At 40.3% G+C, this 144,179-nt stretch overlaps 1 protein-coding gene and 1 pseudogene across 5 annotated transcripts; one reads left to right on the forward strand and one right to left on the reverse strand.

The window, feature by feature from the left end:
• The first annotated feature begins 14,681 nt into the window (after positions 1 to 14,681).
• Positions 14,682 to 93,319, forward strand: KIT (KIT proto-oncogene, receptor tyrosine kinase). 5 transcript variants are annotated; one of them, XM_019740179.3, is made up of 21 exons: positions 14,682 to 14,841; positions 48,840 to 49,109; positions 52,057 to 52,338; positions 53,585 to 53,721; positions 57,777 to 57,948; positions 61,792 to 61,981; positions 64,064 to 64,179; positions 77,629 to 77,743; positions 79,402 to 79,595; positions 80,967 to 81,073; positions 81,172 to 81,298; positions 81,575 to 81,679; positions 81,771 to 81,881; positions 83,101 to 83,251; positions 85,104 to 85,192; positions 85,720 to 85,847; positions 86,920 to 87,042; positions 89,211 to 89,322; positions 89,438 to 89,537; positions 89,877 to 89,982; positions 91,118 to 93,319. In XM_019740179.3, the coding sequence occupies exons 1-21, from the start codon at positions 14,775 to 14,777 to the stop codon at positions 91,244 to 91,246; spliced, it is 2,931 nt and encodes a 976-aa protein (XP_019595738.2). In that variant the 5' UTR covers positions 14,682 to 14,774; the 3' UTR covers positions 91,247 to 93,319. The 5 variants fall into 5 exon arrangements, with proteins under 5 accessions (XP_019595738.2, XP_019595740.2, XP_019595739.2 ...); XM_019740181.3 differs by having other exon boundaries at positions 14,684 to 14,841; positions 79,402 to 79,583; XM_019740180.3 differs by having other exon boundaries at positions 14,684 to 14,841; positions 57,780 to 57,948.
• Positions 67,464 to 67,985, reverse strand: LOC109451670 (cytochrome c oxidase subunit 6B1 pseudogene; annotated as a pseudogene).
• Positions 93,320 to 144,179: the final 50,860 nt, after the last annotated feature.

The raw sequence follows: 144,179 nt of genomic DNA on the forward strand, positions 1-144,179 counted from the left end.
TGCCCAAGGTCACTTTCAATCCTATCATCCCTTGATTTTCTAGATTGCGTCCTAAGGGTTGGTCCTTTAACCAGGCCTGTGACTGGCACCTCAGCAGCTGCTCATTCCGTCTTAATTTTTGAGTCAAGAAAGCAATTTCTGCTGTCCCTTTTTCAGGGCCTAGGGAGTCTTTAAGGAAGAAGCAAGAGAGTAGGAGCCTGAAGGAATATGGTGGCTGCTTCCTCAGCAAAGATAATACAAAGAAATTTCTATGTTTACGAATCCCTAAGTACAATATACCCAAGTGGGCCTTATTTGGGCTGAATGTTTGTAACACTGATTGTGTGCAGTTCCAACAAGAGTAAAGACATTGCTAAATTGCTAGGTTTTAGAAAATTATAATGAAAATTGCATGCCACCAAGTCCAAAATCCTTGTCCCAATATAATAATTACTGTATGACTGGAATTACTGAAAGGAAGTGGGAAAACAAACGTGGGAAAAATTCTTTTAGCTTTTTCAGAAGCATCTTCAGCCTAAGGTGGGATGGTTGGGGTTGAGGGGTTTGGGAAATGCTATTGAGCTGATATAAACCTGATTGTGAATCAATCAGATCTCACAGTTATTGGAGGGACTGACCTATTCAGGATATGTTTTTCATACCAGTTCCACCTAAATTCCTTCAAAATACACCAAATGTAAAGAGTGGCCAGTGTAGATATTAATCTCAACTTTCCAAGGCAAACTAGTGTCAAAAGCATACTCCCTGTGATCGCTTCATTCAAATCCAACATTTCTTAGTCTCCAATTATGGGCATGATTATCAAAGATGGATAAAATTTGAGCCTAGAAGCTAGCGTATGTTAAATGTATGCAAGTGACAAAAATACCTGTTGGATATTTTAAAGGATTCTATTGGTGATAAATGAACAATGTGCTATGAGAAAGGGAAGAGGGTGTCATTTAGGTTGAGCCTAGAAGTCTGGTTTGAGTTGGGTGGTGAGATGAGAAGGAGCATCTGTTAGGCAAAGGGCCTGACAATAGCAGCACGTGTTTGGGGAACCCGGAGTGGTCTGCTCTGACTGGAGTTGAAGCTTCTTGAGTGATGAGAGAAATAAAAAGCCATGAGAATTGGCAAGAAATGAAGCTAGAAATCTAAATTACAGCTAAATCGAGAAGGCCACGCTAAGGCATTGGAACTTTATTTTTAGGTAATGGTGAAAGCCACTGAAGCTTTTGGATATAGGAGTGAGATTTTCATATTTTTATTTTAGAAAAATAACTCTCCCTGTGGTGTGCAGCATGGATTGGAGAGGTGGGTGTGGGGAAGAGTCAAAGTTATTTTGAGGTTTCTAGCTTGGGTTTGTGATTACCTCCTGCCTTAAATCTAAAAGATAAAGTATCTATTAATTTATTCTTTGTTCAATTGGTAGTCTAATGTTAATATAGTGTTAGATCTGAGCAACAGCCTTTCTTATAAATTGAATTATTTTGTTAAAGTATATATATATATATATATATATATATATATATATATATATATATAATTTTATTGTAATAAAATTTTTCATTAAAAAGTAGTATAAATAAAAAAATAACCACAGTTCAATTATTTGAGGATTTCCCCCTCCTCTTTGTGGTTTTCCCTTCCTTCTCTTTTCTTTTTTCACTGTATGTACTCTAAGCAGTTTTGTAGTAGCCTTGGGGTGCTACAAAGTCTGGGCATTGAAATTGGGATGCCAATGTTTCAGATACAGTTTGGGGGTCTAATGACTATCAATAACCCTGTTCTCTTTTGCTAGATAGCTGGGAGTGTCTTAAGATGTATGGGATGGAAAGTATCAAATCAAATGTAGTAATAAGCCAATAAACAAGGAATCTGATTATAACAAGAAGTAGGAATGAAACAGAAGCATAACCACTGAGATGGGAAAAAAATGTAACACTAATATTTCTAGTGTGTTTTCCATTGGCCCATTATATATGGAACCTGTTTCAGCCTCATGAAAAATAGATGCTTTTCAGTAGAGTCTACCAATGACAGGCCTTTGAGGATTTTGAAAGGAAAAGGGAGACTTGAAGTATAAAATACAATTACAACCATGTGAAATACTTTATTGCTGGGTCTGGTATTATTGCACTGCATTGACAGACACATACTTAAATGTTCAATTCTTGTAAAATATGGAAAATGACAGCTGATAAGGAATATAAGGCTGTTTCATGAATTTCCCTTAACTCAGGACATATTCTGCCCCCTGATATACATGGCTGAAGAAAAAGTCCATGGACTGAGGAAAGGCTGAATTTAATGTTTTATTATTTTGCTAATACTTCTATTATTTTGGAGAACTATTCACAAACTGCTGTATTAATATTGTTAATAAATATTGTTTTTACTAATTATAACTCAATATTATCTTACTAAAAATAATGCAATCTCAGACTGTTTTAGTTAAGATGACAAAGGGCAGTAAGTCCACTCATAGAGTTCGCATTTTGAGCAAAGAGAAGAGGTGGAGCTGAGGTTACCAGCCTCCAAGTTCCTACAGAGTGCCAGTGATGGACAGTAGGGTCTGATGGCAGCAATTCTGTGATGTAATCATAAAATCCACAGCTAGTCCAAGGTTATCTGTTTCTTTCCCACCAACACCATAGTCAAGACTTAGACTTCCAGAGTAAGACAGGCTGGGGCTGGACCGCTCCTCTGCTGCTTACTAGCCGTGTGGCTGGAGCAAGCTACCTAACCGTTCCTTGCCTCAGTTTCCTCATCTGTAAAATGGAGACAGTCTCCTAGGGTTGTGTTCGGTGTTAAATGAAATAATTCACCTAAACCAGCGCTTATCAACCTTGGCACTGCTGACATTTTCGCTGCATAATTCTTTATTATGGGAGGGTTGTCCTGTGCACTGTAGATTGTTTAGCAGCGTCCCTGGCCTCCATCCACCTGATGCCAGTGTCACTTCTTCGTGCTCACCTCGCTGCAAGTGGTGACAATTAAAAATATTTCCAGGAATTGTCAAATGTTCCCTGGTGGTCAGAACTGCTCCCCTAGCCTCAACCAATGACCTTAGTAAGATATTTTGCAAATAGTAAGTGCCCAAAATACATTAGCTATTATTTTTATTTTGAATTGCCATTAACGAGCCAAAACATTGCCCTTAAACAAACCTCTTTGTTTCTTTCCTTGATAAGAACTCTTTATGAGAATGTGCAGACAAATGGTCAAATACAAGGAGCAGGAATGGGTGAGCCACAAATTATATAATCAGCTCCTGACACTTTTGTTAAATGTAGTGATTTTCTTTCTTTTTTTTTTTTTTTTCTGTCTCTAAGGAGAAGGTGACCCAACCCTTGGATCCTTCCTGATATTTTCCAGGTTTTTCCAGGCTCTGTAGATGCCTGAGTAAAGAGAATGTCGTCACTTCACTAAGCCTGCTGTATGAGAAAAGGGGGACAGATAACATGACTAAATCACTTGCATGCTATTACACAAGTTGCGCTCTGGTGAGCCAAACCATCTCCGAAAGTAATTTCCATGTATTTCCTCACCTCTCACCTTCCACCATCGCTATTACTTAACCCACTGACCCAGATAGCTGCTTATTAACATTTAATACATGTTGAAGTGTTATTGGGCTTTGCACAAAACATGAAGAAGTTTCTGACTTGCTTTTAGCTCTATGCCCTTGAACCATTACATGAGTAATTCTTGAAATTAGCTCTTTGCCCTTGAACGATTGCATGAGTAATTCTTTAAATCTCTTCTCTGCCATTGCTATAACTGTGGCATGTCTTTTCTTTAAGATAAAAATGGACAATTTATGAAAAGAGTTTGCCCCCCTGATGCACGCAAGCTTTCATTTATTTAGCAGATGTTGATGAGTTCCTAGTATGCTGAACATGCTATGCTAGGGATGCTTCAGAGAGCAGACCTGGTGGTTGGTTTTTAGTTGCTTGTGGTGGGGGAAGGTATGGGGGGGGGGTGCTCTGGGAAACACAGACAGGTAAATGGGTGACTACAATACAGCCATGTGCGGCTTAATGACAGGCATGCATTCTGAGAAATACGTCATTAGGTGACTTTGTCATTGTGGGAACATTAAAGAGTATCCTTATACAAACCTAGATGACATAGCCCACTACACACCTAGGCTGGACAGTGTAGCATAGTGCTCCTAGGCTACAAGCCTGTACAGCATGTTACTGTACAAAACACAAGATTAAATCAAGCACAGTAGAAAACAATGCACGTAAGAGACGAGGTAGACACGAGATGTATGAGGCTGCTCCTGGCGTATATACACTACACACAGTTTTACAGAAACTTTTTTTTATAAATAGAGTACACGCTAAACAATGATAAAAAGTATAATACAGTAAATACATAACCAGTAACATAGTCGTTTATTATTATTATTATCAAGTCTCATGTACTGTACATAATTGTACGTGCTATGCTTTTACACAAGTGGCAGCGCAGTAGGTTTCTTTGCACCAGCATCACCACAAACACGTGGATATTGTGTTGCAGTATGATGTCACTAGGTGGGAGGAATTTTTCAGCTCTATTATAATCTTATAGGACCACTGCCATATCTGCAGTCTGTCGTTGACTGAAATGTTGTTTTGGAGGCATGAGTGTACAGAGTGAGAAGTGCTAAGACACAGAAGGTGTGTCAGCAGTCACACCAATTAAAATACACAATACGGTCCCTACCACATTCTTCAGGGGTTAGCAATGTTGCCTCCACTTAAAAACAAATAAAAAGAAAATTATCGCCACTATTCTCCCTCCCTTCCTAAAATAAATAATGTCACATTGACGAGAAATATACAAAATTCAGTCAAGGGGGGACCTGGAAGTCTGTGACATCGGAAGTGTGTAGCCCTGGCATATACCAAAGGCAAAAGTACTTGAGGACAGGAATGTTTAATTGGACATAAATATTTATTAATTTCTAAGTGCATTCCAGAAAATATTTGACGAAGCTAAACTTGGCAAATAGCCACTTATTTTTTAAAGTATAAAAGTAATATACGAATATGCTTGAGTAAAAGTTCAAATAGTACAGAAAGAAAAAGAGGAAGACCCCTACCTACCCTTCCCTTTCCCAAGCCCACCCTCCTTGCCTAAGATGAGCAGTTGGGCGTGTATCCTTTCAGAGATTATATATTAGGTGGAACCATGTAAAACTGCTGTTTTTGGTGGTCAAAAATAGTCAAATTCTCAGCACCTCCGTATAATTCTACCTACTATTTATTTAACATGGTTTGAGTTATCTTACATATGTTATTCTGTGACTTCCTCTTTTTCATTAAGAACTTATCTTTAAAGTCTGTGAACACATCCATTTTATGTCTTTGGCACATAACATCTCTAAACGGATTATTTAAAGAATAATCTCGAGACAATAGATTAATGCTACAGAGAAGAGGAGAGGCTGATGATGGTAGAACTGCTGGAAAAATTATTCACGTTACCATTTGAAAAATAAACAGTTTGTCCTGAGTTCAGCCTGCCAGAAGGCCCAGGGTGCATGGTTAAGAAGCTTTTCAGTTTGCAAACAAAAGGACACCCCCATCCTTTTCACTGTGCGGGGCTGGTTCTTGCTGCCTCCTGTAATTTACCTTTCAGCCACCCAGCGATCTCAGACTCCACTGTGCTGGGCTCCAGGCTGTCTGGGAGAGACGCTGGCTGGCTCCAAGGCCCAGAGGCCATAGTCTGCAACTCAGACTAAGTTTTTGTGTTAACAACAAATGTTAACTTAGTTTCTGCTGACTGCCAGAGTCTTAGGATAGTACCTAATCCTTCTAGATTGTTGTCTAGTATAATTTTTCATAATTGCTATTTTTCATAATAATGCCCTTAGAGGGCAATTTGAGTGGAAGTGGCACTGGATTTATGGTCAGAAAACTTGCCTTTAAATGTCTGCCACATTGTTTATTAAAACTGATAGACTGGCTAAATCACTTCTCCTCACTGAACCACAATTAGTTGTAACAGCTATGAAAGTAAGATAGTAAAAAATATCCATCATTGATTGGGTGCTTACTATACACCAGGCACTGCTTTTAGCACTTTACATATATTAATTCATGTAATTGTCATCACAGTCCCATGAGGTGGTTGTGATCCTATTCTCACCCCATTTTACAGATGGGGAAACTGAGGTGCAGAAGTTAAATAACTTGCCTAAGGTCACATCGTTAGGGAATGAGAGGAATGAAAACAAGAGGTGTAGTGCTTGGAGAAGTTTAAAGAAGTATGAATGGTTTTAGCATCTCTTCTTGGCCACCAGGGCAAAGAGTTGGTGATTTTTGTTATTTTTAACTTCGACTATTGTCCCCAAATCAGAAAATCATAAACTTTTAGAACTGGATGGAACCTCAGAGATTGTCAAGGGCAAACCTCTTCTTTCAAGATAGGAAGACAATGGGCTGAGAGCATTTAAGGGACTTGGGCAAGGTTCAAGTTTGCCGATGAGATGAGCGTGTAGGGGCATAGATTTTGCTACCCACTGCCCTTAGGCATTCCCATGTTTTTTCCCATTTGGTTAAATATCATAAACAATTTGTATAAACTATTTATGGTGGACAAAGTTAAACTTCTACAGTAGTATAATGGAATGCCATGTCCCCCTACCTAGTTTCAACAATCAGCAACCACTTGGCCACTCTGGCTGGCATCATTTGTATTCCTACCCACTCCCTGCCTCCCAATCCCCACTGGATAATTTTAAAGGGAATCTCAGGCATCATACATGTCATCATAAACAATGCGTATATTCCCAAATTACAAGGATTCTATTTTTAAATATTAGCATAATACTATTACCATACCTTAAAAATAACAATATTGCTTAATATCATCAAATAGCCTGTCAGGATTCAAATTGCCCCATTTACCATATACTTTTCTTTTTTTTTTCAGTTGGTCTGGGGCATGCAAGTTTTAAACTTTTAACAAGTGCAAGACATTGTGGACAACCCAGGGATGGTTAAAAAACAACCCCTACCTTTTGGTTCTGAACAGTAAGATCTGAAGTTGAAATGCTACTAGTAAAGTGGAACAAACATGCACTGATGGTGAAGAGGGAAGCCGTCCAGTGGAGAGGTTTGCTGCCTGGGTTCTAAGCCCACGTCCAGCACTAACTACCCAGGTGACCTTAAGTAAGTCATTTGACCTTTCAGTGTCTGCCTCTCCTTATCTGAAAGATGGGGCTAATAATAGACTGACCTCAAATGGTTGCTTGGACAAGAAATGTGATAATACAGGCAAACACTTAGATCAGCACATGAAACATCACACTTACTCAATAAACATTGGCTATTATGATACTTTGACATGGTTATGACCCATTAATAAGACTTAAAGGCACTTAATAGTAGAAAGGTGGGTAGTTCTGGTTATTACACCAATAATAATAATAATAATAATAATAATAATAATAATAATAGATGATGATGATGATGATGATGATGATGATTTGGCCAGGATTTATTTTTTAATGTGAAAGTCAATTAAAATTAATCGACTTTGTCAATTACAGTTAATGTACAAGTGTTGTTGCAGACATACTCTGTCCCTCTCCCTCTGTCTCTCTGTCTCTGTCTCTCTCTCTGTGTTCACACTGTCTTCTAAACTGAGCTCAGAAGGGCTCAATCCCAGCAGCCACATTTCCAAGGCATTTCTTTCCTAAAGGGCCTAAGGTATAAAAGAGATCTGATTCATAATTGAAATGGGGTAGCGGCAGAGAGGTTGCTATAATCTCCATGCTCAGGATAACCATTCATCCTGGATTGCTTGGTTTATGTCTGCTGTCCCCTTTACTCCCCAAAGTGTCCCAGTTTGGATGATAAATTATATAATCACCCTACCTATACCCACCTCAAAACACGTTTTAAAAAACATGTTTTGGAGTCAACCTTCCTCCATTTATCTCCTGCCTCCCCCACTCGCCCAACTCCACCTCCTACCCCAGCCCTGCCCTGTATATACCCTCATCTCCAGTCACGGTAACTGTTGGAGGCCTGTGGACAAGCTATGAGCAGAGCTACTTCTGTTGCTGGGAAGGCTATGTCTCTGGTGTAACAAGGGCCTTGCTCATATTGTCATCCTTTCCATTGTGGATATAGTTTCTGTCAATCAAGCATGAGGGGCAGGTCTCCAATCTGAGATCATTTAGTTGCAAATTTTAAGAAAAGCGCATAGATTAAACAATTCCACTCCTTCCCTCCTCCACCAATCAGGAGACATGATTTATTTGTTCTCTTTTTTTGTATGTTAAATACATTTTTACTCCTTGTATTTACTCAGCATTTAATACTCTTAAAGCAAGTTTTTCTTACTCCTACATTGTGACTTCTTTATCAGATCTAAGGAAAATGTAAAAAGATGAAAAGGTCATGGCATTCAGTATGAGATTAAGGCAGATTTGGATTATACAAATTTATGACAACAATAATAATTTGTAAGAAAAGATGTTGGATTTCTTGGAGCCAAAACAAATCCTGATAAAATAAAAATAATAGGAAAAAGCACTCAGATGCACAATCGGTCAGTAATTCCATTCTGCAAACATGCAGTGCCTACTGTGTGTATGGCTCTGTTTGAGGCAAGCCCTTCAGTGAGATTCACAGTTGAATTACAGCAGTTTCTTCAAAGAATGAATTATTTAGTGGAGAGGCTATGACAAGGTTACAAATAATTTTAATATAAAGCAATGAAAGATATATGACTTAAGAGATGTCTAAACCCTGTACTGTGGAGATTTATGGAACACGAATGTGACACTGAAGTTTAGAAATTCTAATTCTGGGAAGTAGCATGGATTTAGATAAGAGGCTCTACCAAGATGTTATTTACTTATTTTTGTACAGTGTCCAGGCCTGGGATGTTCTCAGCAATGGTTGTTCATTATGACAAAGTAATCTTTTAGTGTTATATTAATATGTATATATTACTCTAGGTTTTATAATTCACCCCATTCCTTGACACCATTCCATTTAATTGACACCCTTCCCCCATTTCTCACTGGACTTGTCCCTTCTGTTTTCTAATCTTCATTCCTCCATCTTGGCTTTTGATTCTGTCTCCATCTGCCCTTTTCAATCATCCTCCCCCACCAACTGGATCTTCCAGATCTCCCTATTTTGGCTCTGACCTCAGCCAAAAACTGCTCAAGGCTCCCCAATCTCCCCTCGATCTCTTGCCCCATCCCCTCCTTTCGTATACCATTAGATTTCTTGAAAACTTATCAAGCAAGAAATTCTTGGATACACTTCTTCACTTTAAATGTATTGCTCAACCCACTGCAGCATGAATTCTGGCCCTACAAACTCTGTGGTGTGTGTGTGTGTGTGTGTGTGTGTGTGTGTGTGTGTGTGTGTCTGGGTGTGAAAGTATGTATTTAGGCACCAAAGACCTCTAGGTTAATTAGGGCAGTGAGTTATTACAGTAATTAAGCCCGGGGACTATACACCGGACTGCCAAGTGTTTGCATCCTGATGCAAATTTTGTACAAGTTACCTAACTACCTTGTGCCTCTGTTTCCTCAACTGTAAAATTGGGAGTCTAAGAGTACCTACTAGGTAGAGTTATAGTGAGGATTAAATGAGTTAGTGTATATAAAGAATTTAGAATTTGCTAGGTGTTGTCAGGTCTTATTATGATTACAAACTCCAATCAGTGCCTTTCTGTCCTTATCTTGTTTGACCCCCCCCCAAGAGATAGGACACAAGGGAACACTCGTACTTTCCTGAAAAATCTCCTTTTGCCACAGACGTCTTGGGTTTTACCTTTCTGACCTTGTTTTATCAGGATCCTTTGTGGGATCTTTTTTTTTCATACTTGTCGCTTAAGTAGTTTTCCTAGGTGTTATCAGCCCTCTGCTTTCCTCGTGGTGTTTACAATCTCGCTGGGGTGACCTCATCCAAATCCTTGAACACAGCCCCCTCCCTAGCACCTGGCCCTCTGCTGAGCTCCAGGCCTGCGTCTCGCTTTGGAGAAGTTCATGAGCACCTCAGACCCAACAGGCTCAACTCCAACTCCGTCACCTTCCACTACAAACCTGCTTCCATGTCTTGCTGAAGACACGCACATTGTAGCTTATACCAGAAATCGGGGCACCATCCTTGAGTCCCTCTTCCCACTCATCTTCCCCAATACTGTTAGTGATCAAGGCCTCGTTCTCTCTTATTCATCCCCTCTCACCAATCTCACCTCCACGGGCTTCATCCAGTTCACATTCTCCGTTGGTTCACCTCATTAGGCTCCTCACTAGTTTCTTTTTGCCTCAAGGTTTGGCCCCTTTCACCTCATCCTTCACTGTGGAGCTTCTCCACTATCTTTCCAAAATGTAAATCTTATCATATCTGGCCTCAGTGTAAAGAACTCTAGTGACTCTCCATAGCTCAGAGGGTGAAGTTCATGATTCTCGGCATGAATGGCCCTTGTTTATCCGGGTCTCCACTCTCCTCCTCCCCGACAGGCCCCGCTTCCCTAACTGTGCCGTACTCCTCGTATTTGTCAGTGCTGCTGCATGCCTCTCGCCCTTTGCGTGTGTGCTTCCTACCCTTGCATTCTCCTCCCTGCTTTGCCTTCCTCTCCTCCTGATCCCTCCAATCTAGTTGTCACGTCTTTGAGCGGGCCTCATGAGATCACTGCACAGTATGATTTAGGTGCTCCTCTGTCGTTAAACATCACTGTGTGCGTAGAGCTCTCTTAAGTACATACAATAATGTAATCTTTGACCCCCTTATGCGTCTCTCTTCTTTCTCTGCAAATCTCATGAGTGCAGCATCTGTATTTGGTAGAACTTTGCATTGCCAGCAATTATTGTAACACCTCTGGCACATAGGTAATGCTCAATAAATACTGAATGAAAGCTTGAACTAAGAGCATACTTCATCTTCTTTCAGCCTCACAAACTGTGAGGTGGTTATTGTTAGTATTGAGTCTAGCAATAAGGATCATATACTCATTTATCCCACTTTATGGACAAGTGACAACACCTAGCTAGTTCTAATGGTTATTGGAAAAACAGAAACTAAGTAGTAAACTTGAAAAGGATTATACCCTTGGTGTAGTAATTTTACCTCTAGGAATCTATCCTAAGTAAATAATCAGAGGCAAGAGATTTTTATTCTCCAAGATATTCATCACCAAGTAATGTGTGTAGGGAAAAAAATAGAGAAATGATTAAACAGCCAGAATTATGGTACATATATACAACGGAACATTATACTGCCATTATATGTTATTTTTCCAGAAAATTTTTAATGACTGCTTACTCATATGTTATGATTAATGAAAAAGCTGGATAGAAAACTAGCAAATATTATAAAATCTGAAATTATATAAAGGAAAAAAAACACACCTTAGAATACGTAGGAAAAAAATGGAAAGAAACACACCAAAATGAACTTTTCAGTTAATTATATATCTTGGGTGATTTTGTTTTGGTTCATTCTTTATCATTTTGTGTATTTTCTAAAGTTTTTACCATAAGCATCTTTACTTTTATAATCAGAAATACAAAAAATTTTCAAGTTAGAGGTTTGGGCTGTGTGAGACTAGAGTGAATATCTTTTGTTCTATTTGTTCAGCATCATTCCTCCTTCTTACAGTGAGAATACCTCAATTTTTGGTGAGGACACACCCCTCCTCATTAAGAATGGCCTCATGATGTGGGTGAAGTGGACCCCAACCCTGGCTCCAGGGGTGGGCATGTGACCCAGAAGAGGCCAATCCTCATATGCCATCTGGCTTCAGTAAATCGTTCCGGATGGTCATGTGACTTAAATAAGTGAGTACTTCTATAGATGTTCACGAGGGCAGAACAGCTCAGTGAGCTGTAAGCCTAGAGCTGCCTGAGTGTACACAAACACAGGCAAGTACTGCTGACGGATGGAGATAGAGAAAAATGCACGTACACACACACACACACACACACACACCACCACCACCACCACCACCACCACCACCACCACCACCACCACCACTTTTGAGTCCTTATGACTTTCAGTTCTTGGATCTGGGAAAGTCTGGAACATTATCCTCCCTGGACTTTTCAGTTATAAGAGCCAATAAATTATAGGTTTCTTTGTTTGCTTAAGTCAATTTAACCTGGGTTTCTACAACTTGCAGTCAAAAATACAATTATAAAAACAATAAAAAATATAAAGTATAATTCATGAAAGGGTCCAGGGCTATCACAAAATAGAGTACAGAACTGGTCCCATACATCCTATCTGAGATACAAAACATTTCCATCATTGTAAGTGTTTCTGTTGGACATGATCTAAGATATTTCATTCTGAAAGCAGTTCACTCCTTGTCTCTTCTAGATGCCTCCTTATAGTACATTAGCTGGCAGGAGGTATAAACCCTAAAGGCACAGAGACTGGAGATCTCTGCTCTGCCCAGTATTAAACCTTTAATTGCTGGATCTGATGAGATTTGGGGTATCTTAAGAAAGAGGTTGGATTGACACAGCATTTAGATGTTTAGGGGAGTGGCTTTTTTCCCCAATGAGTGCAGAAGGATTTCAACATTCTACCAATCAATATGGCCAACTTGGTGTGTACTGGCTGCACATGAGCCCTGGTAGCAGATATTATAGTTTCTTATCTGGGTATGTTTTTTTTTCCCCCCAGGACTATGAATCCCTCTAGGCAGGGACTTTGTCTTAATTGATTTTTTGTAGGTCTTGTGCCTACCTAGGTGCTCAATAGATGTTTGTTGAATGGTGAATATGAATGACGGTCCAGCATTGTAAAAATTCCCTATTCTGGTATTTTTCCTAATAGAATTTTCCTGCTTAGAATTAAATTGCAATATGGTCTCTTTTCACCCACTCTTCTGAAGACTCGTTATCCTTTCCAATCTCAGTTGATTGAAGGAGAAAATTGTAAATTTTCTCTAAGGCATATTGTTGGTATTTTAACCCATACGATTTTTTTCTCACTACAAAATGGATTTTAGAAATAAATCAAGATCCCAGAAACTCATGATTGCTTTGAGTGGTAGCTTTTACCCCTGTCATCATAAGAAAAAGATACGGTCCAACGGCCCAAAACACAAACAGAGAACTTTGAATTTCAGTTCTCCCACAGCTGTACAACTTGAACCATTTGCTAGGACACTGGGGTGTGGTTCTCCCACTTGACTAAAGATTGCGGTATGGCCCACATCTGTCTATTACAATAGTGCCTCTTTGGTCACAGTAGACACCTAAATGCTTGTTGAATGAATAAACAAATTTAAAGACAAGCAATCATATATATTGATCGAGTAGTCATAATTTTTAAGTTGTTCGTTTAGCTTTGAAAATCATTTTTCTTAAACCAGCTTAGGTCCTACATAACATCAAACAGGAGAGATTTCAATATTAAAGTGTGTGTGCGTGTGGGGGTAGTTACAAATTTTGGATGCTACTGTAGAGAAGAGTCTAGGTATATCTAAATTATTCCATCACTTTCTGATGGGCAACCCCCTCTTCCCATTTAGTTTCCATCCTTAAGCTCTCTGGAGGGGTGTTTTACTGTGTTATTAGAATGCATAGGGAAAGCTCATCATACCTCGAATTATTCTTAAAATGACTGGGTCTCCCCTGTTAGCTGTGTGATCGAACCACTTTTAGAACTAAAATAATCAACGTATCTGCTCTATCTACCTCACAAAACTGTTATTGTGAGCATGAAATAATATTCAGTGTAAGAAGGAACTATAAAACTCTATACAGATAGTACTGTTACCTTGGGTAAAGCACCTGGCTTAAGAGACTCATTTTACTATTATTTTGCTCCCGGTACAGCCTAAGGCAGCTAAGAGGAACTCTCGGATCCCCACCCCTGTAACTGTCGTCTGATAGAGAGGCAGAGAAACCATACAGGGAAAGGAAAAGAAAAAAAAAAAAAAAAAAAAAAAAAAAAAGGCGCCCAAAGGGTTTAACACCACTGGATCCCGGAGCAAACTTCGCAAGGCGCCCTTCCCCACTCCAAAGCCCCAGTCTTTAGAAGTCTCAGCAGGAGCTTGTTGGGCTGAGGCCACTCCGACGAATAGAAACCAACTGTGCTGTTACAGGTTAGGGAGCAGGTGGAGAAATCCAGCATAAAGAATTACCTACGCCCTGGCTCAGCCTTTTACCGCTGTGCCAGGCGCCGCGATTGGTCTCCCTCGACTAACAGGAATGGAAAAGAATGTCGGGGTCTAATTCCTAACCCCTTTTCCACTGCGTCCCAATTCCTGTCCCCGTACCACGTCCACCACCTGCGGCGTCCAGCCTCTTCCCTCGCGGGCGTGCTCGAGGAGAGAGCGGCGGACCTTTATTATCTGGGGAGCACCTGCCAGGTGGCGGGCCCGTGTCCTAATGTGCGCGTGGTGCCCAGCTTCACAAAGCGCGCGGGCAGCACCACCCTCGTCCGGGAACAGCTTCTGGTAGCCCGATCGCATCACAGGGGACGAGAGGTGGAGAGGGGCTCCAGTTTTGAAAGCGGGCAGCAAAGGCTGGCACGCCCTCCTTCTCCCGGTGGGCTTAACCCCCACGGGATTACCAGGTTGAAAGAGCAAGGGCCAAACGCCGCAGGGAGGGAGCGAGACCTAGGCGGGAGGGAAGGAAGGCGAGGAGGGGCGCCGAGAAGGGGCGTGGCCGGCGCTCAGAGGGAGGGCGCTGGGAGGAGGGGCTGCTGCTCTGCGCTCGCGGCTCTGGGGGCTCGGCTTTGCGGCGCTCGGTGCACTTGGGCGAGAGCTGGAACCTGGAACGGAGCTCCGATCCCAGAGCAGCCACCGCGATGAGAGGCGCTCGCGGCGCCTGGGATTTTCTCTGCGTCCTGCTGCTTCTGCTCGGCCTCCAGACAGGTGGGAGAGAGCGGCGGGCACCGGGTTCGCGCTCCCTGCCGCTGCCTGTGCCCCTGAGGGCTCCAGCTCTCTGGGGTGTGTCCGGAGAGGTGGCCGCCGGCTCACAGTGCCCCTGCGTTTCAGCCTTCTGGCAGATTCGAGGCGTCCCGGGGACTCTCCTGCGCCCAGCCTCGCTCACCTGAGGGAGGAGCCCCCAGCCGCTGGTGCTAGGGGCTCTGAGCTGGGGTCTCCCAGGCAAGAGGGCAGCGAGTGGGGTTAGGCTTGAGCTAGGTGCAGGCTGAGGGCGCGGGCTGCTTGCAAGTTTGGGGTTGCTTTTGTGCGAAGGGTGCGCAGGGGCAGAGGCGGGCGAGTCCTGGGTTTGCACCCCGAGCGTTATCTCCGCCGTGCGTGGAGCAGCCGCTTCTTCCTTTTGTTAAAAGTTGCGCTTGTGTGACCGGCGCATGGGAGGACTGGCCCGCAGGTTCTCAGTCACGCCGAGGGCAAAGTTGGAGAGCCTTTTCTTTGCTCTGCGGCTGCTGCTTTCCAACCTCTGGGGCGCTCTTTGTGCCCCAGAGCTGGGGACCGACCCACGGCCGCCTCTGCTCATGGCGCCACCCGTGGACACAAGTCGAAGGCTGCGGCGTCCCCTAGCCCACGGGTTATGCTTTTGCACCGGGAGTCCGCGAAGTGCGATTCTGGTGTGGCGGCTGCAGAGGTAACTTGGGCGCCAGGGCGTGTGGAAAGCAGCCGCTAGGTTGCAGACTTTTTGCTTTTGTAAATCTCGTGCTGGACGCTTATCCTTTTCTGCCGCGGTGCCGTTTCTTTCTTGCCACGCGCCTCGGTTCCTCCGGAGGCTGCGTTTGCAGCCTGTTCTTGGGAGAGACAGGGACGGTGCGTTGGGACACTGAGGTCCCTGACCCCGGTCCTCTGCCGCGCTCAGCCGGAGAGCCCGGCCAGGCTGGCGGGGTTCTGCAAGCCCCTCGAATCGGGGTCTGCGACCTGTAATCGCAGGTCCCTGTTTTCTTTGGGAATTTTGAGATTCACAACAGCCCCTTCCACGTGATAGCTATAGTTAAGGGCCGCCTGAGATGGAGGTGGGGATGGGGTAGGTGGGAGATGGAGTGGAACTTTCTGCAAATCTTACTTGGATCTTCAAGCTGTTGTTAAAATCCGGTTATATCTGCGCGGGAACTTAGGTGTTAAGGTTGAGGAGGAGGATTTCTGGACGCCCACAGTCAGATTCCTGCCCCTTCCCTTTTTTTCTGGGTGTTGCTGGTGCGTGAGCCATTGCAGGTGGCCCAGCCAACCCCTATACTACTCTCTCCCAGGTCACTAAAAAAAAAAAAAAAAAAAGAAAGAAAGAAAAAAGAAAACAAAACAAAAAAAACCTTTCAGGCTACCCTGATGATGGCTAGAAAGTGAGTTTGAACTGGAATTCAAGGGCTCCAAAGGCAGCATCGCAGTGAACATTAGTGGGACTCTGGACTACCGTTCAGTTTTTCCATGAAGTCTCAAGATGCAGCCTCCAGATGCAGCCTCCGTCTTCCAGGTCTTGTAAGGCATTGTGAGGGCTTTCCTGTGGGGGAAGAGAGGCCTTGCATCTGGACCCCTGTGTGGTAGAAAGGATCACCAGTGAGTGGATTCCGTGATGGATTTGATCGCCTAAGCTTCAAATGATAGGTTTGGTCCTTATGTCTTTGTGCTTTGGCATTTTTAATTTCAGTTGAGGTATGTGAACCGGACGCAGTAGGGCACTAGAAAGACAAGCCACACAGAATGGTTCTCTTTGTAAAAATTAAATGAATCAGTTGCTTCCTTCTTCCTCATAATTAGCCTGCTCCATCCAATAGATTTTTTGGCAAAGGGAATTTTACCGTCTGGCTTCTGGGGGAGGGAGGCACAGTATGGTGTAGTGAGAAAGCCTCTGTGCTGCCCTCTGGTTTTTCTTTTCTCAACGATTTATTGGCTGTGTGCCCTTGGGCAGGTCGCTTAAATTGGGGGGGGGGGGCGCGTATCCTCAAGAGGACAGTGAGGCATCTTCATTGTGAATGATCCTTTGGGTCCAAAATTCTCCTCTTCCAGTGTTCTGAGTGTAGGCTCTACACTTCTTTTGAACTCTTTACCTGAGTCCTTTCTACCTCCTTGAAATTCCTCTGCCTCTCCTAGTCACAGGGTCCAGCCACTTGGTCATATCCTACTGATCTACCCCTGGCTAAAGCAGGGATGTGTGGCTTGTGCTTCCCTGTCCTCAGTCCACGTGTGCTCACCTACAGTTACACTTTGAGGGTTAGGAGTACCATCTCTGCAGCAACTCCCCCTCCAGTATTTACAATGCCTGTGCTCAGCTGGATGAGCCTGCAGGGAGCAGTGAATCATAACCTTCCCCTTGTTCCTGCAGGTGTGAGGCTAGAGTCATTCCCAGCAGCTGGACACATTCTGCATTATTATCCTGCTGGAAATAATATGATGGTCTAATAAAGGGATCCCAGATAAGTCATTTATCCCCATTCTGGCCTTTCCCATTCATCCACACGTTTGTTCTTACGACTTTATAAATCATGTATGCTGTGCCCTTGCAATATGTTTTTCTACGGTGCCTGAAATTTCACATTATGTGTGTGTTGTACATAGTTGTTGCTCTTTCATTGGAAACTGTGTGCATGGCCCTGTGCTGGGACCATTACCTGACATTTCCAGTTCTCTCAACAAGCATCGGAGGCAGTACTGTCACCATCCCTATCGTTTTTATAGCTGGAAGAACTGGCTGAGAACAAGTCAGTTCCCAGAATAATCAGCGGTGAAACCTGAGGTTGGTCCCATGTGCCCAACTGTATGTCTATTGACACGACTTACCAGAATCAGTTGTAAAGTGAGATTCATTTGAACCTGTTTAATGAATACCTATTATATGCCAGGCGTTGTTGGAGGTTCTGGGAAAACAGGATGGCCGAGGTCATTATCTTTCCAATTTTCATGAAAAAGGTCTAGAATTGCCTGTCTTATGATGTCTGAGTTAGTGTGTTCTCAATTTGTGGGGAACTGTTAACTGAGGGGGGTAGTCATTAAGTTATAGCTTCTCTCACAGGAATGTAGGCATTTGACCCTGGGTATGAGGGCTTTTTAAGTGTTGGCTGTGCCATTCCAGTTAGTCCCTCAGAAATGAGGATAAGCTGTCTCTAAAATGATGGTGTAAGTTAGTTGAAAAAATTTTCCACCCCCACTCCAAAAAATAAAAATGGTCTTAGCATTATATACTTCTGGCATACTTATGAAAGAGAAAACCCCCAGGAATGGGTAATACCATGGGCCACTTACCGTGGGAGAGCACGATGAGATAGATGTAAGGGCAGGTTGCCACTCATGTAACCTTTCTTCTCCCAAAACAAATTCTCTGTCAGAAACATGCCAAGTTTTTTGTGGGCTTCCTTTGGAGTGCATTTACGTACAGATGTTGTTGTGGTGATGGATTTTGCTGCTGTTGTTGACAGCTGCTAAAAGTTGCCCATAGGATTTTGACTCATTTCCTCAAGTCTCCCCCAGCTGATTAAAGAAGGACACCAGGAAATGAGCTGTGGTGTCCTGAGCGGAATTCTTAAAGCTGGATTGCAGTGTGGGGACCCCTCAGAGGCAGTGGCTGCAGCAGCATTTTGTCTAGAATGAATTTAGTTTTAACAGTCGACAGGCTAGGGCGTGGGAAGCGCTTTATTTTGTGGCATTCCTGTGTGGTAACTTACAAAAAGGGGTTGAAAGACATTCGAAAGAAAGTTAAATATGCAAAATTTCATAACTTGAATACATATTTTCATGTCTGCAAATCCAGAGTGAGGAAAGGCCTACAAGAGGTAAAAGTTTGAATCTACACCAAATCCAGGGTAAATCTTTGTTGAAAGTACAGGGGACTTGTGAGTAAGCCTTGTCTAACAGCTCTGATTTCTAACAGGAGACAGGCAGTCTTTTGACTTTAGACTCTTAATAAATAAAGAGAAGTTGCAAGCTGATAGCGCAGGGACATGTTTTGTTTGGCCCACGTGATGCTTTTTTAGAAAACATTGAAGGAATATTTAAAAATAGGGAGCATTTATATCAAGAGATCTCTTGAATTGAAAACTACCCCTTTAGATAGGACCTATGCTCTTCCGGTTGCTTTGGGCAATACCTCTTTCTACTGCCAGCCCTTAGGCATTAAGTCGTTTAGCCTTGGGCCCTGGTAGGCACAGGTGGCACCACACAGGTACCTAGAGGCAGGAGCACAGGCCTAAGGAGTGAAGACAGTCTCTCATTAGTCTGCTGACAGCCTTGTGGCCTTGGAACGAGTTGCTTAACCTTGCTGAGCTTCACTTTTTCATCCTAGTGTTTAGCTGTGTGAGTTTGGGAAAATTACTTAACCTTTCTGTGCCAGAAATGTGTTGCTACATATAAAGTTTTTAGAATGGTGCTGCCTGGCAAGCTCATAGTTACAAGCTCCATACATATTAACCATAATTATTATCTGTGAAATAGGAATTATTATTATCCCTAAAAATGGGAATGATGCCTATTCTAATATGATTGCCCTAAAGGTTAGAAAGAGTCTTATAAAGATGCTTGGCACAGGGTCTGGGTTAAGAATAGGCACTTAAGTATATAGAATTTGACTATTCACTTATAACCCTTGCATGCAGGTACCAATAAGTACTAAGTTCACAGGTTTTAAAATGAAATAAACTTAAATTTTTGTCTTGAGTTTTGTATAACTTTTGACATAACAGTTGGGGACCACTAGTCTTAGAGATTGAATAGATCCTGAGGGGTGTGTGTGTGTGTGTGTGTGTGTGTGTAAACCCAGGAGACTTCAGTGAAAACATTCATACCTGCTAACTTTTCCACTCATCGTATGCTTTAGCCTTCATGCTTATATTTTGGTTATGACACATTTTTGTTAGATTTCTTCCAATCCATACCTTTCTGGCAGCTAGGTTTTCAACACTTTTGCAAACTTTAGTTTAAGCTAAATTGTTATTCAGGACCGGTGGCATCAGAGTTAAGAGCTTGGGCTATGAAATTGACAACTGGGTTTTTATCCACTTCGGGCACTCGCCAGCTATTTGATGTGGGTAAGACCTTTTATGCTTTATTTCCTCATCAGTAAAATGGTCGGATGGCACAGGGCTACTGAAAGGAATAAATTAGATTATGCATATCACATGCCTAGCACAGTGTGTCCCTCACAGGGAAAGCACTCACTCTGCTATCAGGTGGATTTTTTGTTTTTTATTTCCCCCCCCTTTTTCGGCTTTGTTGCTTAGGGGGAAAAAATTGGAAATGGTTTAAAACCAGATTATATACACGTATTTTTTGGTGTTGAGATGAAGTGTATACATTTAATGTCTAGTTTTTTTTCTTTTCTTTTTTAAGCCCACAGTTAGTGGTAATGTATACTTTCTTCCCTGGCTCTTTATTTAACCTTATTCTTAGCCTGCTTTCCACCAAAGAGGATACAGATTTCTGGATAAGAGTTTAGGAGGCCAAGGGTCTGTAAATGGCCATTTTCTCAAGGTGAATAAGGAAGTGTAGCTTACATGGGGTCTCCGAACCCTACTGTGTTTCCTTGAAAATAAGACCTAACCGGACAATCAGCTCTAATGAATCTTTTAGAGCAAAAATTAATATAAGACCAGGTCTTAATATTATAGTAAAATAAGACCCGGTATTATATGATATGATATGATAGGATATTAATTTTTGCTCCAAAAGACGCATTAGAGCTGATTGTCTGGCTAGGTCTTATTTTCAGGGAAACACAATATTACCTTATAAAGTGGCATTGAAAGCTCCTTGAGAGTCAGGAGCTTCTCCGTGACTGCCTTGACAAGGAGTGAGGGACCAAGCTGAACTTGTCCTATTGCCCCTGGCTGGACATTCAATGGTGCTCAGTAAATATTGGTTTACCATCTCTCCTCTTCTCCAGCACTTGCACAGCACTTTGAACGCAATAAATGCTCAGTAAACATTTCGGATTTAGTTTAACAAAGGTTAATCTATCAGTCTCTATGCCTTCATCCTTGCCAGGGACTCCAGGTACTGGCTAGGGGTGGGGCGGGGCGGAGTAAGAATATTGCCACTGATTCAAAGTAGAATTGGTGCGTTAAGAAGAGCAAAGTGCTTGGGCAGAATTTCAGAGGAGAGGTGTTTGTCTGTCTTGATGGGCAGGTGATAGAGATTAGGAATCAGGAAAAGTATCCATGTGGGAGATAATATTTGAGATTAATTTGTAGACCTTAAAAGAAGGTAGAGCATCTGTCATTGAGGCTCCACTTGGAAAAAGTTACAGAAACGGAGCAAAACATTAAGATCTTATTTGAGGCTTGTCCAGTTTTTCAGCTGGGATGATGGCTGTGGTAGGGGAAGAGGCTGGAAAGGTGGACTCTGTGACCAGCCTCAAGAAGCGTTGGAGAAAGGGTATATTGACTGTTGAGTTTGGTCCAGATTCCGAAAACAGCTTTGAAGTCAAGGCTAAGCTGGAGGCGACCCAGCAGTGGCCCTCTGGGTGTTGCTTAGTGGTCCAGGGCTGCTCGCCCCACCATTCCTCAATGTTAAGCCCACTTGCCAGCCCTGTCAGAAAACTTGGACACTCCCTTTATGTTGGCAGCAGAGACTAAGGGAGGGGTGGGTGTGTGTTTAAAGTTTAGTAAAATACATATAACATAAAGTTTACTATCTTAACCATTTTGAGGTATATAGTTCAGTAGTGTTAAATGCATTCACATTGTTGTGCGGCCCATCTCCAGAACACTTCACCTTGCAAAACTGAAACTTTGTACTCATTAAACACTAAGCGCTCCATTCCGCCCCCCCCCCCCCACAGCCCATGGTAGCCATCTTCTACTTTCTATCTCTATGAATTTGACTACTCTAAGCACCTCATATAAGTAGAATCATTCAGCATTTGTCTTTGTGACTGGCTTATTTCAATTAGCATCATGTCCTCAGGGTTCATCCATGTAGTAACAAGTCAGAATTTCCTTCCTAAGGAAATACACACACGTAGAAATCACATATTATCCATTTATCCATCAGTGAATACTTGGGTTGCTTCCCCCTTTTGGTTATTATGAATAATGCTGCTATGAATATGGGTGTACCAATATCTAAGGGAGATTTCGGAGGGGCCTCTTTTCGGGTGGTTAATCGCATGGCTAAGAGCTGTGTGTTGATGGGGAGCTAGGCAGAGGGACGATCAGACTCTTTAGATGGCCTCTGGATGAAGGGCTGAGGGCCTAGGTGTTAGGGTTCATGCTCTGGAAAGAAGAGAGACAGGAGGAAGATAAAGGTGGCAGACTTAATTCACTTGGAGATTTACTTTGGATGCGTAAGGCACCGATAAGATCTAGGGGAAGGGGAACAGGAGTTAATTGCGGGTGTGGGTAACTGGGAGAACTGGTGGGTATGATGGAATTAACAGAAGTAAAGCCAAAAGGAGCAGCAGCCTGTCTGGGGGCGGAGGGGTATGATGTTGGACTCTGCTGTGCTTGTTCATTGATTATTGACAAGCTACATTTACTTGAAATTCAATTTCACAGACATGATGGTAGACATAAAAGAAATTCTTCTTAGGGTCAGGTCCAGGGAAGAAACAAAAGTAAACCCCAAAAGTCAAGGAACATGGCTCTATAATATTGGTAGAATTTGGAGATTATACAGACTTGTGTGTTGTGTACCAGTCATGTAATGAAAAGTAAATTTTTATGAAAAGAAATACATAGTAGGAAGATAATCCTGCATTTATTCTCTGCAGTAGGCTGTCTTAAAGGTGTGTTTATTGGTTTTCTCAGGGAACAAAAATGGACATTTTAGATCTAGAAGAGGACATAGAGTTGATTAAAGCTTTGGGAAGTAGGCCCTTTGAAGGCAACTAAAAGAAATTGGGTTTATTAAGCCTGGAGAAGATACCGTGAAGGAAGTTTTAGTGAACGCCAGTCTTCAAATATTTGTAGTATGTGAGTGGAGAATGGGACAAAATGAGAGTAGTTGAAATTGCCCAAGTAGGAAATAGAGGTTTTGTATTTTTTAAAAAAAATTCGATTTGAAGGGTTGGAAAAGACTTTATTGCATTACCAGAGCGAGTTATAGGGTCTTTACTACAGGTATGAGGAAAGCCAAATAATTGTCATTTTGAAATGGTTAGGTCCTGCCCACCCCTATTGGTTCGATGACCCCTTAAGGGCCTGTCTGAAATCTTTTCTAAATAAAATAACCAGCTCTTTTTCTTCACTTCCTTTTTTAGGCTGTGGGTTAGTGTGTTTCTCATAAATTCTGGGAGGACGCTAACATGATTCACTACTCTTTTCATAATTTTTGGTTATATTGAAAATAGCCAATAAAGAACCCACGGCCTAAAAATGGGTTATTGATCTATTGGGGTGTGTGTGTGTGTAGAATGAATTGTGCAGTGTGATCACTTAAGCTGAGTGCCAAAATGAGAAAAACAAAGGGAAGTTTGAGGTCTGGAGACCTATTATAATGAGCCCTAACCTAAAAATGATTGTGCTCTGTGATCACCCAGCTGTCTGATCACTGAGTTAGAGCCAGCCGTGCTGCGTGGAGGCCGAACGACCTGTGGGCACGGAGGAAGTCCTTTTTCCTTGATTACTCAGGGATGGATTGTTCACTCTGTGGCTTACCCACCATCCTGACTTCCCTTCCCTTCTGTTCTTTCCCTTTGGTCATGTCATGGTCGTGGCTTATTGGCACATATTAGATGAGTTAGCCGTCTAGTAGGGGAACGTGGTAGAAATGAAATGGCAATTCAACAGCTTCTAGTTGTTTACACTTCACCTGTCGTGTCAAAATGTATGATGATGTCTGAGATGTGATCCCTGCCTTTAAGGAGCCTAGGAACTGTGGGAAGAAACGTGCTGGGCAGATGCTAACATAGTGAGATTTGTAATAAGATTTAAGTAACATCCTGGTCCAGGAGCTTGGATACATACGAGCTTGGATCATTACCATTGGGTTGGAGGAATGGGCATCACTTCTGTAGTATAATCACTGATTCAAAGGAAGATCTGGGACCTGAGTTAAGTCTTGAAGAGTCGGACAGGAATTTGCCCAGGCGTCAACAGCAAAAGCAAAGGGTTACAATTAGCCAAAAGACTCCTGTAGAAGGAATCTCCATGGAGACAAGTGGAAGATGAGATAGGATAGTTTTAGGGTACTTGCATTTATATTCTTTAGTAATTGCAGTATTTCCTACAATGTCATGCGTGATGAGATTTGTGAAAGTGTAATCTGGTCAATTAGTTGCTTACTCAGAAATAACTTTCGAAAACGGAAAAGTACAGATCTCACTTTTTCATGTGTTACAAATGTTATACGTACAATGTAAATCTAGAGTAGGTTTCAGAATTTGTACTTGTGTTGCTTTTAAGTCTAGGGCTAATTACAGTCCCACTTCCTTCCCTCTAGTCAAGATCACAGGTTTTGTAGACTGAACATCAGATAGTGACAATAAATGATCTTTGATTCTTTGCTTATTAACAGATTTTAAATATTTAGTAAAGTGATAAGCGATAAGCCGGGTATTTAGCAGACTGCATAAATTAACTCATTAAAACAAACAGAAAAACAAACAACCGAACCCAACCCAACCAGCAACAAGCAAAACCCCCAAGCCTTGATAAGGGTCCCATGTGGCTTAGGACATCTGGAGATTGTGCCCTGGGTTCCCCAGGCTTGCATTAAAAGGTAATTAAGGGCACTGGTGACTGCTCATTGCTTTGGGGAGAAGATGGCTGTTTGTGGGAGGCATAAGTCTATCATTTGAGGAAAAGGTGTGAGTGATGGCACTTGCCAAGGAATGCCTTGTTCTTGACTGAGTTGGGGGTGATAAATAATAAGGAAAGTGAGAAGAGGAAAAACCGTTACTTGTTTTCTTGTATCTTTTTTTTTATTTTAAAGATTTTATTGGGGAAGGGGAACAGGACTTTATTGGGGAAATGTACTTCCAGGCCTTTTTTCCAAGTCAAGTTGTTGTCCTTTCAATCTTAGTTGTGGAAGGTGCCATTCAGCTTCAAGTTGTTGTCCTTTCAGTCTTAGGTGTGGAGGGCGCAGCTCAGCTCCAGTTGCCATTTTCTAGTTGCAGGTGGCGGAGCCCACCATCTCTTGCGGGAGTCGAGAGATTGAACCGGCAACCTTGTGGTTGAGAGCCCACTGCCCCATGTAGGAATCGAACCGGCAGCCTTCAGAGTTAGGAGCATGGAGCTCCAACCGCCAAAGCCACCTGGCTGGCCCCTCTTGTATCTTTTAATATTTTTTAGTGAGGCAAACCACCCAGTGGTATTTGGTTTTACCCCAGGTGATTCAGGTTATTTTAGAGGGTGTTACAACAACCCTGGGCTGCCAGTAATTTACATATAATGGCTTAAGTAGCCTCTTAAGCCAAGGATGCTTAGCAGGTTAGAACAATGGAGTTATCACAAAGAAGTTTGGAAATTATTTGGTGTCTCTTTTTTATTGGAAAGAAGTATTTATAGATAGGGATCTAATGTAGATTTGGCTTCTGAGGAAAACACATTTACTGGAGATTTTAAAAGTGATAGGTGGTTGGTGGCGTTTGATTATCTGTTATTTGGCTAGTGCACATTTATAAGACAACAAGACTTAAAGTTTTTAAAAAATTGATAATTCTACTAGGAAAGACTGTGGGTACTTTTAAAGTGATAATGATTCTTTTTAGTTTGTAAAGTGCTTTAAATGCATTTCCATTCTAATTTTCCCAATGTAGGTGCGTTTTTTAATGACTGACATTGAATGAAGGTGCTTTGGGAAGATTTTTCATTTTCATGTGGCCTGATAAAACCACATGGACTGCTCTTCAGGCTTTTTGTCATGAAATTAAAATAGGATTCTTAACCCAAAACATGTCTTTAGAATACCGCTTGAAAATGGTTAATTGGGATGTTTAAATGTTCTTGTACTTACTTTAGTATAGTCCGTATATTTACTGCAGGAAATAGTAGCCAAGTTTTTAGGTCAACTAAAATGCATGAGTTTTATAAAAACAACCCCCCCTCCTGCTTTTTAAAATAAACTAGCATATATAGAAGGGTTTATGCATTTTTTTAGACACGACTGTGTAGCCTAATTTACATTCCAGCCTTTTCAAGGGATGTTATTTAAACCCATCACCTTAGTTTCAGAATGACTGCTTTCTAAGGAGAGGCTGGCCAAGGGAGTGGATGCCAGGAAAGCTGACCTGTGGCCTGTCATCAGGTGAGGCAAGTCTAAGGCAGGTACCCCCCGCTTCTTTCTCTGTATGGGGGAGCTGAAGCAGCAGCTCTGGCTGTACAACTGTAGTGCTGAAGATTTATAGCCTCATTCTGCTGGTACCTTCTAGTATCTTTTAAGCTGACCCTATAACAGGAATTCATAGGTTCCCAAATAATTATTGAAGTGTGTGGGGTATAGCCGTGAGTCCACCAGGCAAAAATCCTTGCCCTCTTGGGACTTATGTTCTAGTGAATTCTTTTTATCTCATGAGCCCAGGCCCACAAAGAGCCCAGAAAGAAAGAAACAAAATAGTCTAGGATCTCATAGAAAGCAGCTTAATTTAGATTTATTTCAGTTCTGTATTATGGCCAATTAAGGAAGGACGCAGAGAAGGGCAGGGTTTCTCAGAGGGTCAGGAGGGCCTGGGTTCAAGACGGAGAAGGAGGGGCCTGAGAAGGCAAACCAGGAGAACAGGAAGTGAGCGAGATGGGCAGGGACGCAGTAGGAGCTTTTTGATGTTTGTCACTTCATTGTGAGCCTCTTGAGCATGTGTTCCAATGCCGGACTTACTGAAGGGCATGGAATAAGTGTGTACAGTACCAGGGGACACAGACAGGTGTCTTCACGGTCAGGCCTTTGTGGAGCCTTTAACGTGGCAAAGTGCTCTGTCCGCGCAAAGTGCTCTGTCTGCCCGTAGGTTTGGAACCATTTTTCTCAGAACGTACCAGAATGCTTTTTCACAGCTGAGAGAGACACATCAGGGGTCCAGGCTGAATGCTCTTCAGCGTGTCTCCAAGGACTGAAGTTTCTGTACCTCCTTTTTAAATTCTTTCTTCTTTTTTCTGGTTAAATGCTTGACTATCTTTGGGTTTAATAATTACTGTGTTCCATTGGTAGCACTTGGTGTCTGACAAAGCGCCATTTAGCCACCATCAGTCATCCTGCGTTGGGACGCGCATTTCAAGTCTCCTGTCACTGTAGCTAGCCTGGAGGAGGTGACATCAGGTTGGCTTCCTGCATTTTAGCTTCGGGTGGCTTTTCAGAGGCTCATGAAGTGATAAGCTCTTCAGTTTCAAACCAAAGACTGACTCCCCCAAGAGAGAATTGACACTGTTGAATTACTCAGGACTGGAAAGTTCCTTCTCTGTCAAATCTTGGGCATGGAACAGGACTCTTGCCACCTTTGGGACAGTTAGTGTTGATCCTTGGAAAGGAATCCAAAATAAAGACCTTCTAGGGACAGAAAGTGGTGTCCTCTGGAGTTGTGGGCAAGGGTGTCTCCATCGACCACAGCTTTGGTTGAAGGCATTAAGGAGGATTCATCAGCTGCCTGGTAGGATGTCAGTTAATAATTTTGATGTAACTGTCAGTTTTAGGTATACAAGTAGGGTACTTAACTAATTATGACATCAGTCTCTTTAAAGTACTTGCTCTAGGTTTGAGGAAAAACTAGTATTTCTAAGCCAGGGATTTCTTTTTATCTAGTGTAATCATTATTAGTGAGCACCTACTGATTTGAGTGAGAATTTCAGGGCTTAAATTTAAATAGGCCCTGTTTAAGTTTGCTATCCTGAGACTAGGGAAGGGTAAAAAAAAGTATGGAGCTTATGACTTCTAGGCTATTCCCTGGGTTGTATGAAAACCTTTTCACAGCCATTTTATTTCAAGATGGAGGAATTGAACCTCACGTTAACTCAAAAAAATTATATACTGGGGGTGCCAAAAAAATGTATACAAGTAGAGACGTTGGTCAGCATTGCTCAAACAGTAGTTCGCCGTAATCAGAAGTGTCTGGACGCTGATGGTAACCACTTTAAGCACCTCTTGTAATTGCAGAAATCAAACGTGACTTGTATTCATCTTTTGTTATCAGTATATATTATTACAATTTTAATAGTTTTTTTCCTTTCTTAAAATGTGTATACATTTTTTTTGGTACCCTCTGTATATATATTTATTATGGGAACATTTTACATAGAAAGAATAGTATAATGAACCATTATACATATATACCCATTATCCATCTTTACCAGTTGGATCACCAACCAGTCTTTCTGCTTTACCTCTGTCCACTTCATCCTCCCATTATTTTGAAGCGTATCCCAAGCATCATAAAATTTTGCCTGTAAATATTTTCAGTATGTAGCTGTAAAATACAAAGACTCCCATCCCTAAAATAAGTATAATGCCAGTGCTACACCCTTCCAAATCAATATAACTCCACCATGTCTTTGGCGATTCAGTATTCACATTTCCTGTATTAAAAATAAATATACAAATATATAAATATTTGGTCAAATCCAAACAAGATGCACATATTGCGATTAGTTGTATGGCCTTTAAGTCATTTATTATTTATAGGTCCTAGTCCCCTATTTTTGTTGCAGAAACTGAATATTTGTTCTATGCAATTTTTCGCACTCTGAATTCTGCTGATTATATTCCTCTGTTCTCTGTCTTTCCTATAAATTGGTGATTTAGAGGTTTAATCATATTTAGGTTTGGTTTTTAATTAAAAAATATTTTTTGTTCATATAACATACAATTAAACATTTAAAAAAAATTTACCCATCTCTCAGCCCCCTCCACTTTGGCAACCATCAGCTTGTTCTCTATATCTATGGGTCTTTTTCTGTTTATTCAATTGTTTTTGTTTTTAGATTCCCCAGACATGATTTTTTTTTTTTTTAAACAAGACTGCTTAATAGATAGTGTGTTATTCTGTTCCATTTTCTTTCCCCTTTTTTGATATACCTTTGTGTACTTACAAAGATTTGCAGTTTTTGTTTTAGTGGTTGCTTTATAACAGCACCTTTAAATAACACCCTTGGTTTGCTCTTTCTGGGGGGACTGTTTTCTGTTGGTTTCCTACTATGCGTAACATTGAAATTAGCTAGTAGCCTGTTCTTTCCTCTCCCTAGCTTTGGATTTGGAGTAATATCCTTGTTCTCCTAATTACTATCTATAAGGCAATCAGAGAGCATATTTTACTTTCCAGATACATACTCCACGCTCCCCTAATTTTTTCTGAATATGTAGCAATCACATGCTCTACTATCTCCTTTGTTGCCACCATTTAGTCTTACCGTGTTTCCCTGAAAATAAGACCTAGCCAGACAATCAGCTCTAATGCGCCTTTTGGAGCAAAAATTAATATAAGACCCAGTATTATATTTATATTATATCATATCATATCATCTCATCTCATATCATATCATATTATATTAAAGACCGTGTTTATATAAGACCCAAGTCTTATAGTAAAATAAGACCAGGTCTTATATTAATTTTTGCTCCAAAAGATGCATTAGAGCTGATTGTCCAGCTAAGTCTTGTTTTGGGGGAAACACTGTAGTTCTAACAAGTACATGTATATTTAATGCTTGCCACTAATCCTTATGTCCTGTCTTTCCTAACATTTTGGTTTTCTGAAACTCATCCTCTACTAGATGCACAGAAAGCACTCATGGGAAGCATTTCCTGAATTGTATGTTCACAGCAGCTTGTCTGTAGCCTCTATAGTTGGAACTCACGTTGGCTGATATGTGAATCATTGGCCCGTCTTTTCTTTGCTCTAGTATCTGTAATATTTAACTGTATTGTCTTTGCCATAAAGTGTGGTCAAAATCTGCTGGCAGTTTATTTTCCCTCACGTTTAAGTTGGTATGTTTGCCCAGATACCCAAAGGAATGTGGTGTGTTTTTTTTTCACCTTTATTTTTTAAAGTCCAGTAGTTTTATAGTGTTGGCTGCTCTGGGTTGAATTTTCTAGAGACACGATCTGCCTTTAATATGTAGTTTTCAATTGTTCTTTTTTTTTTTTTTCCTAGTAAAGTTTTCTTGTAGTATAGCTTTTGCTGTTCTATTCTTCTTTGTTGACTTTAGGAACTCCCATTACGTGTGTATTAGATCTTCTTTGCCATCTTTTATAGTGATCACTTTCTCTCAAATCCTTCTAATGCCTTCATATTTTGTTTGAATTTAAAAATTTTTCATCTGTGTGTTCTTTTAAGACACTATTCGTTTTAGGTGCTCTTGTTTTCTTTTTATTTACCCTTCATTTATAAAATGATTTTTTTCTAATTCTTCATTCTTTACCTCCATTTTCAAATCTTCATTTTCTCCAGTCAACTCACTTCTGAGTTTTTAAAATTCTGATTTATGCTGTTCTTACATAGCTTCTTTTATTTATTGTCTTTTAGCTCATTTAAAAATAATTAGGTTATAATTTTCATTTGTTTTGTGTCTTTCTGGAATGACAGGGATGTCATTCTGTTCCTTTTTTTTTTTCTTTAAATAACTATTTGGAATTTAACTGTGACTCTTTTCTGTTGCTTACTGTGAGTTTTCCTATATTTTCAGTAGGGCCAGTATAGCGTTTCTAGCTTCACAGTCCTAGAGTACCCACTCATTATTTTCATGAAGTGGTAAAAAATATGGACTCTACTTTTCTATATCCTAAGATCTTACTTTTTTTGGTCTCCATTCCCACCCTTCACCCATCCGAGCCTTCCCTTTCCTTTTCCCCCTATTTTGCTCATCTTGGATTCATGCCCAGCAGTTTCTCCACAGTATGGGGTTTTGTCCTAGTTTGTTAGTTTATAGGGACCAGACCTCCCAAACCCCAGAACATTCCAACATATTATACGTACATGGGTCACAATCCCCTCTGCGCTCACTAGTGAAACTGGAGTCCTCTGCCAGTTTCTGTGGGGTCCTCTGAATGCTCTCTGAGTGCTCCAGGGAGTCCCGAGTGGCAGTTCTTGAAGCTGGTGGTAGGTTGTCCCCATCTCCTCACATATAGGGTTAATGGGGGTACCTTATCACTTGGTTTTGGTGTAGACGTTCTCCTTTTTGGTTCTGCTTCTATTTGTCTAGGGGCAGGCTGGGCAGACACAATAATTATTCTGTCACCATCGCAGCTACCACTATCTTGCCAGCATCTATATGGACTTTTTAACGTAAAATTTGGTAACCTTTGAGTTTCTTGGGACCAATGTAGCAATCTTGAAATGTTAAATCATTGGTTAAACCTTTAAAAATATTTTTGTGCCAAAATAAGTTACTGAAAATGTGTGTAGAGAGAAAAGTTAGTGGTTGCAGACTATCTGAAAACTGGAATTGAACACCTGATGGCCTACCTAGTATTAGCTTTTTTAAACTGATTATTTGTGACAAAATTTAATGGTTAAAATCATCTGAATACCAGGAAGTTCATATCTGAACTATTGTTTCTGAGGAAAATGTATAAAAAGTGACATGGCAGACGTTTGCTATTGTTTGGTGTGATATTCTTTCAGTTCCGAAAGATAGAATGCTATTTTGTAGTGTAAAAGCTTTAAACTTCACTTAACACTTTGAATACCATCTAATAAAGATAAAATCATTACTTAATTAAGTGCATTTTTTCTTTCAACTCCCCCCCGTGAAAAATTTGCATATCTCTAATCTAATTATAGTGATTTGGAAAAAAAAAGCTGCCAGGACTTGACATAATATTAATTTAGATTTTCAAAAATACTAAATTTCCTTCCTTCAACTTGAGTTTCCTCCAATTGGCCATTAATTTAAATAATATACTAAGATTACAATTTTAAAGTTGGCCCCTTTCTCCTCTGCTTTTAGAGATAGCCATTATTCTAAGGCCATGTAAGGAAGACATAAAACTTTCTCAATGTACATATTGGAAACTTTCTTTTTTAATTCTGGAAAATAGAGCAAGATCGATTCAGACATTTCCTCTTGTTTTCTACAAAGAGATTGAGAAGAAATCATTTCAAACATGGGGCTGGTCATTAAGAATTCTTTACTAAAGGGGGAAGCAGGCTTAATGTATTTCTAAGTGAATGTTGCCCAAGAAAAATTAAAGGAAAAGTGAACACTCATTAAGCAAATTGACCAGTAAGTGTTCTGATGAATGTTGCAACAAATTTGAATAAACTAATTTTGTCCATTAGTGTGCTTTTAGACCAATGTGATTGTTTTGGTCTAATTATTTTTTATTTTGTTTATTCAAATGTGGAATGGCTACAGAATTAACTGTTGCCGCAATGATCTGATTAGCAATTTAGGAAATTGGTGAATGGTACCGGACTACTCACTAAGAAATGTCTGGTGTGTGATAGGGCTATGTGCACAAACACAATCTAGCAGAAGCCTGCCTGTGCTTTTTTCTCTGTGTCTCACCTACTGCAAGTGGGACCTTCCGAGCCGCTCACTGGATTAGCATGGGCTGTGGATGTGGGCTCTGGGCCCTTAGATGTAGTGCACAGATTGAGATCTGGTGTGTTGCAGAAGTTGTCTTTGCCACCCAGTGTCATCATTCTGGAGTCCTGTCGCTGTGACTGGTGAATCCTGCAACATTTCCCACTTTTAAAGCTTGGGGATTCGAGAAATCTGTGCCCGAGTGGCTGCCAAAGCTTGTCAGGAGGACCCAGTGTGAGGCCGATTTCTAGGTGTAAAAGCCAGGCAGATTCGCTCACTCAAGAAAATCTGTTTTTGCAGGTTTTCTTTGAGTTCCAAGACACAGATACTGGTAACATTTTGTTGTCGTTGTTGTTGTTGTTGTTGCACTAATGCCATGGGTTTCTTCTGGTAGCTGCCTGTCTTGTGAGAGAGGGCAGTAACTGGTTCTGCCAGTGGGGGCCTGCACCAGCAGCAGCAGTGCCACCCGGGACTTGTCAGAAATGCATTCTCCCACTCCAGCCCAGACCTACTGAAATCAGAAACTCTGGGCCCGGCGATCCATTTTAACAAGCGCTCCAGGTGATCCTGGTACAGGCTAAAGTTTGAGAACCACTGATCTAGAGTGTAAAAAGTTGAGGGCTTTGTCACAGCATTGGGCTGTGATAGTTAAAAACTTAAAGCTCCTGTGGTCTCTTGAGTGTCAGACGAGGGTGCAATTTTCAGTTCTCCTTCTGTTGCACTAAAAAGATAGATATGAGTTTCAGTTAGTCCAGACAGGAAAACAGACAATTGCAGTACCGTGGGACAGTGCTTCAGTAGTGGCTGCAAGGGGACTTCAGAAAACGTGCATATGCATGGGAGAGGGGACGGGAAGGGTAGGACAGGACAAATATGATCGTCGCTCTCTGATGAAAACCTTTCAGAGGCTTCAGTGCTTTGAAAGTTTGTGCTTTCGTGGCCTCCAGCGTCTCCTTTTGATCTCTGTTTTGCACACAGAAGCTGCCTCAGCCTTTGCCCTGAGTGCTTTCTTAGCTTTAAAGGTGTTTCTGCTCCTTCCAGCAGTGCCAGGGGCACCAGTTTCCTCCTGGTCTCTTGGTGCACTGCTGATCCCAGCTCACACGTTTCCTTTGCAATCCCTTTTGACCCCCAGGGTAGGTCAGGTCAGCTCTTGTTGTACAGTGTGCTTCTTTATACTCATCACATTGTAATTATATAATTGTATGATTATGAGTTTATTGCTCAATGGTGGAGCTAAATATAAATTCCCTGTGGGGGAGAGACCTTGCTTTGTTCACTCCTGCCCAAGGGCCCAGCACATAGCAAGCATTCAGGAGATACTTTTAGATGAATGAATGAATGAATGAATGAATGGTGGGGGGGGAGTTCCATCTTTGTCCGTAGTCTTGGGGCTGGTTAATGGATGCAATTTTGATACAGGTGTCACCTGATGAGTTTTATTTACGTAAGCAGTTGCCACCACCATGATACTACTTCTGAAGGTGAGTCCCTTGTACAGTGGCAGTAGAACCCCATAACTTGGCTCTATTTTGGGGTCTGGCCTCTGGGACAACCAAGAGAAGCTTGTGAGTATTACTATGCCAAGGATATGGGAAAGGAGGAAAATCCTCTGATCTTGGAGATGTTCATAATACATGGGCCAAAAGCCAGCAGCCAGAGTCGTCAAGGTGGCACCTGGGCAGTTGTCCCCTCCCCCCTCAGTGCTCCCAAGAAGAGTTGCCTGCTTTGCTCACAAAGATGATGTTGGGGCACCATATTTCTTCCCACCCACTTCCAAATCTATTTAATAGAAGAGCAGAGATGCATTCTTTTGCTTTATTTTAGTCCTTTTGTCTTGGCCTGGATAAAGCTAGGGTTTTTCATTCCTATATTAGATGGAATTAGCCTCCCAGAGGCAATAGCTTCTAGTTGGGGGGTTGGGGGATGGGTCTCAAGACACTACCATGTTTCCCCGAGAATAAAACCTAGCCGGACAATCAGCTCTAATGCGTTTTTTGGAGCAAAAATTAATATAAGACCCAGTCTTATTTTACTATAATATAAGACCCAGTCTTTATAATATAATACAATATAATATCTTATTTTCGGGGAAACACGGTAAGTAAACCTTGCTGGTATTTAATAGAATTGCCAATAGCACACGTGTATAATTTATAATATATTGCAAGTGAGGGCTCAGATTTCTTTTTTAAAGGTAGGGATTTCAAGGCCTAGAGGGTAAAGATGCTGACATATTTATGAGAATCTTGCTTTTAATAGAGGAATTGATAATCTGTTGATTAATTTGTAAATTAGTTGATTATTGTTTCTCTCTATTTTTTAATATTTGAGGTTCAACATACTCTTATACTTATTGTAAACTCCTGTTAGATTAAGTAGGTGTGATAAACACAGGGAGTTTTGAAACAAAAGACATACACACAATTTCTCACTCATTGTCAGAACAGCTGTAATCTGCTGAGTTGTCCCAGGAGTGTTGATAGTATGAATGGCTATAATTTTGTGTTTTGGTGCTTATGTCCTTTATTTTATTTATCTTTATCAGACACCATTTTCCTTCATACCTGCAATTCATTCCACATCCCCTCTTCCCTCCCCCTGCCTTCTGCCCATTCCTGGTTCTCAGAGTGGCTCCAATACTTTTCTCTGGTACTCTCTTATCTTCCTGGTACTCTGGTATCTCATCTTATTGCTGACAAGCATAGTAATTACAGCAGTCGTGGAACAGGACCATTAATTGACTGGAAGGTACATAAATGATTTAGAGATGGTGTAAGAATCCTGAAGTATTTTACTCCCAATTTATAGATGTCAAAACTGAGGTTTAGAGAGGTTAAGTAATTTCCCCAAAGTCTCACATAGCTTGGATTGGAATCCATGGTTTTCTGGCTCCAAACGCCACACCTATTTTCATTATATTCCTATTGCTTCAGAAGCACCATCATTACCAGTTCTTTGAACTTGCTTCTAGACTTTAAAATACTGTTGAATAAAGTTACTAGAGTTGCAAGATTAGCACAAAGAACTCCAGGATACCCTTCACCTAGACTCCCCGATTGTTAACATTTTGCCACATTTACTTTGTCTATGTATATACATATTGTTTTTTCTGAGCCATTTTGAAAGTAAATTGCTAACATGTCCCCCGTGAAGACCCATTCCAAGGAGACTCAGCTTTGTATTGTAAGAGAACATTGAGGCCAACTGGAGTGATTTCTTTCTTTTGCCCTCTACCCAAGTATGGTGGTCCCCCCTTTCCTCTAGGGCTGGGCTCTCCCTCCAGGGAGGGACACTGAGCTTCTTGCTTTTTTCCTTAATCTTAGGCCCAGACCTTTAAATTCAACTCAGACCCTAAAACTCATTCATTGCCTTCCTGGAAATTGTGTGGAACCTCTTCTGGGCCAAGGAAACACAAAGGCAAATAAAAGCTCTGTATGTTTCTACTTATCTGAAAAGAGGGGAGAAAGGGGATTTGCCTTAGTTTGTTATCCAGAGCTGCCGTTACACTGCTTTGTCCCTGCTAATTCAAGTCTGTCTGCAAGACAGTTGTCAATGCTGGTAACATTTTCTCTGGCAACTGCCTCAGATAAAATCCCTTTTTGTATTATTATTACTTTTGATTTTACTTCCTTTGGTATAAACCACCCTATAGCTATAAAATGACATTTTGAAAGTGGAAACAAGGGGAAAAAAATGGCCTGTCTGCTCTGTATATGGAATGGAGGGGAAGGTGCAATTTCCCTTATCTGACAGGTCCATTAAAACCAGGATTTAGAGTATATTCTCTAGTAAAATGTATTGATTTACCCATTATGGTGAGAATTAGCTTAACTATCTGTTTAAGCCACGTATAATTCCTAACATTTTTCAGAGCTAGGACATCAGAGAGGCCTTTCAGAAGTGTAGATCACATTTGAAGACAGGGTTTAAAAAAATGCCTCAGGCAAACAACCCAAATGTCAGGATGAATGGATAAACAAAAATGTGGTATATATACATACAATGGAATATTATTCAACTTTAAAGAGGAAATGCTGACACATGCCACAGCATAGATGATTCTGGGAAATATTCTGAAATAACTAAGGGAGACACAAAAGGACAAATATTGTATGGTTCCACTTATATAAGATATCTAAAGTAATCAAATTCAGAGACAGAAAGTAGAATGGTGGTTGCCAGGGGCTGGGGTGGTGGCAGCGGTGGTGATAGAATGGGGAGTTATTGTTAAATGGGCATAGAGTTACACGTTGGGATAATAAGAAAGTTCTGGAAATGGGTAGTGGTGATGGTTGCACAGCATTTATGAATGTACTTAATGCCACCCAACTGTACAATGAATACTGGTTAAAATGCCAGACTTTGTGTTATGTATATTTTACCGCATGAAAAAAATTAATGCCCAGTGGCATATATATTTGCGTGTGTGTGTGTGTGTGTGTGTGTGTGTGTGTAAATGTTGACCAGTCAGTCCCTAACTTTATTGGTATTTCATTTGAGGTCATTAGAATGAGATGCTGTAGAATTAGAACTAGAGCTTATGGTGTCACTTGTTTTAACTTCTTAAAGTTTTCGTTTGCTACTAGTACAACCTCATTTCCCCTCCTGAGCCTGGGAATTGGCATTTTGAGGAATTCTCCGTATCCTGGTAGGAGGAAATGGTAGGGTGATTAGTATTGGAGTGTCCAGTTTACGCCTGATGGGTCCTTCTGCAACGCCATGTGAGCTTCTGGCTATAGCTCTTGTCTTTGAGCTGCAGCCAGGAGCGTCTGCTTGCAGAGGGGGGGAGGCATGCACATGCAGGGCCCTTCCTCGGTGCTTGGTAGGTAGGTGGGTCTCAGGGTAAAGCTGGCCTTTGACTAGCGTGGCTGACCTTGACCGTGCTCTTCTTGCCCCATTCCTTTTTACTTTGTTCTTCGGTCCTTCTGTACATTAAGGAAATTAATGTGAAAGAAGTCAAGAGCTGCCCCCCCTCGACCCCAAACTTCACAGATGGTGAGGGTCCTTTGGTGTTTATTGTTTATTTGAATTCAAATCCTTCGTGCTTCTTATCTGGTTCAGATTTCAGTAAGTGCTTTCCAGAACTCAAAACACAGAAACCTACATATTTACTACAGGAGTTGTACTGGGTTATTGGGAAAAACCCACTGGAAATGAGAAAGTTCCTCTTTTCTGCCCCAGGGATGGATCCTGATATATTGTGCTTGTCAAATCCAGACCTTATCTGACTCCCCAAAGACCGACTTCATAATGGCGGAGAAAGGTTTCCAGTTTGTACGTATCTTTGGCAGAGACCAAAAGGGGAAGTCCTGCTTCCTCAAACATTGGGTTGTATTTCTTTTTAGGATGAACGAGCAGGAAAATATTAAGTAGCCCCATGAAAGCCTTTGCTACTGGTGATATGTGCATATCTAGAAGAAATTTTGCAAAATAATAAGCTGAGAAGGGTCCTCCTTTCAGTGTTGAATGATGCATCTATCTCCATGCTTATTGTTCACTTTCTAAGATGTAAGAGCCAGGCATCAAATTCCCTTGTTTAGGCCCTATTATAATTCTATGTTCAAAGGGTAGTTTAAAAACAAATAGGTGATTAGTTATATTTATTTCATAAGAGAATCACTGTTATTCATTCTTGCCATAAATAGCTGAGTACCTCTTATGTTCAGTCACTGGATTTCTATAAGGGGCCTTTTTCATCCTGACCCTTTTGTGGCCTAAATATTTGATTAGAGATCCTAGGATCTTAGATCTTTTGATAGCTTTTGATAGGCTCTTTAGTTTTATAGAAAAAGAAACTCAGGCCTAGGGACCTAAGGGACTTGCCCAAGATTTAGAATCGAGAACTTTTCTATGTCCCCATCATTACATTTCCCCCCACACCATCCTTCACTAGCTGCTTAAGAGCAAAAACATGCAGTTAATACATTTTATCTAAAACGTGCAACTATTAAATATCTTAGCAGACACCAAACAATCCCTAATTTTGTTTATCTCCTCCACCCTGAGAAAAGCTTTGACAGATGTCATATCTTTAAAAGGCATTTATTGGAAGCTTGAACTTGCCAAGTGCTCTTAGTAAGTTTCCTTAGAACTTTTAACATCTTGATCTTGGGTGTGCTTTTCAAAAGGCAAAGTCTCCCGAGGGTGTCTTCTCTTGCCACCAGATGGCATGCTTGTGAATCGGGCACCAGTGGGAGGAAGAGTGGAGGGAGAAGCTGTAGTGAAGCTCCCAAGTTTGCGCAGTGTGGAGGGGTCTGAGTGGGGAAATGCTTTATAGCAGGAACAAGGGCTGTGTGACTTGTCCAGGGATCACAGTAACAGCCAGAAAAGTGGAAAATGCAAATGTTACAGGAAAGGTATGATCCCCACAGGTGATTTATTAGCACTGGGTTTGTCCATGTGGTTACAGCAGAAGGGAGAAGGGCTGAGTTGGCCCCCAGGAGGAAACCACTCTCAGTAGCAGAGGCAGGAAGGGCCCAAACCACAGGTGAATCCACCCAGGCTGAAAACCCACAGAAAGGTGAGCGGGCAAGGAGGTGGGAGTGGGGGTGACACAGCCTGACCCTGCCTCCACCCGAGAAGGGCACTTCCATTTATGGTGAGACATTCCTTTCTAGCACCAGCGCACCTGGTGAACCCACTCTTCCTTGGATATTCATGGGAAATGTGGGCCCCTCTTTTGTGCCACTGGTACCTCCCTGAAAAGAGAAGGTCCGAAGAAAGAGGAGCTTAAAAATGCTGTTTTTGCCCTGCCTTTGGTTCCTTTAAGCCCGAATGGGTTCATACACCTTAGAGCCACATTCATTAGCCCCCAAAGTCAGGCTGCGGTAGCCTAGGAGCCTCTGCCAGGTCTGCTTAGCAGCCTCGTCTGCTAGTCACTTCTCTCTGTCCCTGCCTCCCATTCTTTCCTTTCTTATTGTTCTCCCAGGCGGCCTGCCTCTGCCCAACTCCTGATCTGAGCCCCTGTGAGCACCCGTGTCTTCCCTTCTGCCACGAGCCACTGCCTCCCCTGCTCACTGACTCCAAGAGGCCTCCTGCTCCCGCTGACTGGCCCCGAGGTTGCTGTCCCCCAAGAGCACATGCAGTCAAGCTCCTCTTTTCCCACATCTCACGACCGCAATACCATCAGAGATCCTGCTCTGTTTGGTATGGAGTGGGGCTGGGAGGTTGGTGATTTGCAACCAGGGTTGCAAATGAGTCATGTCAGGTACACGAGTCAATCCCGCTTCACTACTGTCAGCGGCCAGTCTCATGTGCTGAAGACCTTGGGGCTGGTTCTCTGTCCATTTCTGGATCCCTACCTGCTGCCGCATCTTCAGAGATTCTGTTGACCATCTAGAAGGCCCTTGGCATCTAGTCTGGGATTTCCTGGTTCTTCTTTACCAGTCAAGTCCTTGCCGTCTCTACCCTGCTGCAGCCACCTTGGGCCTTGTCATCTCCTTCTCTGCTCCTTTATTCTTTGTACTCCCTATTCCCTCCCTGGGTGCCTTCATGGACACCCCTTGTCATCGGCTCCAGCCACCCCGGGTGCTGGTGAGTCTGCCTGTGGCCCTGACCTCCCCGACACACACACCTCCCTCCCTCCCCCAATGTTCAGGACTTTCCAGCTGCTATCACTAGTCCAAATGCCTCTACGTTCATTTTTCCTCCTTTAGCCTATTGGCATCCCACCTCCCATCACAAAATAGGGATGTCTTCTCTCCTTTCTCTTGCTTCTTCACGGTCCAGATCCAGCTTATCGGGGCCCCTTACTCACCCAGTAAACATTTATCTCTTCCCTCGGTCCTCACCACCTCTGGCTTATGCTGTCATCAGCTCTTGTCTGGATCTAGTTGTCCCAAGTGTCTTGTCTAGTTCTGTTTTGTCAGTACTCTCCTTCACTGTTCCCAAAGGGGTCCCCCAAAACGCACATCAATAGCTCCCCATCAGGGTAGGCTCACCCTTTTAACCACGGCAGAGGAAGTGCTTCGATGGTCCTCAGTCCCTCTCTGGCATCACATCTGGATGCTGTAGCAATGCTGAATGATATTGTGACTCCTCAACACGCACCTTACCAGTTCTGTGATATTTGCTCTTGTGGTCCCCCATCTAATAGACCTTTTTCCCTCTACCCCGCAGCTTCGCCAGGTCACACACATTCTTTAATGTAAGCTCTAAGGGTCCTTTTCTGTCCCCTCTTGTACGCCACGTCTGTTTCCCTTTTTGCCTACGCTTGCTTCATTGCGTGATATTTATCTGTGTGACTTTCTTCCCCACTGGGCTGGGAGGCCCTGCTCTGTTTTCCTGATCCCCAGCTCTACCCGGGCCAAATAGTTAGGAGCTCAGTTACCATTCCATCAATGAAGACATGTTTCAAAAGTGCCTGCTTTGTTACTGAGCCATTTCTTTGCCACTAATGAGTAACATTCCAGCTTTTATTTCTCTGTCTTTTGGGTCCCTTCTGTCAATTAGTTCATAATTTTTAGACCAACATTGAAAGATGCTTAAGGAGCTGCTTTTAAAAAAAACTATGCTGCAGTGAAGTCTTTGTTATGTTGTGGTCTTTAAACCGACTTTCAAATAGCTGATCGTCCTACTATGGTACATTGCAGTTGCTTAAAACTGTGAACCGCCTCAAATACTGAAACAGATTTCGTATAATCACTAAATATCCTGTACCTAAGGTAGTTCCAAGACCTGGAATACAGATAGAAAATGTCTTTCCTTTTTAAACGCTAAATACAAATTTGCATTGTGCCAAGGAATTGTTTTTTCAGGCCCAGACACAGAAGTATTGTAGTGGAAGACGTAACATGAAAAGACAATGAGGAAATCATGTCAATTACTTATTATTTACCTTATATCTAAATTTGAGTAGATTTTAACAATGATTTCTACCCAGATAAGTACTTGAATCTTTGTATTGCAAGGTTAAAGATAGATCTCAACTCTCTCTTACTCAGAATCCTCTGGACATAGCAGAATTATGAATCCAGATTCGTGTGATCCATTTAAGACTGTTCTGAAACTTGTCCATGGAGGTGCTTTTAAAGGTTGGAGGTAGTAGGGATTTGGGTGGTACGTAGTTGTCAGGTAGTTCAATTTCTTTGAAAGCTCATGGTTTTTTTCCTCCTGAAAAATGCATTTACTTTCTATTTTACAATCCATAAAAGAATATTTCAAATGATTTGTCACTGAGTGAAACTGACCTGCGAGAAGACTAGTTAGGAAACACCTAAATAGATCACAGAGGCACGATGTCCCAAATTATCTTCCCCTTTCCTGAATCCCACATTTCACCTATGTAGTCATTCCTCCACAGTACACTTATTAAGCATGTTCTGTATTCCTGGGGTGCTGTGAGGCTTTGAGGCTCGAGATGGATGGATACGGACCTTGCTTTGGATTCAGAGAGTTTACAGTTTGGAGTTGGGGTGGGGTGTGGTCCTCCCAGGATGAGCTTTCCCTGAATCTCCGCACACCGTCACACTCTGAGAACTTTGCCTTTGCCTCTCCCTTCTTTGATTACACATAGGAACACAATACAAGCAAACACACAAAGCCTTTGTGGCTCAGCTCTCACGGCCCCTCCCCCTGGAGCTCTTTATGGTCCTTTCAGGCAGAATAATAGCTACTTCCTTTGAGTCCTGGGACATATTTTTCACCTTTCAATATTTTTATTTCATTTGCATTGGATTTGTCTCCTATATAAGGCTGAGTCCCCCATCAGTACCTAGTTCACTACCATAGTGATAACGATGCAATACATGCCTGTGGAAACAGAAGACTTTTTAATGGTTATGGTAGCATGGCCTCATTGCAGTAGAATGGGGGCAGGAGCCGTCCTGGGATCCTCCATTGCATGGCTTACTTCATTTTGTGGGTAATCCAGAGTAGATTTGCAGTCTCCCTGCCACTGGGCAGGAGCATTTTGAGTGGCTTTCACTGAGCTCATATACCGCCCCCCCTCCCCAGCTTTATTCTATTTCCAGTATCATCTACTTGCTTTTAAAGCCTCGTGGGTGTTGTGGGCAATTACTAGGATTCTTCCATCTTGCTTTTCATCCAGTTTATTCCTATGGGGATATAAAAGTATGTCAGAAACAGTAGGATATACAAATCATTAGCTTTTTTATTACAAATTGTGGTTAAACAGTATATGAACCCAAGAGTGCTCGAACTACAATGGAGTTTTCAGCTTTGTCTTACTCAAAGTTCTTCTTGCCCTACTTCCCCATAACTATAGTAAGTTTTCTTCCTACTGGGTTTTCTATGTGGGTTTTCTTCCCCGCCATTATTTTGCCTGGTTCCTTATGTTTGTCTCCAAAGAAGAAAAAGTTTTGAAATGACTTCCTTACTTTTAACCTAAGCTGTAAATCCAGTTTTTGCCTCTGTAGACGTTTGTGAAGGGCGTGAAGACCGTGGGATCGTTGAGATTCTAGATTGCAGTAACGCTTGGCGTGGTCCACCCCCCACTGCAGGTGATTGGGGAGCATCTCCTGCTCAAGCAGGTCTCCCCAGGTACACAGGTCGTTGAGACCCTTCTACAGTAGAAGTGCAGTCTGGGCTCTCAGTTAGTCTTTTAATGGACAGATCAACAAACACGGGGATACCTCGAATATTTTTGCTTACGAAAAAGAGAGATGGACGGTTGCATTCTTTTTGATGGAGAATCAAAACCTTTTCTTTGAGTTCTGGTTGACTTTGAGCTTGGTTTGACTGATGGGAGTTCTCAGGGGAGTTCTGAGCTGCCGACCTCACCCTACACCACACCCCAGATGCAAGGTCTGCAATTTCTAATTTCAGGTTCCTTAAATGAAGTGCTTATGAAAAACAGTGGGAATGCAGAGTCTCCCCTGGTGTTTGTGAACTGGAGGCCCTCCCCCAATCCTGTAATGTTTTATTAACCTCTAATTCACGGTAGTCTTTTTTTTTTTTTTTTTTTTTTTTTAGTTGAGCCACCCCTTTCATGTATTTCTAAGTTATCAGAAAATCAATAGATTTCCCCTAATACACACACACATATTTCATCAATTTTCATAACATGGACTTTATATATAATACAGTATCAAATCCAGCTTCTGCAAACCGATTTGAGAATCAAACATAATGACTCAGATGGTGAGTAGAAAAGCAAAGATCTATGAGAGAAGAACCTACAAGCCTTGAGCACTCAGTCTCCTGGGTTGTAGGAGCCAGTGCAGTTTAAAACTTCTAGGTTATTCATCCTAGAGGGTTGAAAGAGCTTCTGCTGGTGGGTGGGGCTGCCTAGTTAGCTCAATTGGTTAGAGCATGGTGCTACATAATAATACCAAGATTGCCGGTTCGATCTCCGCATGGGCCACTGTGAGCTGTGCTCTCCTTAAAAAAAAAAAAGCTTCTGCTAGGAATGCCTGCTTTGTATAAGGTGCTAGAGATATGGGAATGGAGATGCTATGCATGCCTCCAGTTACAACTGTGTGGCGTTGTCAAAATGACAATTTTTTTAAATCACATGATTAAAAAAAAGTTATGGGGCTCACAGAAGCTAATACTGGGAATTAGAGTGGTCTGGTGAGAAAGAGCCAGGTTGGCTGAGAAAGTTTGAGCCTTTGGCCTTGAAGAATTGTTGGTTTTTTTGTTTTTTTAATTTTAGTTTTTTTTTTTTATTATGAGAAAATACACATAATATAAAAAGTACCATTTTAAGTGTCCTATTCAGTGCCATTAAGTACATTCACAGTGTTCTGCAACCATCAAAAAGAAGTTCATTTCTAGAACTTCTTTTGTCATCCCAAGCAGAAGCTCTGTACCCATTAAGCAATAACTCTTTAGTTTTTCTTTGCCGTAGCCCTCGGTAATTTCTACTTTATGAATTTATGTATACTAGGTACCTTATATAAGTGGAATCAAACAATATTTATCCTTTTGTGTCTGGTTTATTTCACTAAGCATAATGTTTGCAAAGTTCATTCACGTTGTAGCTTATGTTGGAATTTCATTCCTTTTTATGGCTGAATAATATTCTGGTGTATGTATATACCCCGTATAGTTTGTCCATTCATCTGTCGATGGACACTTGAGTTGTTTCCACCTTTTGGCTATTGTTTCCACTATTGGTGCATAAAGCTGCTATAAATATGAACATGGGTATGCAAAACACATGTTTGTGTTCCTGCTTTCAATTCTCTTTGGGTAAGGTGGAATTTTATACTTCTGAAAGAGGTTATGGAGGGTATGTTGGCATTTATCTTGAACTCTTGTTAAAAGTCTTGCATTATTGATGGTTCATAAGCGACCCTTTCTTCCCTTATTTATGCTCTTTGAGTGCAAGGACTGTCTTCTGTTCAACACTTAGCAAGGTACCTGGGATAAATACCAGGGGTACCAAAAAAATGTATACAGGTGGACACTTTGCTCAAGCAGTAGTTCACTGTCATCAGAAGTGTCTGGACGCTGATGGTAACCACTTTGAGCACCTCTTGTAATTGCAGAAGTCAAATGTGACTTGTATTCATCTTTTCTTATCTGTATATATTATTACAATTTTAATACAGTTTGTTTTTCTTAAAATGTGTATACATGTGTTTTTTTTTGGCACCCCCTGTATTTGCTGAATAGTTCCTGGAGTTCATAGCCAAGAACCATCATTGACTAAACTATTTGGTCCCCAAAATGGTGGGTTTTGTCATATATATACATATATATAATATATATATGTATATATATGTATATATATGTATATAATATATGTATATATTATATATATTATTTTTTTGTCTCATTAATTAACACGTGTTCAGGAAACAGAAAACAAGTCTTAATATTAGCCTTACCAAACATAGTTAGGGAAGTACATTTTCTAATGCAAAGAGTCCTGATGTAAATAAAATCCAATTCAATCAACCTTTTTTGAGAATCTGCTATGTACCAGACACATTTGAAAATATGTAATTTCAGAGCAATTTCAAAGGTCAGTTGGAATACCTTACTGGTATTGAATTTTAAATATAATAAATATATGCATATGTGTACACATACCTTTTAACATGAATCTCTAGGTTTTTTTTATTGTGAGAACATTATAACAATATTCAATATAGTTTGGACTAAAGAGAATAATACACACATTTCCTCTCTAATATAAACTCTATTTTCACTTTATAGTATGAGTTTGAGGGTTGAATTTATAAATAAAATAAAAACCCTGAATGTTTCTGGTGGTAATGATTTCAAAAAATTTTAAGAGGTTCTGCTGTGGAATAACTGTGTCTAATAATTATTATGTGTTTTCTATATGCCCAACCACAGTTCTGACTGCTTTACATAACAACCTTCTGAAATAGGTGATGTTAACCATCCCTATTTTACAGATGAGGAAACTGAGGCTGAGTTGACTAGTAACTTGCCTGTAGATTACACACATACTAAGTGGCAGAGTCAGGATGCAAATCTTGACAGCCTTAATCCAAGAGCCAAGTTCCCACCTACGATGCATTACTGCTTCTCTGATAGCTAGCATTTACTACAAACTGCCCAGTTCTGTGTTAAGTTCCTTGCATGTATTTGCTGCAGTGGATTCCCATAAGAACCCTTTGAGATGAACGTATTTTTATCATCATTTTCCAGATGTGGAAACTTGGACACAGAGAGGTTGAGTGGCCTCCCTTGAGTCACACAGCTAGGCCTTGCCTACATTGGGATGGTAGGTCTCTGGAAGTCAGCAATATTTCTTCTCCTAGATTGCAATATCTATGTGCTGCGTTAAGATCCACTCTTGAGAAAAATGAATTGATTGAAATATTGTAGTATAAATTCTTTAAGAATTTTTGGATTGAATTTACTGTCAGTATCAGTCATATTCACTGGGAAGTTCTCCCATTTTCAAGGGGATTAAATAATTGAAATAATAGTGTCTTATCTATTGCTGTGCCCATTTTCATTAGTTAACATTCTGTACACCTTTCAAAATAATCCCAGTCACTTAATTTCCATATTCTGGCTGCTGCATGTAGATGCTGAGCCTACTGGGCACAAATAGTCTCGTCTATAGCACTTCTCATGTTGTTGGTGCTTAATAACTTTTCCTAATTATAATCGACCTTATTGTTATCTTCCATCAAAGAAGGCTGCTGAATATCTTCTGATCTGAGGTTTACTTTGCGTGACATGAAGAGACAATTGATGCCGTGGTTGAAAGATGTCCAGATGAAATAAATACTTGTCTAGATAACAAACTGGAATTGAGACTGGTCATCTATATACACTTGCAGGGGACAATTGCAGCCCTTCTTTAGAGCATATCTGTCTGTCTGTTTCCACAGACTCTCTAAATCAAATGTCAGGAGGTTTCATAGTTTCTTTAACTTCTCACCTTGTTTGACTACAGATCTATTTCTCTGCCTTCTCCTGCCATAGCTCTCCAAGGAGAGAGGTCTATACTTGCAAGCCTTTAACTTTGGAGCAAACAGAAATTCCCACTCAACTGAAATTGCACTCTTGGATTTCCTGTGGTCTCTCTGTAACCAAATTTGGGGTCTTTTGTTCATTCCCTTGGATCTTACTCAGCATCTGCCTAGGACCAACCACCTTCTCTTTGAAACCTCTGATCTGTTGTCTTCCTTGCATCGTTAGCCTCTCCTCTTCCTTTCTGGTGGTGGTCCTTTTTTTTTTTTAAGTCTCTCCTGACTCTATTCTACACCTTCTTAACTGACGAGCTCTCCAAGATTGGTAGTCAGTGTGTTCTTTTTTCCACAAACCTTCCCCTTGATTATCTGACCCCAGTCTTTTAACTTAACACATTATCGCTCTGCCTCCACCATCTGAATTTCAGGTGGCAAAGTGAGAAGTGCATCTACTGCCTCTCTTGTCCCAGGTTTTTTCTGAACATATGTTCATTCCTCCCCGCCCCCAATCATCCTGAACTTGCAGACAGTTTCCTGGTATGGCTTCCTCTTACTGCCTGTGCCTCCTACCAGCCCCTTTCTCCACCTGGTTTGATGGCTTTTACTCCTCCTTCAGCTCAAGTCGGTTCTTGTTTCCAACCTTGCTTGTGCGTGGAGGGGGCACACATGCTGTGCACATGAGCCATTTCTTCCAGGAACCTGCAAAAATGATTGAAAGTCCTCCAGGGAATTCTATGTGCCTCTTGCCCCAGCCCACCTCAGCCAGGGTCCTTTTCTTCTCTGTTCTTTACCTAGATCATTCATGAGTCAACCTTTTATATTTTTAATTGCACTCTAACCTATCACATTAATGTGTTTTTCCTCTGACATTATATTGCATCGTCCTCTTTAGTCTCAAATCCTTATACTAGTTCTGATTGCTTTTGCCTCCCTGAGGATGGAAGCTTTTCACCGAGCTCCTTGAATCTAGCTGATGATTGGTATGTCATTGTGGCATGTCACTTTCCTACTGACTCTACATGGTCTCTGTGGTACATTCCATGTAATGATACCAGATGTGCAGGGCTCTGGATGATCCGGTTTCATCCTGCTTTGCCTCCTTAGTCTTACCTCTCATGGTCTCCACAAGGGAACCTTATTTCCGTCCAGGATGATTTCTGCAAAGCTCTCAACGCCTTGTGTACCAACTCTGTTCTCATTCTGTCTTCTCTTCTGCCTCTTCTGATATTGTCCAGATCCAGCCCATCTCTAACTTTTCCTTCGGCTTACATCGAGATCTTGTAGTTATTTTCCACTGATTCTGACACTTCGGCAGTGTGTTTTTGAAACTCTGGAGTAAGGATCATGTGGGAGTACCGTGTGTCATACTTACATGGACTTTCCCCTAGCACCTTCGATGATGCTTTTACATATCATAAGGAAGGTCCTAATTAACGAACAGATGTTTGCATTCATGCAATAGATACATGAGTGAATGAGTGAATTGGGTGCTGTGGATTTTCTAAGGTTCAAGTTTCATATTCAGAGTCTGAAGTTTGCATCTTTAACCTAGTTTCCTGCCTAGGAAACCTGTCTGGCATTACGCTGATCAGGCTGCAACCCAACATATGCCATGAAATGTCTTGTGGTCTGATCTTTAAAATGCAATTTTCATTTTCTGTCTCATTGTTTGAAACTCATAAATACTTCTCCTTTTGATGAATATCACTGTGTAAAGAGAACTGCATAGAAATAACTGAATTCACAAAGCTTTAAGAAAAAGCCAAGCTATGTCATGGTCATGTACATGTTGCCAAAAGAGTAACAGGCCAAGAGTTGTTTTTTGTTTTTGTTTTTGGTGTAAAATTTTGTTTTTGTTGTTTGTAAGCCCGGTGTCAGCATATAAGTACTGTTGCAATGTCCCATGTTCAGAAAGGAAACTTGACCCAGCTGTATGTTTAACCCAGAGAAGGCCATGGGTCCAGCAGTCGTGGCTTGCACACCAAGTGTGACCCTCAGGATTAATTGAGGGTTGCAGAAAATAACTTAATTTTGTAGATGAACGTAAGAAACTTTAAACAGAACTCTTTCTAACTATAAATAGCAGACGGCTTTGTCCTATTTTTATTGTAGAGTACATAGCCGATGGAAATCAATATTGGAATAGAGGCTTTATTTCGCCAAGGAAAAAGATCATACTCAACACGATTCTCATTTTTCTTGGCAGGCTCTTCTCAACCATCTGTGAGTCCAGGGGAACTGTCTCCACCGTCCATCGAGCCAGCAACATCAGAGTTAATAGTCAGTGTTGGCGATGAGATTAGGCTGTTATGCACCGATCCAGGATTTGTCAAATGGACTTTTGAGACCCTGGGTCAATTGAGTGAGAAAACGCACAATGAATGGATCATGGAGAAAGCAGAGGCCACCAATACAGGCAATTACACGTGCACCAATAAGGGCGGCTTAAGCAGTTCCATTTATGTGTTTGTTAGAGGTAAATGTTCGCTTTCTTTGATGCTGTGCGTTAGAGAACTTAATATCGTGTTCTTATTTATGGGTGATGTATAGATGACTAAGCCATAGATAAAATATTACTGGCTGGGTCTAGAAAGCCTAAAGCAACATTTTCTTTGTTAGTTTCTCCATCTTTTGATACATAGTGGCTTTGGGTATGATTCTAGCTGAAGGTCTGCAAGGCTGTGACATGGTTCCTAATGAGATTACAATATTGTTCCCCCATTTGTTCTGGTGCTGAGTAAACCCTGAGAATAAATTAGGTCCTTCGGGAAGGTTGCATTTTAATGCCTTGAGATCTCAGATACTCCCACTCAGTAAAAATGCTTCAGGGAGCTGACGGTCTCGAAAGACCCAAACAGACCAACACTTCAAAAGAATTGACCCACTTTTAGGGAGTAAACTCAGAAAAATAACTCAGTCAGCAAAGTGTCCTGTGTCCTTCCTAGGTTCTTGATAGATGTCAGTTGGTTCATTTAAAAAAATTGTGACCTCTTAGGAAAATCTGATAGTTGTATTTCTAGACCTCATTTCCTGTGATAAATTCAGTGATTCATCTGTGTGTTTTTTTAATGTCTTTGTCAAGAGGAGGTTTGCTGGGCCAGGGTTGGGTGGGGTTGGGGAGGAGAACCTTTTTGTTGATGTAAGAACTGAAGTACTTGAAGCTAAGAGAGACATTGCAGGTTATAACGTGTTTCCCCGAAATAAGACCTCGACGGACCATCAGCTCTAATGCGTCTTTTGGAGCAAAAATGAATATAGGACCGGGTCTTATTTTACTATAATATAAGACCCTGTCTTACATAACATAACATAACATAACATAACATAACATAACATAACATAACATAACATAACATAACATAACATAACATAACATAACAAACATAACATAACATAACATAACATAACATAACATAACATAACATAACATAACATAACATACCGGGTCTTATATTAATTTTTGTTCCAAAAGATGCATTAGAACTGATGGTCCAGCTAGGTCTTATTTTCAGAGAAACACGGTAGGAGAAGTAGAGGCCCAGTTCTAGTCCTGGGTTTGTACCTTGACTGGGGCTATCATTGAAACAGGCCTGACTAGGAGGCCTCATCCATGGTATTGTGGAAGAATAATGAAGAATGTATCCCAACTTGTAGATCTGAGCAACCTCAAGAGTCTCGGTTCCTCAATGCAACATTTGGATAAGATCATCTGTTTTGTCTTCTCTACGTAATTGTTATTAGGAAGACAGAATTGTGCAAATCCCAGCACTGTAAGGGTTAATAAAGTTGACTCATATGTTCTCTATAATGGTTGCCATGAAATTGACTCTGCCTCTCCTTAGTTTGTCCGTAGTCCTTTCCTAGTGTGGTCGTTGAAAGAGATAAACATTGCTAGGCCACAGCTTAGCTTCTGGGCATGGTTCCATCATTGTTGAACCAACCTGTGGGTGGTTCTTTGACATTCAAAGGTACTCTGTAATTTCCAGGTGGTAATAAGTATCAGTTGGTTTATTGATAGGATGGGTAGAAGACTGATTAAATGAGGGAAACTGTCAATGAGTCAAATCAGTCTCATAGAGCTCACTCATTTTCTTTATGGGGAAGTCATCCTCAGTAACTTAGAACTATACTTCATTATTATTGATTTAAGATGGTGGATACTTACATAATCTATGTTACAGCAATGAAGGAAATTGGTACATTGTTGTAGGAGACAGACTTAAGCAACTGAGAAAGAGTAGATGGAAAAATAACCAACTCTGGCCTTGGACCATAGTTCACCCATCATGAAGTAATTTATTCACAGAATAAATGTAAGGCTGGGAGGTACATGATTCATTTTGGAAAACTGTTTTTCAAAATTGGTCAAAACTAAATGGTAAGAAGTATATGTCGATTATATTAAACTGATTTTTGTGGAACACCTAATTTCCAGATGGAAAGGACAATTAAAATTTTTTTTTTAAATGGAACCTGTTGGCCCAACTATGTATCTGTATTATCTTTACACAGCAGAGGGTAGCAGCATATTGTGTATACAGAATGAGGTTTGTCTTTGCTTCTATGGGGTCCCAGTCTGCCTGAGGCTTTCCCAGTACGCCCCTGGCATCCTGGCATAATTATTAATAACACCCCCTTTCACTCACACGGGTCCTGGTTTAGATGAGAAAGTATTTGCCACAGCATTCCTGAAACTCATAAGCTCTTCTTGTGCATTTGAAATTATTTGACTTCTAGAAGTTATATTTAAATATAACTTTCAAAGAATTTGAATAGAGTGAGGCCCACACGTTATTTGTACTGAGTGCCCAGCTGATAGTTTTCTAGATTCAATTCAGAAGCTGAAAGAGCCTGGAGACTGGGAACTCTGGAAAGGTCCCACCCAGAGGGGTAAGCGGAAGGACACCTTCCCCTGACCCTAATAGATATCATCAGATGGCTTATTCTTGGCCCTTGCTCCTTGAAATATTAACCTGTTGCAGAAAATGAGTCATGGTTGTAACAAAATATTCTCAGTTTTAAGAGCTCAATTATGGTATCAGTCAGACTAGGGTTTGAGTTCTGCCCAGCCATTTCTGGGCCACGTCACTTTAGGAGAGTCACTTTGTTGAGACTTTAGTTCCTTCATCTATAAAATGGGGATAATGATAGTGGCCATCACATAGGGGTGTTTTGAGGGGGCAAATGAAATAAAGGGTATAATGAACCCAGCTGAGTGCCTGACACCTGGAAAATGTTTAATAAATGTTAACTTACATGTAAATATTATTTGCATAAATTCTACTTTTGCTTGCAAAGAATAAAAGTCAACATCCATCTGAACCACAAGGAATTGTCATGAAGGGTAACATTTTCGATCTTTTAAAACTGTTTTCAGTGCCTGTGACCAGCCATTCAAACTGCTGATTTTTAATATGCTCTAGATCCTGCAAAGCTTTTTCTCATTGACCTTCCCCTATATGGGAAAGAAGGCAACGATGCGCTGGTCCGCTGCCCGCTGACCGACCCAGACGTGACTGATTACTCCCTCACGGGGTGCGAGGGGAAGCCTCTTCCCAAGGATTTGACCTTTGTGGCGGATCCCAAGGCCGGCATCACGATCAGAAACGTGAAGCGGGAGTATCATCGCCTCTGCCTGCACTGCTCTGCATACAAGAAGGGCAAGTCGGTGCTGTCGAAGAAATTCACCCTGAAAGTGAGGGCAGGTATGGGCCCTTTCTTACTTTCTTCTGGGAGTTGGAGCATCTATTGATCTAAAGACAACTTCTGTCTTCTCACTGGTCCACCTTAAGATAGTCAATCAGGCAGCTGGCTCCTCAGGACACCCCCCACACCCCTACCTCCCCCAGCTTCAAAACAATGTGGGTTGCTTGTGAATTCTTTTTTTTTTTTTTAATTTATTTTTTAGATTTATTGGGGTTACAATTGTTAGTAAAATTACATAGATTTCAGGTGTACAATTCTGTATTACATCATCTATAAATCCCATTCTGTGTTCACCACCCAGAGTCAGTTCTTCTTCCATCACCATATATTTGATCCCCCTTACAGTCTCAACCCCATGGGACCAGCCATGACTACCTCCAGCTGGGTGTGTCTGCCATAGATTATCATTTAGACTGGACTGGGGACAGTGATTCAACCTACTGACTCTAGGACACCCCGAAGTTTCATAAAAATTGCACTAAGTGTTCCTTCCAGGAGAAACCCGTTGAGAAGCTATAGTTACACTGTTTGAAAAGATTAGCATACAGATTATTCACTCCTTGATGTACTATTGATCTGTGAGTCGGCGTTCTCCTCAAGCTATTTTAACACATTCTCTAACTAGTCACAATCAGAGGAGGAAAGTACCAACTGACTGTGGACCTTGTTATTGTGGCATTCTATTTTGGTAGCAGGAAGATATGTAGATTTTGTAGCTCAGAGATTATCTCATTCCATCCCAGTTGGCATTCAGCTAGTGAAGAGCTTTTATTAAGGCTCTTGAAAAGTATGCTCATTGGAATTAAGGGAAATTTGATTATTGAAGGCCTGGGATTTTGAGAAACAAGGAAGATACTATTTTTACAGCGCCTGGGCAAGATGACTTTGGTAAAAAGAATATAATTAGTTGTAGATCACATCCTCATGAATGTGATCAACGTTATGAGAGGTAAAGATTAATGCCACTTCACTAGGTATGCCAGGGCTTCATTGTCCAGGAGCTCTGTAATCTAAAGAGGACGTTCCTGTCTTTTTCACTCAGTATTAATGAATTTACTTGAAGAACGCATGATTTAATTGCTGATGTCTTCAGATATGTAATACAGATCAGTTAGTGCCATACTTTATATTTTACTTAAAAGATGACAAAACAAGCTGTGTGCACATTTGAGGAAAGATGGTAAGTTAAAATGTCATGCTATAATAGAACAAATTATTTGAGGGCCACATTTCTTTTTATTCTAGCCATCAGAGCTGTACCAGTTGTGTCTGTGTCCAAAGCAAGCTACCTTCTTAGAGAAGGAGAGGAATTTACAGTGACATGCTTAATAAAAGATGTATCTAGTTCCGTGTACTCAATGTGGATAAAGGAAAACAGCCAGGTAAGTGAATTGTTTCTTTCATTTTTCTCCATGTATTGTTCTCTCTATGTGGGAGATTTTCAGGGTTTTTTTTTTTAAAGTCTATTAATTGTCCTGGGGGGATGGCTCAGCTGGTGTGTCTGTCTGAGGTGGAACTGTCTGGGAGTGTGTCGAGATGCATATTTTCCCCTTTCATAACACCATATGTAGACGTGTACACTCACTATTGGTAACAAGCAAATGTCATTTTGTAAATTTATTTTGAGAAAATCGAAGAGAGAACTCCAGGCTCAAGTCATCACTTCAGGCTGTTTGCTTTGAATGACTTTAGTAGGAAAATTAAAAAACAACAACAACAACAAAAAAACAAGTAACGGTTAACTTCATAAATATCTTGTTTTTTTTAAGCTATTATCAGTACTCTTCAGGCCAGGTTATTTAAAAGATTGGGAAGAGTTGCCAATTTTTTCCTTCCATATTTAAAAAGAATAAATGGTCTTAGATATTAACCAGCAAGTTCTTCCCTCCCCCACAAAGTGGCCTTTCCATTTGAGAAGGGGGTTTCTTTTTGTATGGATCTGATTTCCTCCTTGGAGACTGGTTACCTGCGATCAAATTGCTAATGGTTTTCTATTTGTTTTAGTGGCTGTTAATAAAATGGTTATCTTTAATCCAAAACATTTGGACATGTTTAGGTTCTCATTCGTTTAACAAAGGCATATTGAATGTCTACTATATGTCAGATTACTATGTTAGGCATATCTTAAAAAAATAATTTTTTAGCCAGTTTTAGTTGAAGGGTTTTTTTTCTCTTCACTCTTAATAATAGCCAAGGTCTTTAAAATGTCCAATTTCCCTAATATGTTGCTTTAAAATTTCCCTTGACTGAATTTTCAATAATTTTTGTATGAGTAATCTAGGCCATCTAGTTAATAAGCTATCAATGGTGGTTTTTCTTCAGTCCACATGTGTGCATTACATTGGAAAAAAGAAATGCTATATTTTTCTCTCCTCCTCTTTTTCCTCCTCATGCCCTATATTCAACAATGGCAACTTCATGCTTGTTTAAAGAATTCTTTGCTAAACAAGTAACCATGGTGATTAGCATAATGCAAAGCATTATGATGGTATTCATATAGTCCTGTGATGGATGATACCTTGCTAAATGAAGCCTGCCGTTGCTTAGGAGAATGGATTGTCCTGTAGACTTATTTTTGCAAACCAATGGCTCAGAGAAACAAGTTTTAGTTTCCATATCATATAATTTAATAGTAAACAAAGGCTTATATATGGATTTTTGACTAACCTTACAACACAATCCCATACTAACTGATTTACTATAATCCTTAATTTCAGATGAGAGAACAGTTTAGACGGTGTGTGTATTTGAGCCTCTATATAACTTGAAAATTAGCCTTTTTGAGATGAGAAATTAAATTGCCCCAGGCAGTTTTGTTCTGAACCATTTCCCCCAGGAGGCCCTACATGCCATTCCCAATTAATCCACTGGCACTGGTAGATAAGCCTTCAGTGTGGGGAGCTCTTTGGGGAAATCCCCGTGTGCACCTCCAAGGGTTAAGGAAAACCAAATCACGTGCAAACAGTATGTAATGTGTGACTTCCAGATGGGGCTTATGGCTCTGTGCCAAGGTTCATCCATGAATCTTTTATTGCTATCCTTTGGCTTAATTTGGAATACTTAGCACTGTTAGCATTATCAAGTTATCTTAAAAATCCATAGTTGATTCTGACCATGTAGAATAAGTTTAACTCACAATGAAATTTAGGATAAATTGACTGTTTTAGAGTTTTTGCAATTGCTAGTTTTAAAACATAAGGGAGTCTTGGCGTTTATTCAATACTTGTGAATCTTGGTTAGCTTTTCTAATGCTTTTAAACCATCACATTTTACTTGCTTTTGATTATGACCTTTGACACTATCCTAAATTATTGTCTTTGGGTTTAGGTGTTGATATTGCATCATTTATGACCAAGCTATTCCTTCCACTGGCATTTCAGTGTTCCTGTTTAGCTCCCTATTGTAGACTCTTGGGCTTTTGCAAGAACTAGAAGGGAGATACCTTAAATATAGAATATGGTATGTTATCTGTCCACTGTCGCTCTGCCTTTGCAGAGGAAAAGTGTCTGTGCCATGATGGCCTGGGAAAAGCCATAGAAACTGTCATTTCACCTCACTATTGCATTTTCTTAACAATTGATCTTAGGCAGTGAAATGGCAGATGTCTATCAATTATTAGAAGAATCTTTTAGAAGGGTATGTTTAAATCTACATAGTGCTCCAAACTGGAGAGGCCTTTGAAGATCTTTGTTCTCTCATTGCCTTTTAGAAACAAAAGACTAGTGGTACCCTTGACTTGCCCAAGATCTCACAGTTAACAGAAAGCAGGTTTCTCTTCTTTTTATTTTGAAACATTTAACTTTGGCAGTCAGCCTTTATTTTTAATGTAAAATTTTTCCAAAAATATAACAACATGAGAAAAAAAGAGAAATAGGTATAATCCCACCATTGTATATAACAGTACTGTGCAATGGAAATAAAATACGAGCCTCTTGTGTAATTTTAAATTTTCCAACAGGCACATGACAAAGAGTAAAAAAAGTAAAATTCATTTTGATAGTATATTTTATTTGACTCAATATATCAAAAATATTATTTTATCATGTAGCTGGCATAAAATTATTAATGGAACATTTTACATTATTTTTTTCATATTAAGTCTTAAAATTTGGGACGTATTTTATATTTTTGACACAATTCAATTCAGAGTATTGCATTTCAAGTGCTCAGTAGTCATATGTGTGTTAGTCCTTATAAATGCTATATTGGTTGCCTTTTTTTGTCATATATTTTATTCTCTGTCCCCATGCTGCAGTTTTAAGTTACACTCAATTTATCCTTTTTAAATAGTTTAAACATTTTCTTGTTTTCACATATTTGTTATTTTGATACTTGGTATACATTTAGGTCATCTCCAAGCTTTCACTGCTGTAAACATCTTAGAGCTTTTGTTTTTTTGTTGAGTTATTTCCTTGATGTAAATTTGCTGGAGTTGATCAGGGGTATGAACATACTGCCAAGTTGCTTTCCAGAAGGGTTGTTGTGAGTTACCATACTGTCAGAATGGTCTAATGCTAATAAGTTCACCATGGCCTGGCCAACGAATCACCTTGATCTTGGTCCATGTCAACATTAGATCCTGTTTACTTTCCTTTTTTCGTTGCTTTTCTCTTCATTGTAATAGGAATGTGTCACATTTCAGAAAATTTGGAAGATGTAGAAAGCTATATGCTATTCCTTTTAATTTTTTCAGAGAGTGGCTATAGTTTATATTATGGTTTTTTTTCCATGACATTTTCCATACAAGAAATTTCTCCATGTCTTTCTGCAGACGAATAAGTGAGATGGTGATATCACAAGAGTAGATTCACAATCTTTTCTCTTCAGCTCCTGCTTAAATAATTTGGGCTTGTTTTTATATGTATCTTGGAACTCCCTTTAATAGTTGCCAAAACTGGATAAAAACTTTAGGATGAATTTCCAAGTTAGTTTTAGACTAACTTGTGATTCTCTTTTTATTCATAAAATAATATACATGTTAATAATATAGAACATTATTATTAGCAATGTGTTTCTTTCAATCACTGGGATATAGAATAGAAAAAATATATAACAAAATAAGATATGACATAAGTATGCTGACTCATTATAAAATATCAGTATTCTGTAATATTTCTTACATAGTGACTTTTAAAATTTGGTACTTAAAAATATTAGCACTGCAGAGAATTTGGAATTATGTATGCTATAGTTATTAAGAAATGAATTTTCATGTTTTTTCTCATCATTAATAATGACTATCTTTCAATATAATCCTGTAATACTATGAAGTGTTCCAATGACAGACTTGTCATGATGCTTTATTATTCTTAAGTAGTGTATAATGAATGCTAATATGGAGAAGTTAATTGCTGCTATTTTTAATTTATCCAGGAAAGATCCTGCATATAAATTTTATGGTAATCTTTGGGTATTTTTTCTCTCCTTCTGAAACCAGCAGACTAAAGCACAGGTAACGAGTAATAGCCGGCATCAAGGTGACTTCAGTTTTGTACGTCAGGAAAGGTTGACTATCAGCTCAGCAAGAGTTAATGATTCTGGAGTGTTCATGTGTTATGCCAATAATACTTTTGGATCAGCAAATGTCACAACAACCTTGGAAGTAGTAGGTAAATATCTCTATGGGAATGTGTAAATTACTGGCAGTAGTGCAAGAAGAAATTACTAGATAGTTTCCTTTTTATGTAAATGGAATGTTGAACAGAATTTTAGAAATTTTTATTATCGCTGAATGAATGAATGAAAATTATCATTGTAGCCTTTTCCAGTTATAGCACAAAAGCAAATTCTACCAATTTAATAGAGGGAAGTGGAAAGCTGTAATTGAAGTTGTTCAAACCTTTCATTTTCTGTGCTACTCACCCTCCCCTCCCCACCAAACAAAACGTAAGTCGAGCTTTTAAAAAAATTCTAGTTCTTACTAAGTGACTTGAGTTTGAAAATGAGGAGCGCAAATGCTTAGAGCTTAAAGTAATTCTCTGAATCTTTTGGTGGGGCTCCTCAGCCTTTTGATTTATTGTTTTAGCATTCATGGTTCTTGCTGTGTAGCAGGAAGGGGGGAATTGGGCTTCTCCTCCCCACCCCACTGCACCTTATCGTACAACCTTACAGGCTGTAGCAGGAACCTTCAGGAATGGGGTCTACAGGAACTGGGTCACTGGTTCTACAGAACATAAACTGGAACATGGTAGCTTGTGCCCTTAACCCCATCATATCTAGTATACACGACACATGGGTTTAGCCTTTTCTTCCCTACTCTAGAAATTTCCCTAAATATTTATTTTCCAAGCATCTACTTAAAGAGAACAGAGGGTTGTGAAGTACCTGCTGTTGTCGATTTACAGAAAATAATGATTTTAAATTACTTCATGTATACATTTTTTTGGTCTTTTGAGTATTGTGTGAATTTAATCTGTTTTCTTGTCTTTTTAATGCAACCCTATTCTTAATGCTTGACTTTGATTAAGTACTTCTAGGGTGGAGAAATTCTTCATCATGAGCAATAATAAAATGCCATATTTGTTTTCATTGCTCTCCTTTCCCCCATATCTCTTCAGTAATTTTTGTAGCAATGTTAGAGGTCTGATTTGTCCCACAATAATTTCATATAATTTTGGTATTTCGGCCCATGTTGTAACGGAAAGTATCTCACCAGACTGAACATGAAAAAGACACCTTACTTGCAATTATAGAGTCAACACAGAGAAAGAGTACAGCTCAGTCCCTAAACGTGATGATGAACCGTTTATTAATTTGAATAGATGGCTATGCTTTTAAAATATTAAACTCCATAAGTGCTAATTTGCTAAGTTGATTAGGGAGCATGTTGATATATCAGCTTCAGCTCCGGAAATCAATTAGTAAGGATGTTTTGAGCATATTGTTATATGTAATCAGATTTTAAAAATCCACTCATCTATTTCCAAGAATATAACAGTATAACTGGAAAGAGTTGTGGCCAAGAAACCTGAATCTGGTTTTGGATTGTTTTGAGAGTGTGTTGTGATGGGACAAGAACAGGAAGGGACCAAGAGAAAGGTGATTTCTCTAGGGGCTGGGAGTAAGATCTGGATACAGTGTGGAGTAATAGAGAGAACAAGGCTTTAGGATGGCCCGACCTGGTTTGGAGCTGGGGCTCTGCCACCTGGCTTTCTAATGTACCCTACTTTAACTCTGCCTGCATTTTCTCTTCTGAGAAACACAGTCTATAACTCCCAAGACTGTGGGAAGGAGAAAAGGCAGTAAATTTTATATAAGTGCCTGGCATAGTGTTTGCACTTGATTAAATATTAGTGCCTAACCAATTTCTTAATGCAGAAGTACTTGAAAAAAATCATACTTTATATTATAACAACCCAGATGGAGTTCTTTGATTCTGGTAATTCTTATCCTTCATGAATTTGAAGCTTCATTCCACTGTAGGACATAAAACTATATTGAGCAAACTGGACTATAGCAAACTCAGAGGGAACTTAAGACAAATATCTTATATAATAGTGGTGATTGTGAGATAAATAATTCCATGCAATATTTTCAATTGTGTGGTTTGAATTTATAACCTTGAAAACCTGAAAATTTAATGTAGCATTCAGGTGAAACATTTATTTCCTCAAAATTAACCTAAATTAGTTTAAAGAATGGCAGGGGTTATCATTTATGATTCAGGTATTAGAATAAGGTGGTGGTGTCCATATCCAATTTTCATTTGGATGGTTTTCCAGTCTCATTTGAAAAATCCTTTTTCAATTGGTACAAAGGGAGTTAGACTCCATTTTTTGTTCTGAATCTATGGGAAACTTAAAGGGCAGTAAATACTATCATGACAATGTCATGTGGGACTTCAATATATTTAACCAAATAGCACTAGAAATAATAATTTTAAATTTCAAAATTATTTTTTTTTAATTTGAAAAAATAGAAAAATAAAATTAAAACTCTTTCATAATCCCACCAACGTGACATAACCATTTTAAAGATTTGGTGTGTTATTTATAGTTTTGAATGCAACAGGGTTTTAATTATATATACAATTTCCTTCTCTTTCTGTCTCTCTCTGAAAGTATGTAGAGACTCTATAGTAAGAACAGGTCAGCCTTGGCTTCTCATACACCTGTATTAAAATCTAGGCTCTGCCATTGGGTAGCCATGTGTATGGCTTTCTAGGACTTTTGTTTTCATTTATAAATTTGGAGTTATAAGCTTTCTATTTCAGAATTGTTATAAGATTAAATATTTGTCGTAATTATTAAATAAAATGTATACTGAAGTACTTAGGGCACTTCTTGCCACATAGTAAGTATTCCATAAATGGTGGCTCTAAACATAATATTGGCACTTACGTTCTTTTTCAAGATATTTTTATATTATTATTATTATATAATCATTTCTAAGGGCTACTTTATTTAACCAGTTTCTCACTTTTAAAATTATTATAACTAGTGTAAATAGCACTTTCATATGTAGCTATCCACCTCACTCAAATGGAAATTACAGGGTTTAAATTGAAGAATAATTTTTAAAAATCTACATTATTAGATGCTTTCTAAGAGTTGTGCCAATTTACAATGTGTCATTCAGTGTGACACTTTGCTATACTTGCAAAATTATTGGGTTTATTTCAAATTAGTTTTGCTATTTTTCCAAAGGATAGTATACTTTATTTTTGAAACAGCTTTATTGAAGTATTGATATTTTTAATTAGTGAAAAGTGTTCCCTTATTTTAATTACTAGTTTCAATACTTTCCTTCTATATTTTTATGTCCTCTTTTCCTGTTACCTTAATTAATTTTACTATATAGTCATTTTAAAATGTTTATGTATTCAGATTTGTCTTTTATGATTTTTTTCTTCTGTTGCTTCTAAAAAAGCCTAAAAATCTGCCCCCTTTATAGAAGTTTTATAGGAGTTGGTTCCTTGTTTAGTTAAAGATATGGTTTGATTGTTAAAATACTGTCTTTGATTTACCTCTGATATATTAATATAATATGAGAAGACCCAAATTTACTTAAAATACTAAAAAAACATTCTTTCAACATTTTTATTGAACATCAAAGGCTCTCTTTCCCTTCTTGATTTATGACACCTCCTTATCACATATACACTTACATTGAGTCTGGGTATGCGCTAACTATTTAGTCCAAATAGTTTTTAACCTAATAAACATCAAGACTAGTACTTATAGAAGACTTGTAAGATGGTGATAGATCTTTAAGAGAGTTGTTTAAGAGACAGAGATGGGAGAATAAACATTTCATGTGTGTCCTTTCTCACATTATGACAGTGATTCTAGAAGAGCAAAATAAAATGTCAAATGGCGAGTTTAAATTCTCTTGTTATTGCCAAGTCATACTGGAATTCAGTCAATCACCTTTGTAATTCAAAGATGAACTTGTGTTTTTTGCTGGGTAGCTGTGGACAATGGTTTCTTTCTGTTTAATTCTGTTGTGATTAGATAAAGGATTCATTAATATCTTCCCTATGGCGAATACTACAATATTTGTAAATGATGGAGAAAATGTAGATTTGATCGTTGAATACGAGGCATATCCGAAACCGGATCACAAACAGTGGATATATATGAACAAAACCTTCACTGACAAATGGGAAAATTATCCCAAGTCTGAGAATGAAAGTAATATCAGGTAAGAAACGAGCCTTGCTCTAAGGATTACACCTTTTCCTCGTCTTGCACTTGGCTTTCCGGGTCCTATTTCTGTGACCTATAAATGTATTAGAGGGTACCTGGCATAGAAGGAAGTTTGGGGTCGCTTCCTGAGTCTTCTTCCCAATATTTCATTTTGCTGTGTATTTCAGGCACCCAAAAAAAGTCAGTGCCTCAGTTTTCTCATTTGTAAGATGGAAGATAGTTCTTTCCAGAGTTCTGAGGGTGCTTCAAAAGCAATGACTGGCATGTACTAGAGACACATTAAATAATTCTCTTCAGAGAAAGAGGAAAGTTAGTGTACTTAATCATTTTTTTTTTTTTTTAACTGTAAGAAAACTAAGAATCATTAAGTAGCTTTGGGCCAGACAGTGAACCTGAGCTCTTTTACATTAGACCTCTCATTTGATCTTCAAAACACTGATAACAAAAAAAAAAACAGTAGCAATAATAACACTATGTATAAGCTGTGTGCACTTTTTTCCTGCCTTGTGCTGTTCTAAGTACCCTTTGTGTATTCAATTTTAGTTCTCACAAACCCTATGAGTAGGCACTCTTATTTCCCTCATTTCTGTAGAAGAGTTCAATAATTTGACCCAAATCAAACGGCCAATAAGAGGTAAGTGCCTGGATAGAGTTTCTATTTTTCCAGCCAGGAGCTGTTGGCTATTGTGAGAATGTGGGTAAGAGCCGATGCTGTCCTGGGCCAAGGTCTAAGGGTTGGAGGGAAGAGGACGGGTTTGGGAGGTGACCAGGCTACCCCCTTAACAAGACTTTGTGATTAAGGGGGTAGGAGAGAGAGGGAAGAGCTGAAGATGCCCTTTAGGAGTTTGGATCTGTCAGTCACGGTGAGAGGTGAGAGGTGATAGATACCATTTGAGGAGAGGAGTGGGACTTGGGGTTTGTTGAATTTGCGGTTGACCATGGCATCTTGAGAGACGTTCAGGTAGGAGGTATCCTAGGTCAGGTTCCCTAGAAGCAGAGCTTGCGGCAGAGGTTCTCTGGAAAGGGGTTCATTAAGGGAGAAAGAGACCTGTCGGAGTGGAGGAGGACCAGGGTGGGGAGGAGAAATGAGGAAAGAAAGGATGTGGGTGAGGTGAAGCTGAGGTACAGTCTGATCCCAAGGGTGCTCTGGAGCTGAGCTTTTGTCCCTCCCCATGGTCAGTCACTCATTTGCTGTAAACCTGGCAGACAGTCAGCTTCCAAGTGGGTCTAAATGCGCAAGGTCGGAGCCATTATTAGCTGCATCCACTGACGGGCATGGCGGCATGAAAATAGCTCAGAAGAGAAGGCATGGCCAGAGAAGTCTGGACTAGAGGTAAAAACATGAACATGTAAACAAACAGCAGGTAGTTCAGTGCAAGAGTGGAGAGCCTGTGCAGAGCCTGTGACAGGGGCCTGAACACCCCACTGCGTACGTCGAGTTGGCTGTGTACCTCCTGTGGGTCGAGGGCACGCTGTCCACACCGCAGGCCAGGTTAGTAACACCCCCAACGGCCCATGTACTCAGTCTGCACAGATACTTCTGGCGGCCCTGCAGTGAAACAGAAGCTCGATTAGCAAATACTGCAAAGGACACTCAAGAAGTAGAGGGGTTAAGAGGAAAACCAGGAGATTGTAGTGTTGCAAGAAGAAGGAAGGCGAGGGCAACCATATTGACCTTGCTGTGAGAGCCCTGCAGTGTCTGCATGGGGCCAGTCTGCCAGTCTGGGGTTTTTCCAGGCCAGTGTTGTTAAAGCAAAGCAGGGCAGGTGCGTTCACGACACTGGTGAGAAGGTGGCTCTGAGGACAGCACAAGAGGAGGGAGAGGCTGTAGTCTCCGTGAGGTGGCCTTTATACCAAGAAAGACTTTTCCCACTCTGTATTCTCACATGACAGGCACATGTCCCAAATTAAATACGTATGTGTAGGTTTGTGTTTGTTAAGGTGGAGCTTGTTCATACTGAGTTAAGTGAGCTGTGTTTTCCCTAAACAGGCATGTATTTCCAGATAGAAACTGAAAAAGACATGAGCTTGAGGCAGGCCATCCACAGGTGATTGATTTAGTGTCATTTCTTTGTAGATATGTAACTGAACTTCATCTAACCAGATTAAAAGGGACTGAAGGAGGCGTTTACACATTTCTAGTGTCCAATTCTGATGTCAATTCTTCCGTGACGTTTAATGTTTACGTGAACAGTGAGTAAAATAAATGACTCCTTATCTTTTAATTTTTTTATTATTTTAAGTTTTGGTCCATGTTTGTAACAGCTGCAGACCTGAGCTCATTGTGTACTATGTAAATAATATTTCATGATAATTTTGACCTACAAGGTCCCGTGGTTTGGCGGTTGGAACAATGTGTACGAAAACCAATCCCTTGTCCTACATTTCACTGACCACGGGACCTTGTAAATGTTCCTCAAATTCTGTGTGCTGCCTTTGAAGTTTAAAATAATATAGTTCTTTGAGGGAAAATGCATTATTATTGATTGTCAAAATGGGGACCCAGAGGTTGAAGAGGCGCTGGCTTATGGTATTAGGTGGGAAAGAGATGCCATCAAGCCCTGACATGATTTCTTTGTCATGATGCTTACCGGCTGGGGATTTTGCCACGTGCAGGGCTTCCTCCTGGCTCTGCTCTGGGGCTTACCTGCATTTCCAAGGAAGGGTGTCAGGTGCCTGCCACACCACATCAGCCAGAGGACCCAAGGATGAGAGGCTTCCAAAGACAGAATTCCAAGGCAGTGGCCCACAGAATGGCCATCGGAATTAGCCTTTCTGGGTTTGTGGGGTGATGAGGAGACAACCTGGAATAGTCCCTAGAGAACAACTTAGTAACTATGTTAGTAACACACCCCTGAGCACTGGGTGTGTGTCGGGTGGTAGGATGGGAGCCAATTCCTTGCCCACAAGGAGCTTAACTTGCTGTATGAAGTGATGTTGCATTATCATCTCACTGATGCTGCTGCTCAATGATACGAGGGATGGGGAGCATGATCCATGTACAAATGAAGACAATCACCAGCTACTAAGTGATACTTGGGATATTTTTGATTGCTGATCTGGAGCCTTTTGACTATACCGGTGTTTTCAAAATTGTGTTTCTTGAACAAGATAAGTATTTAGATAAAAGAGGGTCACGTCTGTTCAGTTAAACACTTTCCTTAACTACAGGCCTTCTCAGGATGTGTGTTGTGCCTTCCCAGGAGGGGGCTGTGGGATGGAGGGTGTATCCCAAACTTGTTTGACCACAAAACTCTTCTTTTTCCAAGGGAATCACATTAATTAATATCTCAGTTCCTTGAGACAGTTTTGATTATACGGTATTTCATTAGCCTGCATTTCAGGTATCTCTAGATTAATTCAGGTGTTAATCAGAGGAGCTTAGTGTATTGCACAGGGGCACAATTACCTGCTTCTGAAAAATTTTAATACTCAAGTAACTTAAGAGACAGTTGCAGGTAAATCAACATCCTTGCAACCATATTATACATACTCTGTCCACATAAAACTTTATTTTGGGTGTTCTGGTGTGGTGCTTCTCAAACTATCTATGCTAAAAGACCTTTTGTTTTTTTGAAATTTGCAATTTATTCTGGACCGACATTTCTTATAAAATACAGTAACAACCAGTTACTAGAAAGTGAAGTAAAAAAGAACGGAGATACACAAACTATAAGACGGTATTTTTTTTTTTTTTTTTTTTTTTTTTAAGACTCAGCAGATATAAAGTTACTAACAAATTGTTCCATCTAAGTGCTTATTCCCAGTTTCTGGACTTACCCTCCTGTGGACTAGTGATAGCAGATCACGGAAGTGACCTACTCCACAGACCTAACTTTGAGAAGCTCAGTAGTCAGGAATTTTATAAAATTAGCACCTTTTGTATATCTTTCCTTGGCTTCAAGGCCAAGTAGGCATTAAGATTTGCCTCTTTTTCCGTTTTTCATGCTTCCATTTGCTAATATGTGGTGTGCTAGTTGGTGATGAGTCACTGACCTTAGAAAAACGTCTCTGAAGTCACCCTTACTTTTATCTGGGTGACAAAATTGCTACCATTTTACTTGCAAGGTCAATTTGCCAATCTGACAGGATCAGTATTAAGTACCTCCGCTGGTGAACTCATGCCTGTTTGAAACTAGGTAGGAAATAGCATTAACTTTCCCAAATGATCCTTTCTAGATTTTGTGTTAATCCAGGAGCCTTATCTGTATTCTGGAGCTTGGGTTGCAGACTTGCACCCAGCATTTACTGAGCTCCTAATAGATGCCACTGGGCGAACAGATGAGGGTAGTGTAGTCTCTGCCCTTTTAGGTTAAGCTCTTCAGGAAGTCTTTTTATTGATGTCAATTTTTTACAAACACTAAACTGACTAAAGGTATTTATTTCACTCACCTAACACATGGGATTTCTTGATCTCCAAATGCTTTGATAGAGGTAGCATTTTTATGTGACACTTAAAACATTTTTGCCTCTGGTGGATTATGTCCCAATTGCTCTTCACAGACATACTTAGCTAATTTCTGTGTTCATTTTTTTTTGCGGGGTGGGGGGAGGAGGAAATTGAAAAAGAATTCTAGTTAGCACTATTATGGGGCAAGAATTTCTTTTATGTTAAAACTTAAAATCAGAAGCTAAAAATAGTTTTAAAATTTAAAATTGGAGCAGTTGTGTCCATTTTGACATAACATTTTAGCTGAGCCAAATACTTATGTAGATCTGTGTGGTTCATTCTGTAAAGAAGCTTAGCCCCAAGGATGAAAGAAATTGCACTCTGCAAAAATTAAAGTTAATAAAAATCAGAATAATTGCATAGTGTTAGTGCAGAAATTCAAGAAACTTTTACTCAGTGACATTGACGCATAATTGCTTAATAGATTCACCTTTAGAAATGCTCATGAAAATCTTTGATTTTTGAATTGTTAAATGTTTGGTGGCTGAAAAATCAATTTGTTTTGAAAATTCTACATGTAAATTTGAGTAGAGAGAGAGAGAGAAAGAGAGAGAGATTGAGAGAGAGAGAATTAGTTTTAATCACTTATGTGGGAGGTTTTTTAAAAAACTGTTCTGTCTGTGTGAAAGGACAAATTGCAACATGTAAAGCTTGAAAATATTTTAATACTGTTTTTAACCTCTCTAACCAAGCCAAAATTTACAGGGGTCTGTTAAGTTGGTTCAGTGACATTAAAGGTGGTTTACAATGGCCACAGGTTGTAACATTTGCCATTTTTGAGCAAAACTTCCAGTGGAAACCGATGGGAGTTTTTATTTAAAAAAAGAAAAATCAATGATTCTTTGCATTGAACTTGACATTACTGTAATTACTCTTGCATTGCTTATCAAAGATGTATACAGAAACCATATTCTTAATTCTAAAAAAGTTTGCTACCCTTTGGTGAAAATGGCCATTTGTTTCCCTTGCAGATCAAAATTGGTAGAAATAAAGTTCTAAAAAACTTAAGAAACTATATCTTAAGTACTTATTTTTTTTTACACTTTTCCAACAAGTATTCATTGTTAGTTAAGCTACAATGCAGGATCCCAGTGTGGGATGTACCCAGGTTCCCCTTCACCTCCTTGGGAGAAAGATGGAAGACAGAGGAGACGTGGGGTGGAGCCAGTTTAGATCTTCCCAGGAAACATGCCTTCTGCCCGGCGGTCCTCCCAGGCTGACATCCAGGGCAGAGGGACTTGTACACACGCCGGTACCATTTGCACACACAGACATCACCCCCTTTAGCAGTCATTGTCTTTTCACAGCAGTGGAAGTCGAGTAGTTCTGCCAACAGTTCCTGGTCTGGTTCTGGTTGGCAAAGCAACTGTCAAAAGGGGCAGGCTGGTAATTCTTGATCTTGGTCTTGATGTCTTCTGCCATTTGCTGACTCCTAAAACACGCCCCTGAAGCAGCTCCCAGCTCAATGGGACCCTCAGCAAAGACGCTTCCGTCAGACCGGAAGCGGAATTAAGACGGTCAAACTACTTTCTTAATAGGCACTACTGTTTCCAAAATTCCTGGAGGTGTTAGAAAAGTGACATCACCAAGATTCTATAGGTAGCTTCTGATACTTGTTTAGAAACCTATGGTCTCTTTGGTTACAATAAATGTCACACAAGAAGGTTTTTACCACACCCAGGTACAGATAAATGGCCAAATGTATGTTTTAACCCTAATTTATCCACTTGACTCTTTTTCCTTTCCACTCAATATTTCTGGAATAAATTTTAGATTTTATAGTGAATCTAAACATAAATTAGTAATGTAAATATTTTATAATTTTATTTATAATTTAAAATATCCCATGTGAATCCTGAAATAATTTACATAATTTTGGTAAGAAATTATGATTGATATAATAAATCATTTGTTTTTCAAGCCTCTGGAATAATTTCAAGAAGATCTAGTAACTATTTTTCAGCTTACTTAAGGTATAATTGACAAAATTGTAAGATTGATGATTTGATATATATACTACATTGTGAAAGGATTTCCCCCCATAGAGTTAATTAACACATTCATCACCTCACATACTTACCCATTTTTGTTTAGTTTTGTTTTATTGTGTTGTCTTTTGGTGAGAACATTTAAGATGCACCCACTTAGCAAATTTTAATTATATATTACAGTGTTATCAACTATAAGTACTATGTTATACATTAGATCCTCAGACCTTACTTATCTTATAACTGAAAGTTTGTACCCCTTTTTCAACTTCTCCCTACCCACCACTTCCACCCCCAGCCCCGGTAACCACTTTTCTACTCTGTGTCTATGAGTTCAACTATTTTTTTTTAAGATTACACATATAAGTGATACCATACAACATGTGATGTGTCTTTTTTTCCGCCTGGCATATTTTACTTAGCATAATGCCCTCCAGGTTCATCCATGTTGTCACAAATGACAGGAGTTTCTACTCTTAAGGCTGAATAATATTCTGTTGTGTACACATCACATTTTCTTGATCCATTTATCCGTTGATGGACACTTACGTTATTTCCGTACCTTGACTACTGTGAATAATGCTACATTGAACATAGTAGTGAAGATACTTCTTCAAGATAATGGTTTTGTTTCCTTGGGATATATACCCAGAAGTGGGTCATATGGTAATGCTATTTTTAATTTGTTTGAGGAACCTCCATACTGTGGTTTATAGCGGCTGCACCAGTTCACATTCTCAACAACGATGCACGGGGGCTCCCTTTTTCTCCACATTCTCTCTAGCACTTGTTAGTTGATTTATAATTGACATTCTGACAGGTATGAGATGGTATCTTATTGTAGTTTTGATTTGCCAGTAACCTAAAATGATACTTCAAAACATTATCCGGTAGCATTTTCAGATCAGTATTCTGAATTTAAAATTGTTGGCAAATTATATCTAGGGCCCAGAAATAGGTCTCTTGCCAATCTTAAAGATCTGCCCTTTAATGATAAACCTACCAGTCCAGTGAGAGTGCTGTGGTACTCAGGTGGTGGTAACAGGAAGGCGGGCAGGACAGGTAAGGTACAGAGAACTAAAGGGCTCGCCTTTCGTTGTTGGGTTTACACGGAACGCACGTAATGTTATGCTACATTGGATGTTCAAATAACTGCAGCACTGTACCAAAGGAACTCTCAAAAGTCACCAGTTTCACCCTGTTTATGGCAGAGTGTTAACAGGGGGTTGAAACAATTTAAGGAAATGCTAAATAATGTATTATTTCTAAATCACTGCCTTATATAATTAACATCCTGTCTGGTATGAGCGATTATTTATAGATCATACAGTATAGCCAAATCAGTCCAAGTAATAAATCACCCAGAATGAGGCCTGTTGATGAGAAAGTTTCCCTTTGACCGCATTTGCAAAACCTGGGCTGCCTTTTATGTATTTTTGGTCATAGTTACTTCCAGTTATGGATAGCTAAACTGTCCTTCTTCTAGAGAGAAGCCACTATAAGTGCAACACCCTGCAAATAAAGCGCGTGTCCAGTCTATCGGCCAAAGGTGAAGGCAGACCTTTCTAGCTGGCCATGTAGATAGATGGCTTCAGACTGCCTGCCAGCCATCCATCTGGGCCACCCACCTGGCTGGAGGTCTCCAGGACCGTTTCCCAGGGTAAAATAATAATGGTGGGCTTGCCTTCAAGGACTGCTTAGTTTTGAGGCCTTAGGTCTGTGCCTTTCGAGATTTTCATGAAACGAGAGCAAAGTTACTAGAACTTCACCTTTTGGGAAGATGGAAATGTTTCTGTAACCTCCATTTTTTAAAGATGCAAACATTGGGGTGTCTAAACCACACTTGTGTTAGAGACTTACTGCTAACACGCTTATCTATTGAGTTTTGCTTGAGGGGCTTTGCTTTTTAGTGTGTTTTTTTTTTTCTCTCCCCTATTAGGTAGATTCTATTAGACCCACCCCTGTATTAAATTGTTGGAATTCTTAAACATTAAATAAAGTTAATGCTAAATAGAACTCCTTTCTGATTTATTTACTTGCTTTTGAGAATTTGTTGTAAGACCGCCACAGTAACTGAAATGTAATTGGTTTGTGCAAACATTCGTATACTTGTGTTTTTAAATTAAAATATTTTTTCTTGTTATAAAAATGTTATGTTAAGGATAGAAAAACGAGAAAATATAAATAAGCAAAATAAGAATCAAGCCAATTTTAATGGTACCTTTTAAGTTTATTTATATTTTATAGATTGCCATTGCTAATATATCCTTTGCTATACATTCTTCCAGACCATTTTTTAAATCTTGTGTTTTTTTTTTTTTTTTTTTTACAAAAATGAGATTCTGTTGCTTCATAACCTTCTGTTCTGATGCTGAGCAACAAATGCATTGTGAGCATCTTTCCATGTCATAAAATACTCTTCTGCAACGTCATTTTGTTATCACTGCATGGATAGTTCATGATTTCTTTAACCCATGGCTGATGCAATTTTGAGACATTGTGGAGTGTGAGGCAGGACTCTGAAATGAAGTGACTGTTTTAAAAGCAATCCATCAGACAATTATTTAAAGTTTATAATTATCTTGTTTAATCGTAAGTGAATGACCTTATCTAAGTGCCTGGAAGTCAATAAGGTTATCATCTGTCAGATCTGTCATGCTGCTATGTCTTAAACATGTGTCATGGAAGCTACACTGTACTGATTTTCAGGACAGTTCTAAATTAAGGATAATTTTCAGATCTTTTTAGTGTGGTACCTAATCTCTGTAAACATAGCTGCCTGTCTTTTTACATTAATGTTTTTATAGGTAATGCCTGCTCATTTGCAATATCTGACAGTGTCTGAACTCTGTTTTTATTTTCTCTTCCTGACTTGAAATGAGTTTTTGTTCTTAGACTGCGTGGGAGTTATGAGTGTTGTTTTTGAAGTGACACTTTAATATCTCTCCTCCTCTGTGGATGCAAGAATTGCTATAGACATTTAAATTGGGAGAAAAAGGGATATCATGGCAACCTATTTTTAGAGTAGAATTTGCTTCTCATCTATTCTGGAAAAATTCAGGAAATGTGACACTGAACTAAAGAGATGCGTTCCCTCGCACCCCCACCCCACCCCAAGTGTTGGTATTGTTTTCCCTTCATGTCTCATAAGAAAGTTTGTCTGGTGGGGTGTGTTGCTAATTTGGGGGATCTATTTCTATGCTGCCCGTCAGAGAACAAGGTAACTTGTCGAGATCACTAGGTCCATTGTTGGTGTGGTCTGGCCTTTTTTTTTCATGTTTATGGTGGAAAACAGGAGAAACAGGTGTAGGTATGTAACCATGTAAACTTCTGCTAAAATTGACACTGAATTTGGGACCTAGTTTTCTAAAAACAGCATGAGTAGTCCCTTTTACATTAGTGGAACTTGTACTCTGGAAATTGTCTTTATAGTTGAGCCACATGTGTTTTTACATCAAACTAGCCCTTTCACTTACACGTGTATACAGGGTCACCTATAATTTAGTGGAAATTTAAATAAAACTAAGAATAGATACATAATTTTTCCATGGACACTGTGTCAGTAACCCTTCTCCTCCACTTCTGAATCATGTGGCAAAATGAATTTACTACTTGTACAGAGTGGAAAGTATTTTATCACATGCCTGCACTCCTTGGCAGCCAGCAGGATTGCACTGTGATGTGTGTATACACCCGCCTCCCTGTGCCTGAGCCACACGGCCATGGTTCTGCAAATTGAGCATGGTGATTCTGGCTGAAGAATGCTCTCTCCAAGTAGTTTCATCATTTTGTTTGTTTGTTTGTTATAACTTGATCTCGGAATTGGGAGACCTTTTTGATGGCTGTTTAGAAGAGAGGTTGTCAAACTATAGTCCTTGGGTCAGATTCGGCCTGCAGCCTGTTTTTGAATGGCCCATAAGCTAAGAATCATTTTTTGGGGAGTGGTTGAAAAAAAAAAAAACTCAGAAGATTTTGTGAGACATGAAAATAAAATTCAAATTTGAGTGTCCATATTAAAATCTTATTGGAACACAGACATGCATATGTGTTCACATGTGTGTAGCTACATTTGTGGTACAATGGCTTACAAAGTCTAAAATATTTACTGTCTCACCCTTTATATTAAAAGTTTGCTTATCCCTAGTTTAGAACATCATTTCCTTAGGAGAACGATTTTTTTTTTTTTAAATGATAGACACTCTGTGAATGATAGCTAGATACAGGAGACTATAGTTGAAGTTTTGTTTTGCTTGATAAACAAACTTCTATTAAAGTGTCCATATACCAGTTTCTGGCTACCTTTAAGAATGTATAAAATAAAATATATTTTCAAAATATCTATTCTTGGGATTTTTAAAAAGTATATGTCTTTTGTAACTAAAAATTAATCTGAATTCTTTTATGCTCCTATTTTAACAGATTTAACTTCCCTTATTATAACAGTATTTTGGCAGGAATATACATTTGACTTAGACCCAAACCAGGATAGTGACAAATTGCCACAAAGCATTGCTGTATTGCCATTAAACCCCAGACCTACCATCAGAAAAACAAATTCATCCCTAAAACAACCTAAGTGTCCATTGATGGATGAATGGATAAAGAAAATGTGGTCCATGTATACAATGGAATATTACTCGGCCATAAAAAAGGATAAAATCTTAACTATTTGCAACACCATGGATGGACCTAGCAGGTATTATGCTAAGTGAAATAAGTCAGACTGAGAAAGACAAATACCATATGCTTTTGCTTACATATGGAATCTGAAAGTGAAAATTGAACTCACAGGTACAGAGAACAGACTGGTGGTTGCCAGAGGTGGGGGATGAAGGGTGGGCCAAATGGATGAAGTGGGGGACAAAAGATATACACTTCCAGATCTGAAATAAATAAGTCACAGGGATGCAATGTACAGCATAGTGACTCTAGTTAATACTGTACTGCATATTGGAAAGTGGCTAAGAGAGTAGATCTTAAAAGTTGTCATCACAGGAAAAAAGTTTTGTAACTGTGTGGTGATGGATGTTCACTAGACTTACTGTGGTGATCGTTTCACGGTATATACGAATATCGAATCATTATGCTGTACACCGGAAACTAGTATAATGTTATATGTCAATTACACCTCAATAAAAAATAAATTCATCCTTATGATTCCTCTTTGTTTAGTCTTTTATTATTTGGAGACTTAAGTCTGTTCTTAGCTGATTATAAATGTGCGTTTGTTTATAGCAGGAATTGGTTGAGGTGGTTAGGGGTGAAAGGAGCTGTACTAAAAACTGCGTCCTCCCTGCCCTGTTACTTGTATAACTGTCCTGCCCCCACCCCTACCCCCCCAGCTCTTTGTTATCTGTGTTGTGTTCTTTAAAATTCATTTTGTTCTTGCTTTCTGTGTGGACCTGATGGTGGTGAAAAAGGAATGTTTTTCAAGATCACATATCTGGGGGGTAAATCAGCAAATGGTTTGGACTTTTAATTGCCTGAGCAATACATTTTCAGTAGAATTATAAGCGCTCTGAAATCTGCCTACAAGCTAATCAGTGTTGTTGGAGACCCCAGGATGACTCCGAGCCATAATGCTTTGAAAGGAGAAAGGGACTATTTTTATCTTCTCAGGAAATATGTAACTTATACACCTCTCAGGCTTATCTAAACCTCCAACTTGGGAGGAATTAAGGAATGTTTCATTTGGTATTCTCATGATTGCGGAATAGCTAAGAAACCATAGCTCAGTTTTAACCTGAAGAATTGTGGAGGGTTATGTCTCTTTAAAAGCAAAATGTAGATTTAATGCCTCACACAGTGCTGTGAGGCACCACTTAACAAAATGCAGAGAAGCTCAGATTTTCATTTTTAGGAATCAGATGTATACGTAGCTCATTCTTTATGCATTAAACATTTTTGTAGTGCAACTCGCCATATACAGCCCAAACTGTACTCATGTAACAGCCTTTTCAGAATGAGATCTCTCATCACCAACATGAGGGACAGGGCTGGGATTAGGGTGAGCAAAGAGAGACGCTCAGGGTGTAAAATTTAAGGAGGTGCTCACTTACGGTGCCAACCCTGTATTTGCAAGACCTTGAGGGTGAGTGCCTTCTTAAATTCTGCACCCTAAGTGCTTTTCTTGTCTCACCCTAGTCTCAGCCTGGTCAGCATTCCTTGAAGGTATTTTTTTAAAAAATGCCTTGCTGGGTCAGATCCTCAGTTTGCTACATCTCTGGGGGTGGGGCCCAGGAATCTGCATTTTAACCTCTTAGCGCTTCGAATACACACAAGTTTGAGGGCTCTCTGAGCTTGGTTGGCCCAATAGGACAAAAACTGCTCCATTAACCTCACGTTGTGACTGGGATAGTAGCTGAAAAATCTGCCTAATTAACCAGCACATGGGAGCAAATAGGCCAGCCAGATCGCACCCCTTGCCAGTCCAGGCCCTTGTATAACCGCTACCAGGTGTCACGCTGGAAGGCTTGGATCATGGAGCACTTGTAACCAAAGCTAAATGTGACTGATTATGTAATTTTGAGCTGTTCCAATTTTTTTAATTAAAAAATGTTTTATAGGTTCATTATTAGCTGTATGTTCAACGTGAACAAAATTTTTTTTAAAAAAAGTTTTGACTTTCTTTGGAGAATGAAATAGATACTGTCCATAACCCTGTTACCCAGAGAGAACCATCATTACCACGTGAAGGTATCCTTTAAGCCCTGTTTTTGCTATAGAGTCGATTCCACTAAAATTTATGTGCCTTTAGGAAGAATGAGTGACAAAAGGAATGTTGGTGTGAGGCAATCTGTTTCATGAACTCAATTCTCATTTGAGTCCTGTGCAGTTATCTTTGCTGTGTATGTGTAGATCTTCCCATCACCATTATTCTCAGTATTTAAAAAAAAAATTCACGGCCAGGTTTATGTGTAGGTTTCTTATCTTATGGCCCACTATCGCAAAATAGTGCCAACCGTGCCCCAACACGGGAAAGTCACCATTGGGCTGTTCTTCCAGCTTCCTTCTTGTGATTCTAATCAAATTCCTTTGGAATCTGGGGGACTTGTTCCTTGGGGTGGGTGGGGTGAGGCGGATTTAATCATTCAACAGTTGTGTTTCCACCACAGGTTATATTCTGTTAGGGGTCAGAGGTACAACCAGTGAGGTGTGGTTCCTGCCTTGAGAAAATACAGTCAGATGGAGGAGGCGGACCAGGTCTTTGTGTGAGCGCTTCGGAAATAGGGAGGAGAGGTCAACCACCTTGGCTTGGGAGAGTTGAGGATGGCTTGGAAAAGGAGGTGACCCTTGAATTGAGTTAAGAGACTTGCCGTATGGCGCCTGCAGTTGCCAGCCAATAGCACTCTCCCAAAGTTCCACTGTTTTTTTGTGTTATGTCCTACTTTCCAGTCCGATCACACAGTTGCCCATGATAATTAAATGAAACTTGCCAGATGGATGCTTTCGCAAGATGATGGCTCGTTTTCTTGCTCTATTTGTGAAAGTTGGCATTGGATCCAAACTCTCAAGGATACCCCTACCTTGAGATTGCTTTGGAGTGTCACTCCTTTGTGTGTAGTAGCCAAATGGCCAGCCCATCAGCAGGGCCAGGTTGAGTGACAGGTGGGTGTGCCATGCATGTGGGCACTCTGATCCCTGCCAAGCCATTTTGCCTGCAAGGAGGTGAGGTGCTGAGAGGTTGTTCTACAAAGATGTCATTTTGATCAGTGTTACTTACCTTCCTTTGAGGATATAAGCTTCCTAAGCTTTTGATCTGTCAGTCTTTCCTCCTCACCCCATATAGTTTTCCCATCAGTTGCAACATAATTAATGTCAAATTCCCAATGTATCAGATTAAAACACACAATTTCACACTGTCTTAAAGAAGCAATTTTGAGATCATGGAAGAGAATATTTAGAGTGGCAAATGCAGTAAACTCAATTGGCAGCACATTGATTAACCAAGGAGGGTGGGTACTCTGAATAGAAAACAATAACTGAATCATTAACCATAATTATTACATTCATTGCTTCATTTGTGTTCATCATTCTTAGTGTATCATTCATTTCTGTGACTCAGTCTTGTGCTCCATCTCATTTAATTGTCACAACATCCCTATGACATGGGTACTATTGTTATTCCCTGTTACATGAGGAAACTTGATGGAGGGCAGAAAACTGTGGCGTGTCTGAGCCGGTGTGCAGGTCTGTCTGCACACACGTGGCTTCCCGAGTTCTGTAGTCAGGCACGACACTCCATGCTACAGGAAGGACACCGGGGGACATTACTTGTCCTTGCCATCAGATGTCTAGTTTAGCTTACTTGTTCTCAAAGGGTTCAAACCCTTCAAATCTGTTATTAATAGAACCACTGAGCATAAGTTCATCTTCCTTCCACTTTAGAGATAATCTCAAGAATTTGCTGTGCTTTCGGGTGTACTTGATTGAATATCCGTTGATTATTGTAGTTACACAGGAATGTCAAATTAGAGCATTCCTGCTGATAATGATTTTTCAGTGATTATACTCAGGTTTAGATATATGTATGAATAAAACTCTCAGGCTGGTTTTCTCTTCGAATTTGCTTTCTGTATTTTGCATTTGAAATAAAAATTTGGAGTTAAAACCCCACGTTGTATTATACTCTTACGTTTTGGCTTTTCTGTAAATAGAGTAGGTCAGCTATTTCTTTGTACCACTCCTTCACACCCCGCTCCAAACAAAAGGGAATTCCTGACAGTGAGGGGCTTCTCCTCTCCTGTAACTACTCCTAACTTCATCCATTCCAGTCCCTACAATAACTTGGGATCCTGATGTCAGGAATCCCTTCAACAGAATTTCCACCATTAAAACAGTTTGGAATCTTAGTGTCTTGATTAGAAATGGTCTTTCAGATTCCTGCTCACTGGAAGCAGAAATCTGTCCAGGTGGTCCTGCACCCCTGCTTCTGCCATCCCTGGAACAGGAGACACCCCCCCTCCCCCCATTTGCAGGGTGGACAGTTTGCACCAGGGTGGGGCAACTCTGACTGTGAAAGCCTTTCCTGGCCTGACCCTCACTTTCCCTCCCTGTACCTCCCACTCACTGGTTCACATTCTCCCCAGGAATAACATTCCCTTAGGGTCGTCTTCAGCCCTTGTAGGGATTCTAAAAGAGTCGAGTGAATCTTGGTGAGGTTTTCCAGCAGTCTCACATGTGGCCACTTCTCTTTTCCTGCAGCAAAACCAGAAATCCTGATTCGTGAGAGGCTCATGAATGGCATGCTCCAATGTGTGGCTGCAGGATTCCCAGAGCCCACAATAGATTGGTATTTTTGTCCAGGAATTGAGCAGAGGTGAGATGATTATTCTCGGGACCACTTAACATGCAGAAGGGAAGGAAAACAACTCAGTTGAATTCAAATATGTTTTCAGATTTTTTTAAAGCTTTGTTTTGATTTTTTTTTTTTCCGGCCAATCGGCTTTTTAGAGGGCATAATTGCTATATTTTTCTTGGTAGACATTAATTTTGTTTGCTGAAAAATGATTACTGAATGACTTCCCTATTTTGGTGGTTATCTTTTTGGATTTATCATGCAATTTCTAGCCCGCAGGTAGATAAAGCAATTTTCCAGGACAGAGTAATTAGATTTCCATTCTATACACAGGAGGCAATGTGTGTAGGAAACGCGGCTGTAGTTATCATGAAAAAAATTACCTCAGGAGTTAATTGCCAAGTTACCAAAAAGTAATGATGGTGCAGTTACAACATATATATGGAGTCTGTAAGCTACGTGTTTTAAAATGGTTTTGATTAGGTGCCCAGCCCCTGGCATTGTGCTTCCTCTCCCTCAGAATCCACACTTAAGCCTTAAATTGTCCTTTTATATTACCTGAAGATGAAAATGGGGTCAACATTGCTCTTTTTATCCATCAAATGGTATTTTGTGCTCAAGCTTTAAAAGCCCTGTGTAGCATCACAACGGACTCGTCAAGATAATAGTAGAAATTTTATTTTTCATTGAATAGACCTTTTTATCACAACAAGTTGGAAGAGATTACATAGGATGGTTGTTTTCAGCTGAGTTTTAGTGGAATGTTTTCTTTTGGGAATAGCAGGGAGGGAGTGAGACCCCTGGAACGTATGCCCACAGTGGAAACAGCTCCGACACTTACAGTCAACCATTTAACAAATGTTTATGGAGTGCCAACTGTATGCCAGACACTGGTCTAGTGAACAGAACACACCTGAGTCCCAGCTTTGTGAGTTTATATTTTAATGGGTGGAGATGGAGAAAAGATGAAATAAATAACTAGCATAGACAGGTATTGAGTGCTAAGGAGGAAAACAAAACAATAAGGAATAGAAAACTGCTAGCCATATGTGGGGGTGGGGGGGCAAGGATCATTTAAAATGGGGTCATCAGGGTCTGGCTCTGCATGGTCTTTGCCACCTGGAGTGCAACCTGGTGGGACAATCTGTCCTTCCTTCCATAGAACCTGAGTCACAGCGTCCTCCCTGCTCTGGTTTTGGGGGTTGCCTGTGGTCATCTTTGTTGAGACTTTAATGCTTTCCTCTTCCATGCTTTTCCTTTTCAACCCTTCAGACACCCTTTCACAATTAGTTTATCAGGTCTACTGTGTGCCAGGGTACTTAAGTAATTTCTAAGTAATAAATAACTCTCCAAGATGGGTATTACCATCCCAATTTTACAGCTGTAGGAACTGAGCCTTGGGCAGTTTAAGTAGCTTGTCACAAGTCAACGGAATAGGTGTTTGAGTCAGAAGCAAACCCATATCTCACTCGAAAACCTCATCTCCCTCTTTCTTCTCTTCCGCAATGCTCTTCCTGTTCACTATGCCACAGAAGTGCTCATTTGTCATCAGACACTCTTGGTTGTAAAATGAAATTTCCCATTATGAACCCCTAACTTAGTTTGAAAAGTTTGCTAAACCCAGGTTGTTTGAGGAATTTTCCTGGAGTAAGTCTGGACTGTTGTTCTTTTCCCCCTAGATGTTCCGTTCCTGTTGCGTCGGTGGATAGGCAGATACAAAACTCATCTGTGTCGCCATTTGGAAAACTAGTGGTTCAAAGTTCCATCGATTACAGTTCTTTCAAGTTCAATGGCACGGTTGAGTGTAGGGCTTACAATGATGTGGGCAAGAGTTCTGCCTTTTTTAACTTTGCAATTAAAGGTAACAGCAAAGGTATATTTCTTTTTAATCCAATTTAAGGGGATGTTTAGGCTCTGCTACCATATCAATCATGATTTTAAGTCCATTCCATCATTGGCCATATCATTTCTGGTAATTGCACTGTACTGTCATCAAACTCACTAAGTTTCATTCTGTACTAGTTTGTTAATAAAATGTATGCAGTAATTTTGACCGTGTACTCTATATATTTTGCATGTGTATGTGCATATATGTATGTATATGTGCATGTGTGTGTGTGTGTGTGTGTGTGTGTCTGTGTCTGTGTATTTATATATAAAATGAATTGTGTATTTCCAATTGTTTCTATTAAAAAAAGGGTAGATGGGGTGGCTGGTTAGCTCAGTGGTTGGAGTGTGGTGCTGGTAGCACTGGGGTTGCCGGTTCGATCCCTGCGTGGGACACTGTGAGCTGCGCCCTCCTTAAAATAGATAGGTAAATAAATCAGTGAGTAAGTAGAGAAGGAAAATGGGGGGGGGGGGGGCGCGGGCGGGAAGGGACTATATTACTTTATATCCAAACAAACAGAATTAGGACAATTTAAAAATTTAAATTGCATTTAAAATTTCAGTTATTTAAAATCAGTTATTTTAACACACAGCCAGACGTTATATCAGAAAGTTAACACTGCTTTTTATGAAGTCATGTTAGCGAGCTATTTCTTTAACATCTTTAAAATTTGATTCATGAGTGACTAGTTCTCCTAAGTTAAATGATCCTGTGGACACATTGATGAATTGGTATAAAGTCAGAAGACAAAGAAACTGGGCTCCTACATTCTTAAGGCTCAGTTTTTGTTTTCCTGAGTTGGCAAAGATGAGTGCTAAAAAGTGGTATATTTTCAGTTTTTGAGTAATGAGGGGAAGACTCTTACATTGTTCATCATAGATTTTTTTTTTTTTTTTTTCAGACAGGGCAATAAAAAGAGCACTTTAAAAATGTGTTTCTCGGTTGTGGAAGAAATTCATGCTCAATGTAGAAAATTTGGAAAATACAGGAAAGCATAAAGACAGAAATAGAAACCATCCATAAAAGAAACTTCTTAAAGTTGTCCAAGTCAGGAATTTGGTTGAAGTACAAAGTTCATTCAGAGGTTGCTTTTCATTGACAAACAGCATAAAATGATTCTTGTGCTATCGAAATCTCAGCTTCTCTCCCATAGGAGTCTGGTTTAAAGTTATTTTAAAAGATTCCTTTAAATAATACGAGTAAGATAATAACCAAGGCAAGGGGCTGAGATGGACATGGCTTTGAATCCTGCCGTGGGCTGTAAGATGGGCGGCGGGCGAGTTTGGGGTTAGGTGATTGTGGTTAGGCGCTGACCCTGCTGACAGGTTGTGATTCCACGTTCCTCTTTCATTTTAGAACAAATCCACGCCCACACCCTGTTCACGCCTTTGCTGATTGGTTTTGTGATTGCAGCCGGTATGATGTGCATCATCGTGATGATTCTCACTTACAAATATTTACAGGTAACCGTTTATTTGCTCTCTACCCTGAGCACCGGCTCTAATGGTTGAAATATTGATCATTAAAAGATGATATATCTTTCTCTTTCTACCTCCACCAGAAACCCATGTATGAAGTACAATGGAAGGTTGTTGAGGAGATAAATGGAAACAATTATGTTTACATAGACCCAACGCAACTTCCTTATGATCACAAGTGGGAGTTTCCCAGAAACAGGCTGAGTTTTGGTCAGTATGAAACAGGGGCTTTCCGAAGAACCTTTTCATGTACACATAGCAATGATTTTAGAGAACTCCAATAGCTTCCTTTGTTTTATTCCACCTGTAGCAATAAGTGTTTTCTGTGAAGTGTTACCCCCTTTGATAGAATCGGCATAAAGCACATTATAGGGAAACGTACCTAGACAGAAGACAGATTTGCCCTTAATTCCTTTGTTGATTTTGAAATGACACAAATGGTCCTTTGGTCCCATCACTATCACTTTGTTGTCTTTCTTTCTAAAGGGAAAACTTTGGGTGCTGGCGCCTTCGGGAAAGTTGTCGAGGCCACTGCTTACGGCCTAATTAAGTCGGATGCGGCCATGACTGTTGCTGTGAAGATGCTCAAACGTAAGTTTCTGCAACTACTGCATGTGCTCAACATCGGTTTGCCGGGTTTGTTTGTTTGTTTTTTCTAAAACAAGATGTTTTTTAATTTTAGCAAGTGCTCATTTAACGGAACGAGAAGCCCTAATGTCTGAACTCAAAGTCTTGAGTTACCTTGGTAATCATATGAATATTGTGAATCTTCTCGGAGCATGCACCGTTGGAGGTAATGCCACGACCAGCTTGCCTTTTATTATGTCAAATTATCAAGAGGGGAGATTTTGATATGATTTTGACAATGCTCGATTACAGACGGCTTGCAAGATTTTTACCCAGGTTATCGTTACCTCTTGCTAGAGTCCCCCCGACCCCCACCTCAAACTATTGTTCTTATGAGTGTATAGTTTAGTTTTATCGTCATGGGATGGGACAGCCTAGGACATACCTTGGTGATTGTCCTATATGTCACAACAACAGCATTGACTTCTGGAATCGCTCGAGAATGTCTCATCTCGTCTAGAAAACTTTATCTTGCAAGCTTTATATTTTGCTGGATCATATTTAGTCACTAAAGGGTTAATCATCACTTGTACACCACCATTCAAAATAGGCCTTTAAGCCCACCAGCTCTCAAATATACACCAAAGGAGGCAAACACTTCATGTTTGTTAAAAATAAATCTCCAATTTTGAAGTAGCAGTCGAGCCTCCCCATCGATGATTTCTGTGCTGTTTCCACAAAGCATTTTGGTCTGAAGGAACAAAGCTGTGTGAAAGGAGCTGTTAACTTGAGATCTGGAGAGCTCCACAGTCAAGTTGACAACTTTATGTAATTTCTTAAAACAGTCCCCATAAATGTCGCTTCACCACATCATGAATTGTTCATGAGAAATTTCTGCCCAAGTTAATTAGTTGCCTGTTAGCTTCGGAGCTGCAGTTGTAGGCATCTACACCACGACCATTGTTGAGTAGTAATGCTCAGAACACAGGTGACACCTTGTCATAAACACAGGTGATGTTCCATCATTTCGGGTTTTCACTCACTCTCTAGTCTTGTCTCAGCTGGTGGTTCCATGTGGTTGGTTTTCCTATTATGCCGTAGGGTGTGCCATCATTTCCACAATAACGTTCCCTAGAGGGTATGTATGTAAGCAGAAGTAAATCAAATTATTCATGTAGGAAGTTTGATAATAGTGTAACCAGCAGTCACGCCTGGCCCCTAATCACTCAAAAATTCAGGTAAAAAGGGGCTTGCTTATTTAGTTTTATCCATGTAATGCTGCTTTTTGATAAGCAATGCTAATAGATAGGATTGTATTGGTACTCAGTAGGCTTATCCTTTGAAACTGAATGTTAACAGCTGGGATCACCCTTGGGGATTTTTATGGGAGACAGGAATTGTCTCTAAATCTCACCTTTTTCTAACCTTTTCCTATATGCTTGTAGGGCCCACCCTGGTCATTACAGAATATTGTTGCTATGGTGATCTTTTGAATTTTTTGAGGAGAAAACGTGATTCATTTATTTGCTCAAAGCAGGAAGATCACGCAGAAGCAGCCCTTTATAAGAACCTTCTTCATTCAAAGGATACTTCATGGTAAGACTGATTTACATAAATAGTCAGCTGTTGACAGGCAGTTCCGGGGTCCTAAGGATTTGCAATCAAGGCTGATTCTTTCAAAAAAATGAACTGAGGTATTTTGAGGTGCAAAATCAGAATTATTAGATCATTTAAATGTGATTAACAGTTTAGAAAGTTCAAACAGTATTTTTAAAGACTCAGGTAGTGTTAAACTTAGATTTTTGGCTGAATTTTTAAATGCATCTTTGATTTTTTTTTTTCCCTTAAGCTTTTGTTCTGTTCAACGGAATGAACTCTATACCTGTGTTGTCATGGTTCTGCTCTTGCGTGCCATTCCATTTATACTGTGAAACTTGGTACTATATGCATCTTTACAGTGAGACGCTGTTTGTAGGGAAAATGCAAAAGCCTGTCAAGTGGTCACAGTAAATTCCTTTAAAACCTTTAAGAGAATGGTAGAAAGCCTTAACACAACTCTTCTTGTAGGTTTCTCACCATCTACCTCTGAATTATTTCTATACACCTTACCCTTTAAAAAACTCATTATGCTATAAAAAGGCACAATTACTGCAGCACCATTTAAGGAAATTCTGCACCTTATTTTCTTCTCCGTCATCGTTGGTATCATTCAGGATTGAAATGATGTGTAAAGAGTTTCAAGTTCCTTTGAGGAGAATTAGTATAGTTTGCAACCAGAGTAGGATTTTTCTCTGCCATGGCCTTGCTTGTTGTTTCCAAATGCTGTTAAGATCTACCACTAAAGAAGAGTTCCTAGATTCACCCAGCCCAACAGAAATCATGTTCCTCATGCCCAGCCCCTTATACTTGATATTTCTGCAGGTGTGTGGTGAGGTTTTCCTCTTCTTTTTATTCACTACATCCCCTACATTTTGAGATGGCAAGACTTCTCTTCACTCCAGGCCTTCAAGGAAACCTCAGTAAATATTGCTGATGGGCAGTTCCCTCTTAAAGCCCTTGTCTGTACCTCTGGCTAAAGTTTTAATCCCCAGGGGAAGCTTTTAAAATTTTTCTTAATCCTGTAAACTTGAGTAGTGTCAAGCGGTGGTAAAACACAGGACTAACCATCGTTCGTTAGTTTCTCCAGAGCGTATGTTCTTTATATGAATAAATGAGCCACTTTGCTTTTGGCCCCACATATATTTTTTAACTTTCTGAAATAATGGTCTAAATTGTTCATTCTTGTGTGGTGTTCTTTGTGCTTTGGGATCCCATATGGGATTGGAACCATCCACACACTCTGAAGGAGATTGTTGTCATGGTGTTTCTATGCTAATCAGAAGCAGGAAGTACTAGAAATCTTGAAGACTCTCCAGCCAAATGTTGCAGATTCAAGAGGTCCAGATGGTTCAGAAAATCATCCAAATTATTGGTGTTTATCTGAACCAAACTTGTTTTTTTTTTTTTAAACCTTCTTCCATCAGTCGCTATATATTAACGATCTCTGTCTTCTCCCCCCTGACACATTTTAGAAGCTCTCGTTCTTTGTCCCTTTCATCTTGTCTCTTAGGGATAATTTAGAGAGTTTGAAGTAGTGTGGGATAATACCTTTTGGCTGTTTCCCATTGTACTTCTGGTGTCAAGAAATGGGAAATTTTTAACCTGAGTTCTGTCTATGGGAACACAAAAAAGGCCATCTAATTCCTAGGGATTGGACCCTGATATTGAATGTTAGAAACTCAGCTCTTACTGAATAAGATTTTCTTCATTCAAACTTGGCAGTACTTTCTTCGAATAAAATCAGCCTATTTAAAAAAGGGACGGGAAGATAGAGCCTACCCCATGGATACTCACCCAATTCCCATTTTAGTCAATCGTGATTTGATCGATGTTTCCTCTCTCCCAACAGTGACAGTACTAATGAGTACATGGACATGAAACCCGGAGTTTCTTATGTTGTACCAACTAAGGCAGACAAAAGGAGATCTGCGAGAATAGGTGGGTACCTCTCAAGTAATGAAACCAACTTTATTTACAGAGGATTTCTCATACCACTATGGAATATGACACCATTCCTGGTAGTGACGGGTTGTCCTTTACAAAAGGGTCCAGTGGCAATGCCGGTAGTGGTTAATGGCAGTTATGAGTTGCAAGAGGGTACTTGGGGTTACAGCATGTGTAATTGTTGCTGAGCTTCTTCCTGCATCTATGAAAACATATGCATATCAAATATGTATTTTGCCTGTCAAACTATATCCATTACATATTTTGCATATCAAAAAAGAGGAGATTTTTGTATTAATCCGCCATCATTCTCCCTTAAAGATTTTGTAATCTAGTCCAGGATTGAGATTCTTAGCTTGGTGATTCAACACCTGCCTGTTGCCAATGTTCATTTGGGGAAGTCCTTTGCCTGCAAGTTTACATCAGTTCATTACTAGCCTTTGGTGTTATTGTTGTCACGGTCGTTTATTTTCCTCACTTTAAGGGTTTAATTGCTAAGAAAATCTTTCTCCTCCTCATAGGCTCATACATAGAAAGGGATGTGACTCCTGCCATCATGGAAGATGACGAGTTGGCCCTAGACCTGGAAGACTTGTTGAGCTTTTCTTACCAGGTGGCAAAGGGCATGGCCTTCCTCGCCTCGAAGAATGTAAGTGGGAGTGAGTCTCAGAAGAGTCTTTTTTTCCCCCTTCTGAATGGAGCAATGTAGAACCATAGATACAATGCAGAATGTCATTTTGAAGTGTGGTAACCAAAAGCAGAGGAAATATAGTTTCTTCATGTTCCAACTGCTGTCTCTTTGGAATTTCTATTCTCATTTATAAGCTTTAAAATGCAAGTCTCTCTATGAATTTTTTCTATGAATTTTTTTATATGGAATGAATTCATTTAAACCTTTGGCTTTCAGGATATATAGGAACTGCTCTTAGAAAATAGATAATTTATCAGCCAAAGGAGAGGGTGGCTCATATAGTTTCAGTGCTTGGTGAAACATATATTTGGGTTTTATTGAAGTTAGACTACGAATAATTGTATGTATGGTTTATGAAGTGTTGGGGGAATAGAGGTTCAGAAAGAATAATAAACATTTGGGAAAAGGGTAGGGATGGGAATAGAATGATGGAGCCAAAACAAGGAGCATGGTCTCGGGAAGAGTGAGAGGAATTCCCTGGGAAATGGGACAAACAGAATAGGGATAAGGTCACAGATCCAACCCATAAGTGTCATTGGTGACATTTCCAAACAATTACCACACTAAGAGAGGATACAGAATGGCTGAAATATAGGGGCCTCTTCCCTTTGTTCTTGGAGATGCCAAATTGAAGTTGCAAAGACATTTTAGAAACTCTATAAAAGGACATTCACAGAGAAGCATGCAAAATGAGTTTTTGCTGTAAAAAAAAACACACGATACGACTATTTTTAATGTATTTTCCTATGAATGAAAGCAGTCCTAAGAATTAAAAAAAAGCGTTTGTTCGAGTTGGTTTTGAAAGTGATTATAGTAATTATGGTCCTAACGATGTGAAACACAAATTTTGAGCATCATTCAAGGCATAATTTCGATATTTATTTTTGGTGCACCAAATAGTTTGAATGTAAAGCAAAAGTATTGGGTTTGTGTAACATAAGCAGCACTCTAGTATTAAACATAGTTTCCCCCCTTTAAAAGTTTAAAATAAATTTAAATTGCCTTATTTTCTCCCCCTCTCTCATAATAGTGTATTCACAGAGACTTGGCAGCCAGAAATATCCTCCTTACTCATGGTCGAATCACAAAGATTTGTGATTTTGGTCTAGCCAGAGACATCAAGAATGATTCTAATTATGTGGTCAAAGGAAACGTGAGTACGCACTCTCTACTTGATGGTCCAGTGAAGGATTTTATTTTCAAGTTTTTATAAGAATTGTTTTTAATGATTTTCATAATGCAAACCCTACCTTTGAGATATCATGCATTTCAGCAGTCAAATTAAGTGTACTTCAGCAAAATTTATGTGGTATGCTGAACATTACTACAACTAACATTCCGATAATAGAATTCCTAATTCTAATTGTGTAATTACGGGGCATGTGAAAGGAACAGAAATAGCCTTGATTTTCATTATAGCTTGAGAATAGCAATGAACTCGATTTTGCTCCAGTGAAACAAATGTGGACCTGAAGGTCACAGCAGGAGACTTTTATTTTGAGATTGATATGCCACGTGAAAAAGATTAAAATCTAAGATAGTGTTCACAATTAGGTATATAGAACACTGGATCTTATAATCAATAGAGAGCTTATTAAATAGGTTCATAAGTAATAGTTGGTTTACAGAACTGTGATTTTATTTCAAAGTGCTTTATTTCATTGCCAATTTTCACTGTGTCGTCAGAACAAACCCTTGACATTAGAATGCAGTGTCTTCACATTTTAAGAGTTGGAGAAACTAAGTCTCAGTGTATTTCAGTGATGTTTGTCTCAGATGACATAGGTCAGTAGAGGCTGAAACCAGAGTCCATGATTTCCAGAGCAGTGTCCCATTAATATGGGAAGCCATATAGTCCTGTGTATATATATTTTTCTCCATCTATTTCTCCCAGACCCATCTCTACAGTCCAGATTTACTCCTGGAGGTATCTGTGTCCCCTGTGATGTAACATTTTCTCCTTCATCATTGTGGCATCTCTCGTTAGGCTGTAGTTGCCTTGGGTTTGTAGAAATGTTGCAGGGTTTACCTCCTGATAAAAGCATGCGATTCTAATAACTCTCCTCTGCGGCTAGATTTCATCATTAGGAGTATTCATAAAACCACATTCTGTCCATCCTGGTGCACTACTGGACGGAAGAATGTAAGGTTATTATCCATGCCTCTGAATAGTGCCAAAAGGAAAAAGCTAGTGGCTGCTGGACCCAGTCTCACCGAGTTCAAATCTAGCTCCATCATTTAGTGGCTATGTAATATTTAGCAAGTATTACCCAACACCTCTGAACCTTCATGTTTCTCCTCTTGGGAATAACACTGTCAGCTGCCTTACAAAGTTATTATGAGGATTAAATCAATTATATAAAATGCTTAGAACAGTGCCAGGCACATGATGGCTAATACTTATATGGCACTTAGTATTCTGACAATTCCTTATAGATGTCTTATTTGAAATGTAAATAATCATGACAGTGGTTATGCTGCAGTTCCTTAATAGCTTGTTATTGGTTAGTGACCTTAGTTGGAATTAACAAGGGTGGGTCAGTTCCCACCAGGCTTCCAGATTGTGAACTCCAGCTCATGTCTGTTGAACTACCCAATCACAGATGTCATTCTGACCAGGCTACTGAGTAAGGAGAATTTATGGGACAAGTTAAAAGCAAGAAAAACGAACACAGAATGTTACCACCCCCAAATTTACATCACAGTCATTTGAGATACTCAAATTAAGCAGCATTTTCCACCCAAGTATAACTAACAAGGCCAGTGGTAGAGCCAGGATTAGAACCCATGTCTGTCTATCTCTGACGTCTGTGCTTTTAACGACCATGTTGTACTGATCCAATGTTGTTATCTTGAAAATGGGGACAGTGCACTTGTGAGCCGCCCATTTCAGAGGTAGCTGGGGTCATCTGAGGTCACAATACATACCGTGGTACCTCGGCTTTCAAATGTCTCCGTTGACAAACATTACGTTTATGAATGCCGTAAATTTTATGGATCTATGGTATCATTCGATAGTAAAATTCATGCTAAATTTGCAGTTTAAGGGGTTGATTTTAAAGGTCTGGAACAGATTAAGCCATTTTGCATTATTTTCTATGGGGAAACCATGCCTCGGTTTTCGAACATTTCAGAACTCAGACGGTCTTCTGGAACGGATTACGTTCGAAAACCAAGGTACCACTGTAAAAGGCTTTGTGAGATGGCAGTCAAGTCCTCACCCCGCCTCTCAGCAGGAGTAACATCTCTAGGAATATTTCCTGTTCAGTTGTGTGGATCTTCTTAATTAACATCACTGAATCTGTTGTGCTTCCATTACAGGCTCGGCTACCTGTGAAGTGGATGGCACCTGAAAGCATTTTCAACTGTGTATACACATTTGAAAGTGACGTCTGGTCCTATGGGATTTTTCTATGGGAGCTGTTCTCTTTAGGTAAAATGACCTTTGCTAAAGACACCTGAATAGACTCAGGGCATCTTCTTAAGGTTTTATCAGATGCCCTGCTTGCTTATGATTAAAACTGATTTGCACACTGTTTGTGCCTCAGGAAGCAGCCCCTACCCTGGAATGCCGGTCGATTCTAAGTTCTACAAGATGATCAAGGAAGGTTTCCGAATGCTGAGCCCTGAGCACGCACCTGCTGACATGTAAGGGCTAAGACATTTTTCCTGCGGAGGATGGTTCCCTTTTTATTTTTATAGACAGAAACCCAGATGTTGAGGGTTTTCAACTAGCACAATTTGAAATGTCACTTGGTTTCTTTTTAGGACATCCTGGTCAAGTGTCATTTTTGTAGTTTATTTTTATAATCGCTTGTCACCAAATACCCATCTAATTTCAGCAGCATTTCAGAGTATTTCATGCACATGCCATTCAGTATGTCCAGTTGCCCACCCCTGGAATTATTTTTGAAATTATTGTGTGGCACACTCTGAAGACAGGTGAAGGCCATTGAGGAGTAATGGAACACGGCCCTTGTTTTGCAGGTACGATATAATGATGACTTGCTGGGATGCTGATCCCCTAAAAAGGCCGACATTCAAGCAGATCGTGCAACTTATTGAGAAGCAGATTTCAGACAGCACCAACCATGTGAGTACAGTCTGCCAGGCATAGGGTCCCTTCTCTTGATTCCAGGTGTGTCTTCTCCTCAGGTCTGGGTGTGAGGACTGACCTCCCCACCGTTTCTCTCCTTGGCTTAGGCTGCAAATTGGGCTTTGGGTGGGAAAGGAAAGTTCCTTTTGTCTAACCTCCCTGTTTTGAGCCAGAGAAGGATGTGAGAGGAGAAGGGGAAAGAGCGGAGGACTTCACACTCAGAAGTGGGGACGTAGAAGTTTCCATAAGGATTCGCCACGTTTCCTCCCCCACCCCAGATGCTGGTCATGGGGTCGGCAGGGCGCTCTCTCACATGTCAGGGCCATTCAGCCTTTGGAGGGTTGGGATGATGTGAACTAGAATAAAAGCATAGAAAAGACAGCTTGTTACTACAGTGAAATAAGCCTTCTGCTCAAACAAGCATAGCCGGAAAATGGCAGATAGCTGTCATGCCCACAAGCCATAGAGAATGAACTGTTTGAAGTTGGGAGATGCCCTCCCAGTGATTTGGGGAGGGGGGAATTCAAAACCCGAATCTGTTATTTCTTCTGCTTTTAGGGAAGGTCGTGATCCTTACTTTGACTTAGATTTTTTAAGCTGCTTTTTTCCTGGATTGTGTGCTTGGAGCTCTCTCTCCTAAGTGTATACCACTGATACTTTTGGGTTAAAGCTTGCTCTTCTGGGTGTCAAAGCGTGTTTCAAATTAAACAGCATTTTCCACCCAAGTGTCGATTCTCAATGGAAGAGCTGTGGAAGGGCCACCGATGTCTCAGCAGATTACATTGGCTGTTGGGTTGTTGTTGGCTACAGAGATTTGTAACCCTTTTAAATAGATTAGATAAATGCATGTTCCTAGAAGTATCCCAGCAGAAAAACACATTTTTTTTTTTTTTTTTTTTGCCATCACTTTTTACATCATCAGACCTTGGGGAAAATGAGGGGTAAAACAAAACTCACATTTTTTTTTTTTTCCAAAATGGTTTGGTTTGGGGCTGCCAAGGTCTTTAGAACTTCTCTCTTTAAAAGTCTTCCTCACATGACTTGTGGTTCTGAAGCTACAGCTGTGCCCCTTCGTCACTGTGTTTGTTCATTGTGGGTGCTGGTGTATTGACTGTGGACTTGTTTCCCTCAGATTTATTCCAATTTAGCAAACTGGAGCCCCAACCAGGACAGCACCATGGTGGACCATTCGGTGCGGATCAATTCCGTGGGCAGCAGCGCTTCGTCCACCCAGCCCCTGCTTGTACATGAAGATGTCTGAAGCAAAACGCGTGTCTGGTGGGGGTCTCCCCAACAGAACGATCCCCATACTTTCGGTTTCTATGGTTATTTTGTTTGTTTTGACTTGCATCCCACTCCAAGGTAGTGAACTCCGTCTGTATTCCCACCCGCTCGCCAGAGTTCAAGCTGCCTATATTCCCAATAACAGAGTAGCTCCCATTAACGGGGAAAAAAAAAGTCTGACTTGGAGAAAGGGATGAACTTAGACGCCCTGAGTTCTTTCTGAGGCTTCTCCAATTTCTGTTTGCAAAGTACGGTTGATAGTTTATTTGAATAAATGGCGGTCGTCCCCTTTGGCCCTCGTAACCGCCCATAATGATATGACAGTGCAAAACGATTAGAAGCTGCCACCTAAGCCCTTGATGTGGAAAATAGAACATTATTTAGGACAAAGGTCAGAAGCCTATGAATATCTGGGCCTAAGAAATCTAGTATTTCATGCTGGGAATGAGATGTAGGCCATGAAGAAATGCTCTCTGAGCATGAAGGAAGACCCACTGCAGTGCGTGAGCCTTTGTGCTACTGACCTGCTTTCTAACCAGCGTTTGCTGTTAGGGAGCTGACCTGAGAGAGGGCCTCCCCAGCCAGCATTTGTATATACTCATCTGTTAATTGTACATGTCCATGTATCTGAGCTGTCGTTTATGGATGCAGCTCTGGCTCGTGTCTGCTGTGTGTAGGAATAGATGAAGAGCCAGACAAATTTGAAGGACACAGTTAGTGCTTTTCTTTTTTCTAAAAAAAAAAAGAAAACATAATTGCGAAGCACAAAGTTAACCAAAACCTCCTTTTATAGCCGATGAACTTGCTCTATAGATTGTCTAGAACAAGCCTCCTAGCTTCAGAATGGCATTGTGCTGAATGGATTTGATGCCATTTGAAAAAGATTTACTGCATGACTCTGGCAGGAGTGAGTAAACAGTGCTGTCTTAGTTTGGATTCTTCTGTAGCAGGAAATAAATTTTAGACTCAGCCTCCTTTGCAGGCATGTCCTGGACGCCGGGCCAGTATCTATAGAAGTGTGTATGTGTACGCGCGTGTGTATGCTTGTAGACAGATATTTTGGGGGGTATTCTTGCCCTGAGCCCAAGAAGTAGCTTGGCTTTCATCATCAGATTGCGCCTATGTCCCTTCACCTAGCTGTCCTGAGAAGCTTCCCAAAAGCTTACACAGAGGCATGTAGGAAACGGAGTGCCTAAGTATCTGTTTATTTGCAATCCACTAGCACTTACGGCACTCTCTAATTTATACTCAACATACTGTACCCGTTCCTTAGACCTTATTAATGTTACTCTCCCACTGAAACATATTTAAATTTTACCCTTTAGGTTATAGCCTGGATATTATTTTTAAGAGTTTACCTATTTTTTTTCCCCCATCACTGCCCAAGTATTAATATAAGAGGTCCCTGTGTACATGGCAAGGTTTGTGTGTTGTCTTGCAGGATTCAGGTTTGCTGCCTTCACGGTTTTCCCCTCCTAGGTCCCTTAGACAATATTTAGAAAACTGTGGCCATTTATCTGGAAGTAATCATTTGCACTGGAGTTCTAAGCTCTCGCACCTTCCCAAAGGTAATTGTTTTGAGGTTTTGTTGTTAATGTAAGAGATTGTCGCTGTTTGCCATACTTTGTCTGAAAATTTCCTTTGCGTTTCCATTGACTTCGGTTATAGTGAGGAAAGTGCTTGTTAACTGTAGGTGTCTAGGTACTTCGGGGGCACTTCACTGAGAGTTTCGTCTTGGATATTCTTGAAAGTTTATATTTTTATAATTTTTTTTTTATATCAGATGTTTCTTTGCAGTGGCTTAATGTTTGAAATTATTTTTTGGCTTTTTTTGTAAATATTGAAATGTAGCAATAATGTCTTTTGAATATCCCCAAGCCCATGAGTCCTTGAAAATATTTTTTATATATACAGTAACTTTATGTGTAAATATGTAAGCGGTGCAAGTTTAAAGAATGTTGGTGTTCCATGTGTTTTTTTTTCCTGATATGTTGTCCAATTGTTGACAGTTCTGAAGAATTCTAATAAAAATGTAAATATATAAATCTAATGGATTTCTTGTTTATTTCAACTTCAGTGAAATTAAACTCTAAAGTGTTAAAGTGCATCCACCTTTGTGTTAGAAAGTTTTGTACCTAGTATGCAGAACTCCCATGCAAGACTCTCAGATTGCTAGGATTTATATGCTTGAAAATTCAACAGACATTGATTAAGAACTTAGTATGTGCAGTATTCTCTTATTTTATTCTTAAACTTTGAGGTCTTCATTTGAATTGAAAAATAAATGTAGAAGACATTTTGAGAATTCTACATATTGTTTTGATTATTATTTGGTTGACTCGTGCAAAATGACCATTTTTGTGGGCACAATAATGGTCCAATAGCAGCAGTTTCATGTGGTTCGATCTAATGTAACTGGCATATTTTCTCCTTTAAAGAGACTGTCTAAAAATGAACAAAAACGGTAAAGTAGTTTTCAAGGTTGACATGAGGAGTCCCAAGAAAGTGGTTTGTATTCTTGTTGGCTTGGATTTTGAAGAGAGGTTATTTCATTGTGAGATGCTCATGCTCCACCTGTCAATCCTTATAGTCACTTGCTTCTGGAACAGAGTTAGGTTCTGTCACTTGCTTGGGGAGAGGAGACTTGTGCCTGTTAGTTCAGGACTGTCTTATGGCGGGAACATCCTTTGTGACCAGGAGGTACTGTCTAGACCAGAGGATCTACAGCGTCTGACAGTTCTTTTGGTTGAAACAAAGAACCATTCTGAACCACGTAATCTTGCTAAGAATACGTCAGGCACACAGAACACCATCCATCTTGATTTCCTTTATTGATGTGGCATCTACACCTACAGAAGTTTCTCCTGAAAGGAGAGGGAAGGGTGAAAGGTGACCTGTAATGAAGAGGAATCCTTTTAAAAACCGGAGGGAATTGTGTGGCCAGGAACACGTCGATCATCAGCGAAAAAGAGAACCACACATCAGTCAGGCCATTTCCATTAGTTTATTACAGGAAGGAGTGAATGCTAATTGACCACAAGGCAAAGTCTTTTCTGAATGTTTTCAATGTCATTTGGACTTTTCCATGGGTATAAAATCTTAAGTTAGAAGCCGTCTAACTTATTAGTCGGTAGTTATATCCCTCACTGGCCCAGCTTTTAATAGCAAAGTGTAGTATTGGGTGATGGGTGTCCAGGCTCAAACTGGGTTTAGATCTTGGTGCCAGGCATAGATTGGTGCCAGCAAGTCTACCACTTGCTGCTGTTTGTCGTTGGGCAGATAAGCTTTTGAAATCTGTTCCCCGTAACAGTGTTTGATGCACTAATATGAAGCTGTCAAGACCACCGTATTAGAATGTATAATACATCAGTGGTGCTCAAAAATGCTAACTTTTTAGGCTAATTAGTCTTATTCGGAAGAAAGAGGTTCCTGTACCAGCATAACTCAGTTATTACCCCAGATAGAATTTATACAGTCAAAAATTGGCTTCTAGTTGTCTTTCTCTTACATGCAAATGATACTGGACTAGTTTGCTGTGAAACTTGACTTGAGATGTTTGTATTTTATTAAGATGCCAACTTTTTAGCTAGGAATTCAGGGCTCTCTTTTCTTAGTCCAGCTTTCCTTCTGGACTTCTCTTTCAGGCCCATGAATATGCCCCACTCTCTTCTGATTCCATCTTCAAACTTCAGATGTCTGTTCTCTCCCCACAAGCTCCCACCTTTCAAAACCAGGGAAATAATCTCAGTGGGAAGCAGCCTCAGAATTTCCATGACACTGCATACTTCTCATTGCTCTTACAATCTAGTCTGCCTTGTACTGTAATTATTTTGGTTCTGATCTTATCTCTGCCTCACCCCAATTATACCCAGACTTAAAATCAATGTGCTAGGGTCATTGGTTTCATTAGTTATCATTTACTTGTTAAAATATTTAATTATCTAGACACTCGGAGGTTAAATCACTCTGAGGTTGCAAGAGGTTAAGGCTCACCTAAGTTCACCTAGAAAGACGTGGAGCCAGAGCCTGAACCCAGAGCTGAGTCTCTGTACCTCAGTGATGGCAAAGAGCTGGTCTTCCCATGCTGGCATATCCAGTTCCACGTCCATGCAGACATCACTCACTTCATAGCGCTCTGTCCCATGGAGCCAAGATGACATAGAAGACTACACCTGCAGGAAGCCCAGAGAAATCAACTGGAGTTAGTCTAAGGACAGACAAACTTACCTGGCGCCTTTAAATGGCCACCAAGTTTCAATTTTCTTGAGGCCCAGGTGTTCTCCATCTCAGATGCTCCTGAAGCTGCTAGCACAGCGCTTCATGAATGGTTAATTAATACCCTTTGAATGAATAATTAAACATTCCATCAGCATGGAGTAAGGGGAAGCCATCTGGGAGGAAATGGGTCCAGAAAAGACAGGAAATAGAAGAAAACACTTTCCCCCCGGAATGAGACCTAGGAAGGCAGCTTCATTTCACACTAGGGGTGAGGCTCTGGGGAGAAAAGAAAGGGGAACTAGGAACCTTCCTTTCGGCAGGTTACTGAGGCCTGCCACAGTTGCTTTGTGGGAACAAGGAGAAGTCGAGAAAAAGGACTTGGGTGGAGAGGAAGGGAAAGTGGCAGAAATTACTTTCCTTATTCAGAAGGCGGGGGAGGCACTCAAGTTACAAGAAGACCCTAGCTAGGCTGGAAGTACAGATGCAGAAGACGGAGGAGACCTCCCCTACCCCATGCTTAGCCCTGGGGGAGGGTCATGAGGGCAGGGACTGCATGAAGAAATGCCCCCACCCTGCCCCAGGAGGGGTCATGGGACCAGCTGGGCTTTCAGGAAGCAAGGCAGCCTTTGAATGAATTTGTAAAGCAAAATGTGCTACGGCATAACAAAGGAACACAAAATGGGTGGCTTAAAAAACGGGTTTATTGTCTCAGAGCTCTGGAAGCTAGAAGTCCAAGATCAGGGTGTTGGCAGGGTGGGTTTATTCTAAGGGTTGTGACAGAATCTTCCTCGCTTCTCTCCTAGCTTCTGGTGGTTTTCTGATTATCTCTGGTGGTTTTCTGGTCACCCTATTCTAGTATGACCTCATCTTGCATCTGCAATGACCTTATGTCCAAATAAGCTCACATTCCTGGGGCTTACAGTTACGACTTCAACAGGTAAATTTAGTGGGACACAACTCAATCTATAATAGAAGGGTCTCAAAAACCCTATATTGTAGCAGGTGAGCTGGTCCTTACTAGAGTACTGAAATTGGCTCTCTAAAAACTCCAAAAAACTAAAAAACAAACAAAAAAACACAAAAATTCCAAAGTGCCAATTTTAGAGCACTCTTCAATTATTCTATTATCTAAAACTGTCTAGAACAGTACCTGGTCTGTAGCAGACACTCAATACTTACTGAAAGAATGAAACTTTACGCAGTGCGGGACCACTCTTCCTTGCAACTTCCCTCCTTGCCTGCCCTCCTTACTCTTCTCTCAGTGTTCCTCCGTTACCCCTTTAAAGGTCAGAATTCCAGAGTCGGGTCCTTTTTTATAATCTATTTTCGTCTGAGCATACTCCCACCAAGCTCTGGTTTATCTCCTCTAATCCCTGGGATGTGGCTGTCACCTACTTATAATATAAGACCTAGTCTTATATTAACATGTTGCGTATGGCAGGGTTTAAATCCCTCATACCCCTCTGTTCCGGCAGGTTTTTAAAAGAAACTACTTTAAAATGCACTCTTCTCTTTAAAGCGTAAATGCTTCTATGTCATTTATTATTTTTCTATGGAATTTTTTAGGATTTACTCACCTATGATATTAGTAATCCCTCCTGGTGTGATACTGCAGAAAGCAGCTTCTTTTGTTATTAACGAAACACAAATAATTCAATAAAACGTGCAAAGTAAAAAGAGTCAACAGTAAAAACGGGAATTCTCGTTATCCGTCCTTAACGCATGGCTCAGAAAAAAACGAAGATTCTCGTGATCCATACGCAACGTGTTAATGTTTCCTCCAAAAGACGCATTAGAGCTGATGGTCCGGCTAGGTCTTATTTTCGGGGAAACGGCACCAACTGACAATTTCCAGCTATGTTTCTGACACTTTTTTCCTTATATAGACTAGGGTTGCCAGATAAAATAGAGGACACCCAGGTAAATGTCCCATGCAATATCTGGGATATACAGATACTAAAAATATTTATTGTTTATCTGAAATTCAAATTTAACTGGGTGTCCTGTAATAATCTTTATCTAGATTTTGGGCCTCTTAAAGTTAGGGACTGTTCCTAATTAATCATTGAATATTCATGCTCTAGCATGTGGAAGAAATGCAGAGTTCCAGTGATTGTAAAAAATGGAGGAGAAACTTTATTTTAGTGAAAGTCTATAGGTGGAAAGTCTTAGTTTTTACTGTTATTTTACCTTCATTCTTGAAAAAATACTTGCACAGGATATAGAACTCAAGGATGTCAATATATTTTTTAACACATTTATTTCCACTCTTCTGGTTTTTCATTGGTGGTATTGAGGAAAAGAACCAGTCTATTCTTTTGAAGACAGTTAATCTAGCTTTATTTTCTTTATTGTGTCTAACATTTTCTCTTTTGATTTGATCTTTGTAGTTTCACTATGATATGTCTAAGCTTGAGTTTCTATTTATCTTACTTGTGATTCTTCGTGCTTCTTGACTCCATGAATAGGGGTCTTTCTTCAATACTGGGGAATTCTCACCCCTTTTTAAGTTGCCTCTGCCCATCCTGTTTCTCTTCTGGGATTCCAGTTCAATGCATCTTAGAGCCTCTTTACTCTCTATCCTCCATGTCTCTTAATTTACCTTTCATATTTTCCTTCTTTTTGTTTTTCTACGCTGCATACCGTATAAGGTAATTTCTATTCTTCTGTTAGCTGAATCCCCCTTCAGCTCCTGTCCACGGAGAATTTTTAGCACCTTTATTGAGGTATAATTAACATACCATAAAATCTCATTCTAAGTATATGTAATTCAGTGATTTTATTAAATTTGTAAAATTGGCAACCATGATGCAGTTTTAGAGCATAGCTATCTTCCCCAAAGTTTCTCTCATGCTTGTTTACAGTTAATAGGTATTCAAATATTAATGAATCGATTTCCATTTATTCTTGCCTTGTAAGTTGACACCACATATTTGATTCTCTCTTATAATATGCACTCACTCATTGAGACAGTTATTGTCTCTACGTTCTTTCTAGATGTTTTGGGCCAGTATAATAAATAACAGTGATAATTGATAGGTTGCCTTGTTTGGATGATTATCATTGATAATGATGACGATGGTGATACAATAATGATAGCTACCATTTATTGAATGTCTACTATATACCTGGATCTATAGTGAATGGTTTACACATATTACCTTATTTGACTTCATAATGACACTAGGAGGTGGGTATTATTTATCTCCATTTAAAGGTGAAAAGATTTTGAGAGGCCCACTGTCTTGCCCTAAACCTCATGACTATGTTCAGCGGACTTGAGAGGCAAACTCTAGTTTGCTGGACCCCTGAATCCTAGGGTTTTAAATAGCAACATCGCCAATCTAGTTGGTATAATATATAGGCAAGCCCTTTATTATCTTTTCTGGGCTTTGGATGATCTTTTAACTATTTTATTTCACTTTCAGAACTACGAGAAAAGGTAAAGAAATCAACCACTTAGCTGCTCATTACCAACTCCTCTAAATGTTGGAGAGAGTGATGATTGAAAAGTTACTATGAGGCTCCTCCAGAATTATCTGTTGATTTCACAGGTTCATGATCTGCCCACTCCCTTATGCACCCTGTGAACTTCCCCATATCCTCCAAGAACATGTTTCCCTTTATGTTTCAAAGAACAGTCTTGTTCATTTGAGCCTCATGAGAAAAACAAAATGTGTTTGCAGAAGAGGCTGGGGTCTGAAGTATAGAGAGGAGCATTGAGGGGATGGGGCAAATAAGAATTTCAGATCAGTGAGAGTGTGGGTGAAAATACCACTTTTCCTTTTCTTCAACAGTTGTTATTGTTGGTTAGAAATTAACAAGCTGTTAACCATATGTCTCCTTCACTGTTGATTCCACTCTCATTGGTTAAATGCAGCTTGTGCTTGTATGATATGAGTTTTCTATGAGGGGTTCTACTTCACAAGGACTGGGTCCTCGGGGTAAACGCTCCGAGTTGAAATTAATGTTCTCTAGTGGTTCACCTCTGTGTCTCCGTCCATGGTTGGCTTTGAAGTGTGCGTGCTTTTTCAAGCACAGCAGCATGGCCGTGATGTATTTTATGAGACTGACCTTTTTCTTTGTGGTCTGTGGCTTCGCAGCCACTCTTGTTCTATAACAAATGAAGAATGAGGGCAGGCAGAAGGACGTTTTTATGGCTGCTCATCTCAGGATATGAATAGGCATTCTAGGGCAGGTGGAAACATTTGTGTCACACAATAGGCCTCTTGGCCTGAGTGCCAAATCTCCCTTATATGGTATCGTTTACTTCTACTCAGGATACATTTTACTCTTATGGAGTGTTTGGTGTAGAAAATTGGTTTCGGTGAACTGACTTTTTCTACTGCTTATGTCCAAATATTCCAGTTAACGTTGTACAGTAATATGGTGTGAAAATCATTTTCATTTGGTGAGTTAATCAATAAGCAATTAATGGAATGGCTTTGTTGAGAAGGACACAGAAATCTCAAAAAAAGAATGCCGTCATTGATTAGTTATGTCTGCCTGGCCATGGGAATGGGGAGTACAGCACATGTGCTAACTCATATAGCACCTTATGTAGCTTTTATTATGTTCTAAGTGCTTTATATACATTAACTAATCTGATCCTCTAAACAACCATATGCAGTAGTTATTATTTTATGGCATAAGAATAAAAAATAGTTATAATTTTAAGGCATAGAGAGGTCAAGTAACTTGACCAAGGTAAGGGGCTGAGGCAGGATTTAAATCTAGGGAGTCTAGCTTCAGTGTTTGTGTTCTGAACCACTGTGTCAAACTGTCTCTCTGTGTATTTGTCATCTCGTTGTGATCAAGATAAACTACCTGGGTCAGCCTGGTTTACTAAAGACCTCACATTTTTCCTGGCCTAGGAAACAAGAAGTGATCTTCTCCACCCTGATGTTTACTAGACCTGAGCTTTGTGGGTCTCTATTTCCCTTCTTTCCTCCCAGACTGATAAGGATTTAGATTCCTAACCTTGCAAAATTAGATACTTTTTTTTTTTCAAACCAAGAAAGAGGAAGTTTCAAGGATGAATACGTGATCAGAGCATATGTGGGTGACAATTCAACTCAGGTGTCTGAGTTGAATAATGTCTGAAGGTGACAGGGAAAGTTGAAGATACAGTGTAGTGTAAGGCATGCCAAGCCCATCACTTGCTCTATCTGTGCCTCTACTTATGTACCACCTAGGTGACCCTTTTTTCTTTTAAGTGACCACTTATTAAGTGCTAAGCATTTAACTACATTCTTTTGTCTTATCCTCACAGCAGCTCTAGGAGGTAGGACTTTATCTGCATTATGCAGATAAGGAAACTAAGATTCAGGGAGATAAAGTAAATTGTGTTTGACTCCAAAGTCCTTCTGAATGGAATCAGAAATTTTCATCTTTTTTTGGTGGTGTTGATGCTGAATCCCAAGTTAAATGGAAATCCCAATTACCCCTGTTTCCCACAGCTACCCCCAGACTCTCTAGTCCTTCACAGAACACATTTGGGAAACGACTGAAAGTGCCCTGCAGTTTAGCAGCTTAAAATCCCATCCTGTGTTGGTGTGGTGTATTTGACTGTGGCTGGTATCTCCTCAGGCTGGAAGATTTCCTGTGCTGGGGCACGTCAGGGGCATTCCCCAGCCACTGAAACACAGACTCCCATTTTGACTCAACAGGATGATATGGAAGGAAGTACATCTTCCTTGTCTGCAAGTTTTCCAGACTTCTCCAGCACCAATTTGTTTTCAAATTTCTTTTTAATTTGTATGTAAGATACTATTATTTTTAAAAGATTTATTCAACTGTTACTCCCCCTTAGGAGATCAAAGTTGACTTTGATATGGTTCCATATATATATACACCGTATATTCCCCAAAACAAGACTGGGTCTTATATTAATTTTTGCTCCAAAAGATGCATTAAGGCTTATGTTCAGGTGATGTCATCCTGAAAAATCATGCTAGGGCTTATTTTCTAGTTAAGTCTTATATTCGGGGTAACACGGTATGTATGTGTGTGTGTATATATATATATATATTCCTGTTAAAGAAATGAGATCATTATATATTCTGAAACTTACATTTTTAACTTTCAATGTATCATCATTATCACTCTAGATCACCACACCTAAATTAAACTTAGGATTTCCCATAGTATGGACGTACCAAAAGCCTCATGTTTTCAGATAAGAACTGTCACGTTGGCTATTGGAAATCTAAGCTCTTATATTTTCAGTTCATTTCTAACAAATATAGAGGATGACAAGCACGTATTTCTTTGGGTTAAAAGTTAAGTTGGGGAAGTATGTGATAATAGATTTTGGTCAGTTTGTTAAATAAAGATGCATGTAAGAAGGTTTAGAGCAGTTCCAGGCAACGTACATGTGCTCGTTATAGGTTAATTAGATCTGAAAGTATAATATTCTTTGGTAAATATAAGCCTGCAAAAGTAGAAGGAATTGATTTTTATTCAATGTATTTTAAAAATACATTGCTTTTCTTAGGTGTCTAAAGGAAATTGGAAGAAAAAGAGTTATTTTCCAATCACACACATATTGCTGCAGTTCAGTTGCCTATGATTAAAATAAAGCCAAACTACATTAGGGTTACATTAGATATTCACTGTTAAGATAACAATAGGTTATTACTTTCTTTCTGAAGTGCTGTCAATAATTACAAGTCCTCTAACCCTAAGAATGTCAATCCTTACCTGTGTTTGGGCTGATTAGTAAAGCATTAGTTTGCTTTTAACTGACAAGGAAAATAGCTGCACTCAGTTTGCTTGTCAGGCAGTATAACCTCCAATTCCCAGACATTCAGAATCCATCAAAAGTCTAATTAATGGAAACAATGTGTATGGACAGTTGTCCAAAGAATAATCAGTTCATCTTCTCTTCCCTTTGATATCCAAGTTCTATCCAGGAACATAAGAAGGCTGTGTACACAGAACAGACCAGGTTATATTGTACCATAACCCCAGAAATGCTTTTGCTGAATTATACTTTGGGCTATTCCATCAGCTTTCACCTTCGATTAAATATGTATATATATATATATATATATATATATATATATATATATATTGTGGTTAAAGTTTGGTGTTTGGAGTTGAGAAGACTTGAGTTTTAATTCCAACCCTGCAATCATTAACTATAAGGCTTTAGGTGAGTCATGTAATTTCTCTCTGAGCTAATATAATATTGTCTACCAACTATGCGTAAATATATGTCTATACATACACATATATGTGTGTATGTGTGTATATGTACATATATAGATCAATATCTATGAGGTCTGACAAGTTTGTGAACTTGTTGCAACGATGTTGCTAACTTTTTATATCAGAGGGATTATTCATTATGAACTTGTACCAACTGGACAAACAGTTAACCAAGTTCACTATTTGGAAGTGCTGAAAAAGCTGCGTGAAAAAGTTAGACGACCTGAACTTTTCACCAACAATTCATGGCTCTTGCATCATGACAATGCACCAGCTCACACGGCACTGTGTGTGAGGGAGTTTTTAGCCAGTAAACAAATAACTATATTGGAACACCCTCCCTACTCACCTGGCCCCCAGTGACTGTTTTTTACCCAAAGATAAAGGAAATATTGAAAGGAAGACATTTTAATGACATTCATGACATCAAGGGTAATATGATGACAGCTCTGATGGCCATTCCAGAAGAAGAGTTCCAAAATTGCTTTGAAGGGTGGACTAGGTGCTGGCATCGGTGCAAAGCTTCCCAAGGGGAGGACTTTTTCTAGGATGAGTTCACGAACTTGATTGTCCTTATCTATCTCTATTTCTGTCTCTCTATATCTCTATCTCTAACATCTCTATCTCTATCTCTGTCTCTATCTCTAGCTAATCTATATCCCCAAGAGAAAAAAGAATAGCTCCTAGCCCATAGGCTGTTTTGTAGAATTAAATGAGATAGCCCATGTTAAGTTCTGGCAACACAGTACTCAATTCATGGTTTTCCTGGAGCAGCTATTATTTTAACCTGAGCCCTCTAGGCTCTCTGTGAGTCATAAAGGCTGATGTCCAGACCCACTGAATGGTCTGGGCCAGTAGGTTATTCTCTCGTTTGCCCACCCACTTGTGCTCATACCAGCCAAGTTGTGTGCTTACCAAAGTCAACTGTTCCCAAACATATTTATGTCACTTGAATTTGTTATCATAATCTTATATGTTGGTATTTATATTAAAATATTCCAAAAAGTATGGCTGGAATTATTTCAATAAAAATCAAGGGAAATATGTGGAAAGACTTCATAAAAGTGAGTGGCCAAGAAAATTGCTGTCAGAATATATGTGACTATAACAACTATTTTAAAAAATGGGGGAATGGCTATAAAAAGTCCTAGAAGTCCACACTCAAAATGCTTCACAAATTATCTCATTTTACACTCCAATTTAACTCCAAATCATAGATGATGTATTGCAGATGTGATTTATAGAAGAAAGATGGCACCATTACTCAGATTAGAGGACTTGGAATCAAAGACAGGGCATGGCCCTACACTAAAAGACTGAGGAATGAAGGTTTATTCATAGGATTAATTTAAATAAAAGGTGTAAGGTATGTCTGTATCATGATATTTTTGTAAATAATTCCCCCCACTTTAACCAGGGTTGTTTTTTGTTTTTAAATCAACCAGTGAGTTACTGTGCCCAGATCACTTCTATTGTGTTATTATCATTAACAGCATTTTTAAGACCCATAAGAGAAATCCCTTTCTGATCCCAGGACTAGTGGTGCTTTTGCATGACATGTTTTAGTTAAATGGATTTTATGAATCAAATAATTGCTTTTCCTCTTTGCAGTCACTTCTAGAAAGGTTAGAACCAAGTTAGTTATCTACCCTTTGCAAATGAAGATAATTTGATGATATGTACTTTGTTCTAATCTCATGCCTGCCTTGTTGTTTCCCCCTTATTTATTTTGCCTTATAGACAGAGGGTGCCAAAAAAAATGTATACACATTTTAAGTTAGGAAAACTGTATTAAAATTGTAATACTCAATACATACTGGTAACAAAAGATGAATACAAGTCACGTTTGACTTTTGCAATTACAAGAGGTGCTCAAAGTGGTTACCATCAGCGTCCAGGCACTTCTGATTACGGCGAACTACTGCTTCAGCAACGTTGACCAAAGTGTCCACTTGTATACATTTTTTTGGCACCCCTGGTATGTTGAAGGTTTAAGTTATTTTATGTATCATTCAAGGGATAGATGCAAAACCCATAATTCTCTCAGAGAGCCTCCCCAAATATCCCCCTCGCCTCCCCTATGCGTCCCCACTTGCGTCCTCACTGGCTCTGGGAAAACGTAGCCTAATGCTTTCCATGAGCTTGGCCTTTAGAAAATGAAGGCTACAAAAAGTAAGCGACGTTGTCTTCTGGCAACTTTTGCCTGGCACATGAATTAATCTCTCAACAGATTATACTGCCATATCTGAAAAAGGGTGTTCAACCTGTCAAGTGTTATCCAAGTACACAGAATGTTAATCAAGGCTTCACAATTTGTCTAATCTGGCTGTAGGCTGTTCCTCACACTCAGCAGCATTTCAGCGGTAGGCTTCCGAGAGTGCCCCCAAAACTACACACTAAAAGATACTATTTTCTTCATTGTTTGTAGTAGACATGTATTTATTAGAAAGAAGCAGAGGGCTATAGTGGAGGAACATCTTCAGATCTGTCACTTCCCACCTATATGCTGCTCAACAGCTTGGTGACCTCGTAGGGTCATTTCAGCTCTGTGAGGCTGGGTTCACCACCTTTGAAATGAGATGGTCATGATATATCAGTGGCTTTTAAAATAGTGAGCATGAGAATGGGAGTGGGTGGAACTTTGAGTCCTCACCCTTGCTTTAACCCGAGCTACTTGACATTTATCTGGTTTGTATATCTTGTTAGAGAAAAGAGTTCTGCTACTCAAAGGAAGAAAAAAAAAAGTCTTAAAAACCACTGGATTGGTTGATCTCTAAGGTTGATGATTCTGTGAACACAGCTGAATCTGCTGAGAAAAGGCAATGACCCTTCTGTTGCATGTGGTCCTAACTAGGCCCTCTCTTAGGTGTGAGCAAAGGATAGCTGCAGTCCCAGCCCTGGGCTCCGAACCCAGAGATGCAGTATCAGGACTGAACCCTTCTGGGATGTGCACAGCATCCTGGGAAATATGAGCTGGTACAGTGCCTCCAACCCTGGCTTTGGTGATGGCTCTCTCCCCTCCCCCAATCTTGCCATGGGCTGCACAAGTTTGATGAATCAAACTTGTTTTGATGAATCAAAACATAAACAGACAATCATACAATCTCAGACAATCATACACTTTCTTTTTTGGCTGCCTAAACGGTTGCTGTGGCATTTTCCATACTAGCCAAGTGAAGCCTACAATTCTAGAATCGGAGGTACTATCTCCAAAGTCACAACAGATAATATTAACCAATTAATGAATCAATCATTTAATTCCTTTTATCCAGTGAACATTTTCTGAGACCCTGCTCTGTAGGAGGCACAGGAGCAAGTGTGAGACGTACAGTAGCAAATAAGACATAAACAGTGCTCTCAAGAAGTTATGGGCTCCTGGGAGATCATATTTGCACAATTTATTACATTGGGCTCAGAAGTGTACATAATGCCATGGGAGCACAGAGGAGGGAACAACTAGCTTTGCCTGAGGAGTTGGAAGAGACTTTGTGATGCCTGGAATATAGTCGCTCCTTAATAAGTATTTATCGAATGAGGGCACATTTGAGAAGATGGACTGTAGAGCTAACTTCTTGGAACTGAATCCCAGCTCCATCCCTTTATGAAATGTGTGACTTTTGGCAAGTCACTTAAGCTCTCTGTGTCTCAGTTTCCTCATCTGAAGAATGGGGCTCATAGTACTGACCTCACGTCATAGAGTTGTTGTGAGGATTAAGAATTAATGCAGGTAAGGTCCTTAAAACAGTTGTGGGATGTGGTAAATGCACTGGATGGGCTGGCTGATTAGCTTGGGTATTGAACAGGAGTTTGCAGGGTAGAGAAAAGAGGGAAAGACAGTGCATGGGATCCAGATTAAAAACACTGGAGTTCCTTTTAGTAACTTACTGAGGGAACTTGCTTTTATTGGATTTAAAAAGAAAAAAAGGTGGTGCATAAGCCACAGTTCCATGCACTTGTCTTGCCTTCCTCTCCTTGGTCTCACACTCTCTTCTCCATCCTTCCTTTCCTTGCCTTTCTGTCCTTCTCCTCTGGTCGTTCTCCTTTCCCTCCCTCAGCCCTCTTTTCCCTTTCCTCTTCTTTCTCCTCCTCTCTGCCCCCTCCTTTCCTTCCCTCTGTCTCTCATCAGCCCTCTGAGGTCTGCTCTTTCCCATCCCTCCTTATTTCCCAGTGTCCCTGTCCTTGCTCCCCCTTCTCACCCCAACCAAGTTGGCCCTATAAATATTTCTCCAAAGCCTGAAAAACCAGACCTTCCTCTTCTTTGTGTCCCCTTCCTGCAGCAAGAAGCGCATTCATAGGATTAAGAAACAGACCAGAATGAAGAAATAGATCTTTTTATTGTTATTGTTCCTTCTCAGTGCAAAGCACCAGTGGGTCCCGTTGGCCGACAACACAGCCAGGGCTCTCTTGATGATACTTATAATAGCTTGGGGTGATCATGGCTTTTGGCCTTCTAACTTTTCACTGCCCAACACCCTGGTAGTTTTCAGGGTTTAAATGGCAGTAAGTGACATGGACAGAACCAACCCTGCTGAAACCCTGAATCCTGGATCCTAAAGCCTGGATCCTCAGGAAGAGAAAATTCTTGAATTTATTACAGTCAGAGATTAACGCCGTGGAGCCAGGGCAGAGGCCTCGGAGAAGTCTGGCTTGGGCACCTCCCTCATTTTTCTTATTCTGCAAATAATTCCTGCACATCATCGTGTGCCTGACACCTTCAGGGTTCTTCTGGGTTTGCAGCATTGACAAGGCAGAATAAGCCCTTGCTTTCCTGGGATAACGTCTAATGGGAGAGGTAGACCATAAATGAGTAAAAACACAAGCAAGATACTTTTAGATAGTTATAAGTGTTATAAAGAAAAGAAAATAGGGTAATTCATTAAAGTATCTTGGTGGGGAAGGGTTTGCTTTACATCACACTGCTGGGAAAGTTTTCCCTGAGAAGGGCCCTTTGGGCCGAGTCTTCAGTAACAAGATGGAACGGGCCATGTAAAGACCTGGGGAAGGGCAGGTGCCAAAGACCCCAGGCAGAAGAGTTCAGAGGAAAAGGCCCTGAGGGGTGGAGTGTAGGGACCAAGTGGGAAGGGTGAGATACGATGACACTGGAGGTGGAGGCAGTGACCAGCACTTGCAAGGCCCATACGCCACGTGTACAAGTCCTTTTGTACATCACAGAGACTGACTAGATGATTACGTCAGAAAAAGAAATTATTGGAAGGCATTTAAGCAACCCTCTGGAGTGCCAAGGACAGATGTGGAGAAGCAACTAGAGCAAGAGGCAGAAGGTGGACCTGCTTGTGTTACCACCCACGCTGGCACTGGTCACCGGACACTTCCCCTGGATAGCAACCAATGCTGCTTGGACCCGTGCCCCGGACGGACTTCCTGTAGTCACCAATGCTTGATTCAAATTGTGGGCATATGAGTTTATTAGGGTTCTCTAGAGAAGCAGAACCAATGTGATGTAGGAGGTCTGCATGTGTGTAGGTACAATATATATTCTACTATAAGGAATTGGCTCACATGATCGTGGAGGCTGAGAAGTCCCAAGATCTGCAGTTGGCAAGCTGGAGACCCAGAGGAGCCGAAGGTGTAAGTTCCCGTCTGAGTCCAAGTCTGAAGTCAGGAGAAGACCAGGGTTTCAGCTCGAAGACAGTCAAATAGAGCTTTACTCAGTCTACAGATTCAAATGCTAAGCTCATTCAGAAACACTCTCAGAGACACACCAGAATAAGGGTTAACCAAATATCTGGGCACTCTGTGACCCAGTCAAGTTGACACATAAAATGAACCATCACAGTGGACATGTACAGCCAATTGGCTAAGTGTTCACTTGCCCAATTCTTAGGGACAAAAAAGCCTGAAAGTTAGTATTCAATGTATTCTTGAGTGGAATGTAGAGTCTACCACCCGTCAAAACTCAAAAGTCATGGAATTTCCCAAATACAGAACGTGGGTTAGGATTCTGGATAACCGAAGAAATGACAGATGTCCACTCTATCATGGCAAGAGTTAGTTTATTTATTTATTTATTTATTTATTTTTTATTTTATTTTATTTTTTTATTAAATTTATTGAGGTGACAATTGTTAGTAAAATTACATAGATTTCAGGTGTACAATTCTGTATTACATCATCTATAAATCCCATTGTGTGTTCATCACCCAGAGTCAGTTCTCCTTCCATCACCATATATTCGATCCCCCTTACCCTCATCTCCCACCCCCCACCCTCCACCCCCCTTACCCTCTGGCAACCACCAAACCATTGTCTGTGTCTATGAGTTTCTGTTTCTCATTTGTTTGTCTTGCAATGCGAAGTCATTGGAGGATTTTATACAGAAAGTGATGTGATATAATTTATATTTTTAAAAGGTTACCCTGGCTGCTAGATGGACATTTCAATATAGGCTAATATATTGTTTTCTTCATGATTACTACTCTTTGTTTTCTGTTTAAGAGATAGCTTCCTCTTTCACGACCATGAAGATATTTTCATATTTTATCTTCTAGAATCTTTACTCTTTTACAATTCACATAAAGCTATAATCCACCTGAAACAGATTTTTGTATGTGATGGGAGGTAAGAGTCAAGTAACATTTTTTCCACATGGATATGCAATTGACATGGTTCCATTTATTGAAGAGAGCATGCCTTCCCCACTGCTCTACTTTGCCACTTTTATTGCCAATAAAATAGCCGTGTGTGTAGATTTATTTCTGTGTCCTCAGTTGTTTATTTGGTTTATTTTTGTACCATTGTACTAACATCACACCATCTTTTTTTTTTTTTTTACCAGGGCTTTATAATAAACCTGGATGTCTGATAATGTAAGTTCTCTAAGTATTAACTTCTTCATAATTTTGCAGGGAAAGACTGTTCTTGACCCTTTGTATTTTCACATAAAATTTAGAATTGCCTTGTCAATTTTTAACAAAATCATCTGCTGGGATTTTGATTGGCATTGTATTAAATATAGGTCAGTTTAAGAGATTGATATCTTTACAATATTGATCTTTTGGTTCATGAAAATCGGCATATCCTTTAATTTATTTATGATTTCTTTTTAGTAGCATTTGATAGTTTTCAAAATGTATACCTTGAACAGCTTTGATTAGATTTAGTCCCAGGTATTTGATTGTTTTGATGCTATTGTAAATGACAATTGAAAAAGATTTTACTTGCTAATTGTGGCGGGTATGGGAAAGTACAAATAATGTTTTATGTTGATCTTATATTCAACAATCTTACTAAATTCACTTATTTATAATAATTTATATATGGATTTCTTGAGTATCGATACAAATCACATCATCTATAAATATTGATGGTTTGGTTTTGTTTCTTGACTTCCAATCCTTTTATCTTTTATTCCTTTTTACTACATTATTGAACTTATTCCAATATATTGGCCAGGACCGCCCATATACTGTTGACTAGAAGTAATAACAGGTGCAGTCTTATCTGGCTCCTGATCTCAAGCTACAGGGTTCTGCAGGATTTTTGTAGATATCGCTCATCAGATTCAGGGAGTGTACTTCTATTTCTAGTCTGCAAGAGTTTCTATTATTCATGGATGTTACATTTTGTGAAATGCTTTTTCTGTTTCTATTCAGATGATTTATATTATTTCTTCCTTTGTTCTATTAAAGTGGTGAATCTCATCTATTGATTTTCAAATGTTACATCAACTTTGTCTTTTTGTCATAAACACAGCTTGGTCCTGATGTATTTTCTGTCATATATTCAATTTGCTAATAATCTTCTTGGTATTTTGCACCTATGTTTATGACACAAGCTAGTCTGCATTGTAATGTGCTTGTTAGGATTTGCCATCAAAGTTTTATTTGTCTGATAAAACAAGTTCGGAAGTGTTTCCTCTTTTTCTATTCTCAGGAAGAGTTTGTATAAGATTGATGTTGTTTCTTCCTTAAATAACTTAAATATTTGGAAGAATTCACTGATGAAGCCATCTGGGTCTGAGTTTTCTTTGCAGGAATGTTTTTACTATGAATTCAATTATTTCAACAGATAAATGTAGGATTGTTTAGATTTTCTGTTCACTCCTGAATCAGTTTTGATAGGGTTTTTTTTTCTAGCTGTTTGTCTAGTTCATCTAAATTTTTTTTAACTTAGTGACAAAACATTGATCATAATATCTTTTATTATATTTTCAATGTCTGTAAGACATAGAGTGACAGTCATTTTTTTCCTTCTTGATATTGGTTATTTCAACACTCTTATTTTTTCTTGATCTCATAATCAAGATGTTTATAAAATTTTTAGTCTTTTCAAAGATTCAACTTTTAATGATTTCATTAGTTTTTGCTCTTATCTTTATTATTCCTTTCCTTCTAATTTCTTGAGTTTCAATTTGCTCTTCTTTTCTCTAATCAAGTCTTTATTTAATTTTCAAACGTTTGGGGACATTTTTTTTATTGATTGCTGGCTTAATTCTACAGTAGTCAGAGAATATACTCTATATGATTTCAATCCTTAGAAATTTTTGAAATTTGCTTTGTAGTCCAGCATTTGGACACTTCAAATAAGTATTCCACATGCATTTGAAAAGTACATGTATCCTACAGTTTTTCAGTGTAGTGTACATATATTTATGTATGTACATATATGTGCATGTATAAATATATAAAGCCAATTTATATCCATTATTCTTTTATATATTTATTGTCACCATGCAGCAGCTTAACCCCGCCAGGCAAGAGCTTAACCCTTTCTACCTGCCTCCAAAGAAAGGAGAGTCTGTAAGATGGATCCTTTCAGGGACTTTGCTAAACTTTTGTGTTTGCACCTTATGCCTCCCTGTTTGGTCCCAGAAAGATAACTGGACAGTCAATGATGAGTAAGATTCCTCACAGAAGGAACAACTCAAGCCAGACGCAGTCACGTGGGGACCAACAGGAGAATCCACGGGGTTCACAGAGGTGGGCACAGTCCCCCACCTTCCCCCTGCTAGGGAAAGCCTCAGCCTCTGTGGCTGCATTCCTTCCCAAAACCTGCAAGGGAAGTGATTCAATGAGCTGCTCTCCATCTATTCATATGCATATAGGTTTTGTCCCTTGGGGAAGTTGAGACTTATGGTCCAGTTCTCTGCAGGCAAGGGTGATTGACTTAAATCTGTTTACTATTATGATGTATAGGATTCACAGATCTTGAGATCCGCAAGCTTTAAGTCCTTTGCTTCCCCACCTAACTAATAAAAGTTATTGCGCAGGCCAGATTAGGTGCCACAGCCCAGACCTTGAGACTGCTGGTCCCTTGGCCTCAGTACTTCAACTCTATTCATGACTATTGTCTTTTCTTAATCCTGCGCTGCCCTCCTCGCTCCCCACAACTCTCGTCATTGGGACGTGACGATTTATACCTATGTTTATAAATTAGATCAGTTTTATTAGTAATGTTGTTCAAATCTTTTATATCTGTATTAATAATTTTGTTTGTTTATTTTTTCAATAAGAGGAATGTGTTATAATCTCCCAATGTATTGCTGGGTTTTTCTGTTTTCTCTTTTAGATGTGTCAATTTTGCTTTATAAATGTTGGAGATTTGCTTTTGCTTCTGCAGGCAGTTAGAATAGGATTGTATCACCTTAACCCAATGAGTTGATTTGACGCTGAGTCTTTATGGGAGCTGGCTGATTTCCATTTATCCTTCACAGTTAATACTGTGAAATATTTTTAAATTGCTCATACATTAATCCATTTAACAAACGTTTCTTGCATGTCTACTAGGTACTGGGCACTATAATAGGTGCTGCATCTTCTGTGTTCTTTCACGGGTTATAAACGAAATTCAGCTCTCCATGAGAAGGAACCCCTAGCACTAAGGTACATATTTCTTATTTGGTCTCCTCATTTCTTAGGATTTCCATCCTACATTCTACCACCAGATGAATTTCTCTAAAGCATCCCTTCTTCTTATCACTGACATACTCGGAAACATACCTTTGTTTCCAAGTGCCTGAAGAATAGAAGTCTGTCTGTCTAGCTGGGAGGCTCCATGATGCACTACCTTGTATCTTCCCCAAAGTCTCAGCAAAAAGTCTTACCACGTGCTTGATCTGAATTTACCCCGAGGCCATTTTAAACTGGAAATTACCTGGGTTTTATCATTCATTGCTTGAGAACATTTCTTAACTTCTCAGAACCTTTTTCAGGCTGGAAAAACTGTTTTGAGGTCTCTATATTTCCTCTAAATTATGCATGAAAACTGAACAGTTCTTTCTTTAATTAAATGCTCTTATGTTATCATAAACAGCTAGATGAAACAAGTTGACACTTTTAACATTCTGCCTCAAAATTTCCTTAGCCAACTACTAATGAATTTACCCTTTTTGTCTTCCCGATGACAGCAGGTAACATTTTGCCAAACTTTCCGTAACAACAAAACACAGATCCCCTTTTCTCCAAGCTACAATAGAAATGTTCTTAGTGCCCATTCAGCCTTGTTTGGTTTCAGTGTCACATGTATTAGGTTGTTGTTAGGGAAGCATCCCTTTTCCTGCAGCAATTTCTATTTCTGTTATCTCTTGCTGCCCTAACGAATCATTACAGAGGGTTAAAACAGTGACAACTTATTGTGTCTCATGACTCTGTGGGCGGACTGGGCAGTTTTTCTTCTTCACATACAGTGTGAGCTATGCCTATAATCGCGGGGCAGGGGGTGATGTACTGAAATCTCTAGATTTGGTTTGCTCACATTTTTGGTACTTTGGTGGGGATGGCGGGAAGAGTAGGCTCCACGGAGATGCTGGAATTGCTGGGCTTCTCTCTCACTCTCAGTTTAGTCCCAGGATCTCTCCCTTTGCACATGGTCTTTCCATCAGGGTGATTGGACTTCTTGCATCTGGCTTGTGCAAATGGCCCTTTATCCCCCATGGCCCGAGGATGCCCTTTGAAGGCTTTATTGGGTCCCAGGTCTCTTGGCCATCAATGAAAAGGGCAACAAGAGAGAAAAATGCAGTCGGCTTTTCTAACCTCTGCTTGGAGATTAATTCTGCAGTTATTGGAAGATCACTGGACACATTCCTGCCCTGTCTCACTTGGGGCATTTTCTAAAAGTATTTTCACTTCCTAAAAGTGAGTTAACAACGGATGAGAGGGGAAAAGAAGTGGGAATTTGTTGAAATGACTTTGTTGGCAACTCTAAGAAAAAGTTTAGTAGAGTGATGTTTTTAACTATTACCTAAATGTTTTGGTATTTTTTCTGGATTTAAAAATACCGTGTACTTTACATAAGTCTTTTTTTTTTTTTTTTAAGATTTTATTGGGGAAGGGGAACAGGACTTTATTGGGTAACAGTGTGTACTTCCAGGCCTTTTCTTTCCAAGTCAAGTTGTTGTTCTTTCAGTCTTAGTTGTGGAGGGTGCAGCTCAGCTCCAGGTCCAGTTGCCGTTGCTAGTTGCAGGGGGCACAGCCCACCATCCCTTGCGGGAGTCGAACCGGCAACCTTGTGGTTGAGAGGACACGCTCCAACCAACTGAGCCATCCGGGAGCTCAGCGGCAGCTCAGCTCAAGGTGCCATGTTCAATTTTTAGTTGCAGGGGGTGCTGCCCACCATCCCTTGTGGGAGTCGAGGAATTGAACTGGCAACCTTGTGGTTGAGAGCCCACTGGCCCATGTGGGAATCGAACCGGCAGCCTTCAGAGTTAGGGGCACGGAGCTCTAACCGCCTGAGCCACCGGGCCAGCCCCATAAGTCTTATTTTTAAATGAGCCTTATCCTTAGCCTTTTAACATCCCCAAAGGTAAACAAGATGTTTTAATTGTATACATCTGGTAGAAGAAGAAGAAAAGCTAAATAACGCCCCCAACGTTATCCAGGTAACAAAACCATCCTCTCTATCCAGTTATTAATTAATTTAAAAAAATGTGTCCCTTCTTTCAACATATATTTATTGATTACCACTATTCATCAATGACAAATTTCAATGTATATTTTCTGATTACCGGTGTCCTGGTATACAATAGTAAGAGACTGTTCGTGAAGCTTATATTCTACTGGATGAGCAGAAATTCATCAAATAATCTCACACACTCAAATCTTATCATGGTATATACCATAAAAGGAGCCATGAGTCCACATTGCAGGGACACATGATCTATTACAAGAGGTCAGAGACAGCTTTCCTGAGAAGTGACATTGTGCTAGATGTGAATTAGATGGAAAATGAGAACATCTGGGCAGAATATAGATTGTGTATAAGGCCCTGAGGCAGGTAAGAGCTCTGCACCTTTGAGAAATGGAGTGAAAGTAAGTGTGGCTGTAGGTTTGACAACACAGGCAAGGAAGTCATGGATGTGGCTGATGGGACAGAAATGCACCACATCCTGGGGGCCTTTGTAGATTACATTTAAGAGCTACATAACCTTAGGTAAATCCTTTAACCTTCCTAAGTCTCAGTTTTTTTAAAAAAAGAATGTGGGTAATTTTCAATATGTGAAAGCTCCAACTCTAACCTGTCCTTTGGGCTCTAAGTCATTCAGTGCAATTTGGCATATTCGTTTAGGTATCCAACAGGAATATGCAACTCATTTTCAAAACAGAACTGCTGATTCCTATAGTTTCATCCCCTGAAACTTCCTCAACTATCTTCCCCTAGTTCAGTGACTATCTCCCTCATCCACCCACTTGCTCAGGTCAAAATCTCAGGAGTTAGCCTCCATTTGTCACTTCCCTTCATTTTTAATAAGAAATAAGTCATACTGGCTATGATGCCAAAATAAATTCCAAATCCAGCCACTTCTCACCACCGCCACTATTATCACTGTATTCTGACTTACATTTTTTTCTCACCTGGATTATTGCAATAGCCTCCTGTCTCTCTGTCTACTCTTGCTTTCCTACAGTCCATTATCCACTTAAATGTATATGTTTTCATGTCATTCTGCTATCTGAATCCTCACTCCCGTAGTTTTCCACTGCACTTAAAGTGAAATACAAACCCCTTACCGTGCCAAGTCCCCGGATGAGCTCATCCCTGCCTGTCTCTACAATACTGTCTTGTACTGCTTTGTGACTATGCTCCAGCCACGTTGGCACCTTCTGTTTGTTTCTCACGCATGGCAATCTCGCTGCTGATCTTTATGTCACTGGATCCTTCTCATCAATTAGATTTTAGCTTAAAAAATCACATTTTCACAGAGGCCTCCTATTCCATCTAAATCATCTCTCTCCAGCCTCTGACTAGTTAGTCACTATTCCATCACCCCTTTGTAGTTTCTCAATAGCAACCACCATTCTCAGAAATTACCTTACTCATTTACTTATTTCTTGCCAACTTCCAAATATAAGCTCCATGGGAGTGGGATCTTATCAACCCAACCCTCCTCAGCTAGTAAAGTGTCTGGCATGGAGCGAGAGCGCAATAAAAGTATTTGTTGGCTGAATGAATGAATACATGGATGAAACCAGCTTACGGGGCTCTCACTCAGCCCAAGAGCCAGTATCAGTTGGCCTGGACTGCATGCTCTGATTACGTGGTTGACACACACTGAAAGCTGCGAGTTCTTGAATTAAGACCAACATTTTATTAGTGGAGGCTCATTTCAGTTTTCAAAGCCCAACTCCTTTGCCTTTGGTACAATTTAGGGACGGTTCTCAGCATCACTGTCTGTGTCAGTAAACTCATCAAAGTTGAGATAGTCCACCTTGATGTGCGAGTTCCATAGCAGCGGGTAGCTTATACCCACGATCAACTCTCTATGTATGTTTCCGTTTAAAAACAAACATAAAAGGCCCCAGGAAAACCATCTCCCATAGAAGTGCATACACTTTCAAGTAATGGTTTAAAGCGTTTATTGATTGCCCAGTGGATGGTATGTAATTACATATTATACATTTGGTTAATAGGTCTTTGTGGGCCCTTTGAGATGTGTTTTATTGGGATAACAGATAATTAGGGTCTTTTATGTAGACACAGCATAACTGCTCCTTTGGAGCAATTAAAGTTTGCTGAATGGATCCGCAGCTCTGCTGTCTCTTTGATACATCACTCCACTTCTTATTACAGCTAGTCAGAATAGCTGGGAGAGGCCCAAAGTGGTGGTAGGACCCCAGCAGCCTCAGCCTGGGTGGAGGGATGAAGGGAGAGAATTGGTCCTACACTCCTGGAGGCCGCCCAGCTACCTCAGCCTGCTCAGGGCACAGTGTAAATTGCTGCTGCTTTCTCACCAGGTCTGCACCACCCACCTGACCTGGATCAACCTCAGCACATTCTTTCTTAGGCAGGGAGCACCATTGTTCAGATTTCAGTTCCTTCCAAGTATCTGTTCCCAAGCTGGTGCCAAATCAACATCACCTTTTCTTTGTTCTTTATGACTCCTACTTTGAGAAGTATTTTCAACTACTCATCTGAAAGTTTGCATCCTTCAGAGTCAGGATAAATATCCTGGATGAGAATGTGGGCTCTGGAGTCTCACAGTTCTGGGTTGAATCCTGGCTCTGGCATTTACTAGCTGTGTGACCTTGGGAAAGGAACTTAAACTCTCTGTAAACCAAAAAGAAGACTGTTAGTAATCGCCAACTTTCAATGCACGCTTGCTATGTGCTAGGCACCGTGCTATTTCCGTACAATTTTCTCTCTTAATACACACCAAAAACATGTAGTTATTTAAAAATTATCATCTCTATTTTAAAGATGATAGAAATGTCTTAGTAGTTAAATAACTTGGCCAAGGCCACAGCTGTAAAAAGTGACAGAGACAGGGTTTTAATCCAGGACTGGCTCCTGTGCTCAACCAGCTTGTTCTCCTTTCTCCTGAGAGCATCCATCTAATAGGATGCTTTTGTGAATTTGATAAGCTAATGCTTACAGAGCACTTAGCCCAGAGCTAAGTAAATGTGTGATACATGCATGTGATTCTCATTGGTGTTCTTTTGTTATTTCCTTATGAAACTTTCGTTGATTCCTTCCTGGCCAACTCAGTGTCCCCTTCCTTTGAGCTCCCATCATTTTGTACCTATGTACCTATTGTCCTCTACAACATTTGCATTGTAATTATTTGTTTACCCATCTGTTTGCCCTACTGGGATGTGAGCTCCTCAAGGCATGACTTTTGCCTTATTCATTACCAAGCACATTGGCACAGTGTAGGAGGGAAATATTTTGAATAAAGAGTAGTGAGAGGGTGGCCTTTATAGTTCATGGACAAATAACATCTCTGAAGACCCAGAGTCCCCAAGAGAACCTGGTCCATTTGGGACCTGCTGGTAGAGTTAGAGGTGGACAGAAGTGCGTGGTGAGAGGAGCGAAGAATATAAGAGATGATGCTGGCAAGGTAGGCAGGCCTCGTAGGCCATGTTATGGTGTGGACTTTATCTCAAGAGCAATGGGCAACAATAGAGGTGCTTTCAGCAGAGGAGTTAGGTGATTGGATTTGTTTCAGAAAGGTCACTGGGTGAAGTGTGGACAGTGGATTGGAGGTTGGGTGGAGCAGGGGCCAGACTAGAGGCAGGGAGTCTACTTAGAAGTCATTTGCAGTGACCCAGGCAAGAAACAATGGTGGTTTGTGTCAGGAGTGGTCTCGGTGGTGGATTCCCAGTGTCCAGTAGACCCGGGGGCTCTTCTGCAAACTTGGAAAACTACCCTCTACCTCTTTAATACCAGATAAGAACCCCCCAAATCAATTGTGTTTGGAATGCCACTTGCAATGTGAATTATTGTCACTGTTTCAGAGCTCAACTCATGAAAAATGAGAGCTATGGATCTAGTCTGCTCTGAAGCATCCTGTAAACCTCAAAGTACTGAGAGGGAATAGAGAACATCAAGGGGTTCCGGGGATGCTGATACCCAGATCGTCAGCCTGCTCATTGGTGAGAAGAGAAAAGTCAAAGGCAAACAGAGACCTAGACCTTGTTCTCCAGAGTAACCTGTATCTACTCTGGCAGATGCCCTTTAGTCATTCTGTCTTTTCCCCTAACATTCTTGCTGATACTGTTGCTTTTTCCAATCCCTATCAATAAGAACGAAGAAGGCTTTAAGCAAAACCTCTGGGAAAAGTTTTAGGCTGCATCTGGCACAACCCTTCCTTCCAAACAGCTATAAACAGTTAAAAAAGTGGTGTCTCCTTGAGTACAAACGAGAACCATATGTGTTAGGTGCCTGCAGAACTTTTCCATTTTTTAGTCCCGTAAAATAATCACAAGCCACTCTGATCTTCCAAGGGTATGTGCTCTGTTGATATGCATACCCTCGTGAGTTTCCCTTTGGCTTTGTGCTTTGGGGGAGAAGTCAATTAAGAAAGAGGACGAAAGACCAACAGGAGGTGGCTGAGTTTATGAAGCCTAAATAAGCAATATGAGCATGTAGGTTCAGTCAAGGGACCGTTGCATTCCTAAGGGGACAAGCTGAGCCTATTTCACTCCTTTCTGAGCCTCTGAATGCCCTGGAGCCCAGTTACAAGCCTTGTGAAAACAACCCATGTGTTGTCCAAAGCCAGCTCCTTCTGCAAGCTTGGTCTAGTAGACTAGAAGTGCCCTTTGCTTCAGAAAGTTTTGCTTTGAAAGTTTGAAATCTTGTAATACAAGGTATAACGGTTTATGAAGCACTTTATGTACATTATCATATATCTTCTCCATATAGACGGTGTGACATAGTTATCATGAACTCCATTTAACAGATGAAAACACTGAACTTAGAGAAGTTGAATATATTTCCAAAGGTCATATAGCAATTAGGTGGTCGATTAAGAATCAAATGTAGAGTCATTCGACTTATCAAATATTTCACTGATTCTAACATAGGCAAGTCTCAGGCACTGGGAATACAATGGTGATAAAGCCATAAGGAATTTTCCCCTGTGGAGCTTACGGTCCAATTGGAGAGACACTCATTGGACAAAGACATACTAAAAAAAAGCATAACAATTAGTAAATATGGGTAAGAGCTATGAAGGAAAAATACAGGGTGCAAGAAGAAAATGTGGCAAGGACATCATTTTGATGTGGTGTGTGTTTTCTGTGTGTGTGGGGTGTGTGTGTGTGTGTGTGTGTGTGTGTGTGTGTGTGTATCACTGAAGACCAATGATAACATTTGAGACCTAAGAAATAGGGGGAAGGAATTGAGAGAAGAGTAGGGAAAGCAGGGGTTTCAGCAAGAGGTGACAGCTTGTATAAGACCATCAGGCAGGACAAACTTGGTGTGTTTGAAGATCTGAAAAAGGCTGAGTGAGTCGGGCTAGAATGAAGGGGGCAGGAAGAGAGGGGCATAAGATTAGATCACATGACTGGTAGGCTGGCCAGGTCATGTGGAGCATTTAGCAGCAGGTTTTATTCTAAACGTGGAGAAACCCCTGGGGGATTTTAAGCAGGGAAGTTATCTGGGTTTTACATATGAAGATGATTATTCTAAATGCTCAATCAATATTAGATCGCTTGGGACAAGAGTAGAAGCAGGGAGACCAGTTAGGAGAATACTGCAACAATCCAAAGAAAAGATGACAGCCCTGTGTTTTCAAATCCTGGAATTTTGGCTACAGTATGTGCCATAGTTGTCATTCTAGAGAACTAGCTGACAGTTGAGAAGGGTTGTCATTTGCTATATTTTTAAAATCACCCTTGAGGTTTCTCTACTTACTAGGTGTCAAGGGACAATGGCTCCTTGGCACATTTAAGAATTGGCCAAGATTTCAGCTGCACAGTTCCAGGATTAAGAAGACCATCTCTTCATGATCTAAGAGGCTGCATAAACTGCCATGTAAATGACATTTGAAAAGGAAACTGACCACCAGAACTTTTACTAACTGGTCTTTCCCCAATAAGGAATACTCTATCATTTTTACTAACAATGTGACAATGGACAGGTTACTTAACCTCTCTTAACCTAATTTACACCATCTGTGAAAAAAGGATAAAAGTAGTACTTTTCTCAAAGAATCACACTAGAATGACATTTAACTTAAAATTAGATTCATATAAAGATTAAATGAGATAATATATAGAGAGCACGTAACATAATGCCTATCAGAAAAAGCATGCTGCTTCCATTAAATAACTCACGATCATTAATAATGACACTTGTACAGTGTAAATGGAATAAAATTAGATACCAACATCACTTTCGTGATATAATTAATTTCTGTCCCTAGGCAAAATATTGACATATGTAGCTTAACTTATGAAATGTTACATTTCCCATCACCTTAAAGTATTTTAAAATGCTTTGAAATTCTTGGATGAAAGAAATTATAGAAACATAAAATATTATTATTCCAAAGAGAAAGTTTATCCTACAGAACTAGACTTTCCCTAATGACAATAAGCCATCTTCAGAGTAGCCTGTTTCATTATCAAACTGAACAGTAGGCAGTACTAAACACAATTAAAGATTCTGTTTTGAAAACCAAACTTTAATTGGATTTCTGAATGCCATTTGAACTATAGAGAAAGACAATTCTTCTAGTCCTAAAATCTACTTACTTTCAGCCTAGCACAAGAGTTATACATCTTTGATAGTCTCCTAAAGGCTTCAGGTAAGCCTGGAACTAAAGCATTAGCTTCTCAGTGGAGGAAGGGCGCATCGAATTTCAAAAGCACGGGACTGCCATTTATCTCTTTCCAATTCTGCCAAAAAGATTGCCCTTTAAAAAATCTGTCTGATGAGAGAGTACTGTAGGGGAAATTCCTGCGAATTACTACCCTTTCCAAACCTCAGTGGTCTGAGCTTAATCCAAAGACAACTCAGAAGTTCTCATACTTACCTCACTCCAGGGTGTCACCTGTATGCCTTCTTGATCCACGTGGCTCTGTTTCCACGGAGACCTATATTCACAGATTTGTAATCAAACAGCCACAAGTAATCAAGATGGACTCCAACCTCTACGTTTCATCTCTTTAAAAAAAGGTTATGAGGATCCAATGTATAAGCCAGTGACACTTTTCATGTCTCCTTTTTTCTCTCCCCAGTTCTCTTCACCCCATCTCTCTCTCCAGTTCTCATTCACTAACATTCACCCTCCCCACAAAATGCTTCTTTATCTCATTTATCTTTCTGTCTCTCAGTATTTAGATGAACTCGATTTCCCTCTCACTTCTTTTCCATACCCTCCAACTTGTGATCTTTTTTTGTTTTTTCCTTTACCCATTATCCAGTTCTATGTTATGGATGTCAAGGGATTCAATTGGCAGAGGCTAAGTCTACACAGAAAACAAAAATATTCCATCTAATAAGGGCTTATATTTGGTCTTATGATCTGCTGAATGTGATACTGGAATATAGTGTACGGCAGGCATGGAGTTCCTTGTTGCTTGTGTTCAGTCCCAGTTTGGACATAGTCCCCTTGTCTTCCGTGGGGAAGAGCTGGAATTGGACTGGAATAGGAACTTCTGAGTTGTCTTTGGAAGGGAAGGAAGAGGGGAAAGGAACTGGAAGTGAAGCTGGCTGTGTTGATCCTGATGGAAGCTTAGAAATAGGGGAAATAGCTACCTGTTATCAGCTGAGGTGCTGAGGAAGGAAACATGGCGGGGAGAGAAAAGAGTAGAAGAGAAAAGGGATGACGGAGAAGAATGTGGAGGGTGCTAGTGGGTGGGGCAAGAAGGGGAGCAAAGAAGAAATATAGGGCAGAGAGAGGTGAGGGGCTCTTTTCAAAAAATCCCACAGTTAGCAACTTGTCACCTGGCAATAGTTACCTGAGTCACCGTCCAGGGAACTAAAAGGATTCCAAGGGCAGAGGCGATACGCCAGGAGCAGGTTTCTGATGGTATACTTGGGATTGGGACCAAAAGGTTTCTTGGCTGTCAATAGTTGAATTGGCCCCCTAGGAATACAGCCCCAGATAATGAGCAGATATGATACACTTCTCTGTTATCCACACCCACTTGATTATGCTTTAGAAACATGCCAAGGACTCTGCCCCAGCTCCTGAGACATCCAAGCCCAGAATATCTGCTTTGGAGGCTGAGCTAATAGAGATTAAGCTGAGGTTTACTGAGACATTGCCTCTCTTTCCAAAGTAGGTCAAGATTCCACGACTGACAGTCTTGAATGGACTGCTTTTTTTTGCCTTTTTTTTTTTTTTTTTTTTTAAGGTGGGAAGAAACCTTGGAAACCTTACATGAAAACTTCCTCCTTTTACAAATGAGAAAATGAAGTGCAGGGTGACAACTTAAAAAAATAAACAAATAAAAATAAAAAACTGCTTCTGAGGCTGGATCCATACTTTCCCATCTGCAGAAGAGGTAGAAATGAACATTTTGGTGCCTCGAGGTTGATTGACAGAGAAGGACTAACAACAAATAACAGCTCAGAGCACTTCCATTTCCATGATCCTTTTCAATCCTCAGAACAATGTGGTGACAAAGACAAGTGGAGCAGACCCATTTCACGGATGAGGAAACTGAGGCTAGACTGTTTAAAAATGCCTAGATAATAGGGAGAGAGACATTCTGCTTCCAACATTATGTTCCAGATGAAATGTTTATGCCACCCTAAGAGGCTGCCTCTTTCTTATTTGTATGAATGGTTTTCTTAACCTTCATTCCCACCTCTATGGTGCTGCTAAGGTTGCACAGTTCAAAGTGGAGCCATTTTGACTCACTGATGCTTAGTTTTAATATTGACAACAAAAAGGCCTTTGAGTGTTCACCATCAATAGAATCACTCAAAAGGTAAGTTGCGCAGTGGAGAGACTTCTCAGGGGTAAAATGGTGAGAAGGAAAGAGTCTTTCTTCCCCCTGGGCCTTCCCTCCTGCTTCACACCTTTGGTTGCTTCTTCCCCCAGGTGGTCCATTGGTGCTCACTTTACTGGGAGCATCGGAAAGAAGATGATGTGGTGTGGTGGGTGGTACCCACACATTGCCATGCTGTCGGCTGATGGGCTGCCAAGCAGGACAGGGCACAGGGCTTCCTTCTCCCACTTGAGCTCCCACTAAAGATCCCTCTCAAGCACATACTGCTTACTCCCAAGCACTGTGAGGTACGGGAAACCTCAAGAGGGGTCTGGCCTGTGTGTCCTCTGATAACATGTTTTGTACGTGTGATAGGGTAAAAGCCTTAACAATATATAACTATTCCCAGTATCTCTCTTAGCTCCACCCTCCACTGATTAAGAGAATACTGTCTTTGGCAGATCAGTTTTCTGCCCCTCTCCCTGTTGACCACTTCGGGGGACCCGCCACGGCTTTCCCGTTATCACAGAGGGTTCCAAAGTTCCACAGACTACCCAACGCCCCTGACTCTCCTATTGACCTGCTTCTCCCTTTCCCCTTTTTTAAATCATTAGGTCAACATTCACGTTCTTTCCTGGACAAGTGCAGATGAGGAAAACCTGTGCTCGTTTTCTCCCACCCACAGCCGAACATCACAGTTTCGAGACAGCTCAGCGTTGGTAGTGGGAAGTGCCTGAGAGAACAGAGACTCATCCAATATAACTGGGCTGTTGTTTGGGGATCACATGCTGTGAATTGATTTATTGTTTGAAGTGATGAAAAAAAGTGTTGGGAGACTTGGAGGAGAGTTTCGCTCTGTGGCAGCACTGCTCCAGCAGTTAGGCAACAGTCTTCCGAGTGATTGGGAGCTAGAAAATGTGGAGTTATTTTGGTAGCTGTCAGCAGGAATTGGCTAGAGTCTGTATGTTAAATAAATACAAACTGCCTATTTAATTATTTAACAACAAGAACAATTGTCCCACTGTTGGCAAGTGGAAAACAGTCAACACTCCAACTATGTGAAATCCCATCTTGTTCCCATGATGTGCGTTGACCCTGCTTGCACCCACAGGCTTGTCTTCAGCCCTCCAGGGCATCTTGTCACTGTTTTATTGGAGTTGGAATGCCACTGGAATTGGAGTACAAATCTCCTTAAGTACGAAAATGCTGGAGAAACAAGAGTCAGTTAACCTCCAAACCGGTTCCAAGGCAACCGCTGTGTTGAAACTGCACTTGGGTTCCACTGGCTGTTTTTTTTTTTTTTTTTCCTCTGCCTCTGCCAAATTGCTGATGGACTTGCCTCTTGGAAACTGCTGAATTTGAGCAACCAAAGGCAAGGAGTCGCTCCTTTACTTAGGAATGTGTACTGTACAGCAAAAATTCAAACTCTTTGTTGTTGAGAAAGTAGCTATAATGCTATGTTGATTTTACCATTGCTTACAAAGACTGAAGGCTAATTTATACAGCCATAGATAACCCTAGATGAGAATTGGTGTGACTTGAAGTGTGGAATACTAGAAAACTATTTGATTCTAGCTGACACCAACAACCCTTTGCATTTATTGTGGGTTTGAATAAATATAAATGAAAGCTTGCTTATGTGATATAGTAATAGTTTTGCCATGCCATATACTATATATTTTAAAATTTTGGAACCTAGAAACAAGTGAGAACATTTAACTTGAAAAATGGGTATTTATAGTCAAGATTAATAGAATACTTGATATTCTATTAAAGAAAGAGGAGAGAAACAGACAGAGGAGAGAAATGAAAGGAAGGAGAGAAGAGAGAGAAGAAAACATGCAAGCTGGGAGAGCGCTGAGAGACAGAAGTAAGTCTTATACTTCTTGTTTATTAACTTTATCTACCTTCAAGGGCAGGAAAGCAAGTTGGAGATCTCATCTGCGCGCAGATTTCCTTTTCTGTCGCATGTCACATTCTGGCGTTTATCAAATTGGTTGGACTTCAGCCTCAGCTTCCGTGAAGTTCTAACCTTTTGATCTGGGCTGAGAGTTATGGTTTAACTTTATGAAATTGGTACTTTGTGAGGGGAACCTCCTGACTCACCTGTGCCTGGTTAAGCCCCCAACACTGGTGTTTTGTTTTTATTTTTGTTTTTCGTCTTTTCCCGATTCTCAGCAGACACAGCACACAGACTGTAGTTAACCTCTGCTCATCTGAGGGAAGTGTTCTGACACCTCAGGCCAGGCGACACCCCTTAGACATCCTCGTGAGCCCCTGTGCTTTTTGTTGGTAGCACTTACTGAGACTCTAGTTACATATTTATGTTGTGATTATTTATTTAATATTTTCTTCCTAACTAGAATGTAAGTGCCATAAGAGCTGGGGCCATGCTGTATCCCTGACCCTTGTTGATGAAAAACCTACAGTTCTCAGTACCTAGTAGCTGATCAATAAATATTTGTTGAATGAATGATTATACTGCTATATATACACAGACATATATGTCAATATGTATATACAGTATTACAAGATGTATAAATATATGTAATATCATATAAGTACATATAAAATGCAGTGTGCATACACACATATCCAATATTTACTTAATTTCTCTGAGCCTCATTTACTCATTTGTGAAGTGAAAGTTAATGTGAGGCTCTTTGCAAACCCAAAGTGTTAGACCAATAGAAGGGATCAGAGTAAACTTTCATTTTACACCCTAAGGTAGAGACCCCAACAAATGCTTTACGTGCTTATAGAAGACGTTCAAGCATCTCTCAGTCACGCTCTCTCTCTGCTCAAGCCAGTCCATCATTCAAATAGCTCTAAATTTAGGGTCATTTCCAAATATAGTGCATTTCCTGTGCAGTTCCTTCCCTGAAACACAGCCATATCCAACCAGAAGTGGGGCTAATGCTTCTTATTAGCCCAGTTGCATTTCTGTCTCCCTCTTGGCTGCAGCGGGTGTGTGAGCTGATTGGGGGGCCATGTGACTGTGTTCACGTCCAAGCTCAGTAGAACGAATTTTTCAAGCATGATTTACAAGTCACATTATCACATGCCTCCCAAGTGCAGCTGTGCTGCAGCTGCCGCCTCCTCTGCATCCGTTCATCTTGCACTTGTGTGAGCACATTTGCCTGAACTGATTTAGTCTCAGTCCAGCTGTTTGTTCCCCATTGTCATCAGGATGTTTACAGGCCTGTTGTTCTTGCTGTTCTTGCTTCATTATCACACTTGGGCCTGAAGAACATTTTGCCACATGGCCCTGGCCCAAAGCAGGCAATTTGACTAGCTGCTTTCTGTTACTGAAACTTGTCAAAGAGATTTGTTTCAAACCTTCCCATCTAAGTATTCACCTGTATATGTCTACAGTGATAACAAGAAGAAGGACTAGGGCTGTGTATTTTCTTAAAGATAGGCCACCAGCGTCATTTCTGGCCTACTAATCTTATCACATGATTAGCTTTAACTGTTTAGACGAGAGAGCAATTTCATCCTGAGACAAAGGCAGATTAGAGGAAGAAATTCATTCTACCTCCTTTGATTTGGGTTCATTGGGTAAATATGTTATATCTTCTCAGAAAATTATTTTGCCTGTTCGTAAAGCATATGGGCACCTATCACTCACCAACAAGTCTTTTGTTGGCAGCAACTATGCTGGAAGAACAGTTGGCAGTGAGCGTGGTGGTGTGGAAAGGTGCCTGATGGGTCAGATTCCAGGGCTGCTGAACCCTGGCTATGAGAACGTGAGTGAGTCACTCATTCTCTATGTGACACAATTTCCTTCCATTAATAACAGGCACCATTTATTAGCATGTTAAAATAAAACCTGTAATTAAACATCTGTTTCAGAAATACAGATTTCCATACCCCCGACCCAATGATCCTGTTTCAACGTGTCTGAAGTGGGGCCTGAGAGTCTATTCTGATGTATCACAGCACAGGGCCAGTGTTTCCCAGTGTCCCCCCTACAACCGCCGTCAGCCATATGACCCAGGTATTTCATGTTTTTAATGAAGTGCTCTTTCCGGATAAAGAAGGTGGTTCTGATTTCCCAGTAGCTCAGAGTACTGACAGGTGCATCCCATAGGCACCTTTGATGGGCTGAGAATATAGAACTATTCGTACACTGTCCAATCCAGTAGCTGGGACCCATGGGGAAAATGAGCACTTAAAATGTGGCTAGTTGGAATTGGGATGTGCTGTAAGCATAAGATACGCATTGGATTTCAAAGATTTAGTATGAAAAAAGAAATGTAAAATATCTAATTAATCATTTTTGTATTGATAACATGTTGAAGTAATAGTATTTTGGATATGATGGATTAAAGAAAACATATTACTAAAATTGATTTTACCTATTTCCTTTTACTTTTTTTAAAATGTGGCTACTAGAAAATTGAAAGTTACACGTACGGCTTGCATTATGCTTCTATTGGATGGCATGGCTGTAGAGCACGAGGCAATTATTTTGAGAGAACGACATGCCCATGGGGTAAACCACCAACGGACTATGAAACAGTAGCCTATAAACTGACGCAGCATAACCTCACTGGTCCTGTCCAAACCCCAGCCCCCAGTTTCCATTTTAACGGGTAGAATTTAAAAGTGAAAGTTTAAGAAGGGATTGGACAGACAATGGGAAAGTACTATTTCCTAAGTCAGTGTGTCCTCTCCTTAGTGCACATCTCCTGCCTGGTTCCAGCTGCTGTTTAAAAGTAGAGAAGCGTTACCCAGTCCCATTATAGACTCAGACTTTCTCACTCTCCCAACACACTCTTCTCATTTCAAGACTAGCTGCTTTCTGTTACTGAAACCTTGGTAATCCAACATCAGGCTGTACCCTTGATGCTATAACAACTATTAACTTAGAAAAAAATGTTTTCTTTCTTTAATGTCTTTTTAAAAATTTTTTTTGATTTTTCAATTAGTTTCAAGTGTACAACATAGTGGTTAGATATTTATGTAACTTATGAAGTGATCACCCCAATATATCTAGTACCCATCTGACACCATAGAGTTATTACAATATTATTGACTATATTCCTTATGCTATACTTTATATCCCCATGACAATTTTTTTGCCATTTATAACCATATATTTTTTAATTGTTTTTCCTTCTATATAAATTTTTTAAAGATTTTTATTAAAATATAACTAACATACAATATTATATTAGGTTGAGGTGTACACAGTAGTTATTCAACATTTGTATATCTAAAGATGTGATCACCATAATAAATCCAGTAACCACGTGACACCGTACCATGCTATCACAATATTATTGACTATATTCCCTATCCTGTACATTACATCCCCATGACTTATTTGTTTTATACCTGGAAATTTGAACCTCTTATTCCCCTTTTTCCCTCCTTTTTATATTTTTCAGTTATAGTTGACATTCAATGTTATTTTGTATTAATTTGTATTTTGTATTAATTTAAGGTATGTATAATTTATGAAGTAATTCCCCTGACTAGTCTTAGTACCCACCTGGCACTATACATAGTTATCAACATGTTACTGACTATATTTCTTGTGCTTTGCCTTACATCCCCATGACTATTTGGTGACTATCAGTTTGTACTTCTTAATCCCTTCCCATTTTTCACCCACTCCAAACCCCCACCTGTCTGGCAACCATCAAAATGTTCTCTATATCAATGAGTTTGTTTCTGTTTAGTTAGTTTGTTTATTTTGTTCTTTAGATTCCACATATGAGCAAAATCACATTGCATCTGTCTTTCTCTGTCTGACATACTCCACTCAGCAAAATACCCTCCAGATCCATCCATGCTGCAGCAGATGGTGAGAACCCATTGCCTTCCATGGCTGAGCAATATTCCATTGTATATATGTACCACCTCCTCTTATCCATTCTTTCATCGACGGGCACCCAAGCTGCCTCCACATCTTGGCCATTGTAACAATACTACACTGACCATATGGATGCACACATCCCCTCTAAGTAGTATTTTGGGTTTCTTCAGATAAATATCCAGAAGAGGGATTACTGGGTCCTTCCTTGTCTCTTTGTTTTAAAGTCTATTTTGTCTGGTATAAGTACTGCTGCCCCAGTTTCTTTTTTCTTTTTTCTTTTTTTTTTTTTCATGAAATAGCTTTTGCATCCCTTTACTTTTAGTCTTTGTGTATCTTTTGATCTGAAGTGAGTCTAATAGGCAGCATATGTTTTCTTATTCATTCAGCCACTCTATTTTTTTTTATTAGAGTCTTTAATTCATTTACATTTAAAGTGATTCTTGATAGAAGCATAGTTATTGCCATTTTATTATTCATATTTTTGGTCCTTTTTTTTCTCTTCCTCCTCCTCGTCCTCCTCTTTCTTCTTCTTCTTCTAGAAGTCCCTCTAATATTCCTGTAATACTGGTATGGTGGTGAGGAACTTCTTCACCTCTTCCTTATCTGGGAAGCTGTCCTTTGATTCTAAATAATAGCTTTGCTGTGCACAGTAAACCTGGTTGTAGGTCCTTGCTTCTCATCACGTTGAATATTTCCTGCCACTCCCTTCTTGCTTGCAAAGTTTCTGTTGAGAAGTCAGCTGACAGTCTTATGGAAGCTCCTTTGTTGGTATCTGCTTTTTTCTTGCTGCTTTTAAGATTCTTTCTCTTTAAACTTTGGCCTTTTAATTGTGATGTGTCTTGGTGTAGGCCTCCTCTTGTTTGGGACTCTCTGCACTTCCTGGGCTTGTATATTTATTTCCTTCACTAGGTTAGGGAATTTTTCAGTCATTATTTCTTCAAATAGGTTTTTCAATTCCTTGCTCTCTCTTCTCCTTCTAGTGTTCCTATGATGTGAATATTGGTACACTTGATGTTGTCCCAGAGGCCCCTAAACTAGCATCCTTTTTATTTTTTTATTTTTTGATTCTTTTTTCTTTTTGCTGTTCTGATTGGATGTTTTATACTACCTTGTCTTCCAAATCGCCGATTTGATCCTCTGATTCATCTAGTCTGCTGATGATTCCTTCTAGTACATTCTTCATTTCAGTTATTGTTCTTTACTTCTGACTTTTTTTTAAATAGTTTCTATGTCCCTTCTTATACTTGCTATCTCTTTGTTGAAGTTGCCATTAATTTCCTTGAGCATGCTTATAACCATTGTTTTGAACTCTGTATCTGGTAGGTTGCTTGCCTCCATTTCATTTAGTTCTTTTTCTGGATTTTTCTCCTGTTCTTTTATTTGGGATGCTTTTTTTTTGTTTCCTCATTTTGGCTGCCTGTCTGTGTTTGTTTCTATGAGGTCTGACAATGAAGTTCATGAACTGCCTACTGTGTGCTTACATTGGCAGCACTGTACAAACAGCTCGGTAAGGTTTTATAACTTTGGTATATCGGCATCTCACAGTTGTGTTCGTGTCAAGATGTGGTGGTGTCTTGCTGAGTGGCGTTCATTATTGTTGTTGAGTGATTTTGTGTGCTGTCACGAGAATGTCTGAACTTGAATTAGAGCAATGAACAAACATTAAATTTCTTGTTAAACTTGGCAAGAATGGAAGTGAAATCAGGGATATGCTAGTCCAAGTTTATGGGGATAATGCCATGAAGAAAACGGCAGTGTGCAAATAGATTAAATGTTTTTCTGAGGGGAGAGAACACATCACTGATGAAGAGAAATCAGGGCAGCAATTAATGAGCAGAACTGATGAAAACATTGCAAAAATTCATCAACTTGTGCATCAAAATCATCTGCTGACTGTGAGAAGCATAGCAGGCCAAGTAAACATTGATAGAGAAACAGGAAAATCTTAACTAAAAAGCTTGGCTTGAGAAAGGTGTGTGCAAAAAATGGTCCCAAAGGAACTCACTGAAGAACAAAAGCAAAGGAGAGTCAAAGTTTGCCAAGACCTTTTGGAGAGGCAAAATGATGTTTTGGGCTGTGTTTTCACTGATGATGAAATTAGACCCTGAAGCAAAACATCAAAGTGCACAATGGAAGTCAGCCAATTGTCCAAGACCAAAAAACTTCTGTCAGTCCAAATCAACAGTCAAAACGATGTTGCTAACATTTTTTGATATCAGAGGGATTATTCATTATGAATTTGGACAAACCTACTAGACAAACAGTTAACCCAGTTTACCATTTGGAAGTGCTGAAAAGAATGCTTGAAAAATTTAGATGAAAATGACCTGAACTTTTTGCCAACAATTCATGGCTCTTGCATCACGACAGTGCACCAGCTCACACGGCACTGTCTATGAGGGAGTTTTTAGCCAGTAAACAAATAACTGTATTAGAATACCCTCTCTACTCACCTGATCTGGCCCCCAATGACTTATTTCTTTATCCAAATATAAAGGAAATATTGAAAGGAAGACATTTTGATGACATTCAGGACATCAAGGGTAATATGATGACAGCTCTGATGGCCATTCCAGAAAAAGAATTCCAGAATTGCTTTGAAGGGTGGACTAGGCATTGGTGTCAGTGCATAGCTCCCCAAGGGGAGTTCTTCAAAGGTGTTTGTCGTGATATCCAGCAATAAGGTATGTAGCTTTTTCTAGGGTGAGTTCTTGAACTTAACTGTCAGGTCTCATATGCATTACATCTGCTATATCTCCCAGTCTTGGCTTGGTGGCCTTATGTAGTAAGTGTGCTGTGGGGCTCAGTGGCACAGTCTTACTTACCTGAGCCAGGTGCTACAGGAGTGTCCCTTGTGTCAATTGTGTGTGCCTTCCTATTATAGTTTGAGCCTTGATTGCTATCGGTACATCAGTGGGTGGGATTGACCCTCAGGTTGATTGGCTGTGAGGTTTGGCCATGACCACAGCTTCAGGGCTGTTGGGCGGGAGCAAGATTCACCCCAGCAGGCTCTGTTGCCTGTTGAGATCACCCTTTGTGTGTGCTGCTTGTGGGGATAATTGGGTGGTGATGTGCTGTGGTCTAAAGCAAACTTCCAAGTATGTTGGTTGTTGGTCCTCTTGGGAGGGGCTCTGGTGCAGGCCCAGGTCACCCACTGCCCGTGACTGGCTGGAAACTACCTGGTAGGAGCTATAAAGCAATCTGTAGTTATTTGTTGCCTGTGCTAAACCTGGAGGCACCTGGATGAGGCCTCACTGTGAACCGAGGTCAGCTGCCACCAGCACCAAGCTTGAGATAAGTTCTCAAATATCTGGGACACCTGGAGGTGTGCTGCTACCTGCCAGCTCCCTTAAGGTTCAGTCACAGATAAAGCCTCATGCATACACAAATTGGGTGAGGCAGAGTTTCAGGAAGTCACTAGAGTGGGAAGAATTGTAGTCATCAGGTTAATGTAAATTCTGGTTTGCTGCCAGTGCTGAGCCTGGAGCAACTCAGCAAAAGTCTCAGAGCTCACTGTGGCCAGGTACCACCACTGGGTTCTGCAGACTCTGATACCATGTTTCTCTGAAAATAAGACCTAGCTAGACATCAGCTCTAATGCGTCTTTTGGAGCAAAAAATAATATAAGACCCAGTGTTATTTTACTATAATATAAAACAGGTCTTTTATAATATAATGTGATATAATATATAATATATAATATATAATATATAATATATAATATAATATAATATAATATAATATAATATAATATAATATAATACTGGGTTTTATATTAATTTTTGCTCCAAAAGATGCATTAGATCTGATGGTCTGGCTAGGTGTTATTTTCGGGGCATCACGGTAGTTTTCTAAGAAAGAGTGCAGTGGGTTGGGGCTGGCTGCTCATGAGAAAGTGCTGAGTCAGCTAGGCAGGGCTGTGGAACTCACCAGGCCAATGAGATTCAGATTTGACCTGCAGGGGGCGGGCTCAATACCAGCAAGATGGCGTCCACCTGCTGGCTACAGGGAAGAAGAACCCCTCACCAGGAAAATGCAGACTGTCCTCCAGTCCTACCCGCAAAGCCACACACTTCAGTCTGCAGCCCTCTAAGTCTCTGAGGCCTCCCAAGTCACTGTCCCTCCGCTGGAGCCCAAGGTGAGTGCCTGCGAGCGAGTGAGTCTGTGTTCGATGGGCCCTTTGAGAGGGTGTCTGGGTTTCCCCACAGCCTTCCGTCCCACCCAAATGCTTGTAATCCCCACTGTTTTTCACAGCCAGATGCTGTGGGTGCTCCTCTTCCTGACACCAGTGCTCTGGGCTGGTGAGCCTGGTGTGGGGGGCTGTGAGGTCTCTTGCTCTTCCGGGGGGAACCTCCATGGCTGAGATATCCCTCCTGATTCTCGACCACCACACGGAGGTTTGGGGCTCATTTTGCATCTCTGCCCCTCCTACCAGTCTTGACATGGCTTATTTATATTTTTAGTTATAGGACTTCTGTTCGGCTAGACTTCAGATGGTTCTCCAGGATGATTGTTCTATAATTTAGTTATAATTTTAGTGTGTTCACAGAAGGACACAGGCACCGTGTTTATCTACTCCGCCATCTTGCCAGGATCTATTCTTTATCCCTGACTCGTTCTTTATGTTTTCTATCTCCATTTTTATGTTTCCTCTCTCTTTGTTAAAGTTCTCTCTGAGATCATTAAGCATCCTTATAACCAGGATTTTAAATCTGTGTCTGGTAGATGACTAATTATTTTGTTTAGTTCTTTTTCTGGAGCTTTGTTCTATTTTTTTATTTGGGACATGTTTCTTTGTCTCCCCATTTTGGCTGCCTCCCTGTGTTTATTTCTATGTATTAGGTAGGGCTGCTGTGTCTCCTGATCTTAGTAGAGTGTCCTTATGTAGTAGGTGTCCTGCGAAGCTCAGTGGTGCAGTCTCCCTGCTCACCTGAGCTGGGTGCTCCAGGTGTGCCCCTTCTGTGGTTTGTGTGCTGTCCTGTTGTATTTGAGCCTTGGTTGCTGTTTGAACATCAATGGGAGGGATAGATCCTTGGGCTGATTGGTTGTGAGGACTGGCTGTGACTACAGTGGAGAAGCTGTTGTGCAGGGGCTGACCCTATGGAGCAGGATTCGCTTTAGCAGGGCTCTGGTGCCTGCCCAGTCTGCCCTTTGGGTGTATCATCCCTGGAGGTGGCTGACTGATTCTCCAGCTTGGTTCAAAGATGGCCACTAGCGGCCTCATAAAAGGGGCTCTTCTGCAGGCCTAGTGTGTGGAGCTGAGGTCTCTTGTTCCTCCCGGGAGAACCTTCACAGCCAAGATATCCCTCCTGGTTCTCAACCGCCACACACAGGTTTGGGGGCCCACTCCATATCTCTGCCCCTCCTAGTAGTCTCAACATGGTTTCTTCTTTGTATTTTTATCTATAGGACTTCTGTTCAGCTAGACTTCAGATTCTCAGTGATGGTTTTTCTGTGATTTAGTTGTAATTTTTGTATGGTCGTGAGAGGAAGTAAGCATAACATTTACCTAGTCTGCCATCTTGACTGGATCCCACATAATAAAAATGTTTTCTCAATAATAATATCCATTACATGAAAAGGGGTAGTGAAATTGGGGTACTTATATGTTGTTGGCAGTAGCAAAAATTATGTTTCAAGAGTTATAAAAGGTGTTCTAACTCTTTGATTCAGTAAAACCACTCCTGGGAATCAGTGTAAAGGAAACATTCAACAGAAGCAAGATAAATGTATAAAGATATCAAATGCAACATTATCTGTACTATAAGATTAGAAGCCATTTTAAACACCTAATTATTGAGGAACAGTTGAGAAAACTATGCTGCAACAGTTCAATATATTATGCATCCATTCACATTTAAGGACTATATAGTAACATAGGAAAATGTTTGCAAGATTATGTTAGATTTTATAAAATAGAACATATAAATTGTATGTATATTGTAATTGCACAGTTACAATTTTGCATGCATTTGGAAAACTTAGATGAAATGTACAAAAATAAACTCTTTGTGTTAAGGTTATTACAAAATAAATCAGAACATTTAAACCAGGAGACCATGTTTTGTATGAGATCCAAAGATGTGCTCTTACGGTGTCCATAAATCAAGTGGGAAAATTTAACACTTTATGTGGCTGTACATAAAATGCATTTGTTTGAGAAGTGGAAGCATACTTTTCACTATTTTCTCAGAGGAGTTGGATTATAACTTCTCTCCTAAGTAAAGAACCAATGCTTCATGATTGTGCTGTTACTTTATTGTTTTAATAATTAAAAGAAAGTGAGGTGTTTCGTCTCCAGGAATCTACTCCAAGGTGAATTCACCAGTGGGCTTGAAGAAGAATAAGAGCCCTTAGATAAGAACAGATCTGGCCCTGGTAGCACTTGTGAGGGAGAAGCAGGAAACCTTCAGGAGCCCCCACATCTTCCCATTTATAACTCTGATCCCATCCTCACCCCATCCCTCCCATCGCAAGTGCCCAGGGCTTCTTCCTTTAACCACCCTCTCTTCTTCCCCTCCTTTCCCCCTACTCCTTTGTAATGTTCCAATCAAGCCAACTCACCCAACTTCAGGTCTTTCTAGTCTTCTCTAAGGAAAAACAAAAACAAAACATACAAACAAAAAAACAAAAACAAACTTAGAGGCAGACAACAGATTGGTGGCTACCAGAGAGGAAGAGGGGTGAAGGGAGGGTGAAATAGGTAAAGGGAGTCAAATGTGTGGTGACAGATGGAAACTAGACTTTTGGTGGTGAGCACGATTCAGTATATACAGGTGTCAAATTATAACGTTGCACACCTGGAACTTATATAAGGTTATAAACCAATGTTAGCTCAATTAAAAAAAAAAGAAAGAAACCGACTTGTGCTAGTTGGTTACCTACCAGGGAATGTTTATCTTTCAGCAGGTGTTTGGGTGAACAACACGTTAACCCAATGGAGGTCTAGCACAGGTAGGTATTCAAATACTGGGACAGTGCCAGGGACAAATCTGTGGGGGATTGGCTGCTCTGCATCCTTCAGGCCACATCAGAGGTGCTTACCTCACCCCCCACATGTGGCCACTTGAAGGACTCATGACATTCAAGGAACATCATTCCATGAATCCTAGCATTCTCTTTTCTGGGCCAAGAAAAGAAAACTCGAGTCAGGGTCATGTTAAAGCACCCCTTAAAACAAAAATCTGGCAAAGATCTTAGTTTTCAGGTAAGATTTAGGTTGTGCTTTCTTCTCCATCTACCTTGATGGTGTCTGGATTCAGTCGCTCTCCCCCCCCCCCGCCCCACCCCCGCCTTCCTCCCTTAGTCCAACGCATCACTATAGGTTTGGGAATTGATCGCTTTTTGGTTGAGACAGGTTTCTTTTTCTGAGACTGTCTCCCAACACCCCACACAGCCTCCTGGGCTTTCTTGGGCTTCATACTTGGCCTAACTCATCGGAGTGAGATTTCTTTAATGTTTTCTCTTTAGCCTAGTTGCCTGTAAGATTAGAAGTTTTGTAGTGGACACCTAAATATGAGCTGAATAAAAAAAGAAATGAACATTTTAAAAAAAGTAGCTCAGTAGTTCCCCCCTTTAAGAACTGCTGCCAGCTTTATCCAGTGCACACTTTTTAATGACTTCACTTCCCAGCACTTTCCCCCCCTGACATTTGGGTGAAAGCTTTTTTTTTTTTTTCCTATTTCAGTCTAACATTTACTCCTTCAACTGCTTTTCCCCTGGGTTCCTTTAAGCTAACCAGATACAGCAATTATTGTTTCTTTCTCTTTCTGTACATAAGCCCCTTTATTTCAAATCAGACTCACCAGAGGGCTTTTCAGGGGGAGGAGTCCTCCCCAAAACATCCCGAGCAGTTTTCTCTTGCCTATCCCTAAGCATCTCCCAGGAATGACAAGATCACTTTATACTTTTGTTCAAGAACCATTTCCACCTGTCACTGTGGCAAGATCGAAAATGTTCTTCCTGTCTGGCTTAAGCAACTGCAATCTAACTTGATAGTCTTCTGTCAGATGGCAGTGGGGATTTGGGGAGCTTGTCGCCGTCACCTTGAGGATCCTTGATTGTGTGAGAAGCAGTCCCTCTTACTTGTTAAGAGGAGAGATTGCAGTGTAGGAGAAAGACTGCAGGTTAGATCAAACCCCGCCACTTCCTAGCTGAAGGGCCCTCGAAGAAGAAACCAAGGCCCAGTTTCCCCCATCTGAAAAAAATTATATAATAATGGTGACTGTTTTATAAGTACACACATTGCACATTTCACACAGATCAACTGTTATTACCAAATATCTCTTCTCCCTTTTATCCTCGATAATAGAATCTTGGATTTTAGCTGGGTCTTGGGTGTCTAGAATAAAGATTATATTTCGCAGTCTCCCTGGCAGCTATGGCAGTTGGACTATGTTCTGGCCAAAGAAATATAAGTAAAAGAAGTATGTATATTTTTCTGGAAGTGTCTTTGAAATAAGGTTTGCACTTCTTTATCCTTTTGTCTTTTGCCCTGGGTAGAATTGAGAGACAATGATGAGAGCTTCTGCAGCCATCTTGGACAATGAGACTTAGGGAATGAAATCCACACATGACAATTGAACAAAATAGAAAGCGCTCAAGTCCCTAACATAATGGAGTATCATAACTTCCCTGGACTTTTTGCTTCCAGATATTGGCAGGGGAGAGAGAAATACATTTTGTCTGATTGAAGTATTGTTGAGTTCTTTTTCTGTTGCTTGCAGCCAAATCTAATCCTAAACAGGAGCCGCACATAATAATCACTTTTATTTAAGCCATCACCTATGTATTTTGGGAAACCTCTTCCCAATCCATCCCACCCAGCTTCTGCACAATATAGCAGAAGTTGCAGGTACACCTTCCATAATTCTAATATTCATTGAGTTAACTGTGGTCCAGGCAAAGTAACAAGTGCCTTACATGGAACATCTCATTTAATTTTCACAACAACCCAGTGCAGTAGGGTACTATTTTCAACTTTCAGATTATAAATGAGTGTATTAATTTTTTAGGGCTGCCATAACAAAATACCACAGACTGGATGGCTTAAACAACATTTTCTCGTAATTCTGGCATATGTAATCCAAGACTAGTTTTGGTTTCCTCTGAGGCGTCTCTCTATGGCTTGCACATAGCTGCTCTCTTGCTACCTCTTCACATGGTCTTTCCTCTGTGCCACACATCCCTACTGTCTCTTTTTGTGTCTCAATTTCTTCTTATAAGGACACCAGTGAGATTTGATTATGGCCCATTCTAATGGATTCATTTTAACTGAATCATCTTTTTGAAAGGTCCTATCCCTAAATGTAGTCATATTCTGAGGTACTTGAGGTTCGAGTCAACATATGAAACACAATTTGGGGGAAACACAATTCTGCCCATAGCAATGAGAATACTGAGTCAAAGAGAGGTTAAGTAACTTTCCCCAAACCACGCAGTCAGGAAGTAGTAGAGATGGGTTTCAAACCAAAGAAGACTTGTACTCAAGTCCATGCAATCAAACATAGCAGTATGCTTCTTTCCATTTCATCTATAATACATTTAACCTGACAATAATTCCCCAGTTCCCAGAACTCTGCATATTTAATGGTCTAAATTACATTAAATCTGTAAGTACAGATTAGAGCCTTGCGGGGCGGGAGGGCGGGGGGGTAGGTAGCTTTGTGTAATTACTCCTCTCTTGTCTTAAGCCCTAGTTGTTACTTGCTAATTGTACTGGAAGCCTTTGCCTCATATCACCACAAAGGGTCTGGTTGCTTTGCTCCTCCAGCTCTCAGGGAAATGTGTCCCCTTGAACACTCGGCCCTCCACACTAGCTGGCACAGTCAATACAGTGTTATAGGAAGAGGCCTACCCACTAGGCCAAACAAAAGCTACAGGATTCTTCCACACCTCCCAAACTGCATTTCCATATGGGGTGACGCTGAAAGCCAACAACATTCCCAAACTGCCAGTCTCAAATCCTACCTTCAACACGAATGTCATCAGCAGGAGGCAGACAATGTCGCTATGTCCACAGGCCACTGGGCCCTGGATGATGCTCTAAACACTGATCCCTCCCTGTCTAAGCTCTTGGCTTCTATCATCCCACGGCATGTGCTCAGCACGGATCACTGCCCGAGCACAAACCTCCCTGGAATCTTTGTTACTTTCATTGCCACAGTTTTCTCCAACGCCACGTCCTCTGTGTCCTAGAAATGGAGAACATAGCTATTGACCTGGGGGCTTAAAATCCAAAGAGAGCTCTGTTTCCAACTCAATAGCAAATACAGAGTTAAATAAAAATAGCTAATACTAAGTATTTAATATATACTAACTCAGTTAATTTTCACAACAACCCTGAGTTATTTCTCCCCTTCTATAGACAAGGAAACTGTAGCAGAGAGAGATTAGGAAACTTGCCCATGGCCACACAGCAAGTACAAGGCAGAGCAAGGACATAAGCCGAGACAGTCTGTCTACAGAACTTATGCTCTTAACTGGTATGCAGCTGGGCTCCATGTATCACAATTTAATATCTTTCTCTCCTGGGAGCACACAGATGTAGACATGCACACAAATGCACATTCCAGTGATTGGTATGGGATGAGTCCAACAGAAACCCATGTACCTAATTTGTCAAAAAGTTTGACAAATACAAGTAATGTCCCATTACTTTCTATCTCATAATTGGCAAAGCAAGGGGTGGCCCCAAGGTTTCAGAGCCATTTCAGGCACTGTCACATAAATTATCTCATTTATCCTTGCGACGACATTCTGAAGTAGGCACTATTATCCCCATTGCACAGTTAAGAAAACTGAGGCTCTGAGGGATTAAGCAACTTGCCCTCCATCACACAACAAAGAAGAGGTAGAGCCAAGATTTGGACAGACATGTTCTTTACAACAAGGTGCACCTGGGTGATAAACTAGGTGAGCCCACGCTTATCTCTTGGCACCTATTGTCTTACTAGTGTTACTCTGAATACCATGGGAATTCTGAACAGGGGCAGCCAACGAGGAATAACCGAAGGGTCCAGAGTTAGCTTAAAGAGAATGTGGCATTTATATTATATTTAAAGTCCACTTTATTTTATCAATACAAGAATTCAAAAACAAAAACAAAAACTGAATTACAAAATAAACTCGAGCTAATCTCTCAAGTCCCGCCGGCCACACCACCTCTCGCGTGCCAAAACACATCCAATGAAGAAACTCAACCTGAAACATCTGGAAAGGATTTGCACTTGAAGTCAAATCCATAAAACCTGCATTTACTAAAACCCTTTCTCTGAAAATGCATTAATAATGTATGGCCAGAACTTGCAGACAATGTAATCATTGTATGGGGATTTGTAGTCAAAATATTCCATTTTGTGGAAGTTTGATTTTTGCCCAGTGATGACATCTTTGTACAATTTTTAAGGAGGGCAGATGTTCTTCTATTCACTGATTCGCCCTGGCCCACAAAGCCAACAATGATTTCAACCCAAATTGCTTTCGATCTTCCCAAGTACCTCATTTTTATGATAAAGGGACTTGCTGCACAAACGATCTGTCACTCAACTAGAAATGCCCATATGTCAGACCTAGTCGGTTTGGTTCTTGTTCTAACCCCCTGACAGCAGTTAAAGGAGCTGAGTTGTGAAGATGGAGAGCTTCAGTGGAATTCTGGACAGCTTCTCTTTAAGAAAGCCTGATATACAGGGATTCTAACCAACAAAGCAGGTAAATTAGGAGCGATTTCCTGCTGTGTTCCGGTGATGTAGAAGATTCACAGACCTTACCTATAGCTGTTACAATTCTAACCTAGATCCTGCTACATATCAACTGTGAGACCTTGGACAAGTTACTTAACCACTCTGAAACCCAGTCTTATCCTCTGGGCATATTCAATAGTTATGTTTGAGGCTGTTGTGAGGCAACAAATTTCAAAAGACCTAGTATAGTGTCTGGCACAAGACAAATACTGAAAATATTTTTCAATCTTTTAATCTGCAAGATTAAATTTTTCAGAGTTAATTCTGAACCTGAATTTTTAAATAATTTTCCACCTAAAAGGGCAAAATCTTAATTTATATGCATTTCTTTAGGAACATATCTGTTAATCAAAATAAAAAAGGAAATCCAGAAAGCCTATAACAAACACCAGAAATATCAGATATCCTACTGTCAATTTTCGGTGGTTGCCACTGTAATAACTTTGAGTCAACTGGCCACATCTGCTACTTCCTGTCAAAGACTTTTGGGACTGTGGGCTTTGCTCACTATGAGGTAAACAGATGACCCCTTTCACCTCATTGCATACTGCCAAGAAGAAAATGTGGGTTGCCTATGGTCACTGTTTAGTGTGGTTCAGTTCAGGTCAATGATTGTGGACAAGGCAATAAAGATACAAATATGAAGGAGAGGTGATCTCTGCTCTTGAAGGGCTCACAGCCTGGTGGGGAGACAGATGGATAAATAGAGAATTTTGTGTGAGTTGATCAACTCTGTGATTAGTGTGTGAACATGGAGAATTATGGGCCTGGAGGAGCTAGAAACAATGAGGTGATGTCTGTGCTAAATTTGGAAGAATCCATCCGTCCATCCATCCATCCGTCCATCCATCCATATTTTAATACATCCATCCCTTTACTTAGCAAATGTATGTTTTTTTTTTCTATGTGCCAAACATTGCTCGTAATCATTGTGATCAGAGTGGTGAACAAGCAGATAAAGTCTCTGCTCTTGTGGAAACTACATTCTGCTAAAGGGAGAGAAAATAAGTAAATATATAAATAGCTTCAGGCAGCAAGCAAATGCTGAGAAGAAAAGAGTGATGGGGTGGGGGCATGCAGCTAGAGAAGATATTTTAATTTCTTTTTTTTTGTTGTTTTAAACATTTTTAATTCGTTAGATTATTTAGAGTTAACATTTTGAATTTTATAACCCACCTGAACTGCCTCTTTATGACTTGCATTTTATCAATTTTCCAAAAGAAGTCTTAGTATTTTTCTTATATACTCATTGTTTTTCCTTAATCATACTTTTAAATTTATTTATTATTGAGGTAACATTGGTTTACAACATTATATAAGTTTCAGGTGTGCAGTGTTATAATTGGTTATCTGTATACACTGTATCATGCTCACCACGAAAAGCCTAGTTTCCATCCATCACCATGAAATTGACCGCCTTTACCCATTTTGCCCTCCCTCCCACCCCCTTCTTCTCTGGTAACTACCAATCTGTTTTCTGCCTCTATAAGTTTGTGTGTTTTGCTTTTGTTTTATATTCCACATATGAGTAAATCATGCAGTATTTGTCTTTTCCCGTCTAACTTATTTCACTTAGCATAGTACCCTCAAGGTTCATCCATGTTTGGAGGAGGCTATTTTAGATAAGTTTCCCGAAGGAGGAAACATTGAGTCAAGATTAGAATAATGGAATGGAGACAAATCATGCAAAGATCCAGAGTTAGAACACTAGCAGAGCAAGTGAGTAAAGGCTCTAAGGTAAGAGCTAGCTGGGTCTAATTGTAGACATACCAAAGTTTAAGAAACCCAGCCAGAAGCCAGTGTGGCTGGAGAGCACAGAGAGAGGAAGGGGATCGTTGCAGATGAGGTCACAGAGGAAGGTCGCTTTGCCTGCTGAGCCATGACAAACAGTGTCCTCAGGACAATGGGAAGCTACTGGGGGGCTTAAAGCAGGAGAGGATTGAGGTCTGACTTCTGGCTTTTATGATGGCAGCAGGAGTTGTGAGCAGAAGTCCAGAAGACGGCAATTCCAGCCAGAGGTGGAGTACACCTCCTTCCACATGTCTGCCTCCTCTGGTCCCTGTTGCCCCTCTCACCTTTCCTTCCCGTCATCACAGTGCCATTGAGAGTCATGAGGTCAGGGTCAGTGAACACAATCCAGGGCCTAACTCCTTGGCAGCACTTTGTAAATAACCCTTGCTACTTCTAGAAATGTAACTCAATTGGTAGACCACCTTGTGGAACAACAGTGAGTCTTCATGTGCGTACAAATCCTACATTTTTTGGAAGGCGTTCACCATGATTATTTGATTTTATCCTGAGAGGTAAAAACATCAGGCAATTTTTTTATCCCCGTATGACAGATGAGGAAATCGATGCACAGAGAGGTCAATCCATGCTCAAGGTCACACAGAGGGTTGGTGGCCGAGTCAGGACTAGACTCCTAGTCCCCTGATTCACAGTCTGTAATCAATCCACAGTGGTTCTCGTTGGAGAACCACTGGCACTATTGATGTTTCGTGGGGGTGAGCAATTCTTCATTGTGCTAGACTGTCTCAGATGTTGTAGAACATTTTGCATCTCTGGCCCCGGCAAGTAGCATTCAGGTGAAAACCTTGTGACAACCAAAAAGTCTCTCACATATTTCCAGACACGCCCTGGGGAGGACCAGTAGTGCCCTGGTGGGCACAGTGGAATTCAGTCCCCTTTTGTATAGATGGGAACACGGAGACACCGGAAGTAGAAGGCACATAGCTCCTCCCGTTTGCTGTGTATGGTTTAAATAGCTGTCGTTAATACCGTCCTCCAGCCTTATCTGGTAAGCGCCAGGATGCTAGCCTGTGCACACCGCTCACTTACTCAGACAGTTCCTGGTTGCCCAGTAAGTGTTCTCTGCTCTATATGGAGGGTGTGATGTTGAAGAGGGACCTGCAGCTTGTCCTCAGGAGTTTGCTGCATGGAGAGGGAGGGGATAAGCCCCAGGAGCTAATGAACAATTACAAGGCAAAGGGTTGTAAATATCAGGATGCGGTCACACAGGTGACACAAGAACCTAGACATGGGCTCCTAACCCCGATTTGGAAGCACAGGGAAGGAGGGATTTTCCGGCACCCACAGTTGTCTAGACCCAGGTCACATTGGAACATAAGGAGCTTGCCATTAATGAAGATATTTACGCAGGCTGGCTCATCAGATGGTTGGGAAAATGTTAAAGGGGTTTAAGCAGCGTAGAGGGTGATGTTTAACGTCCTTTCCAGTCCTGCAGCCTGGGGTTTCTGCTGTTTCCACACATGACCGTAAACAGACTGTGATCCC

The sequence above is a fragment of the Rhinolophus sinicus genome, chromosome 1 (assembly GCF_057876585.1).
Source record: "Rhinolophus sinicus isolate RSI-liver-muscle chromosome 1, RSI-T2T, whole genome shotgun sequence".
Lineage (NCBI taxonomy): Eukaryota > Metazoa > Chordata > Mammalia > Chiroptera > Rhinolophidae > Rhinolophus > Rhinolophus sinicus.

Bases quoted from the DNA above. Each gene is read 5' to 3' on its own strand.
- KIT (XM_019740179.3), top strand. From the start codon at position 14,775: ATGAGAGGCGCTCGCGGCGCCTGGGATTTTCTCTGCGTCCTGCTGCTT. The intron at 52,339-53,584 runs GTATGGGCCCTT...TTTTTATTCTAG, and splicing joins CACCCTGAAAGTGAGGGCAG to CCATCAGAGCTGTACCAGTT. The intron at 81,882-83,100 runs GTAATGCCACGA...ATATGCTTGTAG, and splicing joins CGGAGCATGCACCGTTGGAG to GGCCCACCCTGGTCATTACA.